The 144179-nt window shown below is 43.6% G+C and overlaps 7 protein-coding genes across 9 annotated transcripts in view; 4 read left to right on the top strand and 3 right to left on the bottom strand.

Moving 5' to 3' along the window:
- Positions 1-2122, top strand: part of LOC106600378 (E3 ubiquitin-protein ligase ZNRF1) — a 17923-nt gene extending 15801 nt beyond the window's left edge. Inside the window, exons 4-5 of the mRNA XM_014191683.2 lie at positions 300-416; positions 576-2122. Coding sequence (XP_014047158.1) covers positions 300-357 — 58 coding nt within the window. The 3' untranslated portion in view covers positions 358-416; positions 576-2122. The remainder of the gene's footprint in view (positions 1-299; positions 417-575) is intronic.
- Positions 2123-40526: 38404 nt separating this feature from the next.
- LOC106599945 (salivary glue protein Sgs-3-like) lies at positions 40527-41366 on the bottom strand. Its single transcript, XM_014191283.2, has one exon. It carries the CDS (start codon positions 41364-41366, stop codon positions 40527-40529), a length of 840 nt encoding a protein of 279 aa, XP_014046758.1.
- On the bottom strand, positions 41238-45084 carry LOC106600382 (leukotriene B4 receptor 1). 2 transcript variants are annotated; one of them, XM_014191684.2, is made up of 6 exons: positions 44816-45082; positions 44049-44136; positions 43007-43665; positions 42525-42725; positions 42128-42171; positions 41238-42008 (listed from the first exon to the last, which is right to left on the bottom strand). In XM_014191684.2, the coding sequence occupies exons 2-6, from the start codon at positions 44074-44076 to the stop codon at positions 41750-41752; spliced, it is 1191 nt and encodes a 396-aa protein (XP_014047159.1). In that variant the 5' UTR covers positions 44077-44136; positions 44816-45082; the 3' UTR covers positions 41238-41749. The 2 variants fall into 2 exon arrangements, with proteins under 2 accessions (XP_014047159.1, XP_014047160.1); XM_014191685.2 differs by lacking the exon at positions 44049-44136 and having other exon boundaries at positions 44816-45084.
- A 2177-nt stretch (positions 45085-47261) lies between these two features.
- On the top strand, positions 47262-55038 carry LOC106600383 (nuclear factor of activated T-cells, cytoplasmic 4). 2 transcript variants are annotated; one of them, XM_045714779.1, is made up of 13 exons: positions 47262-47520; positions 49198-49361; positions 50291-50800; positions 50881-51056; positions 51181-51343; positions 51998-52098; positions 52211-52312; positions 52500-52687; positions 52937-53077; positions 53301-53356; positions 53465-53591; positions 53744-54439; positions 54604-55038. In XM_045714779.1, exons 2-13 carry the CDS (start codon positions 49281-49283, stop codon positions 54672-54674), a joined length of 2412 nt encoding a protein of 803 aa, XP_045570735.1. In that variant the 5' UTR covers positions 47262-47520; positions 49198-49280; the 3' UTR covers positions 54675-55038. The 2 variants fall into 2 exon arrangements, with proteins under 2 accessions (XP_045570735.1, XP_014047162.1); XM_014191687.2 differs by lacking the exon at positions 47262-47520 and adding an exon at positions 47531-48181.
- Positions 55039-75732: 20694 nt separating this feature from the next.
- On the bottom strand, positions 75733-82581 carry LOC106600384 (myeloid-associated differentiation marker homolog). The gene is given in 4 exon segments (XM_014191690.2): positions 75733-77316; positions 77318-77803; positions 81167-81260; positions 82300-82581. Coding segments are annotated over 2 exon segments (882 nt in total). The 5' UTR covers positions 77672-77803; positions 81167-81260; positions 82300-82581; the 3' UTR covers positions 75733-76788.
- Positions 82582-97750: 15169 nt separating this feature from the next.
- LOC106600385 (peroxisomal biogenesis factor 19) lies at positions 97751-103057 on the top strand. The gene is made up of 8 exons (XM_014191691.2): positions 97751-97942; positions 99224-99321; positions 99544-99706; positions 101423-101508; positions 101666-101839; positions 101969-102127; positions 102214-102258; positions 102370-103057. Exons 1-8 carry the CDS (start codon positions 97891-97893, stop codon positions 102454-102456), a joined length of 864 nt encoding a protein of 287 aa, XP_014047166.2. The 5' UTR covers positions 97751-97890; the 3' UTR covers positions 102457-103057.
- Positions 103058-109122: 6065 nt separating this feature from the next.
- On the top strand, positions 109123-135637 carry LOC106600386 (coatomer subunit alpha). The gene is made up of 28 exons (XM_014191692.2): positions 109123-109413; positions 112041-112154; positions 112255-112328; positions 114316-114396; positions 114580-114656; positions 114765-114874; positions 116837-116946; positions 119540-119639; positions 119911-120129; positions 120370-120520; positions 120690-120756; positions 128666-128741; positions 128878-128960; positions 129103-129328; positions 129571-129709; positions 129814-129976; positions 130068-130214; positions 130306-130495; positions 130586-130681; positions 130821-131033; positions 131161-131250; positions 133421-133527; positions 133641-133787; positions 133881-134204; positions 134296-134406; positions 134530-134691; positions 134789-134983; positions 135159-135637. Exons 1-28 carry the CDS (start codon positions 109374-109376, stop codon positions 135216-135218), a joined length of 3672 nt encoding a protein of 1223 aa, XP_014047167.2. The 5' UTR covers positions 109123-109373; the 3' UTR covers positions 135219-135637.
- Positions 135638-144179: the final 8542 nt, after the last annotated feature.

Genomic DNA, 144179 nt, shown 5'->3' with positions numbered 1-144179 from the left:
CTCTGTTTGACTAAGAAGTATTTTAAGGTGTGAACCTCCTTTTGAAAGAAATACAGTAACCACAGCAAGTGTTTCTAATCCGGCTGTCTCACAGTGAGTCAGTCAGCTGCCTGCACCATGGTCAGAGTTAAGTCCCACCCTGGGACCACAGATGGGATTGAGTTATGTAACTTAAACTGCTGTAATACATATGTTCTGCGTGGTCCAAAATACGTGAATAAGTGAATCAAAAGGGAAAACAGCCATTCCATTTCTGTATGTCTCATTACATGTCTTTGTCTCTCTCTTTCTCTGTCCAGCTGTATTGACTCCTGGTCCAAGGTGAAGCCATGCTGTCCCGAACACCCTTTTGATTGACTCATTTACTCACCCTTTTGATTGGTCACATGTCCTGCTCAGGGACACACCTGACTCAGGTACGTACGTGTTCATGACCCCATTTATTCCAACCCCATGATGTCACACTAGCCAACAGGGTAGGAGTTAGTGTGGACAAAATATTATGTGAAATATGAAGAGTTACATTCCAAGTGTGAGGAAAGTATAAATATTTTATGTACTTTTTTTCCCCACAGGAGACTGCAATGTTTCTATAATTGCAGCAAATATATTACGGCAATGAAAAATACCAGAGGCAAGCCTCCTAATTTTACTGAACCAGACACAGCCCCAAAAGGATGTGACCGCAGACCACTTTTTTCTCTTCGACCTGGTTCAGTCCATTTGACCTGGTTCAGTCCGTTTGAGCTCAACTCAGACCACTATAAATACAGCTGGAATAGACAGCCACCTGTCCTCTGTGAACATAGCCCAAACTATAAACTGCTGCACTCCAGAAAAACGGTAAATCGATTTATTATCATACCAGGTTGACAGTCCTGTGAAAGTCCTTTTTAACTCAAGGAGGGGAGGAAAAATGTGTTTTTGTTGCCCATGCGTTCCTCTTCCCCTAATGTGGACTCATTCACGTTCCAGTGAATAAATGTTTCTGTCCATAAAAAAAACAGCCCATCTCTGAAAATGTTAACTGTTCATGCGTAAATATTGCAATGCGTTGTTTTTTTATAGCCCGATGTTGGAAAGCAGGGCTTTATTTTGTGGATGGGGTTGCTGTAGTAGTGATTGTAGGTGGTTTTCTATTGTCACCATGATACATTTCAGGAGAGGGATGGTGGGTGTGAGTTGATTGTTGAGTTAAAAGCGGATGATGCCAGTTTGTGTGGCTGGTTGGTGCTGAACCCACTGTGTTTTACTGCAGCTACAGTAGGTTGTTGGCATTTCCCAGGCCATAGTACTGGTGTCATGCCCATACTGAGCACTTTTTACCCCAAGGCTGAACTTTCTTCTCATAAGGTGTGCTTGATTGAACCACAGTTGCTAATTTAGTAACAACAGTAGAGTGTGTGTGTATATATGTGTGATAGCGGTGTGGATAGTCAATGTCCTGGATGACAGCGCCCGACTCTGGACAGCAGAGGCGAACTGCAGACTTCTCACTGGCTGTGTAAATGAGAGGGGTGTGTGTGTTCTTAGTGCCCTTATACCCTCTGGTTGAGAGAGTTTTAATCCTAGCATTGTTGCATGTCATTTCAGCAAGGATTAACACCCACCAACCCAGATTGATCTGAAATCGTTTCTGTAGTTAGAAACAGATAAGAGTTCCTGAATACTTTCCTGACACTACTTGTCTGTCAGAGAACTGATGCTACAGTGCCTTCGGAAAGTATTCAGACCCCTTGACTTTTTCCACATTTTGTTTCATTACAGCCTTATTCTAAAATGGATTACATTTAAAAAATCCTCAGAAATCTACACACAATACACCTTAATGACAAAGCGAAAACAGTATTATTATTTTTTTTAATTGCGAAAGAAAATTTGTCAACAGAACTTGCATACGTATTCAGACCCTTTGCTATAAGACTCGCTGCAGACCTTCAATGTCTGCAGCATTGAAGGTCCCCAAGAACACAGTGGCTTCCATCATTCAAATGGAAGAAGTTTGGAATCACAAAGACTCTTCCTAGACCTGGCTGCCTGGCCAAACTGTGCAATCGGGGAGAAGGGCCTTGGTCAGGGAGGTGACCAAGAACCCAATGGTCACTCTGACAGAGCTCCAGAGTTTTTCTGTGGAGATGAGAACCTTCCAGAAGGACAACCATCTCTGCAGCGCTCCACCAATCAAGCCTTTATGGTAGAGTGGACAGATGTATGCATCTCCTTAGTAAAAGGTACATGACAGCCTGCTTGGAGTTTGCCAAAAGGCACCTAAAGACTCTCAGACCATGAGAAACAAGATTCTCTGGTCTGATGAAACCAAGGTTGAACTCTTTGACCTGAATGCCAAGCATCACATCTGGAGGAAACCTGGCACCATCCCTACGTTGAAGCATGGTGGTGGCAGGATCATGCTGTGGGGATGTTTTTCAGCGACAGGGACTGGGAGACTTGTCAGGATCAAGGCAAAGATGAACGGAGCTAAGTACATCAGAGATCCTTGTTGAAAACCTGCTTCAGAGTGCTCAGGACCTCAGACTGGGGAGAAGGTTCACCTTCCAACAGGACAACGACCCTAAGCACATAGCCAAGACAATACAGGAGTTGCTTCCGGACAAGTCTCTGAATATCCTTGAGTGGCCCAGCCAGAGCCTGGACTTGAACCCGATCAAACATCTCTGGAGAGATCTGAAAATAGCTGTGCAGCAACGCTTCCCATCTAACCTGACAGAGCTTGAGAGGATCTGCAGAGAAGAATGAGAGAAACTTCCCAAATACAGGTGTGCCAAGCTTGTAGTGTTGTACCCAAGAAGACTCGAGGCTGTAATCACTGCTAAAGGTGCTTCAACAAAGTATTGAGTAAATGGTCTGAATACTTAAGTCAGTGGAATATTTCAATTGTTTTTTAGTAATAAATTAAGAAATGTCAACCACAAAAAATGTTTGCTTTGTCAATATGGGTATTGTTGTATAGATTGAGGGGGGGGGGGGGAATCATACATTTTAGAATAAGGCTGTAACCTAACAAAATGCGGAAAAAGTCAAGGGGTCTGAATACTTTCCAAAGGCACTGTATATACTTGTTGGGTTGGGACTGGTGGGGGGGTCAGTGCCTGGCTTTTGACCATTCCTTTTGATTCCTCATGTCTAACTCATTGTTTGAAGAAAGTGTGGCCCAATTTGGATGTTTGGTACTATATTGAATAAATATTATATGAATCCTATAAATTAAAATGCCCAATTTGGATGCAATCAATTAGCTTTCAAAAATATAATGTTGCACGAATGCTAATCTTATGTTTCTAACAGAAATGATTTCAGAACAATCTATGATGGTTGATGTCTACCCTCTTTCCTCTGCTTTTTGAGGTGGAACGACCATAGTGCTACTTTGTTCCTAAAGTGGTGTGATAAAAACATACTGCTACGATGACTTGGGCCTCCTCTCAGTGAGACCAACCCGTCCTGTCGTGCTGAAGGCATGTGGTGGTGTGTGGGTCATCGTTCCCCTGCCTCTCTCGCTCTGTCTGGGGTGTAGTCCGGAATGTTGGACCAGGCCCCTGTGCACTTGTCTGGCCATCTGGCTGCATTCATGTCAGTGTGAGGGATTATGTATTTTAGGGCATGATTACGCCATGAGGCATCTGCCTCGCCTATCCCATGATTCCCATCGCTGGAGGCAATGAACAGCTGTTGGGGTGATTTTGTTGTATTAACCCACCACCCTTCCCCATAAGAGGATTATTAGACATTGTATTATTACCATATGTGTTAAACAAGCTACCGATTGCCTGTGTTGGCTGCCTTTGCCTGGTGAGAGGTTTGTGTCTTTCCAGGCTTCTATGGTGTAGTCTAGTCTGGGGATCAGTGGTGACGCTACAGTGAGTTTATCAAAACACGGGCGGACTGCTGTAGACCAGCATGAGGATCAGTCCTGTTCAGCATTCCTATTGGATGATCTCCCCGAGTTCTTGCACCACATCCTGCACTCTGAGGTGCTACGACCTGTCGTGCCCTGGCATCCCTGTGCATGTTACTCTTTCCACTTCAAAAAAGAAACTATTACGCCAAAAGTATGTATCTGAAACAGTGGGAGGGGTGTGTGTGTGTGTGTGTGTGTGAAAAGAGGAATTGATCATTAGACCTAAATGTACTTTTTTTTGTGTGGTGATATGATGAATAGTTATGTTGTTGTGTACTGGGGGGGGAAGAGGAGGTTGTCAGTAAAAATCTGAAGCCCCAAATGTTACTTTACTACTCTCCCTTTTTATCTGCGTGGTGCAATACCTCAATTTTTACAAATGCCATTACTTGGCTGCATAGCTATTCTCCAAGGATGATATTTTCTATGTATTGCATTCTTGGCGTTTAATCACAGGGTTCTGTGCCTCCTAGACCCTGAGCTTTGTGACGGTTATGCTGATATATTCAATGAGAATGTTTAAGGTCACCACAGTGATATCTGCATCCCAAGATATGGACAATTTGCCTTCTTTTTGGTATAATAGAACAATTACATTTATTTATTAAAGTGTAAATATGTATTGCAATTCAAACTGGCTTGGTCTTTGTCTGTTCATTTTACTGTTTCTAAGCTCCAATCTTTTGTATGTCTCAAAGTTGGTTTTATATGTATTTTTTACAATAAATATACTTTTGTGCCCTGTTTTGTCAATGTCCTTGTTTAGGTGTTTGAGCACTGTTAATAACTATTTTATGGCATGTTTGGTAATGGTCTTTGCCAAATAGGCAATGCTGACTGCTGTGACAGATTCACAGTTATCTACTGTAAATGACTAGCCTACATAGAAAACTAGCATATCTATTTTTTTTCAACCATGTGAAATGTTATATTCCTTCCTGCGTTCATTGGATTTAAAAAATATGGTACTGGTTACTCAATCCTTTAAAGACGTCTTCTGGGGATTCAAAAAAAAAGAACTTTTCTTGGTGAGAAGCGATATCCCAAGTATAAAACAGTAAAGCACACACAAAAAGGGTAAAACAATGTTTTGAGCAAAATGTTTTGTTGCACACATTGCACCGACTGTGGCTCTCCTTTACAAGTATTTTTGAATGATTACCTCATCTCTATACCCCACAAATACAATTATCTGTATTGTTCCAAACACAGATTCAACCTCAAAGACCTATTGGTAGATGAGTTAAAAAAAAAAAAAAAAGCATCAATACACCCAGTCACTAAAGATACAGGTGTCCTTCCTAACTCAGTTGCCGGAGAGGAAGGAAACCGCTCAGGGATTTAACCATGAGGCCTATGGTGACTTTAAAACAGTTAGAGTTTAATGGCTGTAATAGGAGATAACAGAGGATGGATCATCAATATTGTAGTTACTCCAGTGAGTGAAAAGGAAGCCTGTACAGAATAAAAATACTCCAAAACATGCATCCTGTTTTCAACAAAAAAAATAGCAAAATAATTCACTTTTTGGTGGCTGCATCATGTTATATGGGTATTCTTGCAATCGTTAAGGACTAGGGAAATAAACGAAATGCATCTAAACACAGGCAAAATCCTTGAGAAAAGCCTGGTTCAGTCTCCTTTTCACCAGACACTGGGAGATGAATTCACCTTTCAGCAGGACAAAAACCTAAAACAGAAGGCCAAATCTACACTGGAGTTTTTACTTAAATCTACTTGATAATCTATGGCAAGAATTGTTGTGTAGCCCTGATCAACAACCAATTTGACAGAGCTTGAAGAATTTTTAAAAGAATAATAGGCAAATGTTCCACAATCCAGTGTGGAATGCTCTGTCACCAGAAAGACACACAGCTGTCATCGCTGCCATTGGTGCTTCTACAAAGTAGATTCAGGGGTGTGAATACTTATGTAAATGAGATTTTTGTATTTCATTTAATACATTTGCAAAAATGTCTAAAAACATGTTTTCACTTTATCATTAAGGGGTATTGTGTGTAGATGGGTGAGATTTTTTTTTCCAGACTATTCAGACTGTAACAACAAAATGTAGAATAGGTCAAGGGGTATGAATACTTTCTGAAGGCACTGTATGATCTATCACTTAAGCTGTGTTCACATTGGCAGTGATTCAAATCCAATATATTTTCATATCCGATATCCGATTCAAATCTGTTATTTTTTCTTAAGTCTGAATTGTTCACAAACAAATGAGTGAATGTGCTAGAAAGCTGAACAGCAATAGTACCTAGCTAGCTAGTTCATTGCTGTGGCTAGCTAGCTAGTTGACTGCTGTGGCTAGCTCGCTAGTTGGCTGCTGTGACTAGCCTAAAAGGACTTGTTTTGAAAGTTGGATCATCTTACATTTACATTTACATTTTAGTAATTTAGCAGACGCTCTTATCCAGAGCGACTTACAGTGGTGAATGCATACATTTCATACAATTTCATACATTTTTTTTTTTTTTTCTGTGCTGGCCCCCCGTGGGAATCGAACCCACAACCCTGGTGTTGCAAACACCATGCTCTACCAACTGAGCTACAGGGAAGGCTTTGAGGCTTTAAATGTGTTCTTACCCTATGATTTTGAGCATTCAAAGCAACTGGGGAACGTCCATGGCATGTATTGTTGTCACCTTAGCTTGCTACATAACTTCTGAGCGATAGGAACCCTGAGCACCACCACCAGTCAGCCTACCCTACTGCGCACACACTCATCGTTATTATGACAACAAGCGTAGCCTTGTCAACAAATGAATGCTGTCTGAATACACACAAATTCTATTTGGTCACTTGTAACTTGCTGTTTGGACAGTCGGTAGTCCAAAATGGATTTGAAAAACTACATTGATTTGAGCATTAAGGCCTGCAGGGTGAACAAGGCCTTAGTTCACCATCACTGTCAGTGACATTTCAGTTCTGGAAATAACCCAAAAGGGCACAGGCTGCTAAAGGTGAAGGTAGAAGTTCCAGTTTCTCAGTCTGAGTCAAACAGCAAAGCAGTCTGTGTGTAGGCTAGCCGCTAGATCATCACTCAACCTCACAGGAAGTACAGTGCGGTAATTGAGGTTCAGCACAAGTGAAACCCAGGTATAAAGAAGGTAAGTGCTCAGTTAGTCATCTCCCAATTGGTCCACTACTTCAATGACAGAACTAAGATGACATCATTTTGGGGTTGTCAAAAATCTCCTGTTGGTAGCAGATGATGTGCCAGTTTGGACAAAATAATTAAATAAATTGGACAACACAAACATATGATCTAATTGTGTATGAATGCTGTAGTAAAATAAGGGATTTAATCTTTTTGGGGTTAGTTTTCCAGTTGTCATTTGTAAAAGATAAAATGCAAATTATAATATTTTATTTTAGAAGGAAAGATATTTACATTTTTGAATTCAGTTTATCCCAGTGGTTTGACCTACTGATTCCTGTTATTGAGAACTGTAGTTACTGAGAAATATCTGCGTTCACACACATCTATAGACAAAACAACGTCTCAGTGAGAACACTAATACAAAACATTCCTTGGTAATATTAACATACACATTATGCTGATTTGGTCATAAATGCAAGGATGTTATTGTTGCATCATTGTTCTGACATGTAACTGTTACATTTCTTTATGAAGGTTTACTCAATTCCAGGTTCCTCATGTGGACAGTGGAAACCCCCAGGCTAGTATCTCACATCTCTTTTCTCACAGGCCTTTTGATATCATCTAAGCCCTCTATATTTTCCTCCAAACATCAGTCTCTTCCAACCCACTCCTCTTCACACTACGCTCTCGCTCAGAATGACAGATGCACAGAACTACCCCACGCCCACAGAGGCTCAGAATGCCCTACTCTACCCCCCAGTCCTGTACCCACTACAGGCATGGGTGGACTTCGAACCCCTCCCACCTGGAGAGTGTAACCATGTGGCAGAGCCAGGTAACTATCCTGTTCTGCAATAGCAAGGAAAGAGGGGAAACTGTCATGCTGGTGGATTATTAATGTCTTTCCTCATTACTGCCAATTACAATAAAATGTTAATGCAAAATTTAACATTTCTGCTGGAATAATGTATGTCCGTTGAATTCACTTGTTGGGTTACATGACCACTGAAAAGTCTGCAAAGTCACTACAATATTCCAGTGTTGTCATGGCCAATAATATGAGACTGTTGTTCTGTCACTCACAAAGGATCCTCTCCACCAGAGAGTGACAGATGCCATCCTATTGGTGTCATCTTTTGATGACGAGACAATATGGAAGCCTTATATCAGAAAGGTTTATACTGATATGTTTGAGAGATTTGGTCTTGGAGCCCTAAGTTTCTTGGTAACCTCCCAAGTATACCTCCCAAGGGGCTAATGGTAACCCTGTCTTTCTACCTGTGCAAGTGTTCAGTGTTGTGACCCTGCAGTTGCTGGTGACCTTCAGCATTGTGTGTGTACACTTTCTCCGGTATGGTGGGGGCAGCGATGCAGAGCAACATATGGACAATTTTTCTATTATTTCTCCATGTTCTATCTCTGCATTGTTGGGAAGGACCCGTAAGTAAGCATTGTACTGTTAAGTTCACACCAGTTGTTTACGACACGTGACAAATAACATTTGATTTACCTCAGCTCCTCCATCCTGTTTACTTCAGTGGCCATCTGCCTCATCTGCTGCAGCTCATTTAGCAGTAGCCATCCCTGGAACCTGGTGGGTCACACGCACGCACAAACACATAAACACAACCCCATCACAACTAGCTAGACCAGCGACTGACAAACTGGCCCATGCAAAGTCACTAAGTAATACTGAAGTGTGGGTTAGACTTAATTGAGCTCTAGGTTTATCTGTTCACTTATAGATATAAACTATACAATAGTTTTTTTTTAGATGTGTTCATACACATTATTTAAAAAGTGAAGTTACCGGTGATGCTTATAAGTGTACCTTACTGTATTCACAGTTCCCTATTGGCTAATGCCAAATACATTCTCCTAGAACTTAGTTGCATGACTAATGAGAACAACCGTCTTTGATCTTGCTTTGATTCTATCACTACTTGAACACAATGATAGGATAAAGTGAGATTTGGGATTGAGTGAGTGGTATTTTAAGTGTTATGGTGTGCATACTGCCTCTAGTCAGTGGTCGCTCTCAGCCTTTCCTACATGGTCAGCACTGTGGCCTCATTCCCCGACACCACTGCTGTAGTCATCGCCATGGGAGCAACAGTGGTCATCTCCTTCACCATCATCATCTTCTCAGCCCAGGTCAGACTGTTTTTTTCAAATCACTAAAAACATGATATTATGCTTAATTCCAAATCGACCATACCACATCAGTTTGTGGTCAGGCTGACCCCCCGGTGACCTAGCTTATTGGACAACAAATACCATATTGCCCAGGGTCGCTTTGGAATTCAGAAATAAAAGTTACTCACTCCTCTCTTTGGTCTGCAGACATTACAAAGCGTGGACTTCACGCGTTGTAATGGCATCCTGCTGGTGCTGGGGCAGTGGACCTTCTCATGTTCAGCTTCTTCTGCTGTTTCTACTACTCCAATGTGCTGCAGATAGTCTATGGATCTCTGGGAGCCCTGCCCTTCTCACTGATATAGAACTCACTCAATGTTATATCTCCTTTTATTAGGTTCTTTCTGTTTATGCAGCCTTGTAGCCAGAATGAATACCTCCATCTATTGCACCCTAAACCCTTTCTTTCCTCCATCACCTTTTCCCTCCTGGTGATTGACTGCCAGCTGGTAATGGGCAGGCAGAAGTATGCCCTGGATCCAGAGGAGTATGTATTTGCTGCCCTGATCCTGTACATCATAAACATATTCCACAGAAATGAAACGATACAAGCAGACACATGTTTCCCTGATTGATCTGGATGAAGCACATCCCTGCTATTTTGAGTGTCAGATGTTTGCACTTTGGTTGCCAGGTATCCAACAGTGCTGTGTTTGGAAACATGTGTTGAATACCTGAGAAGTGACTACTACCCAATACTGAGAAGTGACCCACTCAGCTCCACTGGTTGCAGATCTGTCCCGCAGCATTGGGTAGTAGTCTATGAGACGCTTCACCATTACAATGAGTTCACGGCTGCATGGATACTGGAAGTCATCCCCTGCCGCTCTCTCAATGGAAATCATGCTTGTTACTGTATTCCTGATTAATCAACAGCGAAGATCTTTGGAAAGGATATAGTCTCCTTGTCCAGCACGCTGTTTTTCAAAAAAGGTTATTCTTGATTGCTCCAACTCTGTGTCTGTGTATATGACATACTGTGGGCTGACAAGCTGTACAGTTCTGGTGGCACCATGTTGGTCTCTTGGGTTTGGAGAGGGGTGGGGGGATGGGGGGGCAGTAGAGAGTGGAAGGGGGTGGAGGAGGAGGAGGGAAAGGGGGTGGGAGTGGGGCTGAAATCATAGGTCCCAGAGGAGGTGACTGGTCTACACAGGTCTGATTCTTAACCCTGTATAAGACATACATTTATTCAATGGTAATTATAAAGGCAAAGAACACCACAACCTAACAGCAAACACCAAAACAACTACATCTTTAGATACATGTATTGTAATGATGGCCAGGAAATGCTTCTTTGATAACAGGAAACACTGCCTGCATGGTTAGATTAAATGTCTCCCAAATGTCAAAATCTAACATTACCTAATTTTCACCATGATTAAGTCGCCAAATGGTTCTCCTTCTGAAGAAGTGCTCTGGTCCGGGAAAGAGATCACGTAAATCCTCCTTATTGAGACTGGGAAGCATGTCTGCACTGATATTAGCAGCTGAAAAACACATTTAACCACTTGTAAATAGTTAAGTAATTAGCAACTAATACATAATTTATAGACACAAAGTGTCAGGTTAATATAGGTTATGAGACATTAGCATACTGTCTTCCCTTTCCAGTTAATGCAGGAATGATTTACCAAGCTAGCTAATGTTAGCTATCAAAATTAGACTACCAGTATATCATTAACGTTGACGTTAATTACTTTGAACCAAAAGATAGTGCAAGCTAATGAAACTAACGTTAACGCTAAATTGTCATCCATATTGAAAACCTTAGTTACGTTAATCTTTGCTTGCCTAGCTAAGATTGTAGATAATGACTGACACGTCGATAATTTAGCTTCGCCGTTTTTGGCGCCCTTTCTATTTATTTTCTATTGTCAGTGGAGGGGGCGCCAAAGACGGTGAAGCTGGATAATCGATGGTGTCAGTCATTAGGGCACATTTACACCTTATTAACACTATTTCTGGCAATAAAGCACTATCAATCTAACCAAAGTTCAAGTGTTTTCAACGAATGGCCGTTCGTGCAGTTATTAACTGCTAACAGTCAACGTTATTTAGGTAAAATTAGCATGCTTACTAGGTATGCCAATTTTCCAATTCAAATGAAGTTAGCTAAAATTAGCTTGCTAAGGAGAAAGGTAGACGGGTATAAACAAATTAACATTACCTTTCAATTCTGCGTTTGATATATGATCCATGCCAGGATATGTGTCATCCATTCCATCTTCATTCATGGTTTTGTTAGTTGACTCAAAGATTTGGACCATCTTTGACTTTTTATTTATAGTCCTCCCTAATGTAGCTAGATAATGTGAGGAACGTATGTCAGTTAAGTAATATCACACGGGGGAGTGCTGAACATCAGCATGGCTGTGATTCGGTCTTAGGTACGAGGCTGCAGGCCGAGTGCCGAAGAGAATAATATTCAGTATAACAGCACGACCTCGAGTGTGATACTGCTTTTATACAACAGTTCTTCAAGCGCCATTAATTAGCTAACAGTAATAAGCGACAAAAGATTATGATTTGTTTATTTATTTAATAATTTATTTGGCTCGGCCAACACACAAAGTTCCACAACTGGACTGGGACTGGACTCTTGCGAAGCACCACATAAACATTTTCCTGCACACTAGCTTGCTACTTTGTGTAGGTCTACACACGGAGAAAAACAACGTATGACATGTATGCATTCACTACTGTAAGTCGCTCTGGATAAGAGCGTCTGCTAAATGACTAAAATGTAAATGTAATATTCCTCTACCTGCTCATCCTAATGGGAGGCTCTGGCAAATAATCAACTCATGGATGATTAACATACTGTACCATGACACTCATTTCTAGCTACAGCTTTTAGCTCTCCAAACACGCATACAAAGTTTATTTATTTTTACATATTTGTCGAGCTCTTACAGAATTACTTTGTCTTGTTTTTGTTATCAATACATGAAGAGCAATAGCTTATGTAAATACAACCTTCATTTCATTTTTTTACATTAGAAAGACACATTATGGGTGACATTTGACAACATAAAAAAGCTGTGCTGATATCAAAACAAGCTGTATCCAATCAAGTTGTAGAAACATCTCAAGGACAATCAATGGGAACAGGATGCCCCTGAGCTCAATTTCAAGTCGCAATACTGAATACTTACGTAAATATGGTATTTATGTTTTTATTTTTAATACATTTGAAAACATTTCTAAACACCTGTTTTTGCTTTGTCGTTGTTGGGTATTGTGTGTAGATTGACATTTTAGAATAAGGCTGTAACTTAACAAAATTTTGAAAAAGTCAAGGTGTCTGAATACTTTCCCAATGCGTTGTATATACTGTATATACAATACACACAGTACCAGACAAAAGTTTGGACACCTACTCATTCAAGGGTTTTTCTTCATTTTTACTATTTTCTACATTGTGGAATAATAGTGAAGACATCAAAACTATGAAATAACACATATGGAATCATGTAGTAACCAACAAAGTGTTAAACAAATCAAAATATATTTTATATTTGAGATTCTTCAAAGTAGCCACCCTTTGCATTGATGACAGCTTTGCACACTCTTGGCATTCTCTCAACCAGCTTCATCTGGAATGCTTTTCCAACAGTCTTGAAGGAGTTCCCACATTTGCTGAGCACTTGTTGGCTGCTTTTCCTTCACTCTGCGGTCCAACTCATCCCAAACCATCTCAATTGGGTTGAGGTTTGGTGATTGTGGAGGCCAGGTAATCTGGAATAGCCTTCATTTCTCAGAACAAGAATAGATTTACGAGTTTCAGGAGAAAGTATTTGTTTCTGGCCATTTTGAGCCTGTAATCAAACCCACAAATGCTGACGCTCCAGATACTCAACTAGTCTAAAGAAGGCCATTTTTATTGCTTCTTTAATCAAGACAACAGTTTTCAGGTGTGCTAACATAATTGCAAAAGGGTTTTCTAATGATTAATTAGCCTTTTAAAATGACAAACTTGGATTAGCTAAAACAACGTGCCATTGGAACACAGGAGTGATGGTTACTGATAATGAGCCTCTGTACGCCTATGCAGATATTCCATTAAAAAAATCAGCCGTTTCCAGCTACAATAGTCATTTACGAAATTAACAATGTCTACACTGTATTTCTGATCAATTTGATGTTATTTTAATGGACAAAAAATGTGCTTTTCATTCAAAAACAAGGACATCTGTAAGTGACCCCAAACTTTTGAACGGTAGTGTATATATATCTACAATATATACAGTTGAAGTCGGAAGTTTACATACACTTAAGTTGGAGTCATTAAAACTTGTTTTTCAACCACTCCACAAATTTCCTGTGAACAAACTATAGTTTTGGCAAGTTGGTTAAGACATCTACTTTGTGCATGACACAAGTAATTTTTCCAACAATTGTTTACAGCCAGAGTATTTCACTGATAATTCACTGTATCACAATTCCAGTGTGTCAGAAGTTTACATTTGCTAAGTTGACTGTGCCTTTAAACAGCTTGGAAAATTCCAGAAAATGATGTCATGGCTTTAGAAGCTTCTGATAGGCTAATTGACATCATTTGAGTTAATTGGAGGTGTACCTGTGGATGTATTTCAAGGCCTACCTTTAAACTCAGTGCCTCTTTGCTTGACAACATGGGGAAATCAAAAGAAATCAGCCAAGACCTGACTGATTAGGATCAAGAAGGTCATTCTGAGAGAGATAGCAGGAGAGCTGGCCAAGGACGGCACGTTCAAGAGTTTTGGAGAGAAAAGAAAGAATGAAGAAGACTTCAATCCTATAGAAAATTTGTGGGCAGAACTGAAAAAGCGTGTGCAAGCAAGGAGGCCTACAAACCAGACTCAGTTACACCAGCTCTGTCAGGAGGAATGGGCCAAAATTCACCCAACTTATTGTGGGAAGCTTGTGGAAGGCTACCCAAAACGTTTGACCCAAGTTAATTAAACAATTGAAAGGCAATGCTACCAAATACTAATTGAGTGTATGTAAACTTCTGACCCACTGGAAATGTGATGAAAGAAATAAAAGTTGAAATAAATCATTCTCTCTACAAATATTCTGACATTTCACATTCTTAAAATAGTGGTTATCCTAACTGACCTAAGACAGGGAATTTTTACTAGGATTAAATGTCAGGAATTGTGAAAAACGTAATTTAAATATATTTGGGTAAGGTGGTGTATGTAAACTTCCGACTTCAACTGTATATATATATATTTTTTTTTGCTAAAAATGTGGGGCTCAAAACAGGTGCCCTGAATGACGGGTCGCCACTGATACCAACGTACGTTGTCACAACACAATTGATTGGCTCAAACGCATTAAGAAGGACAGAAATTCCACAAATTAACTTTTAACAAGGCACACCTGTTCATTGAAATGCATTCCAGGCTGTCATCAAGGCAAAGGTTGGCTACTTTGAAGAATCTCAAATATAAAATCTATTTTAATTTGTTTAACACTTTTTTGCTTACTTCGTGATTCCATATGTCTTATTTCATAGTTTTGATGTCTTCTATTATTCTACAATGTTGAAAATAGTAAAAATAAAGAAAAACCCTTAAATGAGTAAATGACTGGTTCTGTAAATACGGTGCGTTCAAAAGTATTCAGACCCCTTGACTTTTTCCACATTTTGTTACGTTAAAGCCTTTTTCTAAAATTGATTAAATTGTAGTCCCCCTCCCCATTAATCTACAAACAATACCCTACAAAGATAAAGCAAAAACTGTTAGATATTTTTGCTAATTGATTTAAAATAAAAAATGGAAATATACATTTACATAAGTATTCAGACCCTTTACTCAGTATTTTGTTGAAGCACCTATGGCAGCGATTACAGCATTGAGTCTTCTTAGGTATGATGCCACAAGCTTGGCACCTGTATTTGGGGAGTTTCTCCCATTCTTCTCTGCGTATCCTCTCAAGCTCTGTCAGGTTGGATGGGGAGCATCACTGCACAGCTATTTTCAGGTCTCTTCAGAGATGTTCGATCGGGTTCATTTCCAGGCTCTGGCTGTCCCAAAGCCACTCCTGCGTTGTCTTGACTGTGGGCTTAGGGTCGTTGTCCTGTTGGAAGGTGAACCTTCGCCCCAGTCTAAGGTCCAATAGCGCTCTGGAGCAGGTTATCATCAAGGATCTCTCTGTACTTTGCACCTTTCCCTTGATCCTGACTATTCTCCCAGTCCCTGCTCCTGAAAATAATCCCCACAGCATGATGCTGCCACCACCATGCTTCACAGTAGGAATGGTGCCAGGTTTCCTCCAGACGTGACTCTTGGCATTCAGGCCAAATAGTTCAATCTTGGTTTCGTCACACCAGAGAACCTTGTTTCTCATGGTCTGAGAGTCCTTTAGGTGCCTTTTGGCAAACTCCAAACGGGCTAATCCTGCTTAACAGGCGGGCGGGCCTGCCCTGGGAAGGAGTGCTCAGTGCTGATGTCCACGCCCACTGTATGTGCTTCCGGTGATGAGTTGGGCAGACCGCACCACCGTCTGGAGAGTCCTGCAGATGCGGACGGTGCAGTTACTGTACCAGGCCGTGATACAGCCCAACAGGATACTCTCAATGGTGCATCTGTAAAACTTGTTGAGGGTCTCAGGGGCCCTCCACCACTGCTGTGATGCCCACCAGACCATCCAGTGAGGCTCCCAGGAGCCCAGACCCTGTGACCCAAACCTCTGACTCCTGCACATCCATCCCGGTAGCCATTTTGAATGCCTTGATGCCCTCATCTTCGTTATCTGTGCCCCACTTTACGGACAACACACTTTTAAGCAGCAACGGATTAACACGCTTGGCCCTAACCACTGCTCCATAATTGCTGGCTGTCAACCTCCCTCTCGTTATGGTGTGCCAGTTGGGGTTTGTGCGCTGTCCAACTGTTGCCTGCCATATAGCCTCCTTCTGCTCCACCGACAGCACCATGCCAGCCAGGATGCCTGCATGCCGCAGGTGCTCTTGTTTTTTTAACTATGTCCGGTACAGACAGAGATTACAGGGAGGGTAGCGGTTGTTCTGACTCAGGTTCAAGGAGACATACCATCCCACTGAACCTGCCCCGGAGGCAGATCCTTAGACACTGAAGATTCTTCTCTCTGGGCTCATCGGGACAGGTCCTCCACTGACTGCACCTGGTTGGGCACGGCTGGCTTCCCTCACTCGCATTCCACATCCGTATGGCCGATATTGTGAACAACCAAAATAGGCTGCATGGCTACACTTCTGAGCTCCACGGAGGCATTCGCATGTGGTAGAGAGAATCTGCCAACAGGAAGGATGTTAAGTGCCACATGCCTTTCAATGCATTACTTTGAACACCTTCAAATGCATTTGTTGTAAGAAACGTGCTATATAAATACAGTTTGATTTGACTGATGACATTACAGCTGTAGAATATTTAATCAACTGTCTCTTGAATTGATAATTTAGGATTTTATCACTTGACATATGTCAAGTGATAAAATCCTAAGTTGTCAATTCAAAGTTTATGGAAAAACTGCAGTTTTCCTCATGTGAAAACTACAGTGTTATAGTGGGAAGGATCCTATAAATCAAGACTGTTTGAATGCATGTACCACTCCAGATAAATACATACTGTGCCTTTGAAGATTTGTCTCTGGTCATTAAACTACAATACAGACTGGATGTCTTAACAAAGTCAATTCTGAATGTCAATAGATTTTTACATTCTCATCTATAGCTGCACTTCTCCACATGGCCAGACTTATAGTGGTCTTCTCCCCTTTTAATGCGCTTATGCTCATCCTTGAAAAATACCATAAGGTCTGAAATAGACACCAAAGTCGACATAGTGTACAAACAATTATCTAGGCAAAGTAATACAAAATGATTTTTGGATCTACTGCTCGGCTAACAAGCTAGCTAAAGAGTAGTCAGTGGCTAGCTAAGACAGAGAAAGGGGACGGAAGAAGTTCAACACTTTATTCAATTCCTTTCAGCACAGCACATGGATTCATCATGGATTGGGCAAGGGTCCTTGATCGTGCTGGTGAATGGTAGCTGACAGTGTCGGCTAAAAATGATGTCGGAACCATTCTGACTTCTGCCGAACCATACAGTTTGACGCAACTGGTGTGCAAGAGGTGTTAAACTAAGGCGTTGGCGGGACATATTACCGCATTCATGACTACCTTGGTTGGTTGAAAATAGAAGTACAGGCTTTGTTACCTGCAATACCTTTCAGATATTAAGAAAATGCAGAAAATCGTTGGTGGCTTTTCGAACTGGTTTGAAAGGGCTAATACTGCCATGCTACATACAGTCTAATCCCCTCTTGGCAACATTGAGACCATTACATGAACCTCTCTCTTTTTTTATCCCACCACTCTTCCCAGATAAATAAAATAGATCCCTCCTCTCTTCATTCTCTCCTGGACTTCGGTTCAGGGTTAGAAACAGCTCTCTGGTAAGAATCAGAATAAAACATAATTTCAGTTGTCTGTCTGTGTAGTGAGACCTCACATTAATATTCTTCCTCCTTTTCCCCCAGGGCATCACACTCCTTTTGGACTGATACATTGAAGGAGATGATGTGTGTGGACAACTCTGGGGCAATGAACACTATAGCAGATCGCCTTCTTAGAGGCATGCATGTCCAGTCATTCATGTCAATGTACAGACAGACAGAGATTACATAGTCATTATGCTGTCCTTTGTTGACCAGGCGGCAGCGAAAAAGATGAACCTGTCTAAGTTCCCGTCTTTGTGTCTGATTATGTGAAAGCTAACAATGTGTTGGTTTTAGTGATGATGATGATGCTGTGAATACTTTCAGGTGCAGTTTGACTTGGTGGTGGGGGACTTTCTCTGTCAGAATTGGCCAGTCAGAAGGAGAGGAAAGATATCATACTCACTCTGTGGAGAAAGACCAGCTTCTCCTGTATACAATCAGTAATATTATCAAGAATTACCCCAACCTCTTTTCTTTGAACTCTGTTCTTGTTGAAGCTGTTGGTTGAAAATGGGACCAAAGAGGGCCTCCAGATACTTATGGATACCAGATACGCACAACTTAAGGTCTCACTCTCTTAAACATATACAGTACAGTCACCTCCAAAATGATTGGCACCCTTGATAAGATTAGCAAAAACATTATGTATAAAATAAATAATAGAAATACAGAGCTATATTTTATGCAAAATAAAACGTGGGAACTATATTATTTTATACTAGCTAATACAATGGCTAAAAAAAAAAACTATCAAAAAGATAAGTGTCAAAATTATTGGCACCTATAGAAATTATTTGAAACATAATCGAACAAAATAAAAACTGCATTTACATTGTGCTTTTATAAATTATTTGTCACGACTTCTACCAAAGTCGATGCCCCTCCTTGTTCGGGTGGTGCTCGGTGGGCGACGTCACCGGTCTTCTAGCCATCATTGATCCATTTTAAATTTTCCATTGGTTTTGTCTTGTCTTCCTACACACCTGCTTCCAATCATATTCATTACATGTTGTGTATTTAACCCTCTGTTTCCCCTCATGTCCTTGTCAGAGATTGTTTGTGGTTATGTGCGCGTGTATTTTGTATTGGTGTGCGACGGGTTATTTTACCCATGTTATTTTTTTATGTACGTTGGTTTTTGGAGTTTCTTTTATCTTAATTAAACTACCCCAGTTACACCAAGTTGGTTTCTCCTGCGCCTGACTTCCCTGCCACCTACACACACGACAATGACATTATTCTCAGTTTAAGGAACTGTATTGTGGACTTCCATGGCTTCTTGTTTCACTGGTGTATAAAAATGAGGTAACACGCATGTAAAATCCCTTTGTCATACATCACCATGGGAAAGGAAATTTACACAAATGAAAAGAGAGAAATGGTTGTTGACTTTCATAAATATGGCTATGGGTAGAATATCCCACTGAAATTTCCAAAATATACCACTTACTGCTATTCGGGCAACAATTTCAGAAGTTTAAAGCCACTGGAACAGTGGAAATCTTGCCAGGTAGAGGACCCAAATAAAGGTAGTTCGGGAAGCAAAGAAAAGTCCAAGGGCCACAGTTGGAGAATTACAGAACTTGGTCGCATCTTGGGGTCACCAAGTCTCCAAATCTACAATTACACACCACCTCCATGCCAATAAAAAAGCCTTTATTGACATCAACCAACAAATGAAAACATCTGAAGTTTGCTCAACGGCATTGGCACTTGGATTGGAACAGAGTGCTATGGTCAGATGAGACGAAAATAGAGCTCTTTGGCCTCGCACACCTGCGGTGGGATTGGCATTGAAAGAAGGATGCATATGCAGAAAGAAACTCATAACTACAGTAAAATATGTTGGTGGAACTTTGATGTTATGGGACTGTTTTGCTTTCACTGCTCCTGGGGCCCTTGTTAACCTCTACGTGATCGGTGCCCCTATACCGGGATGGTTGTTGCTAACGTGCGCTAATGTGACTAGAATGACGTTGTTAGTAACATCCAACTTTCCCAGGCATAGACATGTCTTATATGTGCAGAAAACTTACATACTTGTTAATCTAACTGCACTGTCCAATTTACGGTAGCTATTGCAGTGAAAACATACCATGCTATTGTTTGAGGAGAGTGCATAACAACAAAAAACTTTTATCACGTTACTTGGTTTGATACATTCACCTCTGAAGGTAAACAATGTAGTTACATTCAGTAATCCTGCTCTGATTTGTCATCCTGAGGGTCCCAGAGATAACATGAATCATTGTTTTGTTTGATAAAATCAATTTTTATATTGAAATGTAGGAACTGGGTTCTATAGTTTGAACCCCTGCTGTTTGAAGTTATATCAAGAATATGCATATCCTTGCTTCAGGTCCTGAGCTACAGGCAGTTCGATTTGGGTATGTCATTTTACAACAAAAAAAAGGTCAATGGCATCATGAACTCTACCAAGAACATTTTAGCCAAAAACCTGGTTGCCTCTGCCAGGAGGCTGAAACTTGAATGCAAGTTAATCTTCCAGCAAGACAATGACCCCAAGCACACATAAACATCCACAAAGAAATGGTTTTGACCACAAAATCAACCTTTTGTAATGGCCATCTCAGTCTCCGGACTTGAATCCCATTGAAAGCCTGTGGTTTAAATTAAAGAGTCCATAAGTGAAGACTGAAGGATATCAAGGATCTGGAAAGATTCTATATGGAGGAATGGTCTAAGATCGGACTCGGAAGAGATCTATGCGTCCTCCGAAACTCGACACCGCCAAGCCTCACTGCTTCTTCGCACACTGCTCGCTTAACCCGGAAGCCAGCCGCACCAATGTGTTGGAGGAAACACCGTACATCTGGCGACCGAAGTCAACATGCATGCGCCCGGCTCGCCACAAGGAGTCGCTAGAGCTCGATGGGACAAGGACATTCCGGCCGACCAATCCATCCCCTAACCTGGACAACGCTGGGCCTATTGTGCGCAGCCACGTCGGTCTCCCTGCTGTGGCCAGCTGCTACACAGCCTGGGATAAAACCAGGGTCTTTAGTGGCGCCTCTAGCACTGCGATGCAGTGCCTTAGACTGCTGCGCCACTCGAGAGGTCCCAATTATTATTACTTGTTAAACTGAATATTGTATTAGTATAAAATAATATAATTTCCCCAAAATGTTTTGCATACATTATAGCTGAGTATTTGTATTATTTATTATATACAGTCTTTTTTGCTCATCTTCATCAAGGGGGGCAATCATTTTGGAGGTGACTGTACCTAGCCACGTACTTTTAATATCTAAATACAGGATAGTCATTGAAAGTATAATGATACCTTTATTACTCTGTCTTATCCAGAAACAAGAAAAGGCAGCCAATGACCCCAGAAGACTGTGTTCGCCCCAGTATGTTATTACACATTTTATTACCACGTTTTAACACATTCTGATGTCTCATTTGCCAGTGTATTTCACCCAGTATTTCAACTTCTCTCAAGCCTACAGCCCGCAATCTATGCATACAAACACAAAAATATATACGAAGAATATACACTAAGTGTACAAAATATTAGGAACACCTTACTAATATTTGTCTTGTCCATTCACACTCTGAATGGCACACATACACAATCCATGTCTCAATTGTCCCAAGGCATAAAACTCCTTCTTTAACCTGTCTCCTCCCCTTCGTCTACACTGATATTGCATGGAGCTACAGAGGGTTGTGTGGACAGCCCAGTACATTACTGGGGCCGAGCTCCCTGCCATTCAGGACCTCTATATCAGGCGGTGTGAAAAGAAGGCCCGGAAAATTGTCAAAGACCCCAACCACCCAAGCTGTAGACTATTTTATCTGCTGCCGCACGGTAAGAGGACCAGTGCATCAAGTCTGACACCAACAGCCTCTTGAACAGCTTCCATCCCCAAGCAATACGACTGATAAATAGCTAACTAAATAGTTACACAGACCGAGTTTACCTTGTATCTCTATTGAACTTTTATTCAGTATTCTCTATGCAAACCCACAGGGTCCAACACACTCACACACACTGTCTCCAACACACACACAAACACTCACTCCATCATTTGCTCACTCACACATAGTATGCACATACATTTATACTGACTTTACACACCTGCACACCAACTCACATGCAAGCTGCTGCTACTCTGTTTATCTTATATCCTGTTGCCTAGTCACCTTACCCTTTTACATATCTACCTCCATCACTCCAGTATCCCCACACATGTAAATAGTATTGTAACTGACTTTTTTAAACATTTCCTGTCTATATTATGCTTACTTACTTACTTTATTGTGTATTTCATATTTCATATTCTTATCATATTTTTTTCTAGTATCACATTGATCGATATGGGAATCTGACTAGCATCTTCCAGAAAAAGTGTAGTTTGTCAGCCAGCTGGTTTATAATAATTTATTGTCCAGCTATGGAAATACCTTGTACAGGACTATTCTTAATAGAATTTGTAAGAAGTTGGGAGACTAATAAAAACAGATACGGAGGGAAGCTAAAGTCATTCCGCTACCCAAGAATAGTAAAGCCCCCTTTACTGGCTCAAATTGCTGACCAATCAGCCTGTTACCAACCCTTAGTAAACTTCTTGAAAAAATGGTGTTTGACCAGATACAATGCTATTTCACAGTAAACAAATTGACAACAGAACTTCAGCATGCTTATAGGGAAGGACACTCAACAAATGACTGATGATTGGCTGAGAGAAATTGATGATAAAATGATTGTGCGGGGTGTCTTGTTAGACTTCAGTGCAGCTTTTGACATTATCGATCATAGTCTGCTGCTGGAAAAACGTATTTGTTATGGCTTTACACCCCCTGCTATAATGTGAATAAAGAGTTACTTGTCTAACAGAACACAGACGGTGTTCTTTAATGGAAGCCTCTCAAATATAATCCAGTTAGAATCAGGAATTTCCCGGGGTAGCTGTTTAGGCCCCTTGCTTTTTTCCATTTTTACTAACGACATGCCACTGACTTTGAGTAAAGCCAGTGTCTATGTATGCGGATGACTCAACACTATACACGTCAGCTACTACAGCAACTGAAATGACTGCAACACTCAACAAAGAGCTGCAGTTAGTTTCAGAGTGGGTGGCAAGGAATAAGGTAGCCATAAATATTTCAAAAAATAAAAGCATTGTATTTGGAACAAAACACTCACTAAACCCTAAACCTCAACTAAATCTTATAATAAATTATGTGGAAATTGAGCAAGTTGAGATGACTAAACTGCTTGGAGTAACCCTAGATTGTTAACTGTCATGGTCAAAACATATTGATGCAGTAGTAGCTAAGATCGGGAGAAGTCTGTCTATAATAAAGCAGTACTTTGCCTTCTTAACAGCACTATCAACAAGGCAGGTCCTACAGGCCCTAGTTTTGTGGCACCTTGACTACTGTTCAGTCGTGTGGTCAGGTGCCACAAAAAAGGACTTAGGAAAATTGCAATTGGCTCAGAACAGGGCAGCACACCCGGCCCTTGGATGTACATAGAGGTAATATTAATAATATGCATGTCAATCTCTCCTGGCTGAAAGTGGAGGAGAGATTGACTTCATCATTACTTTTATTTATGAGAGGTATTGACATGTTGAATGCACCGAGCTGTCTGTCTAAACTACTGGCACACAGCTCGGACACCCATGCATATTTCCCACAAGAGGTCTCTTCACAGTCCCCAAGTCCAGAACAGACTATGGGAGGAACACAGTACTACATAGAGCCATGACTACATGGAACTCTATTCCACATCAAGTAACTGACACAAGAAGTAAAATTTGATTTAAAAAAACAGATAAAAAAACACCTTATGGAACAGCGGGGACTGTGAAGCAACACAGACATTGACACACACACACACACACACACACACACACACACACACACACACACACACACACACACACACACACACACACACACACACACACACACACACACACACACACACACACACACACACACACACACACACACGGATTTAGTACTGTAGATATGTGGTAGTGGTGGAGTAGGGGCCTGAGGGCACACAGTGTGTTGTGAAATCTGTGAATGTATTGTAATGTTTTTAAAATTGTGTAACCGCCTTAATTTTGCTGGACCCCAGGAATGGTGATCCATAATAAATACAAATACTGTGGTATTCCAGTGAAGGCATAACCATTACTAAGGATCAAAAGTCTAGAGGCTTCCTAAATTTTAACCCTGTTGGTTCCAAAATAATATCCTATTGGTGAGCCAACTTGTAAATGCAGTTTTTTAAAACTTATTTATGAGGAATTCTTATCACTCTACAAGATCCCTGTAACACCTAAAGATTTTGCAATCGTTTTTGATCCCATTCCCAGAGGTGATGCTTTATTATTCAGGAACGTGTCAAGACCTGACCCTCAGAACCTACCTTCCATTAACCCTGTTGACTCACCAATTGTCACGACTTCCACCGAAGTCGGTTCCTCTCCTTGTTCGGCGGTCGACGTCACCGGTCTTCTAGCCATCGCCGATCCACCTTTAATTTTTCCTTTTGTTTTGTCTTGTTTTCCCACACAGCCTCTGTTCCCCCCCATGTCTGTGTGTGGAATTGTTTGTTGTTTCATGTATGTGCACGTTAGACTGGTTTGCGCTGGGTTATGTCAACCTGTATTGCGTTTAGTGTTCTTAGTCCCCTAAATAAAAGGCTCCATTTGCTACCCAAATTCTGCTCTCCTGCGCCGGACTCCCTTACAGCCAGTTACGCATACCTTATACCAATAGGAAATATAAAATTGTTTGGATGTTGCCTCACACATACCTACTTATTAACAAAATCAAGTTAGTTTCTTTTAAAATGATTCATACATATTATTCTGCCAACCACTATATGAAATGTTAAAAATACAAACTGAAATTGTACCTTTTGTAACGACCACCCAGAGACAGTGTTACATCTATTTTGGCATTGTATTCATGTAAAGAATCTGTGGCAAGACATCAGTAGATTTATAATTGATCATATTTAGGAAGATGTTACCCTATTACGGAGAGAGTTACTGTTTGGATTCTTTGACCTACGATAGAAATCATTTGTAAAAATTCATAATTCATTGAATTATTCTTTTGGACAAATTTAATATTCACAAAGGTACATTTACAACAACAAAAAAGTTGTCTTACTTTACAAAAATAAATATATTTTAAGGCAATTTAATACTCTACCAACAAAAAATCTGTTAAAATTATGAATGTGTATATGTCCCTTATGTTAAACTCTGAGCGGTTGTTTTGGGCCCTGTACAGTGCCTGGTGAGTTTGGGCGGTACTAAACATATAACTTTAAAGCTACAGGCTACAGCTATAGTGACATAGCATTTCAAAGCTACAGGCCTTGTCTTTTTGAAAATCAAACTCAAATCTTACTGCCGGCAATGTCAGAAGAATCACCCCACCGCCCCCCACATAAAGGCCATACTGTAAATCATGCGCTATGGACATATTCACAGAGTATGCAATGTAGGTCAAGTGACCAAAAGTGCAAACATTTAGAATGCATGGAAAGGGTACTGATGGTCATTAGCAATGCATTTCCTTCTCCATCCAAATGCGCCTTTTAGCTAGCTCATCGTTTACAATTAGAAAAGTGAATGGAGAGGTTTGAAGATTCTTCACCTGTCTGTGTCTTATTTGTTTTAAACTCCATATCTTGAAAGCCCTGATTGCTATGGTCATTTTAAAATGTCAGGCTTGAAATTCTGTTCAGCCATTTTGGCACAGTGACTCACTACCCAAAGCAGACGAAACTGGTTTCAAGTGGCTGAGACGTCATGTGCTCTCCTCCTGCTATCTATTGGACGAACTGGGAATCAGACGGAGGATATGTTTGCGTCAATCGATAAGAAGAGACTTCAGCTTTCTCCTCATATGTATATAATTCCTGTAAGACGAAAAATTAATGTATGGCACGTTGCACAATCATTGCACTGTGTTTCAATGGGAATTTGCGCATGTTTAGTGTGCCACCATTAGATCCAATATTTAAAATATTTTTGGAACAGTGATTGGTGACATATTTTCTGAAAAAACCTAGACTTTCAATTATCTTATTCTCTAAGTTTCAGCTTTTTTGGGTCTGCTATATCTCAGCCTCTGTAGTAGTCACATATTTCTTACCTTTCTAACAGTATTAAGCATGTGTTTGTAGGACTTATAGTTTTGAAGCCAAAATGTACTTTGAGGGTAGAATAAAATATTATGCGTAATTTAGAAAATACCACCAGAGGGGGTCAGAGTTGAACAGGTTTTATTGTCTTTGTGTAATGTGTTATTGTACCCCCTAGCCCAATTGTCCTTTGTATACTCTTTATGTATACTTGTGTTTCCCATGTACCTTTGTATTGATTTATTATTCTTAATAAAAAAATACTGTAATTATTTTTTTAGGCTCAGTCAGTCGTCCTGATGAGCCCTTCCCAGCCAGCTAATTTATGCTGGTTAGCTGGCAATGACATCAGCAGGGCGGTAGTTAAAACTTGCAAAAGAAAGTGTTGTTTATTTCGATGGGTGATGGAGAAATAACTTTTAGTATTGGGCACCATTTGGATGTCACTGTGACATGCCAATTAGCTAATGCATCATCAAGCCGATACAAATTACCATTGCAAAGGTGTTGCATCAAAGTGCTATGTAGTTGCTTCCCACTAGGCAGCTCTATCACATGTCGCAGTGCAGTAGTTTACGTGGGTAATTTGTTCCATCTTACTTTGATTTTATTTTGAGTAGGATAGCAGCCTACACAATATATAACTCATAATATTGCATTGGTAGTAATCTGGATGTCGTGATACAGTCTAACATTACTGCTCAATGGGGCGAGTTTGCACGCTGCAAGCCAGGACACAACACTACCATGGGGCACAACTTCCCTCCTGCTTGGCAAGCACTGCTGTCTGGCAGGAGAGGGAAGGAAGGGAAGTAGTTAGATAGTGAAGCCAATATATGCAATATCAGGCCAGGGTGACAGCCAGGGGGATCCCTCACTTTTTCCATTTTGAAAATACATGGAGCCATTGTTACCTCTAAGTAGCGGGCGTGCATGCGTAGGTGCGCGGCTCCCTGGGACTGCAGCACAGAAGAAATAGCACTCACAAAGAAGCATGAGATTGAACTTCTGTAAGGGTACGTGCTGGTGGCAGGGAAGACAGACGCAAGAGATCGAACTTGGTATAAAACGGAGCAGTTTAGTAAGTGCTCAAAAACTCAGAAAACCAAAATATACAAAATAATACAAGTGGGTACAAAACCCGTCGCACACCAGAACATATCTTGCACATAGCTTACAAAACAAACAATCACCGACAAGGACAATGAGGGGGAACAGAGGGTTAAATACACAACATGTAATGAATGGGATTGGAAGCAGGTGTGATACAAGACAAGACAAAACCAAAGGAAAATGAAAACAGGATCAGCGATGGCTAGAAGGTTGGCGACTTCGACCGCCAAACGCCACCCGAACAAGGAGAGGGACCAACTTCGGCGGAAGTCGTGACAACTTCACTTAACTTTCTAGCGTTTTCCCCATTAGTTAACGCTGTCAACGTTTCCCATTACTGTAGTAATTGTGATCGAATCAATGCAATATTAGCCACTTTTATAGCAACATACCAAAACAAAACTAACTATGCAAGAGATTTTGTTGTAGGCAGAACACATCAGAGTAGGATTCTATTACACTGACAGGCATTACTCAGGCCCGTACTCTACACAGACCGGTGCGCTATAACCAATCAGAGCTGTAGTAGGTCTATATGCAAATAGACCATTGCCATATGGGGGACCTGTGCCATTCACTTTGAACTGGACTGTTTTTACAGCATGAGCGGTCGTGAGTAGATCCACTTGTTTTGAGATCAAAGCGAGAGCTGCATGTAGCAATGTGTGCACCTTTGTGCATTTGTTCATGTCCTTCGCTAGTTAGTGAGTTATTAGCCCAGTTATAGATAATTTGTGTCAGCAATGGGGGACTGATTGCTTCCTACAAGAGCACAAAACGTGTACATTTCTAGACATCTTTGAGAAGCCAGTCAGGTAAGAGCTTTTTTTTTGTCTTAAAGGGGCAGTGTTTTATTATGAGACAGACTTGAATAAGCTAAGTAGCTAATAGGCAGAGGGTAGCATAATTTGTCTGATTCTCTGTGAATAATGATGCATTTTGTTTTGTCAAGGGGTTTCTTGCATCAAACAACAACATTTTCAGTCACATCCTTGCCTGAAGGACAAGTGAATAAACAGGTTAGTGTCAAGCCCTGCATGTTTCTTTCGAAAGTCTCATGGAATGTCTACTTTTGACTCATTCCTCTCTGCCTCCTTCTTTCCACTCCTCTCCTCTTTTGACCTCACCCTCTCACCTTCCCCCCCTACTCACAAGGCAGGCAATACGCTTGACCTCATCTTTACTATATGCTGTTCTTCCACTAATCTCATTGCAACTCCCCTCCAAGTCTCCGACCACTACCTTGTATCCTTTTCCCTCTTGCTCTCATCCAACACTTCTCACTCTGCCCCTACTCGGATGGTATTGCGCCGTCCCAACCTTCGCTCTCTCTCTCCCGCTACTCTCTCCTCTTCCATCCTATCATCTCTTCCCTCTGCTCAAACCTTCTCCAACCTATCTCCTGATTCTGCCTCCTCAACCCTCCTCTCCTCCCTTTCTGCATCCTTTGATTTTCTCTGTCCCCTATCCTCCAGGCCGGCTCGGTCCTCCCCTCCTGCTCCGTGGCTCGACGACTCACTACGAGCTCACAGAACAGGGCTCCGGGCAGCCGAGCGGAAATGGAGGAAAACTCGCCTCCCCTGCGGACCTGGCATCCTTTCACTCCCTCCTCTCTACATTCTCCTCTTCTGTCTCTGCTGCTAAAGCCACTTTCTACCACTCTAAATTCCAAGCATCTGCCTCTAACCCTAGGAAGCTCTTTGTTACCTTCTCCTCCCTCCTGAATCCTCCTCCCCCTCCCCCCCTCCTCCCTCTCTGCGGATGACTTCGTCAACCATTTTGAAAAGAAGGTTGACGATATCCGATCCTCGTTTGCTAAGTCAAACGACACCGCTGGTCCTGCTCACACTGCCCTATCCTGTGCTTTGACCTCTTTCTCCCCTCTCTCTCCAGATGAAATCTCGCGTCTTGTGACGGCCGGCCGCCCAACAACCTGCCCACTTGACCCTATCCCCTCCTCTCTTCTCCAGACCATTTCCGGAGACCTTCTCCCCTTCCTCACCTCGCTCATCAACTCATCATTGACCGCTGGCTACGTCCCTTCCGTCTTCAAGAGAGCGAGAGTTGCACCCCTTCTGAAAAAACCTACACTCGATCCCTCCGATGTCAACAACTACAGACCAGTATCCCTTCTTTCTTTTCTCTCCAAAACTCTTGAACGTGCCGTCCTTGGCCAGCTCTCCTGCTATCTCTCTCAGAATGACCTTCTTGATCCTAATCAGTCAGGTTTCAAGACTGGGCATTCAACTGAGACTGCTCTTCTCTGTGTCACGGAGGCTCTCCGCACTGCTAAAGCTAACTCTCTCTCCTCTGCTCTCATCCTTCTAGACCTATCTGCTGCCTTTGATACTGTGAACCATCAGATCCTCCTCTCCACCCTCTCCGAGTTGGGCATCTCCGGCGCGGCCCACGCTTGGATTGCGTCCTACCTGACAGGTCGCTCCTACCAGGTGGCGTGGCGAGAATCTGTCTCCGCACCATGCGCTCTCACCACTGGTGTCCCCCAGGGCTCTGTTCTAGGCCCTCTCCTATTCTCGCTATACACCAAGTCACTTGGCTCTGTCATATCCTCACATGGTCTCTCCTATCATTGCTATGCAGACGACACACAATTAATCTTCTCCTTTCCCCCTTCTGATAACCAGGCGGCGAATCGCATCTCTGCATGTCTGTCAGACATATCAGTGTGGATGACGGATCACCAGCTCAAGCTGAACCTCGGCAAGACGGAGCTGCTCTTCCTCCCGGGGAAGGACTGCCCGTTCCATGATCTCGCCATCACGGTTGACAACTCCCTTGTGTCCTCCTCCCAGAGTGCTAAGAACCTTGGCGTGATCCTGGACAACACCCTGTCGTTCTTCACTAACATCAAGGCGGTGACCCGATCCTGTAGGTTCATGCTCTACAACATTCGCAGAGTATGACCCTGCCTCACACAGGAAGCGGCGCAGGTCCTAATCCAGGCACTTGTCATCTCCCGTCTGGATTACTGCAACTCGCTGTTGGCTGGGCTCCCTGCCTGTGCCATTAAACCCCTACAACTCATCCAGAACGCCGCAGCCCGTCTGGTGTTCAACCTTCCCAAGTTCTCTCATGTCACCCCGCTCCTCCGCTCTCTCCACTGGCTTCCAGTTGAAGCTCGCATCCGCTACAAGACCATGGTGATTGCCTACGGAGCTGTGAAGGGAACGGCACCTCCATACCTTCAGGCTCTGATCAGGCCCTACACCCAAACAAGGGCACTGCGTTCATCCACCTCTGGCCTGCTGGCCCCCCTACCTCTGAGGAAGCACAGTTCCCGCTCAGTCCAGTCAAAACTGTTCGCTGCTCTGGCACCCCAATGGTGGAACAAGCTCCCTCACGACGCCAGGACAGCGGAGTCAATCACCACCTTCCGGAGACACCTGAAACCCCACCTCTTTAAGGAATACCTAGGATAGGATAAAGTAATCCTTCTAACCCCCCCCCTTAAAAGATTTAGATGCACTATTGTAAAGTGGTTGTTCCGCTGGATATCATAAGGTGAATGCACCAATTTGTAAGTCGCTCTGGATAAGAGCGTCTGCTAAATGACTTAAATGTAAATGTAAATGAATGTAATAGGCCTACATTAACACCACACATTGGCTACTACTGTAGGCTGAAAGATAGAACAGATGTTAAAATGTTATGGGATGCATTTTCTCCATTGTTTTTGATGGAAGCCACTCTGGTAGGCCTACATTACAATCACAACCACAGTAGCCTCCTTGAACACTGTTAAAACTAACTTAAAGCAGGTACAGCCCGGTGCCCCCGCACATTGACTCTGTACCGGTAACCCCTTTATATAGCCTCGCTATTGTTATTTTACTGCTGCTCTTTAATTATTTGTTACTTTTATTTCTTTTTTTTGTGTTATTTTTCTTAAAACTGCATTGTTGGTTAAGGGCTTGTAAGTAAGCATTTCTACACCTGTTGTATTCGGCGCATGTGACACATAAAATTGGATTTGATTTTCACAGTAAATGCGCACTGGAAGTTGCACAGAATTTTCATGACTTTCAAGTTTGTGCTCAGCAGACCTGACATTTGCTCAGTGACGAAAACAATTAGAGATAGCATTGCATGGAGCTGGTAAAACTATTCCTGGAAAATGTATTCTGATAACTTCTAAATAAATTCTATTTAATTACCACAAACGTACCATGAAAAATGATAGAATGAAAAACCAAATAAATAAGTACAGGTATATACATATATCTGTACATATATAACCTAGAGGTAGGTAAATGGTGGTTTCTTTCCTGTCTTCTCTCTGGCGCTGGCGAGAATGATGACGAACTGTAGGCTACGTGTATGCACTGCGGAGGCCATCAGAGGCTTGACCACTTTGACAAACTGATCCACCGCAGCATTCACCTTTTAGAGGGACTACAAGAACGGCCAGGAACAAAAACACTGGAGGCTGCAAAAAAGGGAGGACTGGGATCAGTCTCCTTCAGTGAAAATTAGAACATTCTCACCAACAGTTCCTATCCAGCCTTATAAACAACATGAGAAGCCGCCTGTTCACAACCACAAGCTTTAAAGGCAAGTCCGCAGCGGACCAGGCTGCATCGCTGTCCGAGTACACACACCTAATAGGCAGGCAAGCAAACATCCTGGACGGCCAGGGAATGTGGCCAGCTCATCAGGAGTTGTCAGCTGGATTCTGATCTTATGTCAGAAGTCAGAAGAGTGGTCTTCCTCTGATGGGAAAAGGTAATCCGAGGAAACCATTGCAGCGCATGAATTGGTGGACAGCATTATTGTCATTGACGTGTGTGTAGGTGGCAGGGAAGTCAGGCGCAGGAGAAACCAACTTGGTGTAACTGGAGTAGTTTAATTTATATAAAACAAACTCCAAGAAACCAACGTACATAAAAATAAACATGGGTAAACTAACCCGTCGCACACCTATACAAAATACAGGAACACATAACCACAAACAATCTCCGACAAGGACATGAGGGGAAACAGAGGGTTAAATACACAGCATGTAATGAATGGGATTGGAACCAGGTGTGTAGGAAGACAAGACAAAACCAATGGAAAGTGAAAAATGGATCAATGATGGCTAGAAGACCGGTGACGTCGACCGCCGAGCACCACCCGAACAAGGAGGGGCATCGACTTCGGCAGAAGTCGTGACAGTACCACCTCCTGATGCGCGGCTCCAGCAGCGTGTCGACACCGGCCTCGGGGACGACCCGGAGGACGAGGTGCAGGGCGATCTGGATGGAGACGATGGAACTCTCGCAGCAGGGAAGGATCCAACACATCCTCCACCGGAACCCAGCATCTCTCCTCCGGACCGTACCCCTCCCAGTCCACGAGGTACTGAAGGCCCCTCGCCCGATGTCTCGAATCCAGGATGGATCGAACGGAGTACGCCGGGGCCCCCTCAATGTCCAGAGGGGGCAGAGGAACCTCCCGCACCTCTGCCTCCTGAAGCGGGCCAGCCACCACCGGCCTGAGGAGAGACGCATGGAACGAGGGGTTAATGCGGTAATGGGGGGAAGCTTTAACCTATAACATACCTCATTCACTCTCCTCAGGACTTTAAACGGCCCCACAAACCGCAGACCCAGATTCCGGCAGGGCAGGCAGAGGGACAGGTTTCGGGTTGAGAGCCAGACCCTGTCCCCCGGTGCGAACACCAGGGCCTCACTGCAGTGACGGTATGCGCCAACTTTCTGGCGCCGTACGGCCAGTCCTGGCAATAAGACCCCCGGCCAGTCCTGGCAATAAGACCTCAGAAACCTACCCACATCCTGGTTAACTCTCTCCACCTGCCCTTTACTCTCAGGGGGACAACCCGAGGTAAGGCTGACCAAAACCCCCAGATGTTCCATGAACGCCTTCCAGACCCTTGACGTAAACTGGGGGCCCCGATCAGACACTATATCCTCAGGCACCCCGTAGTGCCGGAAGACGTGTGTAAACAGAGCCTCCGCAGTCTGTAGGGCCATAGGGAGACTGGGCAAAGGGAGGAGATGACAGGACTTAGAAAAATGATCCACAACGACCAGGATCGTGGTGTTACCTTGTGAAGGTGGAAGATCGGTTAGGAAATCCACCGACAAGTGCGACCACGGCTGTTGTGGAACGGGTACGTGTTGTAACTTACCTCTGGGTAGGTGTCTAGGAGCCTTGTATTGGGCACACACTGAGCAGGAGGGAACATAAACCCTCACATCCTTAGCTAAAGTGGGCCACCAGTATTTCCCACTAAGACAGCGCATCATCCGACTGATCCCAGGATGACCAGAGGAGGGTGACGTGTGCGCCCAGTAGATCAATCGGTCGCAGACAGCAGACGGAACGTACAGACGCCCAGCTGGACACTGAGGGGGAACGAGCTCTGCATGTGACACCCGCTCAATGTCCGCGTCCAGCTCCCACACTACCGGTGCCACCAAACAAGAGCCTGGGATTATGGGAGTAGGATCTATGGACCGCTCCTCTGTGTCCTACAGCCGGTACAGTGCGTCTGCCTTAACGTTCTGGGAGCCTGGTCTGTAAGAGAGGGTAAACACAAAACGGGTGAAAAACATGGCCCACCTTGCCTGGCGAGGATTCAGTCACCTCGCCTCCCAGATGTACTCCAGATCTCGGTGGTCAGTCCAGATGAGAAAAGGGTGTTTAGCCCCCTCAAGCCAATGTCTCCACACCTTCAAAGCCTTGACGACAGCCAACAGCTCCCGGTCCCCCACATCATAGTTCCGCTCCGCCGGGCTGAGCTTCTTAGAGAAGAAGGCACAGGGGCGGAGCTTAGGTGGCGTACCCGAACGCTGAGAGAGCACAGCTCCTATCCCAGCCGCAGACGCGTCCACCTCCACTATAAATTGCAAAGAGGGATCCGGATGAGTCAAAACAGGAACCGAGGTAAACAGAGCTTAAAAGTTGCCTAAAAGCCCTGTCCGCCCCAGCTGACCACTGCAAGCGCACCGGTCCCCCCTTCAGCAGTGAGGTAATGGGAGCAGCTACCTGACCAAAACCCTGGATAATCCTCCGGTAGTAATTGGCAAACCATAGAAACCGCTGCACCTCCTTCACCGTGGTGGGAGTCGGCCAATTACGCACGGCTACAATGCGGTCACTTTCCATCTCCACTCCTGACGTGGATAGGCGATACACTAAGAAGGAGACGGACTGTTGAAAGAACAGGCATTTCTCAGCCTTGACATACAGGTCATGCGCCAACAGGCGACCAAGCACTCTGTGCACCAGGGACACATGCTCGGCGCGTGTAGTGGAGTATATCAGAATGTCATCGATATACACCACTACACCCTGCCCGTGCAGGTCCCTGAAAATCTCGTCTACAAAAGATTGGAAGACTGATGGAGCATCCTTCAACCCGTACGGCATGACGTGGTACTCATAATGCCCTGAGGTGGTACTAAATGCTGTCTTCCTCTCGGATACGCACCAGGTTGTACACACTCCTGAGATCTAGTTTGGTGAAAAAGCGCGCCCCGTGCATTAACTCAATCGCCGTGGCGATTTTATTGAGGCCTCGATAGTCAATGCACGGGTGCAGACCTCCATTGTTCTTCTTCACAAAAAAGAAACTCGAGGAGACGGGTGAAATGGAGGACCGAATGTACCCCTGACACAGGGATTCGGAGACATATGTCTCCATTGCCAATGTCTCCGCTTGCGACAGGGGATACACGTGACTCCTGGGAAGTGCAGCGTCTACCATGAGATTTATCGCACAATCCCCCTGTCGATGGGGTGGTAATTGAGTCGCTTTCTTTTTACAGAAGGTGAGAGCCAAATCGGCATATTCGGGGGGAATGCGCACGGTGGAGACCTGGTCTGGACTTTCCACCGTAGTAGCACCAACGGCAACCCCGACACACCTACCTGAGCACTCTCGCGACCACCCCGTGAGAGCCCTCTGTGTCCAAGAAAAAGTGGGGTTATGACAAGTTAACCAAGGTAGACCCAGCACCACGGGATACGCAGGAGTGTCAATAAGGAAAATACTATTTTCTTCCTTGTGACCCCCCTGCGTCACCATACTCAAAGGAGCTGTAGCCTCCCTGATCAACCCTGACCCTAATGGTCGACTATCTAATGCGTGAATGGGGAAAGGCACATCCACGGGTACAATGGGGATCCCTAAACTATGAGCAAACACTTGATCAATAAAATTCCCAGCCGCGCCTGAATCTACTAGCGCCTTATGCTGGGAACGCGGGGGAAAAAAAATCTGGAAAAGTGACAGACACAAATATATGGGCAACAGAGGGCTCTGGATGAGAATGGTGCCTACTCACCTGGGGTGGTGCCAGAGCGCCCTGCCTGCTACCTCGATTCCCAGAAGAACCTACCCGGCACCGACCGGCAGTGTGACCTCTGCGGTCACTGATGATGCACAAGTGGGAACCCCCTCCGGTCTCCCTGTGCACCCTCCCTCCCAGCTCTATAGGTATAGGAGAGGGGGTGCGGGAGGATGGAACCACCAGACCCTGATCTGGACATCCGTGAGCAGCCAGCAAGTTGTCCAGCCGGATGGACAGATCCACCAGCTGGTCGAGGGTGAGGGTGGTGTCTCTGCAGGCCAGCTCCCGATGGACGTCCTCACGCAGACTGCAGCGGTAATGGTTGATCAGGGCCCCGTGATTCCATCCCGCACCGGCTGCCAGGGTCCTGAACTCCAGGGCAAAATCCTGGACGCTCCTCGTCTCCTGCCTCAGATGGTAGAGGCGCTCACCCGCCGCTCTGCCCTCGGGTGGGTGGTCGAAGACTGTCCGAAAACGGCGGGTGAACTCCTCATAACGGTCCAACGCCGCATCTCCTCCTCCACACACAGCGCTGGCCCATTCCAGGGCTCTCCCGGTGAGGCACGAGACGAGGGCGAAACTCTTCTCACGGTCTGATGGAACTGGGTGGACCGTGGCCAGATAAAGGTCTAATTGGAGGAGGAAACCCTGGCAGCCGGCAGTATTTCCGTCGTACCCCTGAGGCATGGATATACGGATTCCACCGGGTTCTGGTTGAGAAGAGGCGCTCAATATAGACCCCGGTTGGGCTGGTGGAGGCGCTGGAAGAACTCCCTGTCTCTCCCAGCGGTCCATATTCTGGACAACGCGATCCATGGCGGCACACAGATGGTGAAGCTTCTTCGCATGCTCCTGGACGCGCTCCTCCACCTCCATGTCCGGGGTATCCTCTCCTGCTGACTTCATAATTTTGGTCTGAGATTCTGTCATTGACGTGTGTGTAGGTGGCAGGGAAGTCAGGCGCAGGAGAAACCAACTTGGTGTAACTGGAGTATTTAAAAAAAATATTTATATAAAACGAACTCCAAGAAACCAACGTACCTAAAAATAAACATGGGTAAACTAACCCGTCGCACACCTATACAAAATACACGAACACATAACCACAAACAATCTCCGAGAAGGACATGAGTGGAAACAGAGGGTTAAATACACAGCATGTAATGAATGGGATTGGAACCAGGTGTGTAGGAAGACAGGACAAAACCAATGGAAAGTGAAAAATGGATCAATGATGGCTAGAAGACCGGTGACGTCGACCGCTGAGCACCACCCGAACAAGGAGGGGCATCGACTTCGGCAGAAGTCGTGACAATTATGACCTGGCTAAAGAAAATATTTTCTTTTAGGTCCTCAACATTACAGAGCTTGTACGTTTCCTCAGATGGAGTTATTTGGAATTTCAGAGGAAAACCACTCAATGAGTGGGAAGAGTCCTCAAGAAATCAATGAGATGTTTTTCAACCACAGTGAGTTCTCACAACACCAAGTCACTTTGCAGTGGAGTCAGCATCAACCAGTCTGATTTTTTTTTGTTCTTATTTTATTTTACAGGGCACCCCCAGCACTTCCTCCATGAGTACAAAAACAACAGCCTTTGATGTTGTCGAAATCATAGTAGATGGTGTGTAAAGCCTGTTCCAGACCAGTCCTCTGGTAGTATAAGGCCTACAGGCTCTGACCTTCTTCAGGGTTCAAAAGATTCAGACTTTATCCACAGACTCACAATTTGGTGTTGTGTCTGAGATTAAGCTGTGGTCTGTAGCACATACTTTTGTCCAGAGTCTGAAGAGAAAGCTGGGGTATTTTTTCTTTCAGCATAAGAAAACAGTTGCCAAAATCATTGCTATCATGGCTGATACCAAAAAAAAGTCTCAGTCAGATCTTGGTCATTGTTCAGAATGAAATGTCCAGGTCTGAAGAGATGAAGACCTCAGGTAAGCTCACCCAACTTCATAACATAGTGGGAACTATGTTGGAAAGTGTAGAGATGGCTCAGTGTGAAGGCAATGAAGAGTTAGAGTATCATCCACCCAGAACTACCTCCTCCCTATCAAGCTCTTCCTCAAAACCCTTCAGGTCAGAGGACCCATTTGAAACATTGACACTTCCAGGGACCCCCATTCCAGTCGAGTTGGCAATCGATAATTGTCCTATTGTAAGAAGCACAACTATTGAAATGAGGGATGCTTCAGTGACTGCTGAATCCATCACAGATGTTGTGAACACAACAAATCCTGGATTATGTAAATCTAACAGGAATACAGCAGGTTTCTGAAGAGACTGAAGGAAGTAATGTCCAAGGGGAGAGTTCGCACCACATCCCGTCATATTGTTGATGAACTCCAAAACCTTACTGTGAATCACAGGATCCTGTTTGTGATGGAATCAGTGGCAGCTGGGAGAAGCACCTTAGACAGTTCTTCTTCCGTCATTCAGGGCAGAGACCCATCTGTTTTGAGCACCACCTGTTTCCTGTTTTGCATGTTATTTGGAATTAATATGTGTCACATATCAATTTGCAAACAATGTCAAAACATTTTCATTGAGTTAATAAAGCTGCATACAAATATGGTCTCTTTTTGCTTTCTTGAGTAAGGCAGCTCCAAAATGCAGGTGTTTCAGTCTAATCAATATGCTTTCCAAAATATCAGTCAGAATAAATCTTTAAACACAGATTTTTCAAACAATCAATTGTTCCATCACTTGCATTCATTTTGAAATTGCCAGCTTGGAGTTTATTCTTTGCTGTGTAGCAAACAGCATGATATAGGACTTTGTTTGATTTATAACCAAATACAACCTATTTTAGACCATGCCCCCAAATATGCTAATGGCCATAACCAGCACATTGCCCTCACCTTCAGTTCAAAGTGCAGTAATGATTGTACCTTATATACAATATATTGGGTAGAAAAATGTACCCTTAAAGGTACCGACCAGTACCATGTGAGTACCTAACAATATGTGCCATAAGCGCATCTGAAGTATCATATAAGTATAATTGTAGAACCTGTCATTGGTTCTACCTGGAACCAGAGGGCTCTTCATGAGAGGGTTCTACGGAGAACCCAATTTGGTTCCCCTACAGGGACAAAAGAAAACATGGTTCATTGTGAGAGAGTTCTAAAAAATCTAAGGGTTCTATGTGGCACCCAAAATAAACTAAAACAATTTGATGAACTTCTATTTGTGCACAAACAAATGTGTATGTGTGTGTTCATTACATAGTGACAAATGACAAAATATCTGTTGGTTCTAATATTTTAGCAATATCTATAATACCCACAGAACTGGTGGCCTGGCAGGAAAGTCAGGTTCCTGGCAACTGACAGGTTGTGAGTGAAAATCCCAAGAGAGGTTGTCTTTCAAGTAATCATAATATGGCAGCATACTGCCCCTTATAGCAGTAATACCTTAATCCAGCTCTAAAAATATGGCAATGTTTTGTATATTTACTGTATTTTCATTGCAACTAGTAGCCAGGATTTTTTTTTACAGTGTAATGAAAACCCTTTGGCTCTATCAGTGTAATGAAGAAACATACAAATGTTTATACAAAGGGTTATTCAAAGAACCAATATTAAAAGGTCCTCCACAGCCCCAAAATTAAAACCCCTTTTTTCAGAACTAACTAGCACCTCCCACTGGGCACAGACATCAGTTCAACGTCTAGTTTTTATTTACATTTGGTTGTCAACTAACGTGAATTCAACATGAAATCAACAAAATATGTCACCATGTCATTGGAGTTAGGTGAAAAAAATACAAAATTCCCTTACGTTAATGACTTTTTGCAAATCCAATCAGTTTTCACATTGATTCAACGTCATCACAGTGAAACAACATTTATTCAACCAGTTTTTGCCCAGTGGGCCTTATTTTGAGAGTGTGTATCTGCTACATGATACCTTATAACATTAGCAGACCATTTTATATATTTGGGATCATAGTGCAGCTATGACCTATTTGAAAGGTAATTTGTGTATTTCCAGAACTGCTATGGATTTTAAAGAATATTCATATAGAAGGCGGCTTTTGCATTTTTGGTTTTACTGGTGTTTCTTCATTTTCTATCGGACTCCCAGTCAGTTGGATCTTTGGTACTACGGTACTTAGCGCCGGCTTTATCCGTTTCTCTGAACAGATGTGTTAAGTCAGAGCTAACCCAGGGCAGGTGACTGCCCTTAACTTTCACTGTTCTCCAAGGTGCGTGTTTATCACATACTTTTGTGAATTCAGTGAGAAAGTAATCCCATGCATTTTGGGCTGTTGGGATTAGTTGAAATCTTTGCCAGTTCATGGATATCAAGTCATCAATGAAATAATCAATAATTACATTTTTATATTGTCTTAAATTAATCAATTTGGGTGGTGCTTTAGGTATCTTAATTTTCCAAATGGAGTAGATGATAGAATGATCACTGAAAGAACACCTGAATGTATAATCCTGTCAGGATGTGTCACCAAGATCTAATCCACCAAAGTCCCATTATGAGTTTGTGGATTGACTCTGGTTGGTACTTTAATTCAGTAAAGTACATATTTTCAATCGTTTTATAATCCTTAGCAGATTCTTATTGATGTCACCTAACATGATCCATTCATTTGACCAATGCATTCAATTACTGTGGTGATAATATTGTTTATGGAGTCTACTTGGGCATTGGTGGTCTGTAAATGTTACCAATCATCAATGACTTGTTCTCATGTACAGTTATTTTCACAAAAACTTCAAAATGTAGACGGACAATCTCAGGTGAAATCTTCATAGACAGTCATTTATCGAGGACATAGGTTGCTACTCCCCCACCTCGAGTGCACCTATCAATTCTATATAATATGTAACCCTGGATTTTTAACTCGGTGTCAGAAATGTTCCTATTCAACATGTCTCTAAAATTTAGATCAACATCAAATCAAATGACATTTTATTTGTCACATGGACCGAATACAACAGCTGTAGACCTTACAGTGAAATGCTTACTTAAAAGCCCTTAACCAACAATTTAGTATTTACTAAATTAAACTGAAGTAAAAAAAAACATCTTGGTTAGAGCCTTGGTTACATCCACCCTGCTTGCAGAGATCATTCGTCCCTGTGTGGATGATTATGTGAGTCGGTGGTCTCAGTCTCTGCTCTGCCAGGATCCCAAGGGCTGACTGCATAGTTGGGCATCAGATCTTCCTCACTCCTCTCTTTGGGAACAGCCATCTTCCATCAAGATATTTGTCGTTGGAGTCACACAGGATGACAATGTTGTCCTCTGTGTGCTGCTCTGGCTGTGTGCCGCTCTGGCTGGGTGCTGCTCTGGCTGTGTGCTGCTCTGGCTGTGTGCTGCTCTGGCTGGGTGGTGCTCTGACTGGGTGCTGCTCTGGCTGTGTGCTGCTCAGGCTGTGTGCTGCTCAGGCTGTGTGCTGCTCTGGCTGTGCGCTGCTCTGGCTGTGCACTGCTCTGGCTGGGTGGTGCTCTGGCTGTGTGCTGCTCAGGCTGTGTGCTGCTCAGGCTGTGTGCTGCTCTGGCTGTGCGCTGCTCTGGCTGTGCACTGCTCTGGCTGGGTGGTGCTCTGGCTGTGTGCTGCTCTGGCTGGGTGGTGTCTGGCTGGGTGGTGTCTGGCTGTGTGGTGTCTGGCTGGGTGGTGTCTGGCTGTATGGTGTCTGGCTGTGTGGTTTCTGGCTGGGTGGTGTCTGGCTGGGTGGTGTCTGGCTGTGTGGTGTCTGGCTGTGTGGTGTCTGGCTGGGTGGTGTCTGGCTGGGTGGTGTCTGGCTGTGTGGTGTCTGGCTGGGTGGTGTCTGGCTGTGTGGTGTCTGGCTGGGTGGTGTCTGGCTGGGTGGTGTCTGGCTGTGTGGTGTCTGGCTGGGTGGTGTCTGGCTGGGTGGTGTCTGGCTGGGTGGTGTCTGGCTGTATGGTGTCTGGCTGTGTGGTGTCTGGCTGGGTGGTGTCTGGCTGGGTGGTGTCTGGCTGGGTGGTGTCTGGCTGTATGGTGTCTGGCTGGGTGGTGTCTGGCTGGGTGGTGTCTGGCTGGGTGGTGTCTGGCTGGGTGGTGTCTGGCTGTATGGTGTCTGGAGTGATGCTCTCCATGGTGCAGGGGTTGAGAATATGTGTTTGTGTGCTAGTGCTGTGGTTGTTGGGTGTGTGGCTGTCAATGCAGGGTGTTGAATGCAGCGTGCGATTCAACAAACATTCAAGCGGCACAAGCAATGAATTAAAAGTAAAAAAGGCACATTTGACAAACACATTTACAAAAGAATTGTGGCAGAGAAGTTGGGTCTAGTGAGAAACTTGTGTCTCACATGAGGTGCACTGAATATTGTAGCGATTGTTTCAGATGGTCCCATATGCAAGTAGAGGAGCAGATCTATATAGCAATAAAAGTGATGTAAGCAGTCTGTGTGCAGGAGTGCATCGTCATGATGAGTGGATAGCATGTGCAGTGCAACCCTGCATATGAGTGTCTATTTTCCTTACATCACAGTATTGCCCCCAGAACTGCTGAAAGACATCTCTTTGAGTCTCTTTCCCTTCCTGTCCCTGGTTGTCTGCTGGCCCTTCCTTATCCCAGTGTCCAGAGATGTCCCTTCAAAGAGGCGAGCCATGAAGGCCATGCCGTCCTCTCTGATGTAGGACTTCCCAGCGAATGTGTAGAGAATAGGGTTGGCACAGCTGCTGATGAAGGCCAGAGCGGAGGTCACAGCACGACTGGGCTGCCATATCCCATATAGTCTGCAGAGGGAGGGATACAGTTCATGTTGCCATTAGTCTTTTTACTATCATTGTATGGTGGTGCTTATGTTATATTAAAATGGAAGGGGAAAATGTTGGGTCAGTTGGTGAGCACTTACCTCTTTTTTATTGTTGAAGAGTCATCAAAATGCTCAGCCACCACCTAGGAGAGGCAACCACAGAGCAAAACCTTTCAATTAATTCCTTCACTGTAAAATAGTACAACTTCCTATGCTACTCTCCACATTCTGAGTGAAACGTCAAAATAACCAATCCCATATGATCCCAGTCAATCACCACCTTCCGGAGACACCTGAAACCCCACCTCTTTAAGGAATACCTGGGATAGGATAAAGTTATCCTTCTAACCCCCCCTTAAAAGATTTAGATGCACTATTGTAAAGTGGTTGTTCCACTGGATATTATAAGGTGAATGCACCAATTTGTAAGTCGCTCTGGATAAGAGCGTCTGCTAAATGACTTAAATGTAAAATGTAAATGTAAATGATCACACACCTGTATTATGTTGATGATGTGATAGGGCAACCAGAAGATGGCAAACATCACAACGATGGCCAGGATGAGATTCTCACTGCGGACCTTGCGACGGAATTTGGTCTGTCTGAGGCGTCTCAGGATGCAGACGTAGCTGCTCACGATAATCCCGTACGGAACCAGGAATCCCACTACCGTCTCAAAGGTGTACTGGAACACCAACTGAACATGAAAAATGAGGTAACGATTAGCTGCACACATGTAATGATAGCATAGTGGAATACCAGGCGTATTTGAACATGAATGAGTCTGTCATAACAAGATCTCGAGCAAAAATGTAGGATTGGCTAGGATTTATGATTTTAGTAGTCATATCACGACCGTACTTGTATCAACATATAGACCTCTTCCCAATCCTAAATAACAATGCACTTAAACCAGAACAATATACTATGTATCTAACTCCACTATTAATTTAATATTCACTTATCTCTTAAACTTACATGTTGAGGCACTCTGTGATCTGAGGCACACACCCGTTGGGTTTTGTTCCGTTCGTCACGATCATCCCTCTGCTCCCTGAACACCAGAGCTGGGATAGCCATAAAGAACACCAGGACCCAGAGCACAACTATTGCACGCACTACCATCTTCTTGCTGGCCAGAGCTGCTACTCGATGGGGCCAAACCACTGCCACCAGCCTGTGCAGGCTCATCAGCGTGATGAGGAAGATGGAGGCGTACATGTTCGTGTTGCACAGGTAAAACACCCCCTTGCACATGTAGGTGCCAAAGTCCCAGTTCCGCCTAGCCAAATAGATGATGAAGAAGATGGTGAGGCACATGAGGGTGCCGTCGGCGCACGCCAGGTTGAGGATGAGGAGGGTGGTGACGGAGCGTCGGCGGGCGCGGGCCAGGATGCTCCAGATGATGAAGAGGTTCCCTGGAACGCCGAGGAGGAAGACCAGGCCCAGGATGAGGGCCCCAACGGCTGTGGTGGCGTTGTTACTCACAACGCTGGGATCCTCAACCGTGCTGTTCGAGAACTGGACATGGATGTCATCTTCGATCTCTGTGTCATTGAATACATCAACGAAGGAGATGGATGAGTTGGAAGAACGAAGGAAGTCACTGTCATTGGCCATTGGGAATGTTATTGATTCTGAGGGAGAGAGGTGAACAGAGAGAAAGACAGAAAGAGTCAAAAGTAGGACTATTTGGGTGAAATTCGACCTGTTCTTATGAAGCTTTGATTTGGGAAATGGCATGGAGCTTGATCTTCGAACCCAAAGGGTTGGATTATGGTTTGATTTGGGATTGGAGATACATAGAGAGAGCTATCTTCTATTACTCTTCTGTCCTTGCGGTAGACAATGTTTTTGCAGCACACATAAAATGTGATGCCACAGAATCAGGCAAGCAAATATTCACATTAGGCCTCCTGGCCAACAGTATACTGGCAGAGCACTGAGACGGCATGCTAAAACAAGCCAAATGTTAACACTGTTCCTTCAAAAGACTCTCTCTTTCTCTCACGATACTCACCATTGGCACAATCCTTTCCTCCTATCATCAAAGGCGTTGTACTTGTCTTTCTCCGTGCTGTAAGTTCTGTTTCTAACTTTCTGTCAAGCTATGGAGAGGAAGGACACCAAATAATGGTTCACAGAAGTGGAAATCGTGCCAATCATCACACTAATTTGACAGGCTATCAACAGGGCAACAAGTTTCCCCTCTTCCAGTTATTTTAACAAAGAAAAAAGGGGAAAAAACGAAATTCAAGCAGCTAAAACTGTATTGTATTATAATTGTACTATATGCTGGTTGAATTGCTAGAAAGAATGCAACTGTTCTTTGGGAATGTGAGAACACAAAATACACCTTACTTTCCAGACTATGACATTACAGCAGCTTTTGTGTATTTCAAAAGCAGACCTTAGATCAGTGTAGAGATGTGTAAACATAAGAACCAAGGCAGAGTTAGGTCAACAGTGAGGAACACAGAACCACACAGAGACAGGAAGGGGTCACCAACACATGGAGAAGAGGGGGAGAGAGGAGACAGAGAGATGGAACTTGATGTAATGAGAAAATGTATGAACAAAAGAGGAAAGAAATGTAAAGTTTTGTAAAGGAATGAAAAGAGAATGGAAAATGAATGAGGAATGATTAAAGAGATATGGAGAGAGAGAGAGAGAGAAAGAGAGAGAGAAAGAGAGAGAAAGAGAGAGCGAGACAGAAAATGAGGATGAGCATACAATGAGAATACAGTATGTGCCAGATAAAAGTTCAGGGGATTTGCAGCCACTCACCTTATTACACAATTCAGCATTTAGAGGATGATGAAGATGATGATAAAGAGCAATGGATCTGAGTAGGGCATGTATTATGTGGTGGGATCAGTTTTCCATTTTTCTATGCTCTCTGTTTCTTTCTCTTTTCTGACAGCTCGTATCCCACTCCCTCTCTCTTTCTAACAGTCTATGTTCTTCTTTACAACTGCTTTCCCCATGAATGTGTCTAATAAATATGCTGCCCCAAGCTGTGAGGGGCAAGAGAGGTGTGTCTTAACTTCTTCTTCTTCTCCTTCTCTCTCTCTCTCTCTCGCTCTCTTTCTCTCTCATATTTTTTTCATCTTTCCTTAACTAGGCAAGTCAGTTAAGAACAAATTCTTATTTACAATGACAGCCAACCCCAGCCCAGACCCAGACAATGCTGGACCAAGTGTGCGCCGCCCTATGGGACTCCCAATCATGGAAAGTTGTGATACAGCCTGGAATCAAACCAGGGTCTGTAGTGACACCTCTAGCACTCAGATGCAGTGCCTTAGACCACTGCGCCACTCGGGAACCCAAATGATACTTCATCTGCTAGCGAAATTTGTAAACAACAATTGCTGTACAAATTGTTACAATCTTTAAACATTTCCCATTCTCTTCCATCATAGTGGATATTTCTGAATCCCCAGGGTACCTTTAGGAGTGTGTTGATGACGCAAACATACCATTTTCACAATCATGGTCCACCAAACCACACAAGCGCAAACATGTACACAGAGAGAGTGTTAGACACTAGTCACACACATGCACACACTTGCTCACAGAGCTCTGACACTTACCCAGGAATGTTGGTTATTTCCGGGGTAGGGCACAAGGTAAAAAGAGGACAGCAGAAGCAGAGATGGAAAGTTAAGGAGTGAGTGAAAAATGATACTCCCTTGTCCAGGTACATAAAGACATGGACCTCACCATCACTCACACATTTGATTTCTTCAGAACTGACAGTTGTCAGTTCCTGTCTAACACACACACACCACCAAAACATGCATCCAGCCACTCTCTTTTCTGATTTTAGCTCTGTCGTTGAAATAGAAATGTATTATCAGAAACTCTTATCCAGAGCAACTAGGGTTAAGTGCTTTGCTCAAGGGCATATCAACAGATTTTTCACATAGTCTGCTCAGGGATTAGAACCAGCGACCTTTCGGTTACTGGCCCAACTCTCTTAACCGCTAGGCTACCTGCCGCCCTCTTTCATCTCCAATACCTCTCAAATTCAAATCTGGACCTCGAAGTCAGTTCCAGTGCTTTTTTCATTCTTCCCCTCTAATCAGGGACTCATTTAGACCTGTGACACCTGGTGGGTGCAGTTAATTATTAGGTAGAACAAAAAGACAGCCGGTACTCCGGACCTCCAGGGTAGGATTTTAATACCCGTCCTGTACTGTATATATATTCCCTTTCTGGGAATATTATGGAAAGACTGTTCCACCTTTTTACCACATGGTGGCAACATATCCACATAATTCAATCTTCCTTCCTCTGTCAATGAGTATGACATTCAACTGTTGACATCAGACAGCAGCTGAAACCCAGCCTGAGGATTTGACCCACATATCATCCTTCTAATTTGTAACACTCATTTGCCTCCCAAATAAAACTCTACTGATTATATCAACTCTAAAGAGCTCTTTTTTAAATTTCTTGCCAAAACTCCATGAAGGCCAGATAATTCTGAAAGACACCATAAACCTATTGAAATATCCCAATCCCCCATCATTTAAACTATAACCCTAAATAATAAGCAGTCTTTAGGCAATGCTCAATCTTGATTGTGCAATAACATTCTCCAAATGTAACTATCTTAATTTGGATAAAAGATGCCGGTACCCACATCCCCAAGAGTATGATCTATAGAAAGTGAGACAAAAAAGACTTCAACTCCTGTGTAGCATAATGATTGTGAGAACTGGAGGAGGGGTGAGGACGGCGAGAGGGGGGGGGGTCTAGAGAAAGAGAGGGAGGGAGCATGTTTATTTAAGCTTTTCGTCTCCCGTCTCAGACAGAGTGCAGACAGACTACAGAGGATAATCAGAAACAGATCTCGCAAGGCAAGGCGAGGAAGGGAGGAAGAGAGGGAGGGGGTGAGCCTGGGAGAGCTGGAGGAGGGACACGGAGGAGGGAAAAGAGAAAGGGGGAGAGGGGCAATGGGAGGAGAAAGGGAAGAAAACAGAAGAGAGGTGGGGGCTGTCATGTAAAACACCACAGGAAACAGCCTGGCCTCCTCATGCTCTCTGAGTGACAGCGAAGCATCATTGTCCTTCTTGTGACAGAGAGCACTGGGACATTCAGTGAGGCCACAGCAGGGAGGAACAGCCCACCAGCCAAACATCTGGCTCAAGAGGGTCACTTCATTACTTTTATTACACTCGGGTTGATGCCATTTCAAAAGTTTGGTGATGGGGGAGGGAGGGAAGGCAGAAAACGTCTGGAAATACAAGGATGTGATGTCAAACTGTCAGAGGAAATGTATGCAATAATCTACAGTATATGCTACATAACTGATTCATTATTTTATAAGAACTTGGTAAAAATCTCAAAGTAACCAAACCTCCTCAGCTCATGGACATAGTCAGGGGGAGAGGGGAGGGGGTCTCCTTGACTGACAACTCAAATGTCCTATGGAATTCCAGTAACGGTCCAACTGTGCTGAGAAACCCACCCAAAGGCAATTAAGGGTAAAGTACTACAAAAATATTTGATACACTTTTTTTCTGGTCGAATAGAAGAAAGGATGGCGAGAGAGCAATAGAATGAAACACTGATAGCCTGTGATGGAATAGATAGGTAACGGTCCGATCGTTTACGAATTTCAAAGAACTCAACGATATAGGCTAGCCTACGCATAAAATTTGTCTTCTCCAAAACTTCGAATGAAATAGATGAAGCGGTGGTCCAAAAAGATGTCTTATCGGCGGAAGACATTATAAAAAGTTACAGAGAGAGTTTCTGACCAAGAACGACCACAATCTGGATGACAAGAACGAATGCGGGACCTACCCTTGAACGTATGGATTTTGCGAAAACGTCGATGTTTTTTTTAAAAAAGGACCAAGGAAAGTATTATTGTTATCGGATCACACTTAGGTAGATCTCAATCTTTTCAGCCAGGGTGTTCTCTTCATCAGTCTCTCTGATTTATTCCGCGTGCTGAGGGGATGGGGGCCGCGCCGGGTTCGGGCTGGGAGGAGGGGGAGTTCGAGTTCAAGTTGGTTTTTGAGGAGGACCCGCCGCGCCAACTCCGGGGCCCATCCCCGCTGCGCAACGCGGACCAGGAGCACACCATCGCAGGGGAGAGGACAGAGAGCTCCCTGTCGCTCCCAACGTCGAGCAATACTGGTTAGAACACTTTCTTGGTGTTCCAGAGATTGACAGAGAGAGAATGACAGATACAGAAAAAGAAGACGGTCAATGGTTCCCAATGTAGACACCTAATCCACATTGTAGTGATTTGTCTCTGTGTGGTGTATGTCATGAGAATTATTTAGTTTGACTTGATCTGAGTATGTTCATCATTGGTAAAAGTATGAGGCCTACTGTTCTCTCTCTCTCTACCTGGATATAGATAAGTTATGTGTCTGGATGTAGGCCTAGTGTGTGCTTGTCTGTGTGTGGGGGATGCGTGTGTTCTGGTGTATGGAGTTTGCGTGCTGTGTATGTTGTGTGATCGTGTGTGTGTAAGGGCAGAACTCAATGTGGTTCTAATCAGCTGTGCGTGTGAGTGAAGCTAACAGCTGCCATCTGGATTGAAACCTCAATCTCCGTTTACTGAGCATGCACCACACCTCCCTCACCTCCCTCCGTTCTCCCTCCTTTACTTTCTCTCTCCCTCTCCTTCACCCCCGTTCCCCCCCCCCTTTCAGCTTTCATACACACCCCTCTCACCCACCCACGCATCTCTTTGCCGCCCACACTGGCGTAAGATAATAATACCACACCCTAGCCTTAAACTTACTACAAGAGAAGTTACCACGGTGTGTACTGTACCTCTTAACTGCTGCACTAGGCTGACCAATGATCCATAATGGACACTGGACAGTAGTGGACACGGTGTTTTACAGTGACCCTAACTCTCTGGTACTGTCTACTGCACCACAACACCACAGCAGGGTAATGTGCAGGGTAATGTGCAGTTAAAACATCAGTAATGAGACATTTCCTTACCTATTTGATTACCATTCTTTGAGAGTTAGGGGACACTTTTTTTATAGTGGACATAACGGGTTACTCTTCAACGTGAATGTGTTCTGGCTCTGTACTCTCGTAACAGTGAACTCAGTAGGATACAGTTTACCATGTCAAACTGTAACTGAGAGACTCCTGACACTTTTTCCACCTTTTGTGTTTGGTCACAGACAGCCACCTGGCTGCCACTCATGTAGGCCAGCCAATCGGCATCCCTACCCCACCGTCGTCTTCAGCCAGTCAAAGGGCTGGGATGCATTCCCCGCCCCCCAGACGTGCCTTGGTGAGGGAGTTCAGCGGGACTTATGAGAGTCTTCCAGCGCGATCTGTACAAGTGAGTGGTCAGAGAATGGGCCAGTTACTCTCCTGGTCGGTGAGAGTGGGACGGAGATGCTGGAAGCCATACCTGTCCTTACAGTATGGCCCCTACTGTAAATGTTTCTATTGTTAACCCTATCAGTCCTCGATACCCCAGCAAAAATCAGCTTTTCATTTATATGACCTTCATTTATCTGCATGTCCAGCCGTTATATTTAGCCTCACAGTGAGGCATTTTACCATTTTATTCTAAGGACAACAAGGGCTACAAGCACAACACAAAACCATTTGACATAAACTGTCGCATTCAAATCTCAACTAAAATAAGGTCCAAAGCAAAGCAACCAAAAAAAAACGGATCAAAATAATGCTGTAAGTACAGAAATGATTTGCTCAGTGGGAAATGAACATCCAACTAGTCAGTGACAACCGTGTGGAGTTTGTGACAGCAACTATGTGAGCTTTTTACGGTGTTATAGACGCTATGTCCTTAGATGTGCTCTGATCTTCTATGTAGAAGAACCCTGTACCTTCTAACGACTCTTGTGTAGCTTGTGAGTGTCATAGAGCAACCAATGTCCATGTTTCTGAGTCTCAGCTTTTCATAGATAGGTTTAACAGTTTGTAGCTCAAAACAAATTCGGACTCTACGGACGTTTCTGTAAAAAGACCCGCCCTCGGACCACTTCGGGGATCTGCCCTTGTCTCACAAACACCGCTCCATCTTAGACCCGGTTAATCACGCAGACCAATGGTTGTTACCAACAGATGCAGAAGAAATAGACAAATTCATTGGTACAAGAAGTCTGTAGCTCAAACACACAATGCTAGAAGTCCAAATCGCGCCGGCGTTGCTGTGGGACTCACTGGGTCAATGTTCTGACTTATGTCTGTCTGTATGTCTGTATTTCTCCATCTCTCTCTCTCTCTCTCTCTCTCTCCCAGGTCTCAGAGTCCCGTGTGTTGGAGTGCCCTAGCATCCAGATCACTACTATCTCTCCAGAGGATGACACTGCCCCAGCAGGAAGTAACTACTGGGACACAGGAGGTGGCTGGGAGAGGGAGCGCCTCTACCTCCCCCTACTGGACTCATTCTGCTACCGCGACGGCGGCACCGGCACTGGGTCCCTGAGCCCAAGCCCTGCCTCCAGCCCCTCCTCTCGCGGCTGGCTCAGTCCTGCCTCCAGCTGTGATTCGCTGCTAGTAGAGGAGGAGGATCTCAATGAGGCCACTTCCCATTTCTGCCTGTCGCCCTCCTCCCGGCCAACCTCCCCGGGGGGTAAGAAGCGCAGGAACTTCCCCCTGGCCTCCCCCTGCACCTCCCGCAGGAGCAGCTACTCTGAGGACCACTCCTGTAACCAGGAGGAAGGAGACTCCAGCTCTCAGTCACAGGGTCCCAACAGCGGCTTTGAGCTGAGCATCCCACAGAAGACCAGGAAGACGTCACTGGAGCAGGTCAGCTGGTGGTTTGTAGATCTTAAGTTCCACAGTTTGTTTTCATGCTCAACCAGAAGTCCCTGGTTTGTGTCCTCCAGGTTTCCCCCAGGGAGGTGGAGCAAGTGCAGGCTCCAGCCCATAGCTCCCACTGCCCACTCCCAGAGCCGCTGCAGCAGAGAAGAGAGGCCCCCTCCATGGGCATGGACTACCTGTCTGTGCCCCCTGCTCTGGGCTGGGGGAGGACCAGAGCCAGCGCCCATAGCCCTCTGTTCAGGTTACACAATGTGTTTATACAGTATCCCTCAATAGTGTGTTGACTTGCCATTATTATTCTTTGGGTGGCCAGGATGTTCCCCTCAGCCCCGCCCACACATCTGACTGGTCCATTGTTCTTACAGATCCAATGCTCTGCCACCACTTGATTGGCCTCTGCCAACTCAGTTTGACCAATATGAACTGCGTATCGAGGTGCAGCCCCGCCCACACCACCGAGCCCACTACGAGACGGAGGGAAGCAGAGGAGCCGTCAAGGCATCACCAGGGGGACATCCGGTTGTTAAGGTATAATAAGTCAATTAAATTGATTATGGTTTCAATCCCAAACTAACACATACTGTATGCACTGAGTGTACAAAACATTAAGGACACCTGCTCTTTCCATGACATAGACTGACCAGGTGAATCCAGGTGAAAGCTACGATCCCCTATTGACGTCACTTGTTCAATCCACTTCAACCAGTATAGTTGAAGGGGAGGAGACAGGTTAAAGAAGGATTTTTAAGCCTTGAGACAGTCGAGACATGGATTGTGTATGCGTGCCATTCAGAAGGTGAATGGGCAAGACAAAAGATTTAAGCGCCTTTGAACGGGGTATGGTATTAGGTGCCAGGCGCACCAGTTTGTGTCAAGAACTGCAACGCTGCTGGGTTTTTCCACGCTCAACGGTTTCCCGTGTATATCAAGAATGGTCCACCACCCAAAGGACATCCAGACAACTTAACATAACTGTGGGAAGCATTGGCGTCAACATGGGCCAGCATCCCTGTGGAACGCTTTCGACACCTTGTAGAGTCCATGCCCTGACGAATTGAGGCTGTTCTGAGGGAAAAGGGGGGTTGCAACTCAATATTAGGAAGGTGTTCTTAATGTTTTGTACCCTCAGTATGTATCTCAACAATAACTCCCTTCCCTCCGTCTCTTTTCTGTCTCTCCCAGCTGACTGGGTACACAGAGAGACAGCCGCTCTCATTGCAGGTGTTTGTGGGAACAGCTGATGACAGGTCCATCCGGCCTCATCCTTTCTATCAGATTCACAGGTAGGCGACCGTGCAACGATACTACAACGAATCTGTGATTGTATGTGCCAACCTCAGTGTTTTGGTGTGTTTTAAAAAAAATAATTGTTAAAGCGTTTCTTCTGATCCTCAGGGTGACAGGGAAGATGGTGGGCACTGCCAGTCAGGAGAGTGTACAGGCTGGCACCAAAATACTGGACATCCCCCTCAACCCAGATACCAACATGACTGCGCTGTGAGTAACTAACAGAGAAATAAAGAGAATGGACGCAAAAGGTTTGTATGGAGTAACAAGAGTAGGCAGAAAGAATAGCTTTCCTGTATAAGTATATGTATGTGTACTAAGTGAGTGTGTACATGGTATTTTGTACGGTGTGAGTGTGTGTCTATGTGGTGAATAAAACAGCCTTTCTGTCTCTCAGCATTGACTGTGCTGGCATTCTGAAGCTGCGGAACTCGGACATCGAGCTGAGGAAAGGAGAGACGGACGTAGGGAGGAAGAACACGCGTGTGCGCCTAGTGTTCCGTACCCACCTCCCCCTGGCCCCTCCCGTGGCCCCACCTGGACGGGTACTGGCCCTGCAGGTCGCCTCCCTTCCTATAGAGTGCTGTGAGTAGGCAGCCGACAATCACAGTCAACTCTCCCTGTCCTGACACTTTCTTTGTGTTTTGTTTGTATTTTGTAGTTTGTATTTTGATAAGGTATCATATTTATCAATATCCTAGCGAATCATCGGTCTTCTCTCACTCTCTCTCTCTCTCCTCTCTCTCTCTCCTCTCTCTCTCTCTCTCTCTCTCTCTCTCTCTCTCTCTCTCTCTCTCTCTCTCTCTCTCTCTCTCTCTCTCTCTCTCTCCTCAGCCCAGCGCTCTGCTCAGGAGCTCCCAGTGGTGGAGTCAGTCAGTCTTACATCCTGCTCTGTGGAAGGAGGGGAGGAGCTACTGTTGGGTGGGTCTAACTTCCTGCCCATCTCCAGAGTGCTTTTTATGGAAAGAGGGACAGGTAATGACGTGTGTGTGTGTGTGTGTGTGTGTGTGTGTGTGTGTGTGTGTGTGTGTGTGTGTGTGTGTGTGTGTGTGTGTGTGTGTGTGTGTGTGTGTGTGTGTGTGTGTGTGTGTGTAAGTGTGTGTAAGTGTGTGTGTTTAAGCGTTATTGTCTACAATTCTTCAATGTTCAATGTGCACCGTCCATGAAATAAGGTATAATTGATATCCTTATTTACCAGATGGAAAGCTACAGTGGGAAGAGGAGGCACATGTTGACCGTGACAACAGTAGTGAGGTAAATAGTATGTTTCTGGGTGTATGTGTGTTTGAGTGAGCGAGCATAAGTGTTCATGCACATGTACGAGAATTGTAATGTACATTGTTCATGTTGTCCTCCCCCCAGTGCTTGCTGTGTGTGCGAGTTCCAGCCTATAGCGACCTCTCAGTGAGCCGCCCGGTATCTGTGTGCATTTACGTCTCCAACGGGAAGAGAAAACGGAGCAGCACTCACTGTTTCAAGTACCTGCCGGGTGAGTCTCGCCTCACTTCATCCATCAGCCTCTCAGCTGAGACTGGATCTATCTTTGTTGTTTTTGGTTCATTTTCAACAATTCATCTCCATGGTATTTATCTACGTGGTCAGGGACCAGACTACGTTTTACCACTTATTTTTCACCCTCAGTCATGTTTAAAGAGGAGGACCCTCTGCTGTCGCGTCCCTCTGCCTTGCCCCTGGAGGGGGTGACACTCTGCTCCATGAGGGGGCCCAGCAGGGTGGACAGCGGTGTGCACCGGGGGAATGATCCCATGCTCGAGGAGGGAGGACTGGCCTTCCACCTTCCCCCCTACCCTTCAGCCTGCTCTCCCCCCTATCCCGGCCAGAGCTACCAGGAGTACTGCCACAAGCCGGAAGCTGTGGAGGAGAGCAGAGGTTCTCTGTCGGAGAGACACCCCAGCTTTGAGAACTTGGAGCTGGGCTTCACTGAGCTACTGCCTCCCTTTTACCCCAGAGTCCCCCAGCCTCCCTCCCCCTCCCCTTGGCTGGACTCCCCATACCTGTCCTCTTCCCCCTCTCCCTCCCACTCCTCCTCTCTGAGTCCCTTCCCCTCCAGCAGCCCCATCTCCTCCTCCCCTCGTCCCCCCATGACTACCTCTCCCTACCCCCACTACCCCTACCCTCATGAGGTCTGCCCCTCGCCTCCTTCCAACCCTAGCCCGTATCAGGACTTCTACCCACCACCGTACTCCCACTATGAGGTATGGGACCACCAGGGCAGGGGACCTGGGGAAAGGGAAGCTCAGGCTGGATCTAAGATGCAGGAGAGCCCCCTGGAATTTGCCAGCTCATCATCCTTTCACCACATTACATTAGAGGAAGGTGAGAAGTTTGCATGTGGGAGGTTCTCATTGATGTTGATCTCCATCGTTACAACAGTAACCATACATTTGTACCATGTTTGTTGGTATAGATGTATTAATACAGTATACAGCATAAATGCAGATATAAATGTCTGACTGGCTGCTGTGTCTTTTTGTCTGCAGTGAATGAGTTCATAGGAGAAGACATCAGATCGTTCCAGTCGGGCTCACAGATGGACAGCCAACCGGGATGACAAGCTCAGTACTGTCCTGTCTTGTTTTTATTGTATGAAGTGCATTATTGATATCATATCACACCTTTTCCTATGCACTTGGTTTCTGATGTATTGCTCAAATATGGCAATACTGAATGGGGATTACATAAAAGGGCACAGTTGGAAGTATGATGGAAGGTAACTGTTACAGTTTATATAAGGGAGACTAATGTTTTTAACCTGTTTTCAATATAAATTATACAAGTAAATGTCTGTTATGGGTCTGTTTGTGTATATAGTTTTAGTGTGCTTGTGTGTGCTTGAATAGATTACCTTTCTCTCCTCCTGGGAGTCTAATATCTGTTATCACTGGAGCTGAATAAATGTAGCTCTGTCCAAAGCCCGGGTTGAGTGGCCCGAGTGAATGCAGTCTGGACAGTATGGAGGAGGGTAATTGTTTCAGAGACGCTGTAGAAGGACAGATCTCCAGCCCTGTGATCCAGGTACACCCCTCTACCCTACAGGACTCAGGGCCAGGGGCAGGTAGTTTCGTCTCTATGTTGTAATGTAGGAAACTGCAGGCTTCTTTGCTGCAAAGTAAACCCCAGTACTTCTCATTGAGGCCAAACTGGGCTACTGGACCAAAGCCCATCCTGCTGATGTTCTTGTAAGAGACTGCTATGTAGGCCCTCTTCCCTCTCCACTCTACCTCCCAGTAAAAGTGGGCCCCAGACAGACCCTTCTTACACAGCACCTGGAGAATGTGGAACCTCTCTGGATGGTTGAGGCACAGTTTGGGTCCCTTCATTGTCACTTCCTGGTCTCCCTCAGGTGGAGGTTGTAGAAGCCTGTGTTTGGGTTTAGTGTGAGCTGACAGGAATCTGGAGAGAGAGGAGAGGGAGAAAACAGAGCAGAGGTAATTAGGTTGTGTGATTGGTGTAGAATAGACCTTACCTTGTGCGATAACATAAATGTATACTTCAGCAACAATGCGTCCTGGTGACCATAAAGAAAGAAATGGATGCCCAATTGAATGAGAGAGATTTTTGATTTTAGATCCATTTTTGAAGTATTGCTCTGAGAGGACAGATACTCACATTGTAAGAATTCCGATCTTGTCTGGGGCTCTGGTGTGGGGACAATCTCCACTGTATTGACTGCATATGGGAAATGTTCAATGAATAACAACAAACGGCTATCAACAATTATGCACAAATTAATTTTATAAAATGATTGAAGAGCAATACACATGTTTGTCAGTTTGATGAAACAGGTTATATACCACCGCCAGGTGGCAGGTAGTGAAGCTCTTTTTAAGTGCTGGTGTTGAATATTTTACATATCAGTGTCAGACCTGCTCTTAGAATCTGTAACTAATTCTCTTTCCAGACGTCTTCCAGTCTCTCTGTTAGTTCAGAGGTAGCTTTTGACACCGCTCCAAAACAACAGGTCTGACTCATCGGGACGCTGGATAGGTCTGGAGGTCCAGGACTGGGGGGTAGGAATGGGCATATCTAGAGAGGGAACAGTGAGCGAAGGATACAAAATGATGCAAATTAGAAATCCAGATCGAAAACCATATCGTTTTATGATCAAATATACGTGATAATACCTGGAGGAATCTGATGTGATCCTATGTGTGTAAAAGCTTCTCCAGCTCAGTCTTTCTTCCTCAGCTAAGCCACCTCCTGCTCCAGTCTCCTCCTGGACTCTGATCAGCTCTCTCACCTCACAGCACCTCTAAGGAGTGAATCAGATCCCCCTCACTGTAAAGATCCTCTCAATGTCCTCCACTGCTGTCTGTGCAGAGTGCTGGTGGGAGACACAGAGAGGGGTCACAGCGATGATTAAGCCTTTGCTTTCGCCAAGAACATTCTGTGATGAACAGAGTTTCCTCCCTACATTGTGGCTCAGTGGACAGAGAGTCCAAAGCCTCCCTCAGCTCCTGAACCTTCTTCTTCTCTCTACCTTGGATTTTCTCCTGGGATTGGTCACAAATTCTCTCCAACTGCCTCTATTGAAAATAAAAATAGACATAAGGACAGACAAGCTGCGACTATCATGTGAAAATATTAACACTGTAGATTTTAGACAGAAATGTACTTTGGAATTCCACAATGGTTGTAAACGATTTTGTTCAACTCGTATGCTTCTTTCTCAGGTCTATTGGTAACCATATGAAGCCCCCTGAGGATTGATGTCATGCTCCCCTGCGGAAATCTAATTAGCATAATAAAAACATCACCATAAAAATATGTCAGTTTAAGATAAAGATGTCTGTTTTTTTGCATTGAAATGCGTCTCAATCCACCACATCTGCATATGTGACACTTCCGCATCTGCGGTGAAAGGTGACAGAGCTAGAGCGGTGTTTGTCAGACCATGAGACATCCTGAAAATCGGTCTTCTCACATAATCGTCAGTAGCGTCCGAACGGTTTGGCCTACAAACTATTATGGAAAGATGTGACGCTCATGAACACCATGGTGCTCTCCGTTTTGCTCTACGACCCCCACAAGCGTCTTTGGACTCATCTGAAGTCGGTCCAGCTGATCTGCCAACTTCTGTCTGTAGCGTCCGAACAGTTTTGTCTACAAACTAATATGACCCCTCTATGCAAAGGTGAGACTCTCACGAACACGTACATGTCGGTTTTGTTCTAGGACAGGGCTCACAAGACTCGTCTGAAGGTCTCCCAGTACCAGTCAAAAAAAATTATGGAAGTATACAGTATATGGAGACTGTTTACTGAGAAAAATAAAGGGTTAAATACATGTATAAAAAAAAATATGTTTCCTGATCTTTCTTCTATCTCTCAGATTTAGGACACACACTTCAGATCAAACTTACTTTAGATTTAAAAAAAATTGGGGGGGGGGACTATCTGTTGTTCCATGTAGTGAATCTGTTACTCAATGCATTTGTATGGGCTAAGGCCAAATACATTTAATCAAATATTTTTTTTTATATATTTTTGGGATTCTTCAAGGGGTCTTAAAATTCTAAATCAAATAGCAAAATGATCCTTGGTATGACCTTAAAACAATTCCATATAGCTTAGTAGAACAGTTCTCTGACATTACATCTGTATGGAAATGCCTCTCTGTATCTCTTTCTCCGGTCTGATGAAGAAATAGAGGATGCATGTTGAAGCATAATCGGAGGGGGATGACAAATATTTACATTCGCACACTTAGAGAACACGCCCCCTTTACAAAGTTGCGCAACTAAGAAAAACAATACAGCACTCATATCCCCTGGTCCCTATGGGGTTGTGTGAATGCTATGACAAGCCCCAACTGTCGGTCTGTCCTCTGCTGTAGCTGAGACTATCGTGGCCCCTGTGTTTATCCATCACACACAGCAGACAGACACCCTGCTGATCATGGTTGCCCGGTGGCCTCAACCATTACATGCTTGTTGGAGAGTGTGTGATTCCAAATGGAGCTGAAGGTGAGTTTCACAAACCGCAGCCAGACACACCAGACAGGACTTGCCTCGTTTCCGCTTCTTCCCAGCTCAGAAATCACACGCCACATCTTCAGGAGGAGAAACTTGGACTCCCAAGACCCTAATCTTGTCAACCATCTCTGCTAAAATTGTATTTCTACCCAGTTCAGGTCTCTAGGAGAAGGTAGTTCTGCACTGGGGGCAGTGGTATTTTCCTCCACTCTGTTCATCCTGGTCCCAGCAGCCTTCAATACAGACTATGCAGTAACTGTGTCCACAGGGGACAGCCACTGGATCTCTCAGCACATCCTGACAGACTGGACAGAGGAATTAATCCTGGTAGATGAGTTCCTCTGCCTGTGCCATTTCAGAGAGTCCAGGACAAACAGCCAGAGCGAGTGAGAGAGAGAACAGTATTGAGTTCTTTTGGCGGTGAAAATTGAGGAATTCCTAGTTCTACTAGCAGTACCAGAAGTCGTGGTTGAGGTTACTCTGTAACAAAGAATAAGGAACCTCCCTGGGTGCGTGCATGTGTGTGAGAGAGAGACAGAATGACATTTGTTCATGTCTATACAGACTGGGCTTTTGCAATTTCTTCATGTCTTGTGACTTTCACTGCTGTGCTGTTGCCACTGAGGTTACCTGTGACACTTTTGATAAAAACATACCACAATACATGTGTTATATAAAACACAAATCATCAGTCTCATTGATATTGTCATTGATATGAACAGTCATTTCTAACCAAACTTCATTCAACTAAAACCACCACCACAAGGGGGGAGTAGCATCCTCTGCAAATGATAACAGATGTGTTTCTAACGCCATAATGCTTGGGGGTAACAGCTGATATCAGGCTTATCATAAAGAGCCTTTGGGCTAACAGTGAGGCCGTTAACCCAGAGCCTGAGTGAGGTTGATATAAAACAATATCCTCAGAGGACACTAACTATAGCAGATCTGTTTTTAGGACCGTGGGCTTTGGGGATAGAGAGTCGGATAGGGTCAAGAAGACCTAACCATGATAATGTGCAATGGGGATGTGATGACGACAAATGAAGAGTAGAGAATGGGGAAACGGGATACACTTTTCACTTCACAACCTATCAAGAAGGTATTTACAGAATGAGTATTTCAATGATTGTACTTTATTGTTTTGCCAGCAAAATACAAAATGACAAACTCTACAGGAACTAAATTACTCAACTCTACATTAACTCTATACAGGCTCCGAAACAAATAAACCCAAAGCCAGGATAGAAGGCCTGAGTGAATGACCAGGGTCAGAGACGCTGTACAAACACAGACTTCAAATGTTATTAGTCACATGCGCCGAATACAACAGGTGAAATGCTTACTTACAAGCCCCTAACCAACAATGCAGTTAAAAAAAAATACTGATAAGAATAAGAAATAAAATTAACAAGTAATTAAAGATCAGCAGTAAAATAACAATAGAGAGACTATATACGGGGGGGTACCGGTACAGAGTCAATGTGCGGGGGCACCGGTTAGTTGAGGTAATATGTTCATGTAGGTAAAGTTATTAAAGTGACTATGCATAGATGATAACAACAGAGAGTAGCAGCGGTGTAAAAGAGGGGGAGAGGGGGGGGCAATGCAAATAGTCTGGGTAGCCATTTGATTAGATGTTCGGGAGTCTTAAGGCTTGGGGGCCTTACGGGCCGTACGCACTACCCTCTGTAGTACCTTGCGGTCGGAGGCCGAGCAGTTGCCATACCAGGCAGTGATGCAACCAGTCAGGAAGCTCTCGATGGTGCAGCTATAGAACCTTTTGAGAATCTGAGGACCCATGCCAAATCTCCTGAGGGGGAATAGGTTTTGTCGTGCCCTCTTCACGACTGTCTTGGTGTGCTTGGACCATGTTAGTTTGTTGGTGATGTGGACACCAAGGAACTTGAAGCTCTCAACCTGCTCCAATACAGCCCTGTCGATGAGAATGAGGGCGTGCTCGGTCCTCCTTTTCTGTAGTAGTAGTAGTAGTCCACAATCATCTCCTTTGTCTTGATCACGTTGAGGGAGAGGTTGTTGTCCTGGCACCACATGGCCAGGTCTCTGACCTCCTCCCTATAGGCTGTCTCATTGTTGTCGGTGATCTGGCCTACCCTGTTGCATCATTGGCAAACTTAATGATGGTGTTGGAGTCGTGCCTGGCCGTGCAGTCATGAGTGAACAGGGAGTAATGGTTTGCAAGCCCTGCCACATTCGACGAGCATCAGAGCCGGTGTAGTACGATTCGGTCTTAGTCCTGTATTGACGCTTAGCCTGTTTGATGTTTCGTTGGAGGGCATAGCGGGATTTCTTATAAGCTTCCAGGTTAGAGTTCTGCTCCTTGAAAGCAGCAACTCTAGCCTTTAGCTCAGTGCGGATGTTGCCTGTAATCCATGGCTTTTGATTAGAGTATGTACGTACGGTCACTGTGGGGACGACGTCAACAATGCACTTATTGATGAAGCCAATGACTGATGTGGTGTACTCCTCAATGCCATCGGAGGAATCCCGGAACATATTCCAGTCTGTGCTAGTAAAACAGTCCTGTAGCTTAGCATCTCCTTCATCTGACCACTTTTTTTATGGATCTAGTCACTGGTGCTTCCTGCTTAAAATGTTGCTTGTAAGCAGGAATCAGGAGGATAGAATTATGGTCAGATTTGCCAAGTGGAGGGCGAGGGAGAGCTTTGTATGCGTCTGTGTGTGGAGTAAAGGTGGTCCAGAGATTTTTTCCCTCTGGTTGCACATTTAACATGCTGATAGAAATTTGGTAAAACGGATAGGGAGTTTCCCTGCATTAAAGTCCCCGGCTACTAGGAGCGCCGCCTCTGGGTGAACGTTTTCTTGTTTGGTTATGGTGGAATAAAGCTCATTCAATGCTGTCTTAGTGCCAACCTCAGTCTGTGGTGGTATGTAAACATTTACGAAAAATACAGATGAAAACTCTGTAGGTAGATAGTGTGGTCTACAGCTTATCATGAGATACTCTACCTCAAGCGAGCAATAGCTCGAGACTTCATTAGATATTGTGCACCAGCTGTTATTTACAAATATACATAGTCCGCCACCCCTTGTCTTACCAGACGCCGCTGTTCTATCCTGCCGTTACAGTGTATAACCAGCCAGCTGTATGTTGATAGTGTCGTCGTTCAGCCAAGACTCCGTGAAGCATTACAGTTTTGAATGTCCCGTTGGTAGTTTAATCTTCCGCGTAGGTCATCGATTTGATTCTCCAAAGATTGCATGTTTGCTAGCAGAACGGAAGGAAGTGGGGGTTTATATTCAATCACCTACGAATTCTTAGAAGGCAGCCCACCCTCTGGCCCCTTTTTCTCTGCCTCCTCTTCACGCAAATCACGGGGCTCTGGGCCTGTTCCCAAGAAAGCAGTATATCATTCGCATCGGGCTTGTCAGACTCGTTAAAGGAAAAAAGGATTTTGCCAGTCCGTGGTGAGTAATCGCAGTCCTGATGTATAGAAGTTATTTTCGGTCATAAGAGACGATAGCGGCAACATTATGTACAAAATAAGTTACAAAAATAAGTTACAAACAACGCAAATAAACAAACAAAAAAAAACACAGTCGGTTGGGGACACGTAAAACGTCAGCCTTCTTCTCCGGTGCCTAGAGGTAGGGGTGGGTATTCTAGTGGCCACATTATTGTGCCAGACATTTTCTGGAACAGAACAAACTCATTGCGTCCAAAGTGGGAGTTGTTGCCCTCTCCTCTCCTGGTCATCTCTTTGTACGCCACAGCCATGTTAATGCCACTACCCCTCTACTCGGCCTCCCAGTAGCAGTGCCTTGACAGAGACTCAGTGCACAGCACTCCAGTGATCAAACCTCTCTGGGTAGTCAGGACAGGAGTGGTCCCTGGCCCTCACTGTCACCGCCCTGTTCTCCTCAGGCATGCTCAGGCCCCTGTGGGCTGTCCGGGTGTCCAGTGTGAGCTGACAGGAATCTACAAGGGAAGAGGATGGAGGGAAGGAAGGAAAGGAAAGGGGGAGTCAGTTTAGTAAAGTACAACACTAATATGAAAGGAATGGTAACAAGAGGATGAATAGAATCAACAGAACACTGCCACGATGCAGATTTAGCCCTGAGCTAAGACCAGATGCAGCACTCTTGTCATTAATGGAGTTGAAACTGACTTACAGTATAATAAGAACTCTGGTCTGATCTGGGGCTCCGCACGAGTTTCACTGTGACTTTATACAGTGAGGAGTAGTAATGTTCTATAGAAAATGTTAGAATGACAGTAAAGTGTCCATTCTCACCTGCCCTAGATTTGTTGGGCCATTCCCCTTTGAACAAGTCCTCCAATCTCTACCAATGTCACACTTTACCAAAATCCCCCAGAGGAACCACTGTGATTCTGGGTGTTTCTGTGAGTTCAGTCAATGTAGAGATTGACTGGCACTTCTAGAAACCAGGAGAGAGGAAGTCAAAGTGGAGACTACGAGTAAAAAATACATAAAACAGTACAAGTCAAAATTTTGGGGACACACCGACTCATTCAAGGGTTGTCTAACAGTTTTTGCTTTGTCATTGTAGGGTATTGATTGTAGATTGATGTGGGGGGGACTACAATTTAATCAATTTTAGAATAAGGCTTTAACATAACAAAATGTGGGAAAAGTCAAGGGGTCTGAATACTTTTCGAATGCACTGTATATATACAGAACCAGTCACCTACTCATTCAAGAATAAAAGTGAAGACATCAGAACTATGAAATAACACATTTGGAATCATGTAGCAACCAAAAAAGTGTTAAACAAATCAAAATATTTTTTACGTTTTTGATTCTTCAAAGTAGCCACCCTTTGCCTTGATGACAGCTTTGAACACTCTTGGCATTCTCTCAACCAGCTTCATGAGGTAGTCACCTGGAATGCATTTCAATTAACAGGTGTGCCTTGTTAATTTGTGGAATTTCTTTCCTTCTTAATGCGTTTGAGCCAATCAGTTGTGTTGTGACAAGGTAGGGGTGGTACACAGAAGATACCCCTATTTGGTAAAAGACCATGTCCATATTATGGCAAGAACAGCTCAAATAAGCAAAGAGAAATGACAGTCCATCATCACTTTAAGACATGAAGGTCAGTCAATCCAGAAAATGTCAAGAACTTTGAAAGTTTCTACAAGTGCAGTCGCAAAAACCATCAAGCCCTATGATGAAACTGGCTCTCATGAGGACCTCCACAGGAAAGGATGACACAGAGCTACCTCTGCTGTAGAGTATAGGTTCATTAGAGTTATCATCCTCAGAAACTGCAGCCCAAATAAATGCTTTACATTTTATTTAACTAGGCAAGTCAGTTAAGAACAAATTCTTTTTTACAATGACGGACTACACTGGTGAAACCCAGAAGACGCTGGACCAATTGTGCGCTGCCCTATGGGACTCCCAATCACAGCCGGCTATGATACAGCCTGGATTCGAACCAGGGTGTCTGTAGTGACACCTCTAGTACTGAGATGCATTGTCTTAGACCACTGCACCACTCGGGAGCTCTGCTTCACAGAGTTCAAGTAACAGACACATCTCAACATCAACTGTTCAGAGGAGACTACGTGAATCAGCCCTTCATGGTCGAATTGCTGCAAAGAAACCACTACTAAAGGACACCAATAATAAGAAGAGACTTGCTTGGGCCAAGAAACACGAGCAATGGACATTAGACCGGTGGAAATCTGTCCTTTGATCTGAGTCCAAATTTGACATTTTTGGTTCCAACCACTGTGTCTTTGTGAGACGCAGAGTAGGTGAACGGATGATCTCTGCATGTGTTTCCCACCGTGAAGCATGGAGGAGTAGGTGTGATGCTGTGTTGGGGTTCTTTGCTGGTGACACTGTCACTGATTTATTTAGAATTCAAGGCACACTTAACCAGCATGGCTACCACAGCATTCTGCAGCGATACGCCATCCCATCTGGTTTGAGCTTAGTGGGACTATAATTTGTTTTTCAACAGGACAATGACCCATCACACCTCCAAGCTGTGAAAGGACCAAGAAGGAGTGCTGTCTCTGGCTCCACATCCACACCCGCCTGGCCAAAATACATAACTACAGACCTGAATGTGCCTCAAAAAAGCACAACAGGGAGGCGTCGTTGTACTCTGTGCCACAAGAAGTCTCTCATCACCTGCACTACTTGTGCTGTTACCCTCTGCTTCACATCAGAAAGAGACTGCTATGGGACTTGGCAGCAGCAGCACAATCTGGTGTGGAGGACTGTGGGTGTTATAAATACTCTAATTGTAAATAGTGTGTAAATCGTTTTTTCCCCACTTTGTGTTTGGTTTGTGGTGTGTGCACTTATGACATTAGATCAGTGTTGGCTGCTAACTTGGCCCTTATCTTAAATAGTTCCCTTCTGTGTTGGGAGGCATTGGATCAGCGCTCTTGTCGCGTCTCCTGTTAGTACCTTTTATGTAGGGAAGCTAATGATCCATCATGTATGACATTCCTGGGAGTTTGTAAACTTAAACGTTTTATGACCATAGCATTTTTGCATGTTCTCTATAGTTATGTAGTTGAAAATGTAGCAATTGATCAATTTGGCCACTTAAAGGCCACTTGGGTACATTTGGGCAAACTCGTGAGGGACACCTGGGAGACTTCATACTAAATATTATGTAGCTGTCTCATTCTTGAATGTATCAGTCTGAAACTTTGCACACACACAGTTGCCCTGTTGTGGACACCATCTAAATCCCTAGCTTCCTACCGCAATGTGTTGCCTTTCTTTTGCATTTCAAAGATGATGCAATAAAAATAAAATGCATGTTTTAAAAATAAAATATTTTACCAGATCTATTGTGTTATATTCTCCTATATTAATTTCACATCTCCACAAACTTCAAAGTGTTTCCTTTCAAGTAGTATCAAGAATATGAATACTGTATCCTTGCTACAGGTCCTGACACAACAGTAGTAGGCCTGATTATCAACAATGACAAGGCAACCTACATGAAAGAGGTGAGGGCCCTGGCAGAGTGGTGCCAGGAAAATAACCTCTCCCTCAACGTCAACAAAATGAAGGAGCTGATCGTGGACTTCAGGGACAGCAGAGGGGGCACACTCCTATCCACATCGAAAAGACCGCAGTGTAGAATGTGGAAAGCTTCAAGTTCCTCGGCATACACATCACTGACAATCTGAAATTCCAAAACTCTTGAACGTGCCGTCCTTGGCCAGCTCTCCTGCTATCTCTCTCAGAATGACCTTCTTGATCCTAATCAGTCAGGTTTCAAGACTGGGCATTCAACTGAGACTGCTCTTCTCTGTGTCACGGAGGCTCTCCGCACTGCTAAAGCTAACTCTCTCGCCTCTGCTCTCATCCTTCTAGACCTATCTGCTGCCTTTGATACTGTGAACCATCAGATCCTCCTCTCCACCCTCTCCGAGTTGGGCATCTCCGGCGCGGCCCACGCTTGGATTGCGTCCTACCTGAAAGGTCGCTCCTACCAGGTGGCGTGGCGAGAATCTGTCTCCGCACCATGCGCTCTCACCACTGGTGTCCCCCAGGGCTCTGTTCTAGGCCCTCTCCTATTCTCGCTATACACCAAGTCACTTGGCTCTGTCATATCCTCACATGGTCTCTCCTATCATTGCTATGCAGACGACACACAATTAATCTTCTCCTTTCCCCCTTCTGATAACCAGGCGGCGAATCGCATCTCTGCATGTCTGTCAGACATATCAGTGTGGATGACGGATCACCACCTCAAGCTGAACCTCGGCAAGACGGAGCTGCTCTTCCTCCCGGGGAAGGACTGCCCGTTCCATGATCTCGCCATCACGGTTAACAACTCCCTTGTGTCCTCCTCCCAGAGTGCTAAGAACCTTGGCGTGATCCTGGACAACACCCTGTCGTTCTCCACTAACATCAAGGCGGTGACCCGATCCTGTAGGTTCATGCTCTACAACATTCGCAGAGTACGACCCTGCCTCACACAGGAAGCGGCGCAGGTCCTAATCCAGGCACTTGTCATCTCCCGTCTGGATTACTGCAACTCGCTGTTGGCTGGGCTCCCTGCCTGTGCCATTAAACCCCTACAACTCATCCAGAACGCCGCAGCCCGTCTGGTGTTCAACCTTCCCAAATTCTCTCACGTCACCCCGCTCCTCCGCTCTCTCCACTGGCTTCCAGTTGAAGCTCGCATCCGCTACAAGACCATGGTGATTGCCTACAGAGCTGTGAAGGGAACGGCACCTCCATACCTTCAGGCTCTGATCAGGCCCTACACCCAAACAAGGGCACTGCGTTCATCCACCTCTGGACTGCTGGCCCCCCTACCTCTGAGGAAGCACAGTTCCCGCTCAGCCCAGTCAAAACTGTTCGCTGCTCTGGCACCCCAATGGTGGAACAAGCTCCCTCACGACGCCAGGACAGCGGAGTCAATCACCACCTTCCGGAGACACCTGAAACCCCACCTCTTTAAGGAATACCTAGGATAGGATAAAGTAATCCTTCTAACCCCCCCCCTTAAAATATTTAGATGCACTATTGTAAAGTGGTTGTTCCACTGGATATCATAAGGTGAATGCACCAATTTGTAAGTCGCTCTGGATAAGAGTGTCTGCTAAATGACTTAAATGTAAATGTAAATGTAAATGAAATGGTCCATCCACACAGACAGTGTGTTGAAGAAGGCGCAACAGCGCCTCAACCCCAGGAGGCTGAAGAAATTTGGCTTGGCCCCCCTTTTATAAAAGCACAATTGAGAGCATCCTGTCGGGCTGTATCACCGCCTGGTACGATAACTGCAACTTCCGCAACCGCAGAGCTCTCCAGAGGCTGGTGCGTCCTGCCCAACGCATCTCCGGGGGCACACTGCCTGCCCTCCAGGACACCTACATCACCCGATGTCACAGGAAGGCCAAAAAGATCATCAAGGACATCAACCACCCGAGCCACGGCCTGATCACCCTGCTATCATTCAGAAGGTGAGGTCAGTACAGGTGCATCAAAGCTGGGACAGAGAGACTGAAAAACAGCTGCTATCTCAAGGCCATCAGACTGCTAAATAGCCATCACTAGCCGGCTACCCCACGGTTACTCAACCCTGCACCTTAGAAGCAGCTGCCCTTTAACATCAGTCCCTTTAATAATGTTTTCATATTGCTTTACTGATCTCATATGTATATACTATATTCTATTCTACTGTATTTTTGTCAATGCCACTCCGATATTGCTCGTCCTGATAATTATATATTTCTTAATTCCATTCTTTAAATGTTAGATTTGGGTATTGTTGTGCATTGTTAGATACTACTGCATTGTTGGAGCTAGGAACACAGGCATTTCGCTACACCCGCAATAACATCTGCTAAATATGTGTATGTGACCAGTAAAATTTGATTTGATTATGAGCTACAGGCAGTTAGATTTGTGTATGTCATTTTAGGCAGAAATGTAGATGAAGGGTCCTATTCAGAAGAGTTTTACTTAACATGCTGACTAGACCAGGCACGAGCGTGCGCAGTCGCGCGCATTTAGATTTTGTCCATCCACACCAGACGCAATCAGCATGTTGAAATATCAAAACGAACTCTCAACCAACTATATTAATTTGGCGGTTAGGTCGAAACACTCATGGCCATTTACTTAGCTTGCTGTTGCTAGCTAATTTGACCTGGGATATAAACATTTGGTTGTTATTTTACCTGAAATGCACAAGGTCCTCTACTCCGACAGTTATTCCACAGATAAAAGGGTAAACCTAGTTAGTTTTTTGTAATCTCTCCTCCTTCAGTCTTCTTCTTCTTTGGTATAACGACGTTCGCAACAATTATATGTGCATTCCTCCACCTGCTGTACAGGTGAATAATAAGGATCCAAATATATTTTTAAAAAAATGCATGGTAATTAAAAAATAAATAAAAAAATACATAGAAAATATTAGTAACGAAATGTTTTAATTAAACTAAATCAGCCTGCTTTTCTGTTTTAATCAGGTCCTTACACAGGCTCAGAAGGATCCTGTGATGGTGGGACATTTCCTGGTGACAATAGTCCTTGCAGTGCTTCTGCCATTAAGTCTTGGAGGCCCAAAAACTTCTCGGCTGCAGATATAATGATGTCCAGCTTCTTGGACTTCTTGGACACCTGTGCTGTACAATAAAAACTGTGGCTATAAATTATACAAAATCAATAGTTTTCACAATAAGTGTATCCGGGTCACTTGATTGTAGTATAACATTTGCAACTGGTTGTGGTGCATCCACCGCCATATCTTCCTCTTGCCCCTTCAAGGCTCTTCACTGCCTCCATAAAGGAGATTTTCTGTACAGCCCTGATCCTTGACACCTCAACCTCTTTCACCCTGACAGGGCACTCTGGGAATTCAGAAATATGATCCCCACCACAGTTGCAACATTTTACATTCACAGACTCTTCAATAACATATTCCTCCCGTCTGCAAACCCTTGACACATGGTCAAACTTTTTACACTTTTTGCATTGCATCGGGTTTTGCACGAAAGCTCTTACGTCGTATCTTATATATCCCAACTTTACATAGGGTGGTAAATACTCATCAAACATCAATAATACAGATATACATTGTTCCTTTTTCCCATTCTCTACACGGGTCAAGCAATGAGCATTAACTACTCCTGGATTTTTTTGCCAAAGATTTTGATTATCAATGACCAATGGGACGCCAGAAATAACACCTTTTACCGTTGCTCTGCTCCAAAAATCAAAGCTGTTCATTTCATGCATCGATATTTTTGCGAGCCACAATGCATGTTCCTTTTGCTCTTTAGATACACACGATATCAACACCATACCACTCCTGGTTACATTGATTGCATCCACTTTTCCCACCGCCTTCTTCACCATCCTCGTGACTTCAAAAGGGTTTCCCAAATACACATCTTTATCCAAAAAACTTACTACAACATGATTCATCAGACTCATTTTCCACAACAACTTTAGCCCTTTTTGTTCAATTCTTGGACTTCAAATTACACTTCTGCTTCCGCCATCTCACAGTCCTCCTCTAATGCCAGTCGTGGCCCAGCACACAACTGATTTCTGATCCCTTCTTCATCTTCTTTGGACTTTATATGGCGATTGGCAACCAACTAAGACCTTATTTTTCAATTTTGGCCTAAAATGACATACCCAAATTGAACTGCCTGTAGTAAGGATCTGCATATTCTTGATACCATTTGAAAGGAAACACTTCGAAGTTTGTGTAAATGTGAAATGAATGTAGGAGAATATAACACATTAGATCTGGTAAAAGATAATACAAAGAAATAAAAAAATGTTTTTTGTACCATCATCTTTGAAATGCAAGAGAAAGGCCATAATGTATTATTACAGTCCAGGCGCAATTTAGATTTTGGCCACTAGATGGCAGCAGTGTGTGTGCAACGTTTTAGACTGATCCAATTAACCATTGAATAGCTGTTCAAAATGTTGTATCAAGACTGCCCAAATGTGCCTAAGTGGTTTGTTAATACATTTTTAAGTTCATAATTGTGCACTCTCCTCAAACAATAGCATGGTATTCTTTCACTGTAATAGCTACTGTAAATTGGACAGTGCAGTAAGATTAACAAGAATTTAAGCTTTCTGCCAATATCAGATATGTCTATGTCCTGGGAAATCTTGTTACTTACAACCTCATGCTAATCGCATTAGCCTACGTTAGCTTAACCATCCCGTTGACGCGACACTGATCCCGAAGCTGACTTGCCTAGTTAAATAAAGCTAAAATAAAAAATAAAAATATGACTGAGCTTATGTGTGACACAGGGGTGCAACTTTTACTGGGGACGGAGGGTGGCATGTCCCCCCCACATTCTGAAAATGCCTTTTGTATCACATTGGAATATGATACAAAACGAGGCAACGGTGTGCTTTAGGACCATGTGGATGCCTCCGAGCGGTTGGGTAGACTGTTTGGAGTGTTTATCCGACTGGATAAAAATAATATAATAATAATAATAATAATAATTATGTCCCCCCACTTCTAAAACCAAAGTTGCACCCCTGGTGTGACATACTGTATACTCATGCTGACCACACCACTCGCGTTACGTCCGCTCGCATTCAAAATACATTTATACATACATGTTATTCAATAATTTCATTCAAACTGCTCGCGTTCGTCAACGAGCGTCTGCATAGCCAGGTGCTAAAACAGAACATAGTTCTATTTTTGACACTTGTCGCACTGCAAGTCCCTCCTCTCCTATCTCCTCATTGGTTTTTAGGAGCAAATACCCACGTGGGGGATTGGAAGATGAACTGAGTTCCACACTCCAGTCCAGTTGGTGGTGGTGGTATTGCACCTTAAAAACAAATTCTTATTTACAATGATGGCCTACCCCAGCCAAACTCTAACCCAGACGACGCTGGGCCAGTTGTGCGCAGCGCTATGGGACTCCCAATCATGGCTGGATGTGATACATCCTGGAATCGAACCAGGGTCTGTAGTGACGCCTCCAGTCAGTCAGATAGTCAAAAGAGTTGGAGATGCTTTGCATGTGGAAACATAGTGTATGGTGCCACATTCGAAGCAACTGCCTGAATTGATGGCAGACACCTGACAGTCCTCAACTCAGAATGGACAACTCACTCAGATCCCTGGTTACATATAGGCAGGTGTCAGATACAGAGTTAACATTTTAATATGGGAAACAAAGTTCCATAGATTTTGATAGAAACTTACCTTTAACCTTTCGATTTTATGCCCTCAACTCTGATCATTATCAGGGAAATTTGAATTTTGTTGAAATTATATCCTTCAATCCCACTATAGAAGGAGCCAAACATACTGCTTCCTTATAGTTTTCAGTCATAGGAATGGGCATAAGTATTCTTTGTGCACATAACATGCGTTCAGAAATGGCCATATTCTGTCTTGGTTAAACAACTGAGGTTGAATGGCAAGAGATTATTGTTTTTCAGTTCTTACCTGTTTCTTGGTGCTTTGCGCTGTAGCTGAGTTTGTATCATGGCTTCTGTGTTCATGCATCACACACACAGACACACTGATCAGTACAACAATAGATCTACAAAAGCCTGTCATTATGATAATAGATTCGCTCCTTCAGCTGCATGGTCACTTCAACCAGGTCTATCCTTCCTTAGAGCAGAAGATTCCTTGGGAGAGTGGAGGTGAGCTGCACAGTAAGAGGCCAGAGACACCAGACAGGATCTGATTGATTTGAGCTGACCAATGAGGCAAAGATCAGATGCCACATCTCCAGCTCCAGCATATGGGCAGCTTTGACCAGAAGGAGCAGCTTAGAGTCCTCCTGTCTTCAGTTCCTCAACCATCTCAGCTAAAATGGTGTTTCTCTTCAGAATTGGTCTTGGAGTGAAGGTCTGTCTGCACTGAAGACAGCTGAAGATCTTCGAGGAGTCATCTTCACCCCAGCACCTCCTGATACAGCCCGTACAGTAGCTGTGTCCACTGGGGATAGCTACTGGTTCCTTCAAATTGAGTAGCAGAATTGCTCTCTATCCGAGGACCTGTTTGTGCCATTCTCTACCACAGAGGCAGCTGGAGATTGCATCAACTTCTGTGGAGCAGACTGTGGCATCTCATTTATAAACCTACATATACAAAGCAGCAACCCACAACCACACCCCCTACAGCGGTTTGGGATGTGGGTGGGAGGCTACTGTGTGTGTGAAGCTCCATTTTTATGGAATGGTCTGCCTACCCATGTGAGAGACGCAGACTCAGTCTCAACCTTTAAGTCTTTACTGAAGACTTAACTCTTCAGTAGGTACTATGATTAAGTGTAGTCTGGCCCAGGAGTGTGAAGGTGAACGGAAAGGTTGGAGCAACGAACCGCCCTTGCTGTCTCTGCCTTGCCGGTTCCCCTCTCTCCACTGGGATTCTCTGCCTCTAACCCTATTACAGGGGCTGAGTCACTGGCTTACTGGTGTTCTTCCATGCCGTCCGTGGGAGGGGTGCGTCACTTGAGTGGGTTGAGTCACTGACGGGGTCTTCCTGTCTGGGTTGGCGCCCCCCCCCCCCTTGGGTTGTGCTGTGGCGGAGATCTTTGTGGGCTATACTCGGCCTTGTCTTAGGACGGTAAGTTGGTGGTTGGAGACATCCCTCTAGTGGTGTGGGGGCTGTGCTTTGGCAAAGTGGGTGGGGTCATATCCTGCCTGTTTGGCCCTGTCCGGGGGGTATCATCGGATGGGGCCACAGTGTCTTCTGATCCCTCCTGTCTCAGCCTTCAGTATTTATGCTGCAGTAGTTTATGTGTCGGGGGGCTAGGGTCAGTCTGTTGCATCTGGAGTATTTCTCTTGTCTTATCCGGTGTCCTGTGTGAATTTAAATATGCTCTCTCTAATTCTCTCTTTCTTTCTTTCTCTCGGAGGACCTGAGCCCTAGGACCATGCCTTAGGACTACCTGGCACGATGACTCCTTGCTGTCCCCAGTCCACCTGGCCATGCTGCTGCTCCAGTTTCAACTGTTCTGCCTGCGGCTATGGAACCCTGACCTGTTCACCGGACGTGCTTGCTGCACCCTCGACAACTACTATGATTATTATTATTTGACCATGCTGGTCATTTATGAACATTTTAACATCTTGACCATGTTCTGTTATAATATCCACCCGGCACAGCCAGAAGAGGACTGGCCACCCCTCATAGCCTGGTTCCTCTCTAGGTTTCTTCCTAGGTTTTTGGCCTTTCTAGGGAGTTTTTCCTAAGGAGTTTTTCCTAGCCACCGTGCTTCTTTCACATGCATTGCTTGCTGTTTGGGGTTTTAGGCTGGGTTTCTGTACAGCACTTTGAGATATCAGCTGATGTACGAAGGGCTATATAAATACATTTGATTTATGATTTATTTATGCTACTGTGTGTGATGCTACTGTGTGTGTGCATGTGTGAGTGTGTTTTGAGAGAGATCAGGAGAGAGAGATTGAGAAATAGTCTTGGTGTTAATGGTTTACTTTTATAATGAACAAGTTGTGAGAAAGCTGTTGAACTGTTGTGTAAAATTCTAATCAAGTGAGAGAGACTACCTTATTTTCTTCTTGTGGCCATGAGTTGTGGGTCGCTCCTCTTTTCAGTTTTCTGCAGCTAGCAACTGGAACGAGCTCAACAAACACTTAAACTGGACAGTTTTATCTCAATTGCTTAATTCAAACACTCAATCATGGACACTCTTACTGACAGTTGTGGCTGCTTTGTGTGATGTATTGTCTCTACCTTCTTGCCCTTTGTGCTGTTGTCTGTTGCCAATAATGTTTATACCATGTTTTGTGCTGCTACCATGTTGTGTTGTCATGTGTTGCTGCCTTGCTGTGTTGTGGTCTTAGGTCTCTCTTTATGTAGTTTTGTGTCGTCTCTCTTGTTGTGATGTGTGTTTTGTCCTATATTTGTATTGAATTTATTTTTTATCTTTAATCCCCGTCCCCGCAGGAGGCCTTTTGCCTTTTGGTAGGCCTTCATTGTAAATAATAATTTGCTCTTAACTTGCCTAGTTAAATAAACATTTGTCTAAAGCACACAAACAAGTAATAGCGTTACTCCTTTCTGTTGACAGAACTGTTAACAGTGTTCGAGCTAGCCTCTGTGGACCTCATATCCACTGCTGTGCCCTTGAAAGATTATGAAAAGAACAGGATGGACTGAAGGACTGTGGTCACTCTCAGAGGCTCTTTGTCTTATGTGCCGCGAGAGCAATAAGTTACTCAGAGACAGAAGATCATTTTGTGACAATACAGGTCTATTTTGTTCCTCAAGTTTCTCTATCCCAAGCCGCCCCATGTCATTGACTATACGTCTAAACCAGCTGCAGGGAGCTAGAGTGGAACCATTCCTTTAAAGAAACACAGCAATAGTAGATACAAAAATGTCTTACTATTGTTAAGCATTAACTACTAATATTAAACAAATCAGGTAAATATGTAATTTCTATCTCACAGGACACAAGCACAAGTAAATAGTTACAGACACAAGAATTGACTGGCACACAGGCTTTAATATATCACATGGCTTTTATTGACTGGCACACAGGCTTTAATATACAGTGGGGAGAACAAGTATTTAATACACTGCCGATTTTGCAGGTTTTCCTACTTACAAAGCATGTAGAGGTCTGTAATTTTTAATCATAGGTACACTTCAACTGTGAGAGACGGAATCTAAAACAAAAACACAGAAAATCACATTGTATGATTTTTATGTAATTAATTAGCATTTTATTGCATGACATAAGTATTTGATACATCAGAAAATCAGAACTTAATATTTGGTACAGAAACCTTTGTTTGCAATTACAGAGATCATACGTTTCCTGTAGTTCTTGACCAGGTTTGCACACACTGCAGCAGGGATTTTGGCCCACTCCTCCATACAGACCTTCTCCAGATCCTTCAGGTTTCGGAGCTGTAGCTGGGCAATACGGACATTCAGCTACCTCCAAAGATTTTCTATTGGGTTCAGGTCTGGATACTGGCTAGGCCACTCCAGGACCTTGAGATGCTTCTTACGGAGCCACTCCTTAGTTGCCCTGGCTGTGCCACGACCCATCTTCAATGCTCTTACTGAGGGAAGGAGGTTGTTGGCCAAGATCTCACGATACATGGCCCCATCCATCCTCCCCTCAATACGGTGCAGTCGTCCTGTCCCCTTTGCAGAAAAGCATCCCCAAAGAATGATGTTTCCACCTCCATGCGTCACAGTTGGGATGGTATTCTTGGGGTTGTACTCATCCTTCTTCTTCCTCCAAACATGGCGAGTGGAGTTTAGACCAAAAAGCTCTATTTTTGTCTCATCAGACCACATGACCTTCTCCCATTCCTCCTCTGGATCATCCAGATGGTCATTGGCAAACTTCAGACGGGCCTAGACATGCGCTGGCTTGAGCAGGGGGACCTGGCGTGCGCTGCAGGATTTTAATCCATGACGGCGTAGTGTGTTACTAATGGTTTTCTTTGAGACTGTGGTCCCAGCTCTCTTCAGGTCATTGACCAGGTCCTGCCGTGTAGTTCTGGGCTGATCCCTCACGTTCCTCATGATCATTGATGCCCCACGAGGTGAGATCTTGCATGGAGCCCCAGACCGAGGGTGATTGACCGGCATCTTGAACTTCTTCCATTTTCTAATAATTGCGCAAATAGTTGTTGCCTTCTCACCAAGCTGCTTGCCTATTGTCCTGTAGCCCATCCCAGCCTTGTGCAGATCTACAATTTTATCCCTGATGTCCTTACACAGCTCTCTGGTCTTGGTCATTGTGGAGAGGTTGGAGTCTGTTTGATTGAGTGTGTGGACAGGTGTCTTTTATACAGGTAACGAGTTCAAACAGGTGCAGTTAATACAGGTAATGAGTGGAGAACAGAGGGCTTCTTAAAGAAAAACGAACAGGTCTGTGATAGCCGGAATTCTTACTGGTTGGTAGGTGATCAAATACTTATGTCATGCAATAAAATGCCGATGAATTACTTAAAAATAATACAATGTGATTTTCTGGATTTTTGTTTTAGATTCCGTCTCTCACAGTTGAAGTGTACCTTTAATAAAAATTACAGACCTCTAAATGCTTTGAAAGTAGGAAAACCTGCAAAATTGGCAGTGTATCAAATACTTGTTCTCCCCACTGTATCACATGGCATTTATTGACTGGCACACAGGCTTTAATATATCACATGGCTTTTATTGAACACTGGATTATATTCTCCCAAAACACTGATGTGGTAGGCACATTCTCAACAGGCACAGTGGAATAAAAAACTAAAAAGACATGTCATGTATCAGAAACAGCAGGAAGTAGAGAGAAGACAATGCAGCAAAAAGATGTCTCCATCTCTATGACAAAGTGGACCTTCTCATCCACAAGAGCAGACTGACACAGTAGTACAAACCAATGGGCCAGATTAAGGATAATACATGTAACTAACAACTTACTTTTTATTCTAAGATGTTTTTGGAGAGCCCATCGCCTACAGAGAATGAGTTATAGCAAACAAGTGTCAAACAGTAAGTGCGCATTACCTTTTGGATATATTCTTTCAACATACAATAAACTCTTGACAAAAAGCTTGGCAGAATATGAAAATATATTTTTTTAAATGTGAAAACAGGAATATAAAATAACCAAAAAGCTAGGCTAACATACAACTTAACATGAATTCCTAAACTTTAATTTTTTTCAAACATTGGAGCAGTGTGCAAATTTTCTAGGAATTACTTAAGGGTTTGATTGACTTTTTTTTGTTATTTCGTAACTCCAAACTAGGTAGGTGTGAGTTGTTCTGTACCCAGAATATTACATCTACTAACAGTATTGCATAATTTCTAAAAAGCCATGCTTATAAAAAAGACCATTCAAAGTTAAGATTTAACTATAGTAACATCAACATACTCAATAAATCCATCCTGTCTATGGAACACTGTGTTTTGTGTGTCAGATAATCAGAGATAGATCTTTTTTTAAGTTTTGGTCCATCTAATCTGAGTTCTTGGGTCCATAACACCATCATTGTGTAAGGATTTTTTCCTTTGCATGAAATACCACAGCAATCCCCTCAATGTATAGTCCTTCTCTGGCTGAGTAGGTGACTTCTGTCTGAACATTGATATATAAATGACACAAAACACAGTAAGCAATTTATTTCTTTACCTCTTCATTTCTACTCCTCAACCTCTCTCTACATTGTAATCAAATCAACTACCTCCCTCTTTCTTCCTCTCACACAGTAACAAACACCAGTCGGGCAGAGTAGATCAGGTCTGCCAGGTAGAGCACAAAGTTGACTGCAGTGAGCACAGCCACAGCCATCTGCTTGTCCCAGTCGCACAGCCCTGCATATCTGCCACAGTTATAGGGCCTGGAGGATCCCCCGTGCTTCTTGTCAAACTTAAAAATGGGCCAGATGATGGTGGCGGTGAGGTACATGGCGACAGCCAGTATGGCGTAGGCGGATAGGAAGCGGGCAAAGGGGAAAGGAAGGCAGCCGGTGCACTCACAGATACACAGCACTATAATGGCCGCCGACAGGATGAAACAGATGCAGTAGACGGCCAGGCACCACCTCAGTGCATTGTGAGAGTCGTAGGACACTGGGTCGCTGATGAAGACGAAGATGACGCAGGCTACAAAAGTCTCACACACCTTCAGCAGACCCGGGGCAGTGGCCATGTAACCTGCTACCTCTCCTGGCCTGGCTTTGCTGATGCTCACCTCACAAATGTAAGCGATGGTTGCCAGGCAGGAGAAAGACGGTGGCCACAATGCGGTAGTTGTGAGTCTCGCCATGGGAGGGCTGGCCCTTGAGGAAGTAGAGGGGGAAGATGATGGAGGCAGAGAGGCAGAGCAGGGAGGCGTAGCAGGCAAAGGTGATGGGGAAGTTCTTCCAGGAGACAGGGGCACGGGTCTGCAGGCCAAACAGCTCCACCAACAGCACCAGCAGGGTCCCTGCGAAGCTGAAGGCCCAGCAGAACACACACCAGTCCCCTGTGCCATGGGAGAGGTTGGCCCCATGGACGGTCACAGCAAAGGCCACACAGGAGAAGACCAGAGCACATAAACGCACCCAGAACAGGGGGTTGGAGTGCACCACCACTATCGGCATGATGGGATATGGATGATGCTTGACAAACTAGAATGGGTTAGATTAAAGTGAAAGGCTGAATAGGCTGGAGATGAGATATTTATGTGGAATACTGTAGGACTACTGTTCTTGGTGCATCTGGTGCAGAGGGATCTATAAGGAGACACAGAATTGAGAGCAGCTTCAGTAACAAAGAACAAATTAACAGAATGCATTCATATAAAAACAATGAAGTTCTAATAGCAAGAATTGATTCCATTATGGTTTTCATAAAACATTCGTGATGGTGTATCATATTTGACGACATGAGGGCACCAGCTGCATTTTTTTCCCAATATCTCCTTGTCAATGTAACATAATAATGGGTGACAATACACAAAAGTTGATCAATTCAATCATGGATTTTGCATTTTAAATACCATATACAGTTGAAGAAGTCGGAAATTTGCATACACTTAGGTTGGAGTCATTAAAACTCATTTTTCAACTACTCCACAAATTTCTTGTTAACAAACTATAGTTTTGGCAAGTCGGTTAGGGACATCTACTTTGTGCATGACACAAGTAATTTATCCAACAATTGTTTACAGACAGATTATTTCACTTATAATTCACTGTATCACAATTCCAGTGGGTCAGAAGTTTACATACACTAAGTTGACTGTGCCTTTAAACAGCTTGGAAAATTCCAGAAAACTATGTCATGACTTTAGAAGCTTCTGATAGGCTAATTGACATCATTTGAGTCAATTGGAGGTGTACCTGTGGACGTATTTCAAGGCCTACCTTCAAAATCAGTGCCTCTTTGCTTGACATCATGGGAAAATCAAAGAAATTAGCCAAGACCGCTGAAAAAAAAAATGTAGACCTCCACAAGTCTGGTTCATCCTTGGGAGCAATTTCCAAACACCTGAAGGTACCACGTTCATCTGTACAAACAATAGTACGCAAGTATAAACACCATGGGACCACGCAGCCGTCATACCGCTCAGGAAGGAGACACATTCTGTCTCCTAGAGAAGAACGTACTTTGGTGCGAAAAGTGCAAAATCAATCCCAGAACAACAGCGAAGGACCTTGTGAAGATGCTGTAGGAAACAGGTACAACATTATCTATATCCACAGTAGAACGAGTCCTATATCGACATAACCTGAAAGGCCACTCAGGGAGGAAGAAGCCACTGCTCCAATGAATGTAAACTTCTGACCCACTGGAATTGTGATACAGTGAATTATATGTGAAATAATCTGTCTGTAAACAATTGTAGGAAAAATTACTTGTGTCATGCACAAAGTAGATGTCCTAACCGACTTGGCAAAACTATAGTTTGTTAACAAGAAATGTGTGGAGTGGTTGAAAAATGAGTTTTAATGACTCCAACCTAAGTGTATGTAAACTTCTGACTTCAACTGTATAAGAGGGTGTGAAAGTATAGGTTCCTTCTTTTCAGTTTTATTCTCTGAGAAGGCTTTATCAGCTGAGGGAATCCTGTTCTATAAGTCAATGAGTCAGTGTCACTGGACATGCTTTTACCCCCACCCCCGCTTTTCAGACAGGCGTGGTGCTGAAAGAGACCCCCACCCGACCTCACAGCCAATCTGTCATCGGCCACTAACAGTCTCATTATCCAGAGACACTCAGGCCTGAGCAACTATTGCTCCCTCCCTCCCACTCCACCAAGCCACTCTCTCCTACAGTCCCCTCCACAAATGGTGAAGAGTCCATGCTCCCAGTTTACATAACTTAGGAGGGACTAAAAGAGACCTGTTTACATTAACAAAATGTCTTGTTCAAACAGCAGGGGACAGAGAGGGGGAGCAAGAGGGAAGGGATATGGATAGAGAGAAATAGAGGAAACAGACAGATGAATAAAGATTTTAAACTATGGACAAACTCAAAGTGAGAGTGACCAAAGCAGTCAGGCAGAAGAGGCTAGTTGAAGTAAGTAAAATGGGGAAATCCATGTGCCTTAAACTCAGAAAGGCATATTTTAAACACAATGATGAAGAGGAATAGCAGAGCAGTGAGTCACCTCCCTCTCTCATGCACCCTCCCTCTTGTAAGATTTTCCAACTTGGTGATTTCTCCCAGCTATGCAGACTACTGCCGAACTGCTAACTGAGTCAAAAGGTGCCAAGTCCCCTTTCCCGATCTCTCTTCTTTACATTTGACACTTTTACCTTCATAAATCTCTCTCTCTCTTTCTGTATCCCTCTCTTTCTGTCTCTCGATCAAAGAGAAACACTAATCATGTAAAGCACTTAAAATAAACCTATGGGAGGAAGTAATGGAAAAATCCATCCACTCCCAGCCAGTACTTGGTACTTATGAAATCATGTTAGGAAAATGGGTAAGCCACCTTTTAGGGGGTGGCATGGAAAAGACAGCTATTCCTTTAGAGAGGTGCTTAAAATAGGCTCACACATAGCCTGGACAGGAGGGGAAACAGGATATACAATAGCATACTTTTGCACAGTCACACACACACACAAGCTTGAGGGTGAAGAGGGCAGGCTCAGTGTTTGTTTGAGGCAGTGGTTACGAGCGTTGTCATGACACAACGTGGTTAACTCGATTTCACCCTTAATCCAGATAAAGAGCCATAGGCTCCCAGACTGCTAGGCATAGACACAAGGGACTCTAGTCTGTCAGCTAATGGTCCCACAATGGAGGGAGGGAGAAAGGGAGAGGGAGAAAAAGTGAGATAAGAGCACAATACAGTGATGTAAACTGTAGACACTGAATACTGTAATATTGTGATATTTTAGTCACTGAGGATGTTACAGAAATACACTAGGCCATGATGTACTGTATTGTTAAAACCAACGAGTCCAAAATGTTCACGGTGTTTCACCATGCTCCATAGGTGAGCTGGTCAGCTGCAACAATATAGGGGGAAATATTTGTGTTATAACACGTGTTCTGATCAAGAGTAGGGACTATAGGAACGCCTGCAACCACATTCCCATAAACTATCAGAGCCCTCATATTCAAAATATTCATCCGAAATCGGTTTACAACCTTCCTGTTATTCTGACAACTGTAGCGTACCGTTATCCTTCTGTTATTGTGGTTGCTCAATGACAACCACAGTCTGAATTGGGTGTGACGCTCAACTGTGCCGCGCCCTGGAGCTTCTCAGTGTTAGAACAAAACGAGTGTATCCCCCATCAAGTCATTCATATGAGGCAAAAGACATTTGAATGGCAAAACAGTTTTACAACACTGCAGAAGTTATTTTCTTGACTATCCCTGTGTCCAAAATACTTCTAGGCTATTTGATGTGCAAAATGGGATGTTTCAATTGCATAGTGTAGAAAGCTGACACTGGAAGTTAAACAACATTCCTGGAATTAGTATTTTTAATATACTGTGTTTAAACTATAAAAGGCATGCAATTAGGACACGTTTCAACAGGTTGTACAATTTGTAGTCGTCATGTTGAGAAACAAACTCTCGAATAGACCTCTATATTACACAATCTCAAATATAACACTGTGACCAAAATGTATTACCTTTGTTACGTTGTGGCTGCAATATCCTCTGTTCTCTCTCAGGATCTCCAAACGAATGGGCGTTTGCAAGCGTAGCTCTACTAGTCCGTTCTTCCTACAGTCATAGAAAAGCACATCCACACAGCACCCCGCCCAGTGCAAAACCAAATTAGGTATCAAATGTCGCCACCATCTTTCTACTGCGCGCCATCCCATCCCTCCTCCACGCAAAATTGCACTCGACTAACGAGGCTAGTTTCTAAGATGAATTGATTGTACGTTTTCTGTAGGCTACAAGTGAGTTGCCAAATTCTAGAAGTCTGGATCTGTGCCTCCTCCATCAATAGGTCACTATCTGATCACTATATTAACAACCTGAGATACACAGTGCCTTCAGCAAGTATTCACACGCCTTTAGATTTTCCACATTTTGTTGTGTTACAGCAAGCCTGGGCAATTATTTCCCACGGAGGGCCACATTAGAATATATTTTTGCCATCGCGGGCCAGAATCATATTACAGGATTATACATCATGTGTATGACTGTGTTGACAGATATCTACTGTAAATCACGTCCAGATATGCTACTTATTTTACTTGTTTAACGTGCACAGAAATAAATCACATCTATGTTCTCCTTTTGGTTGGTATTTTCATGATTAAACATGCAATGAACTACACGGAGGGAAAAGTACACTACATTCAGCACCAGAACTCTTGTTAACGGGTATGCACAAAAACAAGAAAGAGAGAGCCAAACATTTGGCAACTCACTTAAAATACTGAATCGGTATGAGCAGCGAAGTCTCTGATGGGGAGCGAAGTCAGGAAACGTTAAAGTTTCTGACGTCGCTATACGCAGGATTTCCGAAAGGTGAGTGAGTGAGTAAGAGATGATCTGTGCCTTGACTTGTTACATTTCATAACTGAAAATGTCTGTTCACATACATAGGTTGACCCAAACGGTACAAACATCTTCTGAGCATGACTCCTAAACTTTGGAAAGTTTTGTTCATCAAGAGATGCATAGATCCTCGTCACTGACATTGGAGAACTATTCAAAACAATCACTGCATCAGACTGAAGATCGATAAACTCAAGTTGCAGCTCAGTTATGCACATTTTAAGGTGAAAGTAGAAGAAAGGGAACAGACCAGTAGCGTCGGAAGGTGGGTGAGATTGTTGGCTTCTACTTGGCGGGTCAGGAGTAATTTTCCCTTGAGGCTTTGACAAGGCTGTACATCTGATGTTCAAAAAGGCAAAAAAACCAAAAAAAACACCCTACATTCAGTGTCTACTTTCCTTTTCTTTTAAATCTTTGAAAAACTCATTTTTGCGCAATTTCTAGCTTCCTACTAGTTGTAACTGACGTGTGTCAGCCACTGTCTGTCCTCGTGCAGTTGTTATTTATACGTGCCTTCAAAATACATGTCCCACAAGCGGTGGGAGTTAAAACCATTACACAAAGACGAGTATTCATTGGGCTTTTAATTTGAAAAACAAATACGCTTACGCTCGCAAATTCTTTACGTAATTTGAGCATTATTCCGCGGGCCGTATTGAATTAGGTCGGGGGCGGAATCGCCCAGGCCTTTGTTACAGTATGCATTTCAAAATTCAAAAGGCACTCGCACATCTGAGAAATCTTATTGCAGGTGCATGGCAACAGTTGAAACAGGATGAAGGAAAAAGGAAACCGCACACTGCTCTTGATAGTATCACTGATATTTAATAATCTTACGTATCGGCCTCACGGCCTTCGTCAGAGCCGTGAGCCGATTTAAAGTGGATTAAATTGAGATTTTGTGTCACTGGCCTACACACAACGCCCCATAATGTAAAAGAGGAATTATCATTTTTGAATTTTTTTACAAATTAATTACAAATGAAAAGGGGAAATGTATTCAACCACTTTGTTAATGAAAGCCACATAATAAGTTGCATGGACTGAGTGCAATAATAGTGTTTAAAATGATTCAATGACTATCTCATCTCTGTACCCCACATACAATTATGTGTAAGGTCCCTCAGTTGAGCAGTGAATTTCAAACACAGATTCAACCACAAAGTCTAGGTAGGTTTTCCAATGCAACGCAAAGGGCACCTATTGGTAGATGGGTAACAAATAAAAAGCAGACGTTGAATATCCCTTTGAGCATGGTGAAGTTATTAATTACACTTTGGATGGTGTATAAATACACCCAGTCACTACAAAGATACAGGCGTCCTACCTAACTCAGTTGCTAGGAGAGGAAGGAAACCGCTCAGGGATTTCACCAAGAGGCCCATGGTGACTTAAACAGTTAGAGTGTAATGGCTGTGATAGAAAACTGAGGATGGATCAACAACATTGTAGTTACTCCACAATACTAACCTAAACGACAGAGTGAAAAGAAGGAAGCCTGTACAGAAAAAAAACTATTACAAAACATGCATCCTGTTTGTAATAAGGCACTAAAGTAAAACTGTTAAAAATTTGGCAAAGGAATAAGCTTTATGTCCTGAATACAAAGTGTAAGGTTTGGGGCAAATCCAACACAACACATCACTGAGTACCACCCTTCATATTTTCAACCATGGTGGTGGCTGCATCGTGTTGTGGGTATGCTTGTCATCAGCAGGGACTCGGGATTTTTTTAGGATGACAATAAACAGAATAGAGCTAAGCATAGACAAAATTCATGGAGGAAAACCTGGTTCAGTCTACTTTCCAACAGACACTGGGAGACAAATTCACCTTTCAGTAATAACTTAAAAGACAAGGCCAAATATACACTGGAGTTGCTTACCAAGATGACATTGAATGTTCCTGAGTGGCCTAGTTACAGTTTTGACTTAAATTGCCTTAAAATGTATGGCAAGACTTGAAAATGGCTGTCTAGCAATGAACAACCAACTTGACAGAGCTAGAACAATTTTTAAAAGAACAATGTGCAAATATTATACAATCCAGGTTTGCAAAGCTCTTAAAGACTTACCCAGAAAGACTCACAGCTGTAATCGCTGCCAAAGGTGATTCTAACATGTATTGACTCAGGGGTGTGAATCCTTAGGCTGAATTAGATATCTGTATTTCATCGTCAATACATTTGCAAACACTTCTAAATACATGTTTTCACTTTGTCATTATGGGGTATTGTGTGTAAATGGGTGAAACAAAATCTATTTAATCAATTTTGAATTCAGGCTGTAACAACAAAATGTGGATTAAGTCAAGGGGTATGAATACTCTCTAAGGCAATGTAAATTAATGAAAATAATTACAGGTTTCTTCATTCAATTGATTGTCATTTAGTTATTACAGTTTCATTTGGCATAATGGTTCATATTTATAGCAGGCAGTGTCCTTCAATTTATAATATTACATCTATAGCCTAAAACAACATGTTATCAGTCAATGGCTACCAAGAAATTATTTTGCTGGTACTTATTTGTTGTTCACATTATTTGTATATGTTGCTAAGAAACAGACAGTTCCCATGGAAACCACTATTTATTTACTACCCTAATGACTAGTTACTCAGAAACAGACTGAAGGCATCTGAAGTTTTACAAAGCTGCACCACAAGTATGCAAGCACACACACAACACTCTCACACACACCACATGCACAATAGTGCCTGTTTGCAACTAAGGACTATGTCCACGAGTCCACAAGAACACCTGAGCCCTATACTACTGATGTAGTTTCAAGTTTTATTGTCACGTGGCACACAAGTACAGTGAAATGCCTCTTGCAAGTTCAACTTTGGATTAAAAATATTTAACTAGGAAGGTCAGTTAAGAACAAATTCTTATTTACAATGACGGCCTACCAAAAGGAAAAAGGCCTCCTGTGGGTATTAGGTCTGGGATAAAAAAAAAAGAAGATATAGGACAAAAACACACATCACGACTAGAGACACCACAACACTACATAAAGAGAGACCTAAGACAACAACATGGCATGGCAGCAACACATGACAACACAGAATGGTAGCAACACAATATGACAGCAGCACAACATGGTAGCTGCACAAAATATGGTACAAACATTATTTGGCAGAGACAACAGCACAAAGGCAAGAAGGTAGAAACAACAATACATCATGTGAAGCAGCCACAACTGTTAGTAAGTGTCCATGATTGAGTCTTTGAATGAAGAGATGGGGATAAAACTGTCGAGTTTGAGTGGTTTTTTGCAGCTCGTTCCAGTCGCTAGCCACAGCAAACTGAAAAGAGGATGTGTGTGCTTTGGGGACCTTTAACAGAATGTGACTGGCAGAACTGGTGTTGTATGTGGGCTCCCGAGTGGCGCAGTGGTCTCTAGCACTGCATCTCAGTGCTAGAGGTGTCACTACAGACCCTGGTTCGATTCCAGGCTGTATCACAACCGGCTGTGATTTGGAGTCCCATAGGGCGGCGCACAATTGGCCCAGTGTCGTCCGGGTTAGGGTTTGGCCGGGGTAGGCCATCATTGTAAATATGCATTTGTTCTTAACTGACTTGACTACTTAAATAAAAGGATAAATAAAATACAAATATAATACAAATGTGGAGGATGAGTGCTGCAGTAGGTATCCCAGATAGGGGGGAGTGAGGCCTAAGAGGGTTTTATAAATAAGCATCGACCAGTCAATCAATCAAATGTATTCATGTAAAGCCCTTTTTACATCAGCCCATGTCACAAAGTGCTGAACAGAAACCCAGCCTAAAACCTCAAACAGCAAGCAATGCAGGTGTAGAAGCACAGAAAAACTAGAAAGGCAGGAACCTAGGAAGAAACCTAGAGAGGAACCAGGCTATGAGGGGTGGCCAGTCCTCTTCTGGCTGTGCCGGGTAGAGATTATAACAGTACATGGCCAAGATGTTCAAACACTTATAGATGACCAGCAGGGTCAAATAATAATAATCACAGTGGTTGTAGAGGGTGCAACAGGTCAGCAACTCAGGAGTAAATGTCAGTTGGCTTTTCATAGCCGATCATTCAGAGTTAGAGACAGCAGGTGTGGTAGAGAGAAAGAGTAGAAAACATCAGGTCCGGGACAAGGTAGCACGTACAGTGAACAGGTCAGGGTTCCATAGCCGCAGGCAGAACAGTTGAAACTGGAGCAGCAGCACGACCAGGTGGACTGGGGACAGCAAGGAGTCATCAGGCCAGATAGTCCTTAGGCATGGCCCTAGGGCTCAGATCCTCAGAGAAGAGAAAGAAAGAGAGAATTAGAGGGAGCATACTTAAAATTCACACAGGACACCGGATAAGACAGGATAAATACTCCAGATATAACAGACTGACCCTAGCCCCCGACACAAACTATTGCAGCATAATTACTGGAGGCTGAGACAGGAGGTGGTCGGGAGACACTGTGGCCCCGACCGACTATATCCCCAGACAAGGCCAACCAGGCAGGATATAACCCCACCCACTTTTCCAAAGCACAGCCCCCACACCACTAGTGGGATATCTTCAACCACCAACTTCAAGCAGCCGAGTATAGCCCACAAAGATCTCCCCCACGGCACTAACCCGAGGGGGGCGTCAACCCGAACAGGAAGATCACGTCAGTGACTCAACCCACTCAAGTGACGCACCCCTCCTAGGGACAGCATGGAAGAGCACCAGTAAGCCAGTGACTCAGCCCCTGTAATAGGGTTAGAGGCAGAGAATCTCAGTGGAGAGAGGGGAACTGGCCAGGCAGAGACAGCAAGGAAAGACAGCAGTTCGTCACTCCAGTGACTTTCCGTTCACTTTCACACCCCTGGGCCAGACTACACTCAATCATAGGACCTACTGTAGAGATGAGTCTTCAAATTCTAGGGACAATTAGGAGGCCTGCGTCTTGTGACCGTCTTGTGACCGTAGCGTATGTGTAGGTATGAACGGCAGGACCGAATCGGAGTGACAGGTAGGAGCAAGCCCATGTAATTCTTTGTAGGTTAGCAGTAAAACCTTGAAATCAGCCCTTAACAGGAAGCCACTGTAGAGAGGCTAGCATTGGAGTAATATGATCACATTTTTTGGTTCTAGTCAAGATTCTAGCAGCCGTGTTTAGCACTAACTGAAGTTTATTTAGTGCTTTATCCGGATAGCCGGAAAGAAGAGCATTGCAGTAATCTAATCTAGAAGTGACAAAAGCATGGATAACGTTTTCTGCATAAATCTTGGACAGAAAGTTTCAGATTTTTGCAATGCTATGTAGATGGCAAAAAGCTGTCCTTGAAACAGTCTTGATATGCTCGTCTAAAGAGAGATCAGGGTCCAGAGTAACGCTGAGGTCCTTCACAGTTTTATTTGAGATGACTGTACAACCATCAAGATTAATTGTCAGATCCAACAGAAGATCTCTGTTTTGTCCGACATGAGGTCGAAGAAATTGTCCGTAGAGCTCTGAGCCCGGAATGTGTCGAGGCACAGATCTGGGGAAGGTTACCAAAACATTTCTGCAGCATTGAAGGTCCCCATTCTTAAATGGAAGAAGTTTGGAACCACCAAGAATCTTCCTAGAGCTGGCTGTCCGGCCAAACTGAGCAATCAAGGGAGAAGGGCCTTGGTCAGGGAGGTGACCAAAAACCCGATGGTCACTCTGACAGAGCTCTAGAATTCCTCTATGGAGATGGTCATTCTGGAAGGTTCTCCCATCTCTGCAGCACTCCACCAATTAGGCTTTTATGGTAGAATGGCCTGACAGAAGCCACTCCTCATTAAAAAGGCACATGACAGCCTACTTGGAGTTTGCCAAAAGGCACCTAAAGACTGTCAGACCATGAGAAACAAGATTCTCTGGTCTGATGAAACCAAAATTGAACTCTTTGGCCTGAATGCCAAGCGTAATGTCTGGAGAAAACCTGGCACCATCCCTACAGTGAAGCATGGTGGTGGCAGCAATCATGCTGCAGGGACTGGGAGACTAGTCTAAAAATGGTCAAAGACTCCAGCCACCCTAGTCATAGAGAGAACAGTCTGTTACTGCATGGCAAGCGGTACTGGAGCGCCAAGTCTAGGTCCAACAGGCTTCTAAACAGCTTCTACCCCCAAGCCATAAGACTTCTGAACAGCTAATCAAATGGCTACCCAGACTATTTGCATTGATGCCCCCCTCCCCCTCTTCTACGCTGCTGCTACTCTGTTATTATCTATGCACAGTCACTTTAGTAACTCTACCTACATATTACTTTGACACCGGTGCCCCCGCACATTGACTCTGTACTGGTACCCCCTGTATATAGCCCCGCTATTGCTATTTACTGCTGTTCTTTAATGATTTATTCTTATCTTTAGATAAGATGAACGTAGCAAAGTATAGAGAGATCCTTGATGAAAACCTGCTCCAGTGCGCTCAAAACCTCAGACTGGGGCAAAGGTTCACCTTCCAATAGGACAACGACCCTAAGCACACGGCCAAGACAACGCAGGAGGGGCTTCGGAACAAGACTCTGAATGTCCTTGAGTGGCCCAGCCAGAGCCCGGACTTGAACCTGATCGAACATCTCTGGAGAGAACTGAAAATACCTGTGCATCAACGCTCCCCATCCAACCTGAGAGCTTGAGAGGTTCTGCAGAGAAGAATGGGAGACTCGCCAAATACAGGTGTGCCAAGCTTGTAGCGTCATACCCAAGAAGACTCAAGGCTGAAATCGCTGCCAAATAAAGTAAAGTATCTGAATACTTATGTAAATGTGATTATTTTAAAATTTTTATAAATTAGCAAAAATGTCTAAAAACCTGTTTTAAAAAAATGAACTGTCATTATGGGGTATTGTGTGTAGATTGATAAGGGAAAAAAACAATTTCATCAATTTTAGTATAAGGCTGTAACCTAACAAAATGTGGAAAAAGTCAAGGGGTCTGAATACTTTCCGAAGGCACTGTAAATGGATGAGAAAGCTTCCTACTGCCTGAGCTATGTTGTTGATGTAAATTGAGAAGAGCGTGGGGCATAGGATCAAGCCTTGGGGTACTCCCTTGGTGACAGGCAATGGTTGAGACAGCAGATGTTCTGACTTTATACACTGCACTCTTTGAGAGAGGTAGTTAGCAAACCATGCCAAAGACCCTCAGAGACACCAATAGTCCTTAGCCGTCCCACTAGAATGGAATGGTCAACCGTATGAAAAGCTTTGGCCAAGGCAATAAAAATAGTAGCACAACATTGCTTAGAATCTAGGGCAATGGTGACATAATTTAGGACCTTTAAATGTTGCAGTGACACATCCATAACCTGAGCGGAAACCAGATTGCATACCAGAAAGAATACTATAGACTTCAAGAAAGCCAGTCAGTTGATTATTGACACGTTTTTCCAACAGTTATGATAAACAGGGCAAAATAGAAATTTGTCTATAACAGTTAGGATAAGCTTGATCTCCCCCTTTAAATAAAGGACGCACTGTGGCTGCCTTCCAAGCAATGGGAACCTCCCCAGAGAGGAGAGACAGGTTAAAAAAAGTCAGAGATAGGCTTGGCGATGATAGGGGCTGCGACCTTAAAGAAGAAAGGATCTAAAACAACTGACCCAGATGTTTTTTTTTGGGGGGGGTCAAGTTTAAGGAGCTCCTTTAGCACCTCTGACTCAGTGACTACCTGCAGGGAGAAACTTTGTAGCGGGGCAGGGGAAAAAGAGGGAGGAGCATCGGGGCTAGTCACATTAGAAGGGGTAGGAGATGAGGAAATGTTGGACAGGCAATGAGGCATGGCTGAGTCAAATAGGAATCCTGACTTAATGAAGTGGTAATTAAAGAGCTCAGCCATGTGCTCCTTGTCAATAACAACCACATCATTAACATTAAGGGACATGGGCAGCTGTGAGGAGGAGGGTTCATTCTCCAGGTCTTTAACCGTTTTCCAGAACTTCTTGGGGTTAGACCCACAGAGAGAGAACTGGTATCGCGAAAATGTCTCACCTTTTCTGAGGACCAATTAAAATCAGATTACGTCCCTCTTGCAAAAACTGCATCCTCATCCACTTAATTTGCAGAATACAACTGATTCAATATTTTGAATCGTTTTTTGTGTGTTAAAAAATAGTAACGTTAAAATCACATTACACATTTTGTAATGACAAATGCATTTGAAACTTCATGCACAGTAAAACATTTGTATGACTTATTATTTTATTTATAGGAGTGGAAAAAAGGTGCTTGTGCATTGATAATGTCATGACTTGCCAGTCCTGTGATGGAGATCGGGCGTGCCGGCTAAGCTAAGGTCTAAAGACCCTCCCCAATTTTATGATGGTCATAAATACCTTTCCTTGCCAAGCAGTATGGAGGGAGAGACCTAAGTAGAACAAAGGATCTTCTCCTGCCAAAACTCCTACATCCCCAAAATTTGAGAATTAAACTATATTTCAGTTTGAGAATGTGTTAATGGTCAGCGGAGACTAAAATAACCCTCATGTCGAATTTGTTTTTATGTTGTGACATCATGAAAGACAGTATAACCACATAATTGTATCTCTGTCTACACTTCTCAATTATGAGGTTTGCATCTGAATGTTGTATAAAATTAAAGATTAAGTATCAGAATACTTTTGAAAAGATAGAAATGTGACTGAAGTCTTCTAAATGAGAAAAATGTTTTTTCATGTAAAGTTTATCCAGTCAGTAACCAAGCCCACGTGAGCACAGACATTATGCCAAACGTAATGGAACACTCTTCCCCCCCCCCAAGTGTTTAAAAGGACTCGCTGAAAATGAACATGTTAGACCAGTTACGTGCAGCGCCAGCTGAATAAGTTACAAATGGTTAATAAATCTACCATTCTATAGACCAAGCAGACTAAGGTGTGAGCCGGATGTTGCAAAATGGTTTTAAACTACAACTCCACCAAAGGACAAGACCAGAGAATGTGAGGACGCTGGTCCCCACGTTGAAATGGTTACGTCTATAGACCAAGTTGAATGTTGCAAAATGGTTATAAACTATTGATCACTACAGAAAAAGCAAATCCTAGTCGCGTTATCAGTCTGCAGCTGAAAACGTACGTAGCCTAGGACGAGAACACCGGCAACCTCTGAAGCATTCTAACGAGATCAACTCTATAAACTACTGTACAGGGTACGTCAAAGTATCAATTGTTACCACCACCACGACCTCTACCTAAGGACATGGTGATCTCTGGTGCCTGAACCAGAGTCGTACACCCAACACCTCCGAGACCAAAGGATTTGGACGATCAAGGCCAGCTCAATCGTAAATATATCAATTGCATTCTCTTTTTCCAAATGAGCAGTTATTAGAGTGCTTAAGATTTTGTATTTTCATGAGCGTAGCTTCCCAATGTCTGATAGATAACTCCTTTGTCTCCCTTCCTCCTCTCTCTGAATTCGCCACCGTGTTATAACAACTGTCCTGTTTTGTTAGTCTTCTAGAAACTATTTACTGTATAATGTTAGTGTGTATTCTGTAATTGTTTAATTAGTTAGTAAATACATAATTGACCCAATTTGTGTATCGCTGATTCATCAATAAAGTAGGGTTTGTGCAGACTACAAGAAAGTATAACGTTCAGAATGTATGATGAGGTAATAATACATTAATAAGTTTACTGTCGATAAGATGAAAATATCTGAAGATATGGGTTGGCGCCCCCCCCCCTGGGTTGTGCCATGGCGGAGATCGTTGTGGGCTATACTCGGCCTTGTCTCAGGATGGTAGGTTAGTGGTTGGAGATATCCCTCCAGTGGTGTGGGGGCTGTGCTTTGGCAAAGTGGGTGGGGTTATATCCTGCCTGTTTGGCCCTGTCCGGGGGTATCATCGGATGGGGCCACAGTGTCTTCTGATCCCTCCTGTCTCAGCCTCCAGTATTTATGCTGCAGTAGTTTATGTGTCGGGGGGCTAGGGTCAGTCTGTTACATCTGGAGTATTTCTCTTGTCTTATCCGGTGTCCTGTGTGAATTTAAATATGCTCTCTCTAATTCTCTCTTTCTGTCTTTCTCTCGGAGGACCTGAGCCCTAGGACCATGCCTCAGGACTACCTGGTATGATGACTCCTTGCTGTCCCCAGTCCACCTGGCCGTGCTGCTGCTCCAGCTTCAACTGTTCTGCCTGCGGCTATGGAACCCTGACCTGTTCACCGGACGTGCTTGTTGCACCCTCGACAACTACTATGATTATTATTATTTGACCATGCTGGTCATTTATGAACATTTTAACATCTTGACCATGTTCTGTTATAATATCCACCCTGCACAGCCAGAAGAGGACTGGCCACCCCTCATAGCCTGGTTCCTCTCTAGGTTTCTTCCTAGGTTTTTGGCCTTTCTAGGGAGTTTTTCCTAGGGAGTTTTTCCTAGCCACCGTGCTTCTTTCACATGCTTTGCTTGCTGTTTGGGGTTTTAGGCTGGGTTTCTGTACAGCACTTTGAGATATCAGCTGATGTACGAAGGGCTATATAAATAAATTTGATTTGATTTGAAGAGAGTTACATTCCGGAAATAGTAACTAAACATTTTCCTGTGGTGCCCCGACTTCATAGTTAAGTCATGTTTACATGATTAGTTTAATCATGTAATAATTACACATAGAGAATTGATTTTATAATATAACAGTCTTCACTTTAATGATAGTCAAGACACGACAATAACCACACCAAAGCACAAAGTAATAAAATAAAGACAGCACATCTGAAAGTCCATTTTACATGATAGCCTGCTCAATTTGCAACGAAACTTTTCTTTCATTTAGATTTTGGCACAAATGAAAATGTGCTACTGACTTTCCCATGGATTGATGTTTCAGCTATAGAAATAAGAATAAATAAAAAAGGACATCTCCACTCAAGTCAATGATATGGGGTGGATATAAGGTGGAGTAATGGGTGGACTGGCTGCCATTTTGAGTGTACCCATGCCAGGAAGTTAAAGCAGGAAGTGTACCCTTCAATCTGTGCTGTGCTATCAGAGCATGCGCAGACCAGCTGGCTGGTGTGTTTACGGACATATTCAATCTCTCCCTATCCCAGTCTGCTGTCCCCACATGCTTCAAGATGGCCACCATTGTTCCTATACCCAAGAAGACAAAGGTAACTGAACTAAATGACTATCGCCCCGTAGCACTCACTTCTGTCATCATGAAGTGCTTTGAGAGGCTAGTTAAGGATCATATCACATCCACCTTACCTGCCACCCTAGACCCACTTCAGTTTGCGTACCGCTCCAATAGGTCCACAGACAACACAATCGCCATCACACTGCCCTATCCCATCTGGACAAGAGGAATACCTATGTAAGAATGCTGTTCATTGACTACAAGCTCATCATTAAGCTTGAGGCCCTGGGTCTCAACCCCACCCTGTGCAATTGGGTCCTGGACTTCCTGACAGGCCACCCCAGGTGGTGAAGGTAGGAAACAACATGTCCACTTCGCTGATCCTCAACACTGGGGCCCCACAAGGGTCCGTGCTCAGCCCCCACCTGTACTCCCTGTGTAACCGGTGTGAAATGGCTAGCTAGTAAGCGGGGTGCACGCTAATAGCGTTTCAAATCGGTGACGTCACTTGCTCCGAGACTTTGAAGTAGTTGTTTCCCTTGCTCTGCAAGGGCCGCGGCTTTTGTGGAGCGATAGGTAACGATGCTTTGTCAGTTGTTGGTTCGAGCCCAGGTAGGGGCGAGGAGAGGGACGGAAGCAAAACTGTTACACCTGTTCATCCATGACTGCGTGGCCATGCACGCCTCCAACTCAATCATCAAGTTTGCAGACGACACAACAGTAGTAGGCTTGATTACCAACAACGACGAGACAGGCTATGGTGTAAGGAAAACAACCGCTCACTCAACGTCAACAAAACAAAGGAGATGATCGTGGACTTCAGGAAACAGCAGAGGGAGCACCCCCTATCCACAACTACAGGACAGCAGTGGAAAAGATAGAAAGTTTAAAGTTCCAGCGTACACATCGCTGACAAACAGAAATGGTCCACCTACACAGACAGCGTGGTGAAGAAAGCACAACAGTGCCATCAAACTGCAACAGCGCATCTTCAACGCCAGGAGGCTGAAGAAATTGGCCTTGTCACCTAAAACCATCAAATTTTTACCGATGCACAATTGAGAGCATCCTGTCGGACTGCATCACCGCCTGGTACGGCAACTGCACCACCCATAACCACAGGGCTCTCCAGAGGGTGGTGCGGTCTGCACACCGCATCACCGGGGGCAAACTATCTACCTTCCAGGACACCTACAGCACCTGATGTCACAGGAAGGCCAAAAAGATCAACGACAACAACCACCCGAGCCACTGTCAGTACAGGTGCATCAAAGCTCGGACCGAGAGACAGAAGCTGTTTTTCAATCTGAAGGCCATCAGACTGTTAAACAGCCATCACTAACACAGTGAGGCTGCTGCCTACATACAGACTTGAAATCACTGGCCACTTTAATAAATGGATCACTAGTCACTTTAATAATGCCACTTTAATAAATGTTTACATACCTTTCATTACTCATCATATGTATATACTGTATTTTATACCATCTATTGCATCTATGCTGCTCGGTCATGGCTCATCCATATATTTATATGCATATATTCTTATTTCATTCCTTTACGTAGATTTGTGTGTATTAGGCAGTTGTTGTGGAATTGTCAGATTACTTGTTAGACATTGCTGCACTGTCGGAACTAAAAGCACAAGCATTTTGCTACACTCGCAATAACATCTGCTAACCATGTGTATGTGACCAATAAAATTTGATTTGATTTTTTGAGACAACTCAACTGACATTACAAAACATACATTCCATTGCATTGCATGAGCCACATCAGTTCGCATCATTTGAATTAACATTCTACATTACCATGGCAATCCAGCATCAGTTGACAAAACTGATGCTGGATCGCTACCAGAACCTGCCCGCCGTCCAGCATCACTACTCTGGACGGTTCTGACTTAGAATATGTGGGCATCTACAAATACCTAGGTGTCTGGTTAGACATTAAACTCTCCTTCCAGACTCACATTAAGCATCTCCAATCCAAAATTAAATCTAGAATCGGCTTCCTATTTCGCAACAAAGCATCCTTCACTCATGCTGCCAAACATACCCTCGTAAAACTGACTATCCTACCGATCCTTGAGTTCGGCGATGTCATTTACAAAATAGCCTCCAACACTCTACTCAGCAAATTGGATGCAGTCTATCACAGTGCCATCCGTTTTGTCACCAAAGCCCCATATACTACCAACCACTGCAACCTGTATGCTCTCGTTGGCTGGCCCTCGCTTCATATTCGTCACCAAACCCACTGGCTCCAGGTCATATATAAGTCTTTGCTAGGTAAAGCCCTGCTTTATCTCAGCTCACTGGTCACCATAGCAGCACCCACCCGTAGCACGCGCTCCAGCAGGTATATTTCACTGGTTACCCCCAAAGCCAATTCCTCCTTTGGCCACCTTTCCTTCCTGTTCTCTGCTGCCAATGACTGGAACGAATTGCAAAAATCACTGAAGATAGATGGAGACTCATATCTCCCTCACTAACTTTAAGCACCAGTTGTCAGAGCAGCTCACAGATCACTGTACATAGCCCATCTTGTAAATAGCCCATCCAAATACTGTTATTATAACTTTTTGCTCCTTTGCACCCCAGTATCTCTACTTGTACATTCATCTTCGACACATCTGTCACTCCAGTGTTTAATTGCTGAATTGTAATTATTTTGCACTATGGCCTATTTATTGCCTTACCTCCCTTAACTTACCTAAACTTGCACACACTGTATATATACTTTTTTTCCTATTGTGTTATTGACTATGTCTGTTTATTCCATGTGTAACTCTGTGTTGTTGTTTGTGTCGCACTGCTTTGCTTTATCTTGGCCAGGTTGCAGCTGTAAATGAGAACTTGTTCTCAACTAGCCTACCTGGTTAAATAAAGGTAATATACATATATATTTATTTTATTCCAAAATACCATGGACATTATTGTATCACAATTCCAGTCAGCCATTGCAAGTGTACCCATGAGTTTACCAGTCAATTGCCAGAGTTAGAAGCCCATTCTATTCATTCTTATTTCTATGGTTTCAGCATAGAGCCCCACAGTGGAGGTGTCGTACTACCCATAAAACCTAGCGGTCAAACAGGGAAATGGTTCCAATAGTTTTTACACCATTCATTTTTCCCCATAGGGGATTTTAGAAACACTTAAAATAAGGCCTGTGTTTCATGTAGGCTAACCCTGGCGTAACGTTTTGATAACCATGTAAATCTTTTTCGGACAAGATTACTTTTATCAGTATATTCAGCTCTATTTACTCTCAGATTCAGAAATGCTAAATAGCATCAAAGTAGACATCATGCATCATAACAGGAATTGTCACTTAAAAATTCGCCCAAGACAGTTAACAGCATTGTCAATTTAAAGAAAATGTAGACAATTTATTAATTGCTACATTAAGCTAACATTAGATAGTTAATCGAGAGATTCATACCTTTGCCTCGATTCAGCAGTCTCGTCCAGATCATCATGGCGTTTGTACATCATGATAGCCACATTAGCAGCTAATTATCATTTCATTTGTGTGGGGTAAATACAGACTAATATATTGATAAATCAACCTTTTAAATGTCTCTCGGTAAGCCTTCGCGAAACACAGCACCTTTAAGTGTTTCTAAAATCCCATATGGAAAAAACAATTGGAACCATTTCCCGTTTGACCGCTAGGTTTGGAGTATTATGACCCATACTGTGTGACACTATTGTCTCAATGAAGAGTTTGGCTTTCGACTAGCCACGTGCAACAAGCAAGCGCAGTTACAAGCCTGCTAGGAGTTATGCTGCGTTCAAAACTGGGAACGAGGTCAAATCATGACGTCAGTGATCTTCAGGTCCGAAAGTTGGAGCTCAAAGATGCCTCAGTTCCCGAGTTGGAATTCCGAGTTGGATGACCGTTCAAATCGATTTTTCCCAGTGGAGCTCGTTTTTTTCTCGAGTTCCCAGTTGTTTCGAACACACTGAAGTCGGAGATGTCCGAGTTCCCAGTTGTTTTGAACGCGGCAGGCGGACGGACGAGCAATATCCACGGTCAGAGCATGGTAGAATATTTGATGACAATTATTTCATTCCAAGTCATCATCTCGTCTCTATAGAGCTGCCGCCTTTGCTGTCTGACAAATTCACTATTTTGTAGTTCATCAAAGTAAATAAGGCATACTTTAATGATTTCTGAATACTATGAATCACTTAGGTCATGTATTTTCAGGTCTCTCCGCAGCAGGTATAAAAGAAAAACAGCGCGGATAAGTAGCAATGGATTATGGTCATTATATGTCATAGCAGGTGCTCCGAATGTTTTGTGTATAATTTGTCACCTCAAATAACCTGACGTCTGAAAAGGTCCAGATGACACCAAAGAATGGACATATTCACTGATTTGGAAAATAATTAATATTCATTTAGGATTTACAGATTAACCTTAAATGGTATGAGCTCACTGGTAATACTAAACATTTATATTTGAATAAGATCCAGTTAAACAGCTAAAATGATGGGATGTATACATAGGCTATTGGTAAACTTGTTTGCTGTTTTAATTGTATTGAACAATTCTACAAAGCTGCTACTCATATTCACTTTTTGACGATGTATGATATGATTTGACATTCATCACTTTGGAACGAATGTGTTCTTCCTATTCGTCCCTCCCACTGCAAACCTAGCTGTGCCGCGTTCAGAACAAATGGGAACTGTGAACTCTGACAAAACATTTTATACTCACGTCATTTCACTGCGTCTACAGTACAGTTGTTTGGATAGAGAAGATGGCTTCAGGGTCAGCCGGAGAAGACACAGAACTGGATGAGTTATTGGACAGTATGATTTTACATTACTCCCCGAGTGAAGTGTGATTGTAATCAATCCTGCCAAAAGATACATTCATACAAAGAATGGTGTAAAACGTGGATCAACGCGTCTTGTTAGCTAGCTAGCTAACTTTAGCTAGCTTAGATGGTGGAATTTGGTTGGACCTGCCTGCCAAGTCCAAAACGAAAGCCAGGCATTATCTTACAAAATCTCATGTCCTTTGCTGTTTACAACGGGGTCATCATTAGCATTACAACGCTGCAGCAGATGGCTCAGTGGGGGTTTATATGATATCATAATTTGTCGTTCGCTTTGACCCCGATTTGACAGAAATGGAATGGCATCAAATGTGGTAGCAAGTTAAAACTCAAGCTGCCCTTGATTTATTATTATTTTATTTTTTTACGGTTGACAGCTATTGTGATCTGGATTGTCAGACAGCTCTGTCATTGTTTATGTCAACTGGATAACCAATTTGAATTTATAATGTTGGCATACTAGTAACCAATACATTTACATTACATTTAAGTCATTTAGCAGACGCTCTTATCCAGAGCGACTTACAAATTGGTGCATTCACCTTATGATATCCAGTGGAACAACCACTTACAATAGTGCATCTAAATCTTTTAGGGGGGGGGGGGGGGGTTAGAAGGATTACTTTATCCTATCCTAGGTATTCCTTAAAGAGGTGGGGTTTCAGGTGTCTCCGGAAGGTGGTGATTGACTCCGCTGTCGTGGCGTTGTGAGGGAGCTTGTTCCACCATTGGGGTGCCAGAGCAGCGAACAGTTTTGACTGGGCTGAGCGGGAACTGTGCTTCCTCAGAGGAAGGGGGGCCAGCAGGCCAGAGGTGGATGAACGCAGTGCCCTTGTTTGGGTGTAGGGCCTGATCAGAGCCTGATCAATACCACTTTGTATAGACGGCTGCCAGACTAGACTAGAGACTACTGTTATCTTGATAGCAGGAATTTAATGCAATTACCATATCATAATCTGACGTTTTAATAATTCCAGTAGGTTGGTGAAGTTGTACTCCTAACATCAGAGATGGTAATGGTGGTAATGTATATAAAAGATGGGTTTCTAAAGTAGAAGTAGTGACCTCATCATTCTCAGTTTAATAATCGACTAATACATGACTGAATTGCACATTGACCCAGACGTTGAAGAGTTGACCTTTGTCCTCTAGCTACCTGCTCAATCTCTTCACCTCGTCTTGACCTGCTCCTTCTAAATGCTGATAACTGTGCCACAACATCTCCACTTCTACTGTCTTTCCTCTATTAAAGGTGCGCTCGATGACTTTGAGAAGACAAACTCGGCTACCTTGGGCCCAGCCCCTGCTGCTGCCATGGCTCCCCCATCAGCCAAGGGCAGTGAGGAGAAAGTAAGTGAATCTTTTCCCTGGTTTATAGAATGTCCCCTAACTTCACCAGTTGCCTGGTGCTTGCTTATAAGAAACTCTGGTTGTTGGTGTTTTGATTGTGGTACAGAAGGTATCTTTCAATGTCTCAATGTCTGTCAACCCTTCCCTATACATTTCTATCTGTAAATGGGGGAAGATCAATTGACCAAGAGTTTGTTTACCTGTTGATGCAAATCTCTCTAGCTCCCTCTACTGGAGGACAGTCAGTTCTTCGAGGCTCTGTTTGAAGGTGAGATGGCCTCTCAGGCAAAGGAAGAGTGGGAGAAAGCCATGACTGAACTCGCACAGGAAGAACCTGAGCTGCTGCAACACTTTCACAAATTGTCAGAGGCAGCAGGGAAAGTTGGTAAGCATCCACATATTTTCAGTTCCATACTTACGTGCCCGTCTGTTTTTATTAATGTCAGTGTTTCTCCCCCCTGTGTTTTGCATATATATATATATATAGCTCAAAAAAATAAAGGGAACACTTAAACAACACAATGTAACTCCAAGTCAATCACACTTCTGTGAAATCAAACTGTCCACTTAGGAAGCAACACTGATTGACAATAAATTTCACATGCTGTTGTGCAAATGGAATAGACAACAGGTGGAAATTGTAGGCAATTAGCAAGACACCCCCAATAAAGGAGTGGTTCTGCAGGTGGTAACCACAGACCACTTCTCAGTTCCTATGCTTCCTGGCTGATGTTTTGGTCACTTTTGAATGCTGGCGGTGCTTTCACTCTAGTGGTAGCATGAGACGGAGTCTACAACCCACACAAGTGGCTCAGGTAGTGCAGCTCATCCAGGATGGCACATCAATGCGAGCTGTGGCAAGAAGGTTTGCTGTGTCTGTCAGCGTAGTGTCCAGAGCATGGAGGCGCTACCAGGGGACAGGCCAGTACATCAGGAGACGTGGAGGAGGCCGTAGGAGGGCAACAACCCAGCAGCAGGACCGCTACCTCCGCCTTTGTGCAAGGAGGAGCAGGAGAAGCACTGCCAGAGCCCTGCAAAATGACCTCCAGCAGGCCACAAATGTGCATGTGTCTGCTCAAATGGCCAGAAACAGACTCCATGAGGGTGGTATGAGGGCCCGACGTCCACAGGTGGGGGACGTTTGGCATTTGCCAGAGAACACCAAAATTGGCAAATTCGCCACTGGCGCCCTGTGCTCTTCACAGATGAAAGCAGGTTCACACTGAACACGTGACCGATGTGACAGAGTCTGGAGACGCCGTGGAGAACGTTCTGCTGCCTGCAACATCCTCCAGCATGACCGGTTTGGCGGTGGGTCAGTCATGGTGTGGGGTGGCATTTCTTTGGGGGACCGCACAGCCCTCCATGTGCTCGCCAGAGGTAGCCTGACTGCCATTAGGTACCGAGATGAGATCCTCAGACCCCTTGTGAGACCATATGCTGGTGCGGTTGGCCCTGGGTTCCTCCTAATGCAAGACAATGCTAGACCTCATGTGGCTGGAGTGTGTCAGCAGTTCCTGCAAGAGGAAGGCATTGATGCTATGGACTGGCCCGCCCGTTCCCCAGACCTGAATCCAATTGAGCACATCTGGGACGACATGTCTCGCTCCATCCACCAACGCCACGTTGCACCACAGACTGTCCAGGAGTTGGCGGATGCTTTAGTCCAGGTCTAGGAGGAGATCCCTCAGGAGACCATCCGCCACCTCATCAGGAGCATGCCCAGGCATTGTAGGGAGGTCATACAGGCACGTGGAGGCCACACACACTACTGAGCCTCATTTTGACTTGTTTTAAGGACATTACATCGAAGTTGGATCAGCCTGTAGTGTGGTTTTCCACTTTAATTTTGAGTGTGACTCCAAATCCAGACCTCCATGGGTTGATAAATTGGATTTCCATTGATTATTTTTGTGTGATTTTGTTGTCAGCACATTCAACTATGTAAAGAAAAAAGTATTTAATAAGATTATTTCATTAATTCAGATCAAGGATGTGTTATTTTAGTGTTCCCTTTATTTTTTTGAGCAGTATATATTTTAGCTATATATATATATATATATTGATTATTATTTTTTTTCTTTTTTTTTTCTTTTTACAGGTACTGATGTAGCCTCCCAACAAGAATTCACTTCCTGTCTCAAAGATACCCTCAGTGGATTGGCTAAAAATGCAGACAACTTACAGGTAGTTCAGATGATTATAATTTGGATGTTTTTTAATAAGTAATGAAAGGTTTGGTTATCACCAGCCTTGGACAATGTTCTGAAAATATTGACCATTGGTGGAATGTCCCTTTCTACTTCAATGCATTTCAGACTGTTCTCGTGTTTTTATTAATCAGAGTGCAGGATTGGCTGGAGAGGATCTGGCAAAGACTCTGGAAGGGCTGGATTTGGATGAGGGTGGAGAGCGGGGCGGGCAAGATGGAAACATCCTGCCGATCATGCAGTCCATCATGCAGAATCTTCTCTCCAAGGAAGTGCTCTACCCGTCAATCAAAGAAATCACTGACAAGGTTAGTGTGTTTTTTCTTTGCTTATGTTTGGGTTTTCCCTCAAATTATACTTATTCTTATTTTTTATATATCTTGCCCATTACCCAACTTTCTAACTGGATAACTGATTGTCATTCACTCCTCATGCAGTATCCTGAGTGGCTGAACAGCAATCGTCAGTCCCTCCCCCTAGATCAGTTCCAGCGCTACGAACAGCAGCACAGGGTCATGGGAGAGATCTGCAGCCAGTTTGAGAAGGAGGGAGATGGGGAGAATAGCTTTGAGAGCATTCTGGAAATCATGCAGCAGGTGAGAAACTTGCATGAACTGTTGCTTGTCATCCATACTGATGGTTTCCTGTGCATTGATATTGATTGCGTTATCTGAATTTTCAGCTACAAGACCTAGGCCAACCACCCAAAGAGCTGGCTGGTGAATCAGTATGTTTCTCCTCTCACTTGCTCTCTCTTTCTTTGTCTACCAACCTATCTTTGTTAGTGCAGATGGATAGTAATGTTAAATTGAACCCCATATCTGTTTTCCCCCATCAGCCACCTGGCCTAAACTTTGACCTGGAATCCCTGAATCTCACAGGAGCCTCTGGGACTGGAGCTGCAGATCAGTGCTCGATCATGTGATCTCAGAGCAGCCAGGTCAATTGATACACAGGCTAGGGCCGTGTGCAACGGGGCTGACGAGGGAGGACCATCAATCACTAGAGCAGAAGGACAAGGAGGAGAACGAGACTGTTTGCACTGCTCTCCTAACATATGTTTCTGTGTCAAAATAGAAGAGCACTGTGAAGGGTGGCAAAACAAACCAATGTGACCACACCCTTCGGTAACTCACTGATCATTACATAACTGATTTTAAGTCAATTGCTTTGGTTTGTCATAATAAGCTCTTCCAGGTCATTTATAGTACAGGTAGTAGCATTCCCACGCACAGCTCAACTGACTAGCACTTGACTTATCTGGCAGTTTTTACACTCACCACTGTTTAGCCTCATGGTAAGACTGGTTGAACTGCCCTATTGGTTAAAACAGTGCCTTGCACATTTTTGTTGAGAATTTGAGAATGTTCATTATTGTTATGAGTCTTACAGCAGGGATATTAGGGTTCTCTGTTGTAAGAGTTGCTGAGTGATGATTGAGTTGTATCATGGGGCTGCGTGCCTAACAAAGGTTGTTGAGTCAGTGTCACAGTTCCAGTCATCAATAAAGTAACACTAACACCTCGGGTTGATTCAGGTTGTTTCTGTTTTTTAGATTTACAAAATGTGTCATTGAAGTATTTAAGGAAAAGAAAATGGAAGAGTTAAACTTGCCTCCTAATTTCATAACATAATCATAAGACGGCTAGCTGATTTTAGAGACTTTACCTGGGTTCTCGCTTAGTTATATCTTCCCAATAGCTGCCATGTTGTACCAGAGATGGTAAACTGGTCTGTGCACATGATTTGACCTCCAGTTTTCATGTTGGTTCAAAAGTCATTGTTATATCGATAAGAGTCCACAGCCGCAGAGCCAGTCATGCGGCCAATTGGGGCTCCCGAGTGGCGCAGCGGTGTAAGTCACTGCATCTCAGTGCAAGAGGCGTCACTACAATCCCTAGTTCGAATCCAGGCTGTATCACATCCGGCCGTGATTGGGAGTCCTGCAGGGCGGCGCACAATTGGCTCAGCGTCGTCCGGGTTTGGACCGGGTTGGAGAAAATACTGTGTTTTGCACGATTATATTGAAACCGGTACCACTACCGATATGTGACCTTGCATTGATCTAAAGAAAAATAATAAAAATTATGATAATATATGGTATTTGTTTTCTAAAGCGACAGATACAACTACAAACATTTAAAACCTTTTCTGAGAACCTTTACAGGTGTGGATTTTAAGTGATGTGCAAAAATTACTTTTCCCAGTGGCCTTTGCTGTGGGCACAGTGATAGTAGTGTTAGAGACACTGTGGAAGTACACTCCTTGTGTTTGCCAGTAGTTTGCTGTTTCTTTAGATTAGAGTGAGTGGAGTGACCTTGACATTCCTTATATTTCATATGCCAACATATGCATTGACTGAATCTTAGGGAGTAGCCTTAGTAATGATTTTCATTAGTCAAATTGGGTGACTTCATTAGACTACCTGTATGTACTCTTCTATGCCCTACATCCAGACATGTCCTGGTCATAGAATGTATTGGCAGCTGGTATCTAGAGTGGATCACCTCAAACAATGTGACTTACTTAATTTGCATCACTTGTGGTAAACATACATCAGGTTGATAGACTCATGGAACAGCAGATAAGAAGAGGAGTGTGATAGAAATAACAAAGAATATATAGGCCTGCCATTTGCATATGGCTGTGAGGGGAGATGAAGTTAGCATATTATTGCCACATGTTACTGCAAGAGGAAAATTATCAGACCAAGTAACACTGTCAGAGCTGATAGCCTCTGTTCAGGACTGGTGTCGTTCATCCAATTATTTTTACCCGATTAGCTACATGTCTTTCCACTGTCATCATTCAATCATCAGTCTGAATATATTGTATAAATAAACTAACTCTGTGTAAAATCCACTATATATACAAAAATATGTGGACAACCCTTCAAATTAGTGGGTTTGGCTAATTCACCCACACCCGTTGCGACAGGTGTATAAAAATCGAGCACACAGCTATGCAATCTCCATAGGAAAACATTGGCAGTTGAATGGCCTTACTCAAGAGCTCAGTGACTTTCAACGTGCCACAATCATAGGAGGCCACCTTTGCAACAAGTCAGTTCGTCAAATTTCTGCCCTCCTAGAATTGCCCTGGTCTACTGTAAGTGCTGTTATTGTAAAGGGGAAACATCTAGGAGAAACAACGGCTCAGCCACAAGGTGGTAGGCCACAAGCTCATAGAACCGGACCGCCGAGTCCTATAGCGTGCAAAAATCGTCTGTCCTTGGTTGCAACACTCACTATCGAGTTCCAAACTGCCTCTGGCAGCAACGTCAGCACAAGAACTGTTCGTCGGGAGCTTCATGAAAGGGGTTTCTATGGCAGAGTAGCCACACACAAGCCTAAGATCACTATGTGCAATACCAAGTGTTGGCTGGAGTGGTGTAAAGCTCGCCGCCATTGGACTCTGGAGCAGTGGAAACGCATTCTCTGGAGTAATGAATCACGCTTCACTATCTGGTAGTCCGGCGGAAGAATCTGGGTTTGGCGGATGCCAGGAGAATGCTACCTGCCTCAATGCATAGTGCAAACTGTACATTTTGGTGGAGGAGGAATGATAGTCAGGGGGTGTTTTTCATGGTTCTGGCTAGGCCCCTTAGTTCCACTGCGGGGATATCTTAACGCTACAGCACACAATGACATTCAAGACGATTCTGTGCTTCTAACTTTGTGGCAACAGTTTGGGGAAGGCCCTTTCCTGTTTTAGCATGACAATGCCCCCGTGCACAAAGCGAGGTCCCTACAGAAATGGTTTGTCGAGATCGGTGTGGAAGAACTTGACTGGCCTGCACCTGACTTCAACCCCATCAAACACCTTTGGGATGAATTGGAACGCCGACTGCGAGCCAGGCCTAATCGCCCAACAGCTGTGCCCGACCTCACTAATGTTCTTGTGGGTGAATGGAAGCAAGTTTCCAACATCTAGTGGAAAGCCTTCCCAGAGGAGTGGAGGCTGTTATAGCAGCAATGTGGGGACCAACTCCATATTAATGCCAATGATTTTGGAATGAGATGTTCGATGAGCAGGTATCCACATACTTCTGGTCATATAGTGTATATTATGAAATAAACTAACAATGTTTATGAATAAACAAACCAACTCACTTTGTTTTCCGTTTGTTTTATGCTTTGTTCAGATCTGAAGAAAGATAATTGCTGGTTGAAAACACTGTGTAAATAGTGGCGAAGAACATGGCTGATGTTTTACATTGTTCCAACCAACAGTTTTAAATTTTTTTTTTTTTTTTGTGTAACTTATTTTTAACTTATTGTGTACATAATGTTGCTGCTACCATCTCTTGTGACCGAAAAATAACTTATGGACATCAGAAAAGCGTTACTCACCGCGGACTGGAAGAAACTTTTTCCTTTAACGAGTCCGACGAGAAGGATATCCTGCTTTCAGTGGAACAGGCCCAGATCCACGCCTTTTGCGTGAAGAAAGGACGCCAGAAAAGGGGACACAGATTGGGGATCCTTCTGAGAATCCGGAGGCGAGCGTGTAAACTCCCAATGCCTTCCATTCTTCTTGCTAACGTGCAATCATTTGACCTACTATTAAGATTATCCTACAAACGGGACATTAAAAACTGTAACATCTTATGTTTCACCGAGACGTGGCTGAACGAAGATACGGACAACATAGAGCTAGTGGGATTTTCCATGCACCGGCAGAACAGAGACGCTATCTCTGGTAAGACGAGGGGTGGGGGTGTGTGTCTTTTTTTGTCATTAACAGCTGGTGTGCGATGTCTAATATTAAAGAAGTCTCGCGGTATTGCTCGCCTGAGGTAGAGTGCCTTATGATAAGCTGCAGACTACATTATTTACCAAGAGAGTTCTCATCTGTATTATTTGTAGCTGTCTATTTACCACCACAAAACAAAGCTGGCACTAAGACCGCTCTCAACCAACTCTATAAGGCCATAAGCAAAGAAGAAAATGCTCACCCAGAAACGGTGACTGGGGACTTTAATGCAGGCAAACTTAAATCAGTTTTACCAAATTTTTACTAGCATGTCACATGTGCAACCAGGGGGGAACAAAACTCTAGACCACCTTTACTCCACACACAGAGATGTATACAAAGTGCTCCCACGCCCTCCATTTGGCAAATCTGACCATAATTCTATCCTCTTGATTCCTGCTTACAAGCAAAAACTAAAGCAGGAAGCACCAGTGACTCGCTCAATACGGAAGTGGTCAGATGACGTGGATGCTACACTACAGGAATGTTTTGCTAGCACAGACTGGAATACGTTCTGGGATTCGTCCAATGGCTTTGAGGAATACACCACCTCGGTCATCGGCTTCATCAATAAGTGCATCGATGACGTCGTTCCAACAGTGACTGTACGTACATATCCCAACTAGAAGCCATGGATTACAGGCAACATCCGCATCGAGCTAAAGGCTAGAGCTGCCACTTTCAAGGAGTGGGAGACTAATCCGGATGCTTTTAAGAAATCCCACTATGCCCTCAGACGAACCATCAAACAAGCAAAGCGTCAATACAGGATTAAGATTGAATCCTACTACACCGGCTCTGACACTTGTCGGATGTGGCAGGGCTCGAAAACTATTACAGACTACAAAGGGAAACCCCGACACGAGCTGCCCAGTAAAGCGAGCCTACCAGACGAGCTAAATGCCTTTTTGTGCTCGCTTCGAGGCAAGCAACACTGAAGCATGCACGAGAGCACCAGCTGTTCTGGATGACTGTGTGATAACGCTCTCGGTAGCTGATGTGTACAAAACCTTTCAAACAGGTCAACATTCACAAAGCCGCTGGGCCAGACGGATTACCAGAACGTGTACTCACAGCATGCGTGGACCAACAGTCAAGTGTCTTCACTGACATTTTCAACCTCTCCCTGACCGAGTCTGTAATACCTACATGTTTCAAGCAGACCACCATAGTCCCTGTGCCCAAGGAAGCGAAGGTAACCTGCCTAAATGATTACCACCCCGTGGCACTCACGTCGGTAGCCATGAAGTGCTTTGAAACGTTGGTTATGGCTCACATCAACAGCATCCTCCCGGACACCCTAGACCCACTCCAATTCGTCCCAACAGATCCACAGAGGGAAACCCAGACGCGAGCTGCCTAGTAAAGCGAGCCTACCAGACGAGCTAAATGCCTTTTATGCTCGCTTCGAGGCAAGCAACACTGAAGCACAATCGCACTCCACACCGCCCTTTCTCACCTGGACAAAAGGAACACCTATGTGAGAATGTTGTTCATTGACTACAGCTCAGCGTTCAACACCATAGTGCCCACGAAGCTCATCACTAAGCTAAGGACTCTGGGACTAAACACCTCCCTCTGCAACTGGATCCTGGACTTCCTGACGGGCCGCCCCCAGGTGGTAAGAGTAGGCAACAACACGTCTGCCACGCTGATCCTTACGACTCCAACACCATCATTAAGTTTGCTGAGGACACAACAGTGGTAGGCCTGATCACCGACAACGATGAGACTGCCTATAGGGAGGAGGTCAGAGAACTGGTAGTGTGGTGCCAGGACAACAACCTCTCCCTCAATGTGAGCAAGACAAAGGAGCTGATCGTGGACTACAGGAAAAGGCGGGCCAAACAGGCCCCCATTACCCTCGACGGGGCTGTAGTGGAGTGGGTCGAGAGTTTCAAGTTCCTTGGTGTCCACATCACCAACGAACTATCATGGTCCAAACATACCAAGACAATCGTGAAGAGTACATAACAAAACCTTTTTCCCCTCAGGAGACTGAAAAGATTTGGCATGGGTCCCCAGGTTCTCAAAAGGTTCTACAGCTGCACCAGAGAGTATCCTGACCGGTTGCATCGTCGCCTGGTATGGCAACTGCTCGGCATCTGACCGTAAGGCGCTACAGAGGGTAGTGCGAACGGCCCAGTACCTCACTGGGGCCAAGCTTCCTGCCACCCAGGACCTATATAATAGGCGGTGTCAGAGGAAAGCACCTAATATTGTCAGAGACTCCAGCACACCCAAGTTATAGACTGTTTTCTCTGCTACCGCACGGCAATCGGTACCGGAGCGCCAAGTCTAGGACCAAAAGGCTCCTCAACAGCTTCTACCCCCAAGCCGTTAGACTGCTGAACAATTAATAAAAATCGCCACCGAACAATTTACATTGATCTCCCCCCTCCCTTTTGTACACTGCTGCTACTCACTTCGCCCCCACCTACATGTACATATTACCCCCCTGCACACTGACTTGGTACCAGTGCCCCCTGTATATAGAATCCTTGTTATTCTTTTTGTTACTTTTTATTATTACTTTTTATTTTAGCCTACTTGGTAAATATTTTTTTCTTCTTGAACTGCACTGTTGGTTTAGGGCTTGTAAGTAAGCATTTCACGGTAGTCTACACTTGTATTCGGCACAAGTGGCAAATGAAGTTTGATTTGAAATCCTTGTAATGCCACATGTTCAATGGCTCAAATTGATTAATTCACATGATTGAGGTTTTATGTGAGCTATATAAACGATAATTGTGAGGAAAGGTTGATGCCACAGAATTAGTTCAGTACAACTAACTCATTGGGATGCCAGCCCCACCCGTTGACTGTAGTAGTGACTCCATCACTGCGCCGTGGCGTGGAGCTTTTTGCATCAGCAGCAAAAGCCTGTGTATGAACTTTATTGTTCCCAAGCAGAAAAACATTGCACCAACAGGTCGACGTGTCAGGAAATAGTCGGGAGAAGTAAATGGGCTAAAGAAGGAGTTGGGTAACACGAAAAACAACAGTTTTAAAGATTTTTAAAAAATAAACATTTTCAGCGTGAAATTCATATAGCTAGCTAACGTTGGTTGTCACCGCTTTCTTACGATGTTGACCAAATTCGAGACGAAGTCGGCCCGTGTTAAAGGTAAGTTAACGCTGTTAAGTTAGCAGCCTGTGTTAGCTAGCTAATGACGTTGCCCATGTTCATGTAAAATGTTGCTTTCTTTAGTCGTAAATTGACAAGACATATTTATTGATTATATTAGCAATGTCATTGTCACGATCTCTAGATTGTTCATGACTTCGCTAGCTAGCTAGCTTCTACCCTCTGATTGCAAGGAAACGTATGCTATCTTCGCTAATGCTAATGCTAACGACACAAAAAAACATCTCGATTTGTTCAAATTTATGGGCGATTCACGATAAACAGTACCAGTCAAAAGTTTGGACACCTACTCATTCAAGGGTTTTTCTTATTTTTTTTCTAGTTTCTACATTGTTGAATAATAGTGAGGACATCAACTTTAAACAACATTTAATCATGTAGTAACCAAAAAAGTGTTAAATCAAAATATATTTGAGATTCTTCAAAGTAGCCACCCTTTGCCTTGATGACAGCTTTGCACACTCTTGGCATTCTCTCAACCAGCTTCATCTGGAATGCTTTTCCAACAGTCTTGAAGGAGTTCTCACATATGCTTTTCCTTTACTCTGCGGTCCAACTCATCCCAAACCATCTCAACTGGGCTGAGGTCCGGTGATCTAATGCAGCACTCCATCACTCTTCCTTGGTCAAATAGCCCATAAACAGCCTGGAGGTGTGTTGGCTCATTGTCCTGTTGAAAAACAAATGATAGTCCCACTAAGCTCAAACCAGATGGGATGGCGTATCGCTGCAGAATGCTGTGGTAACCATGCTGGTTAAGCGTGCCTTGAATTTAAAAATAATCGCTGACAGTGTCACCAGCAAAGCACCCCCACACCATCACACCAACTCCTCCTCCATGCTTCACGGTGGGAACCACACATCTGGATATCATCTGTTCACCTACTCTGCGTCTCATAGACTTGTCGGTTGAGTCCAAATTTGAGATTTTTGGTTCCATCAGACCAAAGGACAGATTTCCACCAGTCTAATGTCCATTGCTCGTGTTTCTTGGCCCAAGCAAGTCTCTTGTTCTTATAAGAGTCCTTTAGTAGTGGTTTCTTTGCAGCAATTTGACCATGAAAGCCTGATTCACACAGTCTCCTCTGAACAGTTAATGTTGAGATGTGTCTGTTACTTGAAGTCTGTCACGCATTTATTTGGGCTGTAATCTGAGGTGCAGTTAACTCTAATGGTTACCTTGGGTCTTCCATTCCTGTGGCGGTCCTCATGAGAGCCAGTTTCATCATAGGGCTTGATGGTTTATGCGACTGCACTTGAAGAAACGTTCAAAGTTATTGAAATTATCTGGATTGACTGACCTTCATTTCTTAATGTAATGATGCACTGTAATTTCTCTTTGCTCTTTTACCAAATAGGGCTATCTTCTGTATACCACAACCTTGTCACAACACAACTGATAGGCTTAAATGCATGAAGAAGGAAAATAAATTCCACAACACCTGTTAATTGAAATGCATTACAGGTGACTGACTACCTCATGAAGCTGGTTGAGAGAATGCCAAGAGTGCAAAGCTGTCATCAAAGCAAAGGGTGGATACTTTGAAGAATTTCAAATATAAACTCAGCAAAAAAAGAAACGTTACATTTTCAGAACCCTGTCTTTCAAAGATAATTCGTAAAAATCTAAATAACTTCACAGATCTTCATTGTAAAGGGTTTAAACGCTGTTTCCCATGCTTGTTCAATGAACCATAAACAATTAATGAACATTCACCTGTGGAACGGTCGTTAAGACACTAACAGCTTACAGACGGTAGGCAATTATGGTCACAGTTATAAAAACGTAGGACACTAAAGACGCCTTTCTACTGACTCTGAAAAACACCAAAAGAAAGATGCCCAGGGTCCCTTAGACCACTGCGCCACCCGGGAGGCCCTGTTGTACAATTTTTAAAGGTCAAATACACTGCATTTAAAACAGCCAGCACCAATCTAATAAATTCAGAGCTTGTGTAATTATACCTAGGCTGAATATATATGCCTTCCACAACCATAAGAGCCACTAATAATTTAGATTTTCAAATTTATTTTTTTTGCAATCAGTTCTGTCTATAAAAATCCTTTTTACAAATGTAACTAGAACAATCCATAATGCACATACAGTTTTAGTGAATCAGGCATTATAGAAAATTAACACCTGGCTCATAAACAATCTCTCAAGCACAAGCCCACGTGCTAGTGAGTAGCCAGCTTATATATATGTATGTGTGTGTATATATGTTTTGAACATGGCATCCAATCTCAGAAATCTGACTTCAGTGTGTTCAAGACAACTTATAACTTGGAGGAACATTTTTTTTGAGCGGTCATCCAACTCAGAATTTCAAATCTGAAACTAGGGCATCTTTCTAGAATTCCGACCTGAAGATCACTGACATCGTTTTTTCCAGAGTTCCCAGTTTCTTGAAAGCACCAATAATCATTGATTGTGTACTTGATGACCATGTTGCCATTCATTGGTGTCATAGCTAGTAGACACAGATTGTGTAACTAGCTAGTCTCCCTAGGCAAACTCGTTACCGCCCACAATGTGTCAAGCTTTGCCTAGGGGCGGGTTTACAAGACTAATAAGTCAACTTTCTAAAACCATTTATTTTCCATAGGGCTGAGTTTCCACCCGAAGCGGCCCTGGATCCTTGCTAGTCTTCACAATGGAGTCATCCAGCTGTGGGACTATCGGATGTGCACACTGATTGACAAGTTCGATGAACATGATGGTAAAATGAGTTTTGTAACTAATTTCAACAACAAAAAATGAAAGAATTTGATCCACTTTGATTGGTTATTGATTATGATGTTTGTGTTTTTATTGTAAAGGCCCTGTCAGAGGAATTGATTTCCACAAGCAGCAGCCTCTTTTTGTGTCTGGAGGTGATGACTACAAAATCAAGGTTAGACATTTATATTAGGGATGTGAAAAATGTACAATTTTGCTTAAACTCTTAAACTGCCATTTGAAAAAAAAAAAAAAATCCGTTACAATTATAAGAGGAAAAAAATCATACAATTCCATGTCAATTCACAATGCAGAATAATGGTCCTATTGCATATGTATATACCCTTGAAAGCGCTATGACATGTTTGTTTGTCAGTAAGGGTATACAATGGCTTTTTAACACTAGAACCGCCTGGCCTTTCAGCCTATTAGTACCCGCTAGAGAACATTGCTAACGTTGCCGGGCGTCCCCTTTAGCATCCGCATCACATGCATATCAACCCGCAAGGTTGCGAGGATATTCTTGGAGAAAGTGATATTTGGAAAAAGAGCTGCACCTCTTGAATTGAGATATTTGACAGAAGTTAGTGTCACAGAAAGTGCAGAATATGTTCTTTTTGATACTATATAGAATTCAAAAAGTTTCACATGCATGTGACTGAAGGAGGATTTGATAAAGTGATGCAGGTAGACTGGCTTCGTTCGCTTCCCCTCGCTCATCGACTCAGTCAAAGATATGTTTTGCATTATTCCAAAGGCCTACTGCAACACAGGATATTTTTGTTTCCATTACAGTAAATTTAATTCGTAATAATAGAATTATGGTAAATAAAACAGTCCCGTAAAGCTTATTTTAACAAAGTCAAATGTAAAATAGGATGATATCGACCTGCCAAGCACGTGGTCAAATTATTTGCCATAAACATGAGTGCCAATGCTGATTAAATAGGCATAACGCAAACTCATCGTTACACTTATTGTTCTAAATTAAGTCAACCTCTTGACCCTCCTTGTCATTTAGTTAGGCCTGGCTGGGTACCAACGTCCTACATCACATTGTCTTTGAATAAGTAAATAAATAAAATGCAAACATTTAAGGAAAAGTCGAGGAAGGACGTAATTTTTTGGGGGGCCATTTAAAAAAAAAAAAAAAAAGTGTAATATTTTTTTTTTTTACACCATCTAGGCTGTTCTATTGTTAGGTTGTTCTAGTGTTTAGGCGGTTCTATTTTTAAATGCAGACATAAAACCTTCTCTGTAGATAGTTTCAAAGCGCCACTGAATGGGCATTTTACCTGTCTGTAAAGGAATGCCGCTTCTGAAGCAGGACTAACGTCCATCACTAGGCGACCAGAACTGTCAAACAAATAATCTCAAGCTTCCTGCACACCGCCTGTCTACTTCTTATGGGCAGACCACTCTTTCCTAAATCAAATGAAATGTTATTGGTCACATACACATGGTTAGCAGATGTTAATGCGAGTGTAGCAAAATGCTTTAAAGTTACTTAAATACTGTGACTTACCAAGACGTTTAGTAGAAAGAGAACACCCCTTCCGTTAGGAATCGACTCCTAAGATTCAGTGTTTTTGAAACGGAGGAGACTGATTAGCTGCCGTAATTTCGAGAACACAAACACTTGCATCTTTCATAGCGAGCTAGCAAGCGACCGAGAGCGAGGGGAGGGGCACGATATAGGCAGGTCGGCCACCAGGCAGACGGAGTCAGAACCATAAACTAGGCCTATCTATCGGCAATCAAAAGTATCTCGCAATGGAATACTGTATTTAGCAATTTCTTGGCCTCCAATGTCTCGTAACTTCAGTAAAGTAGAGCCTATCGTCAATGAATAGGCTAGGATATTCTACACACAACATACCGAAGACTGAACACACACTCTCATCATTAGCGAAGAGAAAGCGCAAGCGAGCCAGCTGCACTGTGATTTACATTTTGTGAGGGTGAAAAAAACATTGTTTTCCAATAGGGGTTTTTCTTAACGTTAAGGATCCCAATTTCATTTGAACGTTTAAACATTTACACCCCTAATTCATACAAACCCACCTTCTCCCTCATATTTATTTTAGCAGAGAATAGATCCTAAAACATACTGGAAAACTGTGATGTCACTGCTCTATCAACTGTTTATCTCCCTTTACCAGGTGTGGAACTACAAGCTGCGGCGTTGCCTCTTCACTCTTCTTGGACACCTGGACTACATCCGCACCACCTTCTTCCATCATGTGAGTCCTTTCTTATTTTTTACATACAAAATGGCTAGCCTACATCCATTTTGTTGTCACTTACATTAAGGCCCAACCTTTGAATGTAATGTTTATCCCTTAGTTTCATGTTCTCAATAGTTCTGGAATAGAATGACATATAGCCCTAATGCCTTCTGAAACCCATTCCTTTCCTTTCTCCAGGAGTATCCCTGGATTCTGAGTGCCTCAGATGACCAGACCATCCGCATCTGGAACTGGCAGTCCAGGACATGCGTCTGGTAAGTCTGTGCCTGAGCCAAGAGTTGGTACTTCACTCAAACGCTTGCATGTGTCTGTTTTTCTAATTGTAAATTATGATATCATTTTTTTGTGTTTCTCTCCTGCAGTGTCTTGACAGGGCATAATCACTATGTGATGTGTGCTCAGTTCCACCCATCTGAGGACCTGGTGGTGTCAGCTAGCCTGGACCAGACTGTGCGCGTGTGGGATATCTCTGGTGAGGTCGTGGGGATGGGACTCAGGGTAGCGGGTGGGGGTGAGGTTTGGGGAGGGGGCTGGGTGGTATGGAAAGGAAGCCAGGAACAGGACATGTCCTGAACCCCTTCCTCTCCTCTTTGTAGAGAATTAATCTCTATGGGCTGTTTGCAGAAACACCTCTCTCCTTAGTTGAGATGGACAGGCGAATAGAGAGAGTGAAAAGGATATCGTTTTAGAATAGGGGAAGCGGATGATAAGAGCATCGCTATGAACATAACTAAAGACCTTTCAGTAGTTAAAAGAGCTAAGGTAAGACTTTGTTAGATGGTGTGAGAGAGAGAGAGAATATGAGAGAGGTGTTTCTGTGCTTCTGCATGTTTTAATATCTACTTGTCGTCTGATCTTGTTTGACTGTCCTTCCATCATTCTTTTACTCTTCTCATATACTAACCCATTTAAGGTATCCAAGTTTCCTACCTCATTCTCAACTCACACACACACCACATAATTCTATTCCTGCCACCTTTGGTAGATCAGTGTTGGCATGCATGGCTTCAGTGACTTCTCATAACCAAATAAAATGTTATTTGTCACATGCTTTGTAAACAAAAGGTGCAGACTAACAGTGAAATGCTTACTTACGGGTGCTTCCCAACAATAGAGAAAAATATAGAAAAAAGAATAACACAAGGAATAAAGTAACAATAACTTAGCTATATACACAGGGTACCAGTACCGAGTAGATGTGCGAGGTTATTGAGGTAGATATGTACTGTAGCTCACAATCCTGTGCAGCTGGGAGGTGTGGAATTCCCTTATTTATTCTCACTATTCTGTGCACATGATTGTCCCAGATTACATGATAGCCAGCCACTGTCTCCAGGCTCAGTTGGCCATTACAATTTCACCTCTCAAATACCCTAAGAAAACTATGTTAGGCATCAGTGCCGTGCTACTACTCACTATTAACTGCTTTCATTGATGATAACGCATCACCTCGCAAACTTTGTTATTACCCTTTACTAATAAGTAATACATATGCATGATATAATGGTCTACCTGTGCAGTGCACAATGTCTCCATGGCACAGTCAGTAATACTGTAAGTAGCCATAACATCCCATTTGACTTTATCAATATCATCTTTGCATTTCCTGATCAGTGCTGTAGATTACATTAACTTGTAATTGATAAGCTTGTTGGTCAGTAAGCATGAACACTTGGCATGACTCAAACCTCAAAGCAGCAGAAAGATGTTTAGTTTGTAGCAGTATCTAACCCAAGCATGGACTCTCCAAAATACTACTCACCCCTCCTGACGTTCAACGCCCAATCAGAGCACCTCTTTACAACCCCAACCACCACCTCCACCAGCCCATCAGCCAAGTCCATCCCTTCCCACTTCCACCTGTGTCACCTGTCCCCATGCTCTCCCTGGAAACATCCACACCTGCACATGGGTTCCTAGTGCAGTTCTCCTTCATGAATCCTCTTCTTGATCCTGTTGGCTTATTTGTTCACCACATGATTTCCCTGGGCCAGCGACACTGACACAAACTGTGTTCTCTCCATATTAAGTGTGTGTTCTGACTCGAGTCCTGGACATCATATTTTGTGATTGATTAATTGTGATCCAATGACGGGGAACTGGGATGCTCTTTGTGTGTTGGTGATTAATTAACCCCATCATGGCTGTTTTGATGTGCTGTTAAAAAGAGATGGTAGTTCCTGGACTCGAGTGCGGACCACACTGAGAAAACCGGTTGTGTTGTTGCTTTTCAGTGCCTGTGTGTGTGTTCCAACGGCTACGTTTTTGTGTTAGAGCTCTCAAATCATGCACTGCCTTTCCTCTCACTGATGGTATCTCTGAGTGTATTAACGTGTGTCAATCCGTCTCTTTCTCCCTCCCCTGTATGTGGGTTCCCCTGTGTAACATGTATATGGATTCCCCTTGTGCGTGGTGCTATGTTTGTTGGTTCCAGGTCTGAGGAAGAAGAACCTCTCTCCCAGTGCCGTGGAGACTGAGGTGCGAGGCATCTCTGGCGTCGATTTGTTCGGCGCTTCCGATGCCGTCGTCAAACACGTGCTCGAGGTGAGTCATTGATGTCTGTTGAAAGTAAAGTCAGTGTTTACCCTAGGATGTTTTTCAACAGTGGTGGCAAAGTTAGCGTGGGGGGGGGGTGGTGTTGTAGTAGTGGATGTGGTCAATAGTGCGGTTTTAGCGGCCCTCTTGGCCACAGAGACATGTTGCCGTTTTAGAGCAAATTTCCTGCAATTCTACATATTTGCCATGTTTTATGCTTTGTTCTTATGCAATCTAAGTGACTCAAACGTAATAAAATCATTGTGAGCCCCATGCCATGACTTTTTTTTAAATGTTAGATTACAGATAGTTTTTATTTTTATTGTTAGGTCTCAAAGATGATCGTATTAAAACAAATATATAGCTCCATTATCTTTTCTACATAATTTGTCTGGTTTTAGTCATCCATAAAATTAAAGTATTCAAAAGTCAATACATTTGACTTTACTTTTACCACATCATGTTGTTACAGCCTGAATTTAACATGGATTCCATTTAGATTTTTTGTCACTGGCCTACACACAATACCACCAAATGTCAAAGTACAATAATGTTTGTAGATTTTTTTTAAACAAATTAATAAAAAATTAGAAGCTAAATTGTCTTGAATCAATAAGATTTCAACCCCTTTGTTCAGGAGTGAAACAAGTCACGTAATACGTTGCATGGACTCACTAGCCCTGTTTCCGTTGGCTCGAATGTAATTATCAAATTCAAACTGGGCCAGTTTTTGCGTTACACAAACTTTTATGAGAACAGTCAGCCCTCAAATGCTAGCTACCTAACGTTAGCTAGCAAATCGAAGTTGAAACAAGCTATCATATAAAACTTGTCATCTGGTTTGCATGTCTAGCTAGCTTGTAGCCAATGCCACGGCAAGCAAAGTAGGAATGAAGCTAGCCTGTTATGCTAGCGACGATGCTAACCTTTCAGCTAGCTAACAAGCTAAACATCTTTACTAAATGCATAGCTCTGAGTCTGGCTGGCAGTGGCAGGAGTATGGGGTAACGTTAGTTGCAGCATGGTGAGGGTGAATACAATTCTTCATCTTGCTAGCTAGCACCATTAGCGAAGCCAGCAGCACATTCACGGCTACCTAGCAAGATGACATAATTTCTCATTTCTGGAGGCAGTGGAAACCCAATTTGAGCTAGCCCACCAAGGCCAGCCTAATCCGGGTTGATTTTAATGGAAACGTGGCTTCTGTGTGCAATAATAGTGACTTTTGAATGACTACCTCATCTGAGTGAAAAGGAAGCCTGTACATAATCAAACATATTAAAAAACATGTAATGCAGCAAAACAAATTGGAAAAGCAATTAACTTTTTGTCCTAAATATAAAGTGTTATGTTTAGGATCAAATCCAATACATTACTGAGTACCACTCTCCATATTTTCAAGCATTGTCTTTGCTGCATCATGTTATGGGTAGGCTTGTAATTGTTAAGGACTGGGGAGTTTTTCAGGATTAAAAAAAAGAAACAGAATAGAGCTAAGCACAGGCTAAATCCTAGAGGAAAACCTGGTTGTCTGCTTTCTACCTGACACAGAGAGATTAATTCACCTTTCATCAGGCCAATAACCTAAAACACAAGGCCAAAGCTACACACACACACACACTGAATAAAAATGTAAATCCATGTAAAGTGTTGGTTTCATGAACTGAAATAAAAGATCCCAGAAAATATGCACATGAAGGTTATTTCAACAACAAAAAAAATGGCACATTTTTGGTAGGTCCTTGTTAATGTGCTTTTCTCCTTTGCCTGTTTAATCAGCATTATCATTACACAGGTGCACCTTGTGCCGTGGACAATAAAAGGCCACTCTAAAATGTGCAATTTTGTCACATAACACAATGCCACAGATGTCTCAAGTTTTGAGGGAATGTGCAATTGTCATGCTGACTTTAGAAATGTCCACCAGAGCTGTTACAAGATAATTTAATTTTCATTTCTCTACCATAAGCTGCATCCAACGTCATTTTAGAGAATTTGGCATGACGTCCAAACGGCCTCACAACCGCAGACTGAGGAGTATTTCTGTCTGAAATGTAGTCCTTTTTGTGGGGAAAATCTGATTCTGATTGGCTGAGTTGGCTCCCCAGTGGGTGGGCCTGGCTCCCAAGTGGGTAGGTCTATGCCATCCCAGGCCCACCCATGTCTGTGCTCCTGCCCAGTCTTATGAAATCCATAAATTAAGGGCCTAATGAATTTATTTCAATTGACTGATTTCCTTATATGAACTGTAACTCATTAAAATTGTTGCATGTTGCGTTTTATTTTTGTTCAGTGTATCTATCTAGATCTCTATATGTATCATCTATTTTTGTAGTGGCGACAACAATGTAGCTAGGGCGTCTCGCTGCTGCTTAAGGAAATCTAGGGGAAACACTAAAAGTAGTTGTGGTGTGCCTCCGAATTTTCTATATACAAGTATCCTATATGCCCGTCTTTGGAGAAGCAGAGAGGTGTGAGCTGAGCAGATCACTGAAATTAATACATATTTTATTGGTAGGACCTGGAGTTTGTACTGCCCAAGAAAAGCTCTGAGCCATCTGAGGGCCAGTTATGAGCCATGTGAGTTTTCCTCTCCCTGCAGGGTCACGACCGTGGGGTTAACTGGGCCGCCTTCCATCCCAGCATGCCTCTCATCGTCTCAGGGGCTGACGACCGGCAGGTCAAGATCTGGAGGATGAACGGTGGGTGTGTGTAACTGGATGATGTATTGTCTTACTATGTGCAGTGCTTTCAGAAAGTATTCACACCCCTTGACTTTTTTCACATTTTGTTGTTACAGCCTGAATTTAAAATGTATTACATTTTGATTTTGTGTTGCTGGCCTACACACATTACCCTACTCTGTGTGCAATAATAGTGTTTAACATGATTTTTGAATGCCTACCTCATCTCTGTACCCCACACATAGAATTATTTTTTACTTGATTGTCTTACTTTCTCCCACCTCTCCAGAGTCCAAGGCATGGGAGCTGGACACCTGCAGGGGCCACTACAACAACGTGTCCTGTGCTGTCTTCCACCCCCGCCAGGAGCTCATCCTTTCCAACTCCGAGGACAAGAGCATCCGTGTGTGGGACATGTCCAAGAGGACTGGCGTCCAGACCTTCCGCAGGGACCACGACCGCTTCTGGGTGCTGGGAGCTCACCCCAACCTCAACCTATTTGCTGCCGGTAAGTGACTAACGTATAATGATAACAATGAATCAAATTGATATGGAGCTTTTTATTGTGCTCAAAGTAGATTGCATTGTAAGGCAGATGGAGGTGGTATTCTTGACTCACCTCCTATGCAGATGGGCACACATACTGAATATTGCTGCACTTCATTTCACTGTCTTTCAGTGACATTGTTTCATTGAAGACATTTGTTAATTAGAAGTGGAGTGCGTAACCAGGCTGTTTGTCCTCCAGGTCATGACAGTGGTATGCTGGTTTTTAAGCTGGAGCGTGAGCGTCCGGCCTATGCTGTGTACGGAAACATGCTCTACTACGTCAAGGACCGCTTCCTGCGACAGCTCGACTTCAGCAGCAGCAAGGACACTGCCGTCATGCAGCTGCGCAGGTGTGTGTGTGTGCGTGTGCATGCTCATATAACACTGCGAAGTCTGTATTGTCCTTTAACTGAATTCTGAAGGATGAGACTGACTGCTTGCGATTTTCTAAAAGAATGCGAGAGGTCAGCTGGTTTTGTCATGATGTGAATTCTAACCACTGTTCTGTTTTTCTACTAGTGGGTCAAAGTTCCCAGTGTTCAGCATGTCTTACAACCCCGCAGAGAATGCTGTCCTGCTCTGCACTGTGAGTCTCGCTCTTAAAACAAACTTGCATGCACATAATGGGTTATACAGTCATGTCCAAAAATATTGGCACCATTGATTAAGCTGAGCAGAAAAGACGTTACAATAAATAATACAAATACTGAGCTATATTGTGTACTTAAAAAAATGGGAAATCATATATATTTTATACTAAGACCATTAAGAGATTTTGTTTTAACGAGTCTTTATTATTTGTAACCCAGTTTTCATTACCTCACCTTTGCGAGGATAACCGCACTGAGCCTTTTTCGAGAATGTTTTATGGGAATTGGAGACAACATTGGGAGGGATCTTAGATCATTCCTCCATACAGAACCTTTCCAGATCCTTGATATCCTTGGTTTGTGCTTATGGCAGTGTTGTATGTAGTGCCCGAGACCGGTCTCGAGACCACGACTTATCAATTGTGTAGTACAAAAGAGAAATCATGCACAAAGTAGCCTACACAATCACAAAGCACATGAAATATATTAACATGCGCGTCGCACACAGCCTAGTTTCAGCGGAATATCATCTGCAGGTAGCAAGAGTGTGCAGCTCTCAGCTGGCTTTGGCATAGAGCAGCTCACAGAAGAATGACATCGGTAGCCGGTAGAGTTGGAAAGACGTTTCAACTTATGATATCTACCAGTAAATGCTAACTAAGGCAGCAATGGGTATGCAAACCAGGTATTGAAAAAGTTGAGTCTGAATTGTTAGTTAGTAGGCCATGTGTGATGCGCAATTGTCATTATGCCTGTTTGCATCAGGGGCGTAGACTTGGATGGGCCTTGATGTGGTGGTTTAAGCGTTGTTGTGGACTTAGACATCACCTTTTTTTTCTAGAAAAAGTGTTCTTTTAGGGAGTGGAAATCTGATCAATCTATTATAAAAGTAAAAAACACAAGATTTTTCACACAGGGTGCCTTTCCGTATGGGAACGTTTTGTCAAAATGAGAGTATACCCACTTCTACAGACGCCACTGCATAGAGCCGATGGAAAGACAGCAGTCACACACATGATATTAAAGAATAAGCAGTCCATAAACTCGGACATAATAAGCCAGTAGGTCCCAATCATAAGAGTACAAAAACACAACCATTAAGGATTTCCCAATCGAAATGTACAACTATTACATCATGCAAAAAAAACATTTCACATTTAGCACACAAAGTAACCGGTGACCTTAAGTTTACAGTGGAACTGACAGCGTTTTAACTACTTTGCATATATGAAACAGACAATCATAATATCAGTCAAAAATATCAAATTCTCTGTTTCTGCTACAAAACCAACTTTATAAGATGTTTTTAAAATAGGTTATATTTCACTCCTTGTTCCATGACGTACACTAAGGCATTGTTGGCAGAATAGATGGATGCAGTTCAATGCATGATTAATATAATTCACCAATACATGTCTATTAATTGTCAAAACACACGGCCGCTTTCCTACTCGGCGTCAGTATACGTAATTCCCAAACATTGTAAGAATTGATGAAAACTTGAAAATGACCATATCTAAGTTTAATTCTTCCTGGGGGTGTATATGAACAGATGTGGCTAAAATGCTGTCAGTTCCAATTGAAATGCAACAATGTTTCACACACAAGCTATTTTCAAAGAGATGACTAACAACAGAAAGTGTGCTGCAATAAACCCAGTTCCACTCACCAGATGATGATCATTTGAAACTTAACTTCTTGTTTAAAGTTATTCTTGAAAAGGGAGACGCTAACAAATTAGCAACAACATCCTCTTTGATAACACCTACTGCAGCCGCTACAAACCAGCAGAAAACAAACGCTAACTAGCTAGACCGTGGAAAAACTGCTCGCTATTGCGCAGTGACCTGTTGGCCTTCAAGTTTTCATATGTTTTTATAAAAACGGTCCCACTAGTGGCCTCTTGAGTGGCGCAGCGATCTAAGGTACTGCATTGCAGCACTAGAGGTGTCACTAGTGTACCTCATTTGCACATGCAGTTTATAGATTTTCTACTGTATTATTGATTGTATGTTTGTTTATTCCATGTGTAACTCTGTGTTGTATGTGTCGAACTGCTTTGCTTTAGCTTGGCCAGGTCGCAGTTGCAAACGAGAACTTGTTCTCAACTAGCCTACCTGGTTAAATAAAGGTGAAATAAAATAAATAAATAAAACTATAGGCCATGATTGGGATTCCCATAGGCGGCGCATAATTGGCCCAGTGTCGTCCGAGTTAGGGGAGGGTTTGGCAGGGGAGGCTTTACTTGGCTCATCGCGCTCTAGCAACTCCTTGTGGCGGGCTGAGCACCTGCAGGCTGCCACGGTTGTCAGTTGAACGGTGTTTCCTCCGACACATTGGTGCGGTTGGCTTCCAGATTAAGCGGGCGGGTGTTAAGAAGTGCTGTTTGGTGGGTCATGTTTCAGAGGAAGCATGACTCGACCTTCGCCTCCCAAGCCCGTTGGGGAGCTGCAGCGATGAGACAAGATCGAAATTGGGGAGGAAAAAGGGGGTAAAATACAACAACAAAAATAACTGTCCCACTCATTTAAGTCAAAATGTGATTGGTTGAATTCACTGTCACTCTGAAATGTTGCCCTAATACAGTTGAATGGCAGATGCCTTTATCTCGTTCCTGATGGCCTAGCCAATGGCTGACTTAGCTAGCTAGATTTATCTCCCCAGAGACGGCAAAGAAAAATCCTGATTGGATCTTTTTCTCTCTTCAGTGTTAACCTTTCCAACACAAACTGAAGCGATTTAAATCAGAACATAATATAATTAGCATTATTATTATAATTATTATTTTATAAATCCTAAACTCTTCTCTGAAGGCGTAGAAGGCCAATTGTTCCCCACTGTGTTTGGGTTAGTAATAATTTTTAGTGGCTCTATTTTCTCTCTGCATGCATTTTTTCACTTCTTAATGTCTAAAGAATCCATTTCTGAAATATGAACTCATAAATACGGGACATTTTGAACTCCGTTCTTGACTCGGATTCGATTTGCTCCGGTCTTGGTCTTGAATCGGTCTCGCTTTAGGTGGTCTCGAACACAACACTGGCATATGGACTGCTCTCTTCAATTCAAACCACAGGTTTTCAATGGGGTTAAAGTCTGGAGACTGAGATGTCCACTACAAAATTTAGATTTTGTGGTCAATTTAACAATTTCTTTGTTTATTTTGATGTGTTCTTGGGGTTCTATTTCTAATACTCATTTTGATGAGCTTAACCCATCACCCTCACACCCTATGGGCGGGGAGGCTACCCCACTTAGGCAGAGGTAAAGGACGGTACCCCATGGACCTCCAACCACTTTTCGATGATCTTACAGCGGAGGAAGGAGAAGGGGAGCTCGCCATTGATGAGTTCGAAGGCAAGGAAAATTATGGCATCTTCCCAGAGCAAGAAATGGAGAAAAAGGAAGCCCAGGCTTGAGGCCTTCTTTCTCCCTCAGCAGAGCTTCGGTTCCCGATGACAAATACGGGCTTCTCGATGGTCGCCTATGGTCTCCTAGTGGTCCCAGCATTCGCGGTGGAAGCCAAACGCAAATGGGACAAGCTTTTGTCCAGCAATGCCCAAACCAGGCACTATCTTGGCATGGACAATAAGGGCATGGAGATAGGCTTCGGCAAGCCGCCGGTGGTCGAGCAGTCACTGGCTAACCTCCCAATCCCAGTGCCTCGTTTAAGACCGGCACTGCCCTCCATGGAAAGACTGAGCGCTTCACCACCACCACATTCCTTAAGGTCTGCGACACGTTGAGTACAGGTGTTTAAAGCTGCTACACATAGGAATGCCTTTTTAGAATTTTCACATTATTTGTGTAAATGTCTAATATCTGGTGCTAATAGTGGCATGATAGTGTGTCACCGTATTGCTTACCCGCCAGTATTGGGATTAGTTGTGTTATTTGCCTATTGATTTCTCCCATCAGAGCGGCATCTGTTGTCAAACTGGGAAAGCTGTTCTGACTATCTATAATTCCCTGGTTCTCTCAATTGAATTTTGTGCGAAAACAAGCACTGAATAGCTTTCACACGCGGCAGAGGCAGGCAGACCATTTACCAGTTGCCAACCAAGCACTATCCCCAGATTTAGTGTTTTAACCTCTCTTGGGTATGTGGAATGTGACCGTCCCACCTGCGGAACACACTATTCAACAGCCAGTGAAATAGCAGGGTGCCAAATTCAAAACAATAGTAGGACGTCCTCCAACGTATCAGAGCTCTTGCAGTATGACCTGACATTTTCCATCCAATCGAAGGATCAGAGAATGAATATAGTATTGAAAGCGTAAGCTCTAGCTAGCACTGTTGTGAATAGTTGACTCAGTGTTTTGAACAAATTCATTAATTTGAATATTAAGGAGAAGCAGCAGAGAGCTACCTATATTTCATTGTATTTTTTCTTATTTTACCTTTCATTTACTTAGCTAATGCAGCTAATTTAGCCTACTCAAGAACCTGACTCAGAGGAATGCTATTTACAGTGCATTCAGAAAGTATTCAGACCCCTTGACTTCTTCCACATTTTGTTACGTTACAGCCTTATCCTAAAATTGATTAAATATTTTTTTCCCCTCATCAATCTACATACAATACCCCATAATGATAAAGGAAAAACAGGTTTTTAGAAATGTTTGTAAATAAAAATGTACCTTATTTACATAAGTATTCAGACCCTTTGCTATGAGACTTCAAATTGAGCTCAGGTGCATCCTGTTTCCATTGATCATCCTTGATGTTTCTACAACTTGGAGTCCACCTGTGGTAAATTGATTGGACATGATTTGGAAAGGCACACACCTGTCTATATAAGGTCCCACAGTTGTCAGGGCAAAGACAAAGCCATGAGGTCGATGGAATTGTCCGTAGCGCTCCAAGACAGGATTGTGTCGAGGTACAGATCTGGGGAAGGGTACAAAAAAATGTCTGCAGCATTGAAGATCCACAAGAACACAGTGGCCTCCATCATTCTTAAATGGAAGAAGTTTGGAACCACCAAGAATCTTCCTAGAGCTGGCTGCCTGGCCAAACTGAGCAATCAAGGGAGAAGGGCCTTGGTCAGGGAGGTGACCAAGAACCCGATGGTCACTCTGACAGAGCTCCTGAGTTCCTCTGTGGAGATGAGAAAACCATCTCTACAGCACCCCACCTATCAGGCCTTTGGCCACTCTACCATAGATGGAATCCACTCCTCAGTAAAAGGCACATGACAGCCTGCTTGGAATTAGCCAAAAGGCACTTAAAGTCTCTGACTATGAGAAACAAGATTCTCTGGTCTGATGAAACCAAGATTGAACTCTTTGGCCTGAATGCCAAGCGTCACGTCTGGAGGAAACCTTGCACCATCCCTACGGTGAAGCGCGGTGTCAGCATCATGCTGTGGGGATGTTTTTCAGTGGCAGGGACTGGGACACTAGTCGGGATTAAGGGAAAGATGAACGTAGCAAAGTACAGCGACATCCTTGATGAAAACCTTCTCCAGAGCACTCAGGACCTCAGACTGGGGCGAAGGTTCACCATCCATCAGGACAACGACCCTAAGCACACAGCCAAGATAACGCAGGGAGTGGCTTCGGGACAAGTTTCTGAATGTCCTTGAGTGGCCCAGCCAGACCCCGGACTTGAAATCTGAAAATAGCTGTGCAGCGACACTCCCCATCCAATCTGACAGAGCTTTATGATAGTCCTATCATAAAATCTTTAAGACAAGTTGAAGTTATGAACAGTAGCTTATTTCCCAAGTATTCTAGCTTAAGGAGTTTAAAAAAAGAACAACAATAAGTCTATAGCCTAGGCATAGGCTATATTCTCAATCACAGCTTTATGAGACAGATAACAAACAATATTATTAATTTACTATTATTTTATGAAGCAAATAAAGCTATTATTATCCAGTTCGAAAGATGACTGTTTCTATCCAGCCCATGATGTATAATCTAAGACCGTTCCTTATCAGACTGTCACTGCTCCATCATTTGCACACCACACACACACACACACACACACCTGTTCCATGCTGAAGCCACTCCACCAGAAAGGATATTAGAAAAGATTTGCCAGCATTTAGCCTCTGCCCAGGCTTTCAACAACATTTCGTAATGATTCGTCCAGTCGTAGCATTCGATTTGCTATAGCCCAACGGTCATTTTAGATAGCTTTTTTATTGTAGTATTTTACACCAAAAATTGTTAGGGGTCTGGCCAATAAGGGGCAATACTAGGGCTGTTACAGTGACCATATTACCGCCACTGATGAGGTGTGTACAGCCTGTGCAAAAAACAAAGCAGACCTCATATCTTTCATGCAACTTTTTTTCAAATCATTAGTTGCATCATGCAGCCTTAGAATGTATAAAAACTCTAAACATATAGTTTGTATCGCAACTAAAGTTACATTAATAACTCTAAATTAAGCATATTGGAGTACCTGTTTCGTTGTTAACCGTTTAACACAGAATAACCGCATGTGCGCACTTCCTCAAATCATTTGAAGAAAATATCCTTTCTGTTTTATTCAGCTAAGTTCGATTTGTATTCTTCATATTATAAAATAATGCCAATGAACTAGTGTAGCCCACAGCCAAATGGCATAGCCAGGCCACGGCCTAAGGACGACTGAGTATGCTATTCTGTTCTTCTGAAACAGACAACAATTTCTTCATGTCACGTTTCTTTAGACCTGTCTAAAATAAATCATGGATTTATTGTGATGGTGTTGTCTATATTACATGGATTTATTAGACTTTTTAAAACAGAGATGTTTCAAAGGTCTGCGTCAATGGCTTGTAGGCTATGCGTGGAAGCCAGGAGATGCTAAATGTGTTTGTTTGTTAGTTAATGGTCAATTACTGTGAGACTGGCAGTTATTTGCTTGACAATCACTGGCTGACAAAATGTCATGACTGCCACAGCCCTAGGCTTTACTATCATATAGCACAATGTTTTATGGGTACGTAATCATGATAGGACAAAGGTTGACCTCACCCAACCCTACATTCAACAAATGTAAACGCCACTTGGCTTAGAACTGGTTCTATGGTCAGATGAGCCCTTTGGTCACACACACGCTAAAGTATTATTTATTTGATTAGTCTTTTTTGCTCATCTTTATCAAGGTTGCCAATAATTTTGGACCTGACTGTACTTCCACATACAGTGCCTTCAAGTGTTCACACCCCTTGACCTTTTACACAATTTGTTGTATTACAGCCTGAATTTAAAGTGGATAAAATTTTGTTTAGTCATTGGCCTACACACAATGCCCCATAATGTCAATGAAATTATTATTATTTTCTAAAATAATTAATTACAAATGAAAAGCTGCGTTCCACCAGACACTGAGAGATGAATTCACCTTTCAGCAGGACAATAACCTAAAACACAAGGCCAAATCTACACCGGAGATGCTTACCAAGAACACCGTGAATGTTCTTGAGTTGCCGAGTTACAGTTTTGATTTAAATCTGCTTAAAAATCTATGGGAAGACCTGAAAATGGTTGTCTAGCAATGATCAACAACCAATTTGACAGAGCTTGAAGAATTTTGTAAAGGATAATGGGCAAATGTTGCACAATCCAGGTGTGGAAAGCTCTTTGAGACTTACCCAGAAAGACTCACAGCTGTAATCGCTGCCAAAGGTGATGTATTGACTCACGGGGTTGAATACTTATCTAATCACAATATTTGTTTTTCATAAATTATAACATTTGTAAAAAATATTTTTTCCACTTTGCAATTATTTGGTGAATTTTTGACAAAAAAATGACACTTAAATCCATTTAATCCCAGTTTGTAACACAACAAAATGTGGAAAAAGTCAAGGGATGTGAATACTTTCTGAAGGTACTGTACATACTCATCATTTAGACACTTTCTTTAGTTGTTGAAAATGTATTGACGTGCCTCTTCTATTGCAGAGGGCAACTAACCTGGAGAACAGCACCTATGACTTGTACTCCATCCCCAAAGAGAGTGACTCTCAGAATCCAGATGGTAAAACTACACTTATTCTCTCTTATAACGAGACGGAATCTGTGAAATGTGAATGGAATTCCAATTTCATATCTTTCTTTTTAGATGATTAAAAACCCCACTAACCCCATGTTAATTTTTTCTCCCCCTCCTGCAGCTCCTGAGGGGAAGAGGTCCTCTGGTCTGACCTCAGTCTGGGTCGCCAGGAACAGGTTCGCTGTTCTGGACCGCATGCACTCGGTAAGTGTGTGTGTGTGTGCATGATTAAATAGCATGTATTCTCTGGACCAATGGCTGTAGTTATTTTAAATATTAGTTAAAGTACAGTTAAGAGGTCAGAGGATGACTATAGTAATGATGGTGAACCCTGCTCTCCCTCCAGCTGCTGATCAAGAACCTAAAGAATGAGATTGTGAAGAAGGTACAAGTACCTAGCTGTGAGGAGATCTTCTATGCCGGGACGGGCTCCCTGCTGCTGCGCGACGCAGACGGAGTCACCCTCTTTGACGTGCAGCAGAAACGCTCGCTGGCCACCGTGAAGATCGCCAAGGTCAAGTATGTGGTCTGGAGCGCCGACACCAGCCACGTGGCCCTGCTGGCTAAACACGGTATGTACTGAACACACCCTAAACCCACATCTTATTAGTCTTTTCATCTCTGTTTTGCTGCCAAGATTTTCTCCCTACTAGTTGTTTTTCCCAATCTTTCACAGATTCTCTCTCTCTCACCTGTTGTCAACAGCCTATCCCAAATGTACACCCTATCTAGCTGTTCACTCGATTTCTAGTACCCCCAGATGTTAGCCTTCCTTTACCTGTTAATAAACCTGATTGTCTGCTTGCCCCGGCAGCCATTATGATCTGCAACAGGAAGCTGGAGAGTCTGTGCAGCATCCATGAGAACATCCGTGTGAAGAGTGGAGCCTGGGATGAGAGTGGAGTCTTCATCTACACCACCTCCAACCACATCAAATACGCCCTCACCTCAGGGTAAAGACACACCACTACCGCACAAGACACCGCTCTAGTCACGAGTTTGAGAGAGGAGAGCAGTATCCAACTTTTCGAATCACACTCCACTCCTCTTTCTGTAGTGATCATGGTATCATCCGGACTCTGGATCTGCCCATCTACGTGACCCGGGTCAGAGGCAACAGTGTCTATTGTCTTGACCGTGAGTGCAGGCCCCGCGTGCTGAACATTGACCCCACGGAGTACCGCTTCAAACTGGCCCTGGTCAACCGCAAATATGAGGAGGTGAGGAGGAGGTCATTTGATGCTCCTTCTCTCTTTTCCCTTTCTGGAGTTACTTTTTGACTGACTTTGTTTGACCCATGACCTCCTACAGGTGCTGCACATGGTGCGTAACGCCAAGCTGGTTGGCCAGTCCATCATCGCCTACCTGCAGAAGAAGGGCTATCCGGAGGTGGCCCTGCACTTCGTCAAGGATGAAAAGACCCGCTTCAGTTTGGCTTTGGAGTGTGGAAACATTGAGGTGAGTTTGAGAACCCAGGTTTCATTCAACATCTCTGAGAGACCGTCTGTGTGAAACACTGTGTGGTGTAATTTGCCCTCCGATCCTGTAGGTGGCGTTGGAGGCCGCCAAGGCTCTGGATGAGAGGGGCTGCTGGGAGCGGCTGGGCGAGGCGGCGCTGCTGCAGGGTCACCACCAGGTCGTGGAGATGTGCTACCAGAGGACCAAAAACTTCGACAAGCTCACCTTCCTCTACCTCATCACCGGCAACCTGGCCAAGCTCCGCAAGATGATGAAGATAGGTTAGACAGATAGTGTTTTTTTCCCAGACCAATAGTGCCTGTGTTTGTCAGAGTTGTTTGACTGACAAGTGTTTGATCACTGTGTTGCAGCTGAGATCAGAAAGGACATGAGTGGACACTACCAGGGTGCTCTGTATCTGGGGGATGTCAGCGAGAGAGTCCGCATCCTGAAGAACTGTGGCCAGAGTGAGTCTTCTTAAATGAACACACACCTCTTACTCTCTCTTTCCAACTCCCTCAATATTTCTGACATGAGACTCTTGTTTGTGATGCTTTTGGTCTAAACTGCTTGTCTGTTAACTCTGTGGCTGTCTTCCATTTGTAGAGTCACTGGCATATCTGACTGCTGCCACCCACGGGATGGACGAAGAAGCGGAAGCCCTGAAAGAGACCTTTGACCCAGAAAAGGACACTGTCCCTGAGGTGGACCCCAATGCCCAGCTGCTGCAGCCACCACCTCCCATCAACCCCCTGGATACCAACTGGCCCCTGCTCACTGTGTCCAAGGGCTTCTTCGAGGGAGCCATTGCAGCCAAGGGTGAGTCCCCTGCCCGGACAGCACATTTTGTTAGCCATTTGGGACTAGCCTGGGGTAGTGTATTGTGTTGTGTCAGCATATTTGTTGTGTAGAGTTGTTACATTAGTTTTTGTTGTGTGTGTTGCAGGGAAGGCTGGTCAGATGGCTGCAGACATGGATGTTGATGCTCCAGGAGGAGAGGGCTGGGGAGAGGACGCAGAGCTTCAGCTGGACGAGGGTGAGTCCTTCTCAAAAAATCCTTAAATGAGGTGACAAGACTTAAGATTGGCACTGTCTTACCCCATCTCTTTCTATGTTCCTCTCATTTATCTCCTCTCTCTTTATTTATTTGTATAATTTTTTTAGGGGGTAGATCAGCTTTAATATTGCAGATATATTGTAGCTTCCATCAATGTAGTTTTCTGCATCACTTCCAATCCCCCATATATTTTTTTGCAAATATACAGTACCAGTCAAAAGTTTGGACACTCATTCAAGGGTTTTTCTTTATTTTGTCTATTTTCTACATTGTAGAATAATTGTGAAGACATCAAAACTATGAAATAACACATATGGAATCATGTAGTAACCAAAAAAGTGTTAAACAAATCAAAATATATGTTATATTTTAGATTCTTCAAAGAAGCCACCCTTGCCTTGAGGACACTTTTTTTGGTTACTACATGATTCTATGTGTTATTTCATAGTTTTGATGTCTATTATTCACAATGTAGAAAATAGTCAAAATAAAGAAAAACCCTTGAATGAGTAGGTGTTCTAAAACTTTGTACCAGTAGTGTACGTTTTACGGACACAGTATGTTTTACATTAGTTATCTTGTTATTAGTTGTCATTGTTTCCAACCTTAACCTCTTACATCTAGACGTTCCGCTAGCGGAACACCTGCTCCATATCCAATGATAGGCGTGGCGCGAATGACAAATTCCTCAAAAATACAAAAACTTCAATTTTTCAAACATATGACTATTTCACAGCATTTTAAAGACAAGACTCTCCTTTATCTAACCACACTGTCCGATTTCAAAAAGGCTTTACAGCGAAAGCAAAACATTAGATTATGTCAGCAGAGTACCAAGCCAGAAATAATCAGACACCCATTTTTCAAGCTAGCATATAATGTCACAAAAACCCAGAAGACAGCTAAATGCAGCACTAACCTTTGATGATCTTCATCAGATGACACACCTAGGACATTATGTTATACAATACATGCATGTTTTGTTCAATCAAGTTCATATTTATATCAAAAAACAGCTTTTTACATTAGCATGTGACGTTCAGAACTAGCATACCCCCGCAAACTTCCGGGAATTTGCTAACAATTTACTAAATTACTCACGATAAACGTTCACAAAAAGCATAACAATTATTTTAAGAATTATAGATACAGAACTCCTCTATGCACTCGATATGTCCGATTTTAAAATGGCTTTTTTGTGAAAGCACATTTTGCAATATTCTAAGTACATAGCCCAGCCATCACGGGCTAGCTATTTAGACACCCGGCAAGTTTAGCCTTCACCAATATCAGATTTACTATTATAAAAGTTTGATTACCTTTTGTTGTCTTCGTCAGAATGCACTCCCAGGACTCCTACTTCAATAACAAATGTTGGTTTGGTCCAAAATAATCCATCGTTATATCCGAATAGCGGCGTTTTGTTCGTGCGTCCCAGACACTATCCGAAATGGTAAATCAGGGTCGCGCGCATGGCGCAATTCGTGACAAAAAAATTCTAAATATTCCATTACCGTACTTCGAAGCATGTCAACCGCTGTTTAAAATAAATTTTTATGCAATTTATCTAGTAAAAAAGCGATAATATTCCGACCGGGAATCTCCTTTTCGGCAAACAGAGGAAAAATCACAAAGACGGGGGCGGCCAGGGCACGCGCCTAATGCCCACAGTCCCTTGATCGGCCACTTGAGAAAGGCGATAATGTGTTTCAGCCTGGGGCTGGGATGACGACATTCTGTTTTTTCCCGGGCTCTGAGCGCCCATGGAAGACGTAGGAAGTGTCACGTTAGAGCAGAGATCCTTTGTAAAAGATAGAGATGGCAAAGAAGTTCAAGAAATGGTCAGACAGGCCACTTCCTGTAAAGGAATCTCTCAGGTTTTGACCTGCCATTTGAGTTCTGTTATACAGACACCATTCAAACTGTTTTAGAAACTTTAGGGTGTTTTCTATCCAAAGCCAATAATTATATGGATATTCTAGTTACTGGGCAGGAGTAGTAACCAGATTAAATCGGGTACATTTTTTTATCCAGCCGTGAAAATACTGCCCCCTAGCCATAACAGGTTAAGCTCCATTCAACCTCTCCCATCTATCTCTTAACACCATCCATATTGGATTTCTATTTGACATCTCTCTCTTTCCATCAGATGGTTTCATGGATGCCCAGGATGGATTAGGGGAGGAAGGAGGTGCCACGAAGGAGGAGGGAGGAGGCTGGGAGGTAGAGGAGGATCTGGACCTGCCTCCAGAGCTGGTGAGATGATTCTCTTCTTTAACATGAAATCTCCACTCTTTGGTTTAGCAGGACTCATAGCATGACTGATGACTAGTCAGTCTGAGAATGTTGTCTCTTCTCTCTCCCACTAGGAGTTGCCAGCTGGTGCCGGAGTAGGGGCTGAAGATGGTTTCTTTGTCCCTCCTACCAAGGGCATGAGCCCCACTCAGCTGTGGTGCAACAACTCCCAGCTCCCTGTGGACCACGTCCTGGCTGGTTCCTTTGAGACCGCCATGAGGGTAAGCTCTCTCTCTCTCTCACACACACACACACACACACATGCCTTTTATACAGGTTTATACTTTATACTAGTCTTTTTCTCTACTTTTCAGTTGCTCCATGATCAGGTTGGGGTGGTGCAGTTCGGGCCCTATAAGCAGCTGTTCATGCAGACTCTATCCCGCGGGAGAACATGCTACCTCGGCCTGCCATCTCTGCCCTGCCTGCGTGGCAACCCGCAGAGGAACTGGAAGGACTGTGGGGCCAAGCAGGGGCTGCCCGCTGTGGGTCTTCGTCTCTCAGATCTCATTGCCCGCCTGCAGCAGTGCTACCAGCTCACCACTGCCGGCCGCTTCGAGGAGGCCGTTGAACGCTTCCGCACCATCCTGCTGTCTGTGCCACTGCTGGTGGTCGACAACAAGCAGGAGATCGCAGAGGTACGTAGACTTGTTTAGACTAAGGTCAATCAAGTGTGGGCCTGATGGTATTTAGTGGTGATAACCTGATTGAGGTCACTGTCTCTTTTAGGCTCAGCAGCTGATCACAATCTGCAGAGAATACATTGTTGGCCTCACCATGGAAACGGAAAGGAAAAAGTTGCCTAAAGACACATTGGACCAGCAGAAGAGGCTGTGTGAGGTATTGTCATTGTGTTTCTTATCTACTTCCCAACTGAACCATTAGTCTGCAATCTCCCTATTCATTGAGGAGCTCACTACCATTGATCCTTTTTTTAAAGATTGTGTGTTTTGTTTTTCCCAGATGGCAGCTTACTTCACCCACTGCAGTCTCCAGCCAGTCCACATGGTCCTTGTCTTACGTACAGCACTAAATCTATTCTTTAAACTGAAGAACTTCAAGACAGCTGCCAGTTTTGCCCGTCGTCTGCTTGAACTAGGACCCAAACCAGAGGTGGCACAGCAGGTAACAAAGTGTGTGTGTGTGTGCTATGTCCCTTTATACACATGAAATGATTTCTATATATTCACTGTCTCTTACCTTCTCCATCTCTGTATTAAAGACACGCAAGATCTTGGCAGCATGCGAGAAGACGCTGACAGATGCCCACCAGCTGAACTACGACCCCCACAATCCATTTGACCTGTGCGCTGCCTCGTACACACCCCTGTACCGTGGACGCCCAGTGGAGAAGTGCCCCCTCTCTGGGGCCTGCTATTGCCCCCCCTACAAGGGCCAGGTCTGCAGGGTCACACAGGTCAGTCAAGAGAACTGCCCTATTGTGTTGTCATGTACAGAATGCCCCTCTATTTAGAAGTGTCCCGCTTTGATATGAAGTTGTATTAATTGCTTTGTAACTGAGTGTTAAAACATATTTTAGATGTCCTCCCCCGTCAGTGATATCGCTGACCGTTAACCTTCTTGTTTCCAAGGTGACTGAGATCGGAAAGGATGTGATTGGTCTGCGTGTCAGCCCTCTGCAGTTTCGTTAGAGGATGTGAAAAGGACCAGGAATGGGGAAGAACAACATTGATCCATTCAGCGAAACACATCCACACTTTATTCTATATACACCATTTCTTTCTTGGATTAGATAGAAGAAAACATGATTAATGAGAGAGAAGGGTTGGTAGGGTGACATACGATTTATTGGTGAGCAAATGTTATTTTGATGTTAAGCCTTTTTATGTTTGACTGTGACTGCCTGCTTTACCTTTCCTGTGATGCTGTACTTGTGAGTGTTATATCATCTCTGCTCCAACGTTTGAGAATTGTTGTTTTATTAGAACCCTACTAGACAAACCTGTCTGTCTCTTTCTGACCTGTAAGCCCCATAAAATGAATAATACAAAATGAGCATCACTGCTTTGTGTAACTTGTTAAATAAAATAAAAGCTCTACTACTAATTTACTAATATGTTGGTGAACAATTCTGTAATTTCACAAGTGTCATTCTAGCTCATTTCAAGTCCTGGTTTTCAAACATGGACACCCCAAACAATGCTTTGAAAGCTCTGGATCGAAGTCATGTTCTGCTAATGTTGCAAGTATAACATGAAAGGGACAGATTGGTGCAAATAAAGTTGTCACAACATTAAATATAATTTCTTCCTTTTCCCCAGAGGAACAGGTTGAATCATTCATATGTAGAAATCATTGCCATTGTATCATTTTGAGGAACCATCTTGGGAGTTTTCAATGTGTATTTTTGGTAATAGCAGAATGCATACCAGAGATTAGATATGCCTTTTAAACAATGGAGGACGGCTCATATAATGGCCCAAATATCATGTTTTCTTCTGGATCGGTATCTTCCGAATAAACTCTTAAAGACCTAGTATGGATTTATTAGTCTCTCTAAGTTGTCAATTCTTGGTTCTCTTCACGAACCCTGGCTAACAAGTTGAATCAGCAATACAAAATTTGGTTTAATTATTTATTTACTAAATAATCACACAGAATTACATCTACACAGCATGGATCATACATTGATTACAAATGTCATAAAGGAAAACGTCCCTAGCGGACGGAATAGATATGACTGCTGGTTACACAACGAAAGCCGGTTGGGTTTTGAATGAAAGAGCGGGAAGACTGAGGAACTAAAAGATTTTGTCTCTATCGGGCCGTAGGCAGCTATGCTATCGTAAATACAGTATCTTATGCATTCTAAATAACCTCCCATTTGAAAAAGGAAAATACAATAAATATTTACTCTGAGCTGCGCTTCGGTAGATTGGTCGTAGATAGATGGCCGGGTTGTCCAGCATGGATCTCTTGTCCTCTGAAGAATGTCTAGTGGTGTCAACATCGTGTGTGTGTGTGTGTGGTGGCAGAGAAGTCAGGCGTAGGAGAAACCAACTTGGTATCACTGGAGTTGTTTTAATAAAGAATAAACAAACAACGAACTCCAAATGTACATAAAATAACATGGGCAACAATACCCGTAGCTCACTACTACAAAATACACGACACAAAAATAAAATACCAACAATCTCGGACAATGACATGAGGGGAAACAGAGGGTTAAATACACAACAGGTAATGAATGGGATTGGAACCAGATGTGTAAGGAAACAAGACAAAACCAATGAAAAATGGAAAATGGATCAGTGATGGCTAGAAGACCGGTGACGTCGACCACCGAGAACCACTCGAACAAGGAGGGGCATCGACTTCGACAGAAGTCGTGACAAGTGGTGAACTGGAGCATGGTAGAATGCATACTCTGTCCGTCCTCTCCTAGGCCACGTTTACAGCTGCTGTTTCTAATGCAACGGCTAGGAGGTATCACTTCTTTAGTGAATAAGAGTTCAAAGTTCATACCAAGTTGCCATACTTTTTAAGCTCATGCTATATTCTGGCTGGAATAGTCGAAATTCATCCTTTCGTCGTGTCGATCGTCACATTGAACACGATGCTAATTTCGTTAGGTTATTATCTGAGCCCTTTTAAAGTAAGACCGTCGTCCTCACGTCCCCGGAACAGGAAGTTGAATTTCCGTCAACAGGTTTATATAGTGGTGAAAGAAGGGCGTGTTTCATAGTTTACAACCCATGTTTGTTCACTTGGGCGGGGCCTCTGAGTGAGCAGAGTGGTGTTCTTATGACAAACCGTTCTCTCATTAAGAAGCAAAAAATTACATTTCATCTTTTCACAAATAGTTTCATATTTAAACATTTAAATTGCACAACAATTCCATGTGAATCTGATAACTAGAATGTGTAGATTTTCCAAGATACAGTTTATGTCGTCTTGTCATCAGTAATCATGTCTGACGCCAACTGATCTGACATCATATTCATTAAGTACCAACGCATATTTTCAACTGGTTGGATTACCGAAATATGGTTCCGTTTCCCAACTTTTGATGTTCCCAGAATCTCTACGTTAACAAAGGGCTTTTCAAGAGTGAACTCTATAGAGTAGAGAGAGAGAAACGGGGGGGTATTTATGGGGGTCATAAACCTCCCCCATCAGGCCAACGTCATGACACAATCAAACCATGTATTTGATACCATTCTACTCATTCTGCTCCAGCCATTACCATGAGCCTTGTCCTCCCCAATTAAGGTGCTATCAACCTCCTGTACTTTTAAAGTAAGATTTTTGAATGTTAGAAATGTATTAAACTGCTTTATCAAGGCTTGTCTGTGTTCACTGCCATTTTGAAGACTGGGTATGCTTTATGGATCTCCACTATTGTCTGGGCTTGTTGTGCACAACCAGTAATAAAACTTGTCCCTCAGCAACCGGTTCTTACAAAAAACATTCTCTATTCAGGCTGCAAAGTCTTTGATTTCTATACTATACTGAACAAAAATGTATGCAACATGCAGCAATTTCAAAGATTTGACTGAGTTACAGTTCATAGAAGGAAATCGGTCAATTGAAATAAATGAATTAGGCCCTAATCTATGGATTTCACATGACTGGGCAGGGGCGCAGCCATGGGTGGGCCTGAGAGGGCATAGGCTGACCCGCTAGGGAGCCAGGCCCACTCACTGGGGAGCCAGGTCCAGCCTATCAGAATCAGATTTAACCCACAAAAGGGCTTTATTACAGACAGAAATACTCCTCAGTTTCATCAGCTGTCCGGGTGGTTGTTCTCAGACGATCCCGCAGGTGAGGAAGCTAGATATGGAGGTCCTAGGCTGGAGTGGTTACACGTGATCTGTGGCTGTGAGGCCGATTGGACATACTGCCAAATCCTCTAAAACGACGTTACATTATAGAAATGAACATTCAATTCTCTGGCAACAGCTCTGGTAGACATTCCTGCAGTCAGCATGCCAATTGCACGCTCCCTTAAAACTTGAGACATGCGTTGCACTGTGTTGTGTGACAAAACTGCACATTTTAGAGTGGCCTTTTATTGTCCCCAGCACAAGGTACACCTGTGTAATGATCATGCTTTTTAGTAAGATTCTTGATATGCCACACCTGTCAGGTGGATGGATGAACTTGGCAAAGGAGAAATGCTCATCTCAAAATTACATTTTTTGAGAAATAAGATTTTTGTGCATCTGGAAAATTTCTGGAGTCTTTTATTTCAGCTCATGAAACATGGGACCAACACTTTACATGTTGCAATTATATTTTTATTCAGTATAGATTTAATGGCAAGATGGTGAAAAAAATAAATGTGTACTTTCCATTTTCCACCCCCATGCTAGAGTAGCTTTCTTTTTCGCTATGATCAGCTCTTCAAAAATTGCCAGATACAAACTTGAAACCACTGATCATGACAATTTAGCCCGTGGGATGAAAATCCTGGACAGCAGTTGTGAGAAGCCTGATTGTCCATTCCATATTGTCCACTTTGACAAAGTGGGCACTGCTTATCATAGGGCGGCATCAGCACTCACCTAAAAAGCCGATATGCCACTGGTGGAGAGAAATTGTCATTGTTTTTGGGCAGAATTAATTATGTGAGGTTATATGTGTTGTTGGAGGTGCTTCTTGGTCAGTTTAGCGCAGAAAATGCCGCCATAGGCGGCCGCCTAATGAGCGCGCCGGCCCCGTGGCTTTGTAATTACACAGGGAAATGTGCTCGAGTACAGGGATATTCAACTCTTACCCTACGAGGTCCAGAGCCTGCTGGTTTTCAGTTCTACCTGATAATTACTTGCACCCACCTGGTATCCCATGTCTAAATCAGTCCCTGATTAGAGTGTAGAGATGGGCGACATGGACAAAAATCTATATCGCTCTATGTTGCGATAATGATGAATTGCGATTTTTAACAAAATTGGGGGGAGGTGCACAGTTACGCTCAATTAGCGCCCTTTTCACACCACGTCAAAGAAGATGCCATAATTTTTTGCCTAATTTATTTGGCTACCAGGTGATCCAGTATATATGATTTATAAGATGATATAACGCTGCAACAGAAAGATACCTGTATTTTAATTTTCTAATGTAGTAGTATTTCAAACCAAGTTCAACTCCATTAGTATATTGGTGTTTGGTAATTGCAACATATGATTTGCTCCAAAAACAATCAAAAGGTAACTTTTTGCTCAATGTAACTTTATAATACATACCGATGGCGAGGTGAAGCCGATGGCCAAAAAAAAGTGCAACCTCATCCATCTGTTTAGGTTGGTGGCTTTCTGTTTTGATGTTCTATTATGACTTACACATTTTTTTCTTTAGAATATAACAAATAACACGTAGGCCTATGACGTTATATATAATCCATCAGGATTTACAAAACCCAATTTTTTATCACATTTATTTCCATCAATAATTAGTCAAAAATTATTGCACCTGAATTTTACCGTGAAAACAAGAAACACTAACAGCACACAGACATGAAACTGAAACAGAAACAATGACGCCTGGGGAAGGAACCAAAGGGAGTGACATATATAGGGAAAGTAATTAAGGAAGTGATGGAGTCCAGGTGAGTCTGATGACGCAAACGATGGTGACAAGTGTGCGCCATAACGAGCAGCCTGGTGACCTAGATACCGGAGAGGGAGCACACATGACAATAAGGAGGTATCAAATCAATCAAATGTTTTTGTAAAGCCCTTTTTACATCAGCAGATCTCACAAAGTGCTTATACAGAAACCCAGCCTAAAACCCCAAACAGCAAGCAATGCAGATGTAGAAGCGTGGTGGCTAGGAAAAACTCCCTAGAAGGTAGGAACCTAGGAAGAAACCTAGAGAGGAACCAGGCTCTGAGGGGTGGCCAGTCCTCCTCTGGCTGTGCTGGGTGGACAGAGAAGGCTCTGAGGGGTGGCCAGTCCTCTTCTGGCTGTGCCGGGTGGAGATTATAAGAGTGCATGGCCATTTAGACCAGATCGTTCTGCAAGATGTCCAAACGTCATAGTTGACCAGCAGGGTCAAATAATAGTCACAGTGGTTGTAGAGGGTGCAACAGGTGATCTCCTCAGAAGTAAATGTCAGTTGGCTTTTCATAGCCAAGCATTCAGAGGTTGAGACTAGAGGTCGACCGATTAATCGGAATGGCCGATTAATTAGGGGCGATTTGAAGTTTTCATAACAATCGGTAATCGGTATTTTTGGCAACCGATTTGCCGATTTTTTTTTTTACACCTTTATTTAACTAGGCAAGTCAGATTAAGAACACATTCTTATTTTCAATGACGGCCTAGGAACGGGGGTTAACTGCGTTGTTCAGGGGGGATTCTGGGATTCGTTTTTGCAACCTTCTGGTTACTAGTTCAACGCTCTAACCACCTGCCTTACATTGCACTCCACGAGGAGCCTGCATGGCAGGCTGACTACCTGTTATGCGAGGGCAGAAAGAAGCCAAGGTAAGTTGCTAGCTAGCATTGAACTTATCTTATAAAAACGATCAATCTTAACATAATCACTAGTTAACTACACATGGTTGATGATATTACTAGTTTATCTAACGTGTCCTGCGTTGCATATAATCGATGCGGTGCCTGTTAATTTCTCATTGAATCACAGCCTACTTTGACAAACGGGTGATTTAACAAGCGCATTTGCGAAAAAAGCACTGTCGTTGCACCAATGTACCTAACCATGAACATCAATGCCTTTCTTTAAAATCAATACACAAGTATATATTTTTAAACCTGCATATTTAGTTACTATTGCCTGCTAACATGAAATTGTGTCACTGCTCTTGCGTTCATTGCCTGGCTCGTTGCGAACTAATTTGCCAGAATTTTACGTAATTATGACATACCATTGAAGGCTGTGCAATGTAACAAGCATATTTAGACTTAGGGATGCCACTCGTTAGATAAAATACGGACCGGTTCTGTATTTCACTGAAAGAAAAAAACGTTTTGTTTTCGAGATGATAGTTTCCGGATTCGACCATATTAATGACCTAAGGCACGTATTTCTGTGTGTTTATTACATTATAATTACGTCTATGATTTGATAGAGCAGTCTGACTGAGCGGTGGTAGGCACCAGCAGGCTCGTAAGTATTCATTCAAACAGCACTTTACTGCGTTTTGCCAGCAGCTTTCGCAATGCATTGCGCTGTTTATGACTTCAAGCCTGTCAACTCCCAAGATTAGGCTGGTGTAACCGATGTGAAATGGCTAGCTAGTTAGCGGGTGAGCGCTAATAGCGCTTCAAACGTCACTCGCTCTGAGACTCGGGAGTGGTTGTTCCCCTTGCTCTGCATGGGTAACGCTGCTTCGAGGGTGGCTGTTGTCGATGTGTTCCTGGTTTGAGCCCAGGTAGGAGCGAGGAGAGGGACGGAAGCTATACTGTTAGACTGGCAATACTAAAGTGCCTATAAGAATATCCAATAGTCAAAGGTATATGAAATACAAATCATATAGAGAGAAATAGTCCTATAATTCCTATAATAACTACAACCTAAAACTTCTTACCTGGGAATATTGAAGACTCATGTTAAAAGGAACCACCAGCTTTCATATGTTCCCATGTTCTGAGCAAGGCACTTAAACGTTAGCTTTCTTACATGGCACATATTGCACTTTTACTTTCTTCTTCAACACTTTGTTTTTGCATTATTTAAACCAAATTGAACATGTTTCATTATTTATTTGAGGCTAAATTGATTTTATTGATGTATTATATTAAGTTAAAATAAGTGTTCATTCAGTATTGTTGTAATTGTCATTATTACAAATAAATAAAAAAAATCGGACGATTAATCGGTAGCGGCTTTTAATGGTCCTCCAATAATCGGTGTCGGCGCTGAAAAATCATAATCGGTCGACCTGTAGTTGAAACAGCAAGTGTGATCGAGAGGGAGGGAAGGAGGAATGGGAGAATTTGTGGGAGCATACTTAAGTTCACACAGGACACCAGATAAGACCCTATGGTTTCACCAGATAGGACAGGCTGACCCTAGCCCCCTGGCACATAGACTATTGCAGCATAAATACTAAAGGCTGATACACGGGGAGTCGGGGGACACTGTGGCCCTGTACGACGATGCCCCCTGGACAGGGCCAACCAGGCAGGATATAACCCCACCCACTTTGCCAAAGCAAAGCCCCCACACCATTAGAGGGATATCAACAGACCACAAACTTACTACCCTGAGACAAGGCTAAGTATAGCCCACGAAGATCTCATTCACCGCACGAGCCTGAGGGGGTCGAAAAGCCTGACAGGAAGATCACGTCAGTGACTCAACCCCCTCAAGTCGAGTATAGCGAAAAAAGCCTGGCATGACATGATGCACCCCAACTACGGACAGCATGGGAGAGCACTAGTGAGCCCCCGTAATAGGGTCAGAGGCAGAGAATCCCAGTGGAGAGAGGGGAGCTGGCTAGGCAGAGACAGCATGGGTGGTTTGTCAGTTCAGTACCTTGACATTCACCTTCGCACCCCTGGGACAGACTACACTCAATCATAGGATCTACTGAAGAGATGAGTCTTCAGTAAAGACTTAAAGATCGAGATCGAGTCTGCGTCTCTCACATGGATAGGCAGACCATTCCATCAAAATTGAGTTCTATAGGAGAAAGCCCTGCCTCCAGCTGTTTGCTTAGAAATTCTAGGGACAATAAGGAGAACTGCGTATTGTGACCGTAGCATAGTAAGATGGCGCCGACAAATATGGCAGCTGCTTCTAGCTTCTAAGCAGTATTTGTTTTTTTGTGTAATATTTCTTACATTATTAGCCCAGAATTTTTTTTGGTGCTATTACATACAGCCGGAAAGAACTTTTGGATATCAGAGCAACGGTAACTCACCAGCATTACGACCAGGAATACGACTTTCCCAAATTGGATCCTTTGATCGTGCCCCCTGGGGCAACTGAACCTATTTCAGAGGCTGCTCCAAAACACCGCAGGCAGAGAACAGGTATTTGGAGTGGACTTCTAGTCCGACTCAGGAGCCGTGCACACCATCCACCGCTTCCGAGTTTATTACTCGCTAATGTTCAGTCTCTGGATAGTAAAGTAGACGAGCTCAGGGTCGAGGATCTCCTTCCAGAGAGACATCAGCGATTGTAACATACTCTGTTTCACGGAAATATGGCTCTCTCGGGATATACTGGCCCCGTCCATTCAGCAATCTGGGTTCTCGGTACATCGCGCAGACAGGAGTAATGAACTCTCCGGGAAGAAGAAGGTCGGGGGTGTATGTTTCATGATTCACCACTCATGGTGTGATTGTGATAACATACAGAAACTAAAGTCCTTTCGTTCACCAGATCTAGAATACCTCACAATCAAATGCCGACCGTATTACCTCCCAAGAGAATTCTCTTTGGTTATTGTCACAGCCGTGTATATTACCCCCTCAAGCCGATACCACGACGGCCCTCAAAGAACTACACTGGACTTTATGCAAACTGGAAACCACACATCCTGAGGCTGCATTTATTGTAGCTGGGGATATTAACAAAGCAAATTTGAGGAAAGCACTACCAAAGTTCTACCAACACATTGACTGTTTTACTCGCGCTGGTAAAACATTGGACCACTGCTACTCAACTTTTCGAAATGCCT

Source organism: Salmo salar, chromosome ssa03, assembly GCF_905237065.1.
Source record: "Salmo salar chromosome ssa03, Ssal_v3.1, whole genome shotgun sequence".
Classification (NCBI taxonomy): Eukaryota; Metazoa; Chordata; class Actinopteri; order Salmoniformes; family Salmonidae; genus Salmo; species Salmo salar.
Note: the sequence above shows the minus strand (reverse complement) of the source record. Positions and strands in the feature narration are given on the sequence as shown.

Coding starts and splice junctions, on each gene's coding strand:
- LOC106599945 (XM_014191283.2), bottom strand. CDS start 41,366: ATGGAGAGCATCACTCCAGACACCATACAGCCAGACACCACCCAGCCA.
- LOC106600382 (XM_014191684.2), bottom strand. CDS start 44,076: ATGATAGGAGGAAAGGATTGTGCCAATG. Junction 42,172..42,524: donor ACATCATCAACATAATACAG/GTGTGTGATCAT, acceptor TGCCTCTCCTAG/GTGGTGGCTGAGCATTTTGA. Junction 42,009..42,127: donor TCTTCAACAATAAAAAAGAG/GTAAGTGCTCAC, acceptor CTCCCTCTGCAG/ACTATATGGGATATGGCAGC.
- LOC106600383 (XM_014191687.2), top strand. CDS start 48,001: ATGGGGGCCGCGCCGGGTTCGGGCTGGGAGGAGGGGGAGTTCGAGTTC. Junction 51,057..51,180: donor GCCCATAGCCCTCTGTTCAG/GTTACACAATGT, acceptor TTGTTCTTACAG/ATCCAATGCTCTGCCACCAC. Junction 51,344..51,997: donor GGGGACATCCGGTTGTTAAG/GTATAATAAGTC, acceptor TGTCTCTCCCAG/CTGACTGGGTACACAGAGAG.
- LOC106600385 (XM_014191691.2), top strand. CDS start 97,891: ATGGCTTCAGGGTCAGCCGGAGAAGACACAGAACTGGATGAGTTATTG. Junction 97,943..99,223: donor ACTGGATGAGTTATTGGACA/GTATGATTTTAC, acceptor CCTCTATTAAAG/GTGCGCTCGATGACTTTGAG. Junction 102,259..102,369: donor AAGAGCTGGCTGGTGAATCA/GTATGTTTCTCC, acceptor TTCCCCCATCAG/CCACCTGGCCTAAACTTTGA.
- LOC106600386 (XM_014191692.2), top strand. CDS start 109,374: ATGTTGACCAAATTCGAGACGAAGTCGGCCCGTGTTAAAG. Junction 119,640..119,910: donor CAAGATCTGGAGGATGAACG/GTGGGTGTGTGT, acceptor CCACCTCTCCAG/AGTCCAAGGCATGGGAGCTG. Junction 133,788..133,880: donor CCTTTGAGACCGCCATGAGG/GTAAGCTCTCTC, acceptor TCTACTTTTCAG/TTGCTCCATGATCAGGTTGG.